The sequence below is a fragment of the Camelus ferus genome, chromosome 7 (assembly GCF_009834535.1).
Source record: "Camelus ferus isolate YT-003-E chromosome 7, BCGSAC_Cfer_1.0, whole genome shotgun sequence".
Classification (NCBI taxonomy): domain Eukaryota; kingdom Metazoa; phylum Chordata; class Mammalia; order Artiodactyla; family Camelidae; genus Camelus; species Camelus ferus.
This window is the reverse complement of record NC_045702.1, coordinates 82,924,172-83,041,719: the sequence shown is the minus strand read 5'-3', so window position 1 is coordinate 83,041,719 and position 117,548 is coordinate 82,924,172. Positions and strand designations below refer to the sequence as shown.

Genomic DNA, 117,548 nt, shown 5'->3' with positions numbered 1-117,548 from the left:
ACCAGTGAAATTTTTCTTTGTGGGGAGAGTTGTTTAAATTACTAATTCAATCTTTTTGCTAGTTACAGGTCTATTCAGATTTTCTACTTCTTCATGATTTAGTCTTGGTAGGTTTTGTGTTTCTAGAAATTTGTCCATTTAAGTTACCCAATATATTGGTGTACAATTGTTCATAGTATTCTCTTATAATCCTTTTTATTTCTATAGAATCAGTAGTAATGTCACTACTGTCATTTCCAATATGAATCTTCTCTTTTTCTTAGTCCGTCTAGCTAAAGGTTTGCCAATTTTGCTGATCTTTTTGAAGAACCAACTTTTGGTGTAATTGACTTTCTGTTGTTTTTCTATTCCCTATTTCATTCATCTCTGCTCTAATCTTTATTATTTCTTCTTGTCTGCTACCTTTGAGTTTGTTCTTTTTCCAGTTCCTTAGGTTGTAAAGTTAGGTTGATGATCTGAAATCTTTCTTGTTTTTTAATGTAAGCATTCATACCTATAAACTTCCCCCTTAGCACTGCTTTTGTTGCATCCCATAAGTTATAGTATGTTATGTTTTCATTTTTATTCATCCCTAAGTATTTGCTAATTCCCCTTGTATTTTCTTCTTTGACCCGTTGGATGTTTAAATGCATATTGTTTAATTTCCACAATTTTGTAAACTTTCCAGTTTTCTTTTTGTGATCGATTTCCAACTCTATCTATTGTGGTCAGAGGGGATACTTTGGATGGTGTCTATCTTTTTGAACTTATGAGACTTAATTTGTGCCCTAACATATGGTTTAACCTGAAAAATGTCAAAAGTGCCCTTGAGAAGAATGTGTAGTCTGTTTTTGAGTAGAATGATCTGTGTTATGTCTACTAGATCAGTTGGTTTATTGTCTTAAGTCCTCCATTTCCTTACTTATATTTTGTCTGGGTTTTTTTTAGCCATTCTTGTAAGTGAGGTATTGAAGTCTTTAACTATTATTGTAGAATGGTCTATTTGTCACTTCAATTTTGTCAATTTTTTCTTCATATATTTTGATGTTTTGTAAACTAGGTGTGTAAGTGTTTATAGTTGTTAAATCTTCTTGCTTGAACATTTTATTAATGTACAATGTCCTTCTTTGTCACTCATAATCTTTTTTTGTTTTAAAGACTATTTTGTCTGATATTATTATAACCATGTCTACTCTCTTTTGGTTACTTTTTTCATGAACTATCTTTTCCCACCCTTTCACTTTCAACATGTTTGTGTCTTTGGATTTCAAGTGAGTCTCTTGTAGACAGCATATAGTTGGATCATGTTTTTAAAGAATCCATTCTACCAATCTGTGTCTTTTGATTGGAGAGTTTAATCTATTTACATTTAAAGTAATTACTAATAATGAGGCTCTCCTGTCATGTTAGCTGTTCTCTCTATGCCTTGTAGCTTTCTTGTCTCTCATTTTCTGCATTACTGTCTCCTTTTGTGTTTAGTTGATAGTGAAATGTTGAAATTCCTTTCTCATTTCCTTTTGTGAATATTCGACAGCTGTTTGTGGCTACCATGGGGATGACAGTTAACATCCTAAAGTTATAACACTCTAATTTTAATTTATACCAGCTTAACTTCAATAACGTACAAAAACTGCTCCTTTACAGTTCCGTCCTCCCTGCTTTCAGTTGTTGATATCACAAAATTACATTGTGTGCCCCAAAACATAAACTAATAGTTATTTCAAATTCATTAATCTCTTAAATTATATAGAAAATGAGATTTTGAGTAACAAATCAAGATAAAATAATACTGGCCTTAAAATCTTTTTTTAAACAATAATGCTAGCTTTTACACCAATAATTGTTTTTTCTTTAAATGTTTCTTAAATCACATAGAAAACAAAAGGTGCAATTACAAATCATTGTTACAATGATACAGCTTTTATGATTTCCAGTGTAGTTATTGCCTTTACTGAGATGTTTATTTCTTCACACAGCTTTGAGTTACCATCTAGTGTCCTCATTTCACTTTGCAGGACTCCCCTTGAGCATTTCTTGCAGGGCAGATCTAATGGTTACAAACTCCCTCAGTTTTTTGTTTATTTGGTAATGTCTTATTTCTCCTTCACTATTGACGGACAGTTTTCCCCCAAATAGAATTTTTATTGATATCTTTTTACCTTTTAGCACTTTAAGTATATTACCCCACTATCTTCTGATCTCCAAGGTTTCGGAAGAGAAATTTGCTGGTAATCTTTTTGAGAACACCTTGTATGTGATATTTACTTCTCTCTTGCTGCTTTCAAGATGATCTCTTTGGCTTTTGTGAACTTGATTATATGTATCTTGGTACGGATCTCTTTGAGTTCATCTTACTCGGAGTTCAGTGAGTTTCTTGGATCTTTATATACATGTCTTTCATCAAGTTTGGGATGCTTTCAGCCATTGTTTTTTCAAATATAGTCTCAGCCCCTTTCTCTCTCTATTCTTCTTCTTGGACTCTCACAATGCATATGTTGTTCTGCTTGATGTTATCCTATAGGTCCAGTAAGCTCTGTTAACTTTTCTTCAGTTTTTTTTTTCCTGTTCCCCATACCCCATAATTTTCATTGTCCTGTCAAGTTCACTGATTCATCTGCCTGCTCAAATCTGCTTTTGAATCCTTCTTCTGAAATTTTCATCTACCGTATTGTAATTTTCAGTTCTAAAATTTCTTTTTGGTTCATTTTTAGGTTTTCTATCTCTTTATTGGCATTTCCATGTGGCTCACACGTTGTTTTCTTGACTTTCGTGACATCTTCCTTTAGTTCTTTAAGCATCTTTAAGACAATTATTTTAAAGATTTGTCTAGTATAGCAGCCATTAGGTTTTTTTCAGGAACAATTTCTGTTTATTTCTTTGCTTTGAATGGGCTATGCTTTTTTGTTTCTCTCTGTGCCTTATGATTTTTTTTTCTTTTTTGTGGAGCATTGATAATTTGAATCTAATAATGAGATAATGCTGAAGACCAGATCTTCCCCCTTTCTCCGGGTTTACAGTTTTCCGTTTTTGTCATTGTTTTTATTTATTGTTTTTGTTTTGGTTGTCTGTGTGGTGACGCTTAGCCTGAGGTGTAAACTTAAAGTCTTCTCACGTCTTTTGTGAGCCTTTCCCTGGGCATGTGTGGTCACTTTCCAATTTTCTCCTTATAAGCAGTCGTTTTTATGTCCTACTTTTAAAGGTCTGGCTCCCAAAAGCAGAAAAATCAAAAGCCAAAAAGGAAGGCTGGCGGGAGGGGGAATAGGATTGACCCTTTTAATCCCCTAGATGTCACTTCAGTTGGAGAGGAAGGGCTTGCAACACTGAGAGGTGGGTATACTGACAATGGTCGCCCCCCTCTTTGACTCCATTTCTGTGATCATTAGCAGCAATCAGTGATCAGAGCACATATATTTGGAGGACAGACTCCTGACTCCTGCAAGCTGTATATAGCCGCTCCGGGACCTTGTGCACAGCTGTCTGCCATGTGGCTGGGGATGGGGGAATGGGTAGCTGCTACTGTGCTAGAAGCTGAAATTGACTGAAATTAACCTCAATTTACTGTCCAAGTCTTTTCCTGGAAGGGGAAATCCTTCTTGAGACTCCAGAGTTCCAAAATACTTACCTCAGACAGATCCTGAGAGTGCAATTATTGTTTGGGTAGGGAGACAGATTCATGGTGCATCCTCCTCCACCATCTTCTTAGGCTCAGGACTCTCACCTGTTAGGTTGACTGAAATTTCCCATAAATAAAGAATTCTTTATTCTATGACCTGCTTAACTAAGTGAGGTTTTGTTTGGTGTGGAGAGAGAAGGTAAGTCTTTAAAAAATTTTTGTTTGTTTTTTTTGGCAGGGGAGGGTAATTAGGATTATATATTTATTTATTTTTTAAAATGGAGGTACTGGGGATTGAACCCAGGACCTTGTGCATGCTAAGCATGTGCTCTACCACTAAGCTATGCCCTCCCCCTACTGGAGGTAATTCTTTTTATCTTGCCTTTAAGTTTTTAATCCCCATACCTATTTCCTGAAATCCATACTCCTCTGTTCAGCTATCTACGTAATGTCTCTTCTTGATACCCAAAATACATCTCAGTCTTAACATGTCCACATCTGTGCCCCTGACCTTCTCCCCAAAATGTACTTTCCCCATGTTATTGCCAACTCCATTCTTCCAGTTGTTCAGCCCCCAAAACTTGGTGCTATCCTTAACTCATCTTTCTCTCACATCCCATATCCACAGGTCAGGAGACTGTTGGATGGACCCTCCAAGCAAATACAGTCTGATTACTTCTTTCCAAACCTCCTTCATCTCCCACCTGAGTCATTGAAGTCTCTTCCTTCCTGGCTGCCTTGCAGTTTATCCCCACAAAGCAGCCAGAGTGACCTTGAAAAAAAGAAAAGATGAAAAGATCATGTCCCTTCTTGGCTCAAACCTTCCGGTGGTTGCCCATTTAATTCAGAGTAAAAGCCAAAACCCTTACAAGTCCCTTCAAGGCCCTACATGATCTGCTCATTGCTCTTGTTACCTTCTAATACGCTCCGTTATTTATTTATTTACTCTGCTTATTGTTTATTATTTGTCTCTTCCATCTACCTACCCCTACTCCCGCCTCTCGGTCCACAATATTGCCCTTTCTTGAAACAAGCAGCTGCCACAAGAAGGTTGCAGTATTTTCACGGGCAAGGCTTGGATCAGAAAGTGAAACTCTGGGCTCTGAATGTGAGATCGTTTAAAATAAACTACATGGAGAAGAGATGGTTCCCCAGGAGGAACTGCTGGGCTCTGTTGCTAGAGGAGATGCCGGGTAGGCAAAACTCATAGACGTTCACTTGATGAGTCAGACGAGAAACACCCAGAGGAACTTTGGGGAATCCTGTGAGAGGGGCCACACGTGTCCTCAGGTGTGGAGTGGAAGATGAGACGGCCAACACCGTAACTTTCTTGTCATGATATGTTATGAATTTGTTAGTTTATTTTTCTTAATCCTTGTGAAGTCTGATTTTATGTTTATTCCTTTTATGAGGACCGAGTAGTAACCCTCTCTAACCTGGAGGGTTTTCTGGTAGGTTTGTGGGGACAGTAACAGGTGGCCTCAGGTGACAAGGAACAGAAAGCCCCACTTGAACAGCATTTAACCATGAGGAGCCATGTTAGGGCTCCAGCTCCACTTCTCTGCCACCCTTTTTGCTCTTTTTTCCTCCCACAAGTAACACATTTTGTATAGATTTATATGGATTTTGATTAAGACAGCAGAATACACTAGATGTGAAATTCTAGGATCAGATCGCCAAGCATATAAGAAGGAATCAAAGGGAAGGGACGATTTGGAGATGAAATCTCTGTTCAGTCCTTGCTGTGCTATGATTTCCCCTCCTCCCCTTCTGAGGGAAGCTGCGGTCAGACTATTTCCCTCTCATCATGCCTGCAGGTTCCCAGAAGGCCACCCGGGGAATTTGGCAAATGTGTCAATATACTTGGGGGACCCTCTGGACTGTCATCTCCTCACCTGGGGAAGACAGGCTGCAGGCAGCAGGGGGCTGCTCTGCTGGGGTTGTCAGCACCCACAGAGGGTGGGTGCACAGGATGCATTTGCGTTTCCCGTGGATCAGGGGTGGGACATGCAGAAGAGACGGTCCTCTTGGGTCCAGTCCAATAAAGCCACTGAGTGGGGCAGAGGGTACTCTCAGGAAGAAGATGGAAGTAAACATCAGATTTTTAGAGGCTGAGGAAGGAATTTTATGGTCGTCTACCTAAGGGCAGGAGAATTGCTGGAGCAAGGTCCTCAGTGAGGGTCATCTCCAAAAAGTTTGTAAAAATCCCAGTCCAAAATTAAGATCCTGTATGTACATCTCAAAAATCTCATAACAGGAACTGTTCAGTTAGGTTCTGCTTATTGTTCCTTGCCGGGCAGAACCTTTTCAGTATCTCCCTCTTTCACAGACTCAGCAAATTGCTTATAAATTCATTTTGTTCTCTTGCAGAAAGTTTGCAAGAGAGAGGTACTACCCCCCCCCCCCGTGTTTTGTTCCATCTTAAATGTCAAGACCTATTTGATTTAATTAAGACTCAGAGATTCTGACTTCTCCTTCTGATCCCTCACTAGAAGTGCAGAATCACTGGGATAATTGGGGTGGTTAAAGTTTGGGAGGGGGGAACCCTGTTTAAACCACTCAGTTTTATGTTTCTCTAATGCCTCTCCCAATACAAAGGTTCCTGTAAACTTAGTCCAGCTTATATGATAAGTTCATTTTAGAGCAGATCAAAACACATTGACTCCAAGCCCCAGTTCCCTCCCTTCAGGGACATCTAAGTGCAATTTTAAGGCTTTATACAGCCCGTTGGTTAGAACTGGTCTCACGGCTCCATCTAACTGCAGGACTGGAAACATGAGGGACTGAATGGAATCTTTGGTGAGTCTTACTATCTCGGCCACCTAAGGGCATAATGGAGTCCGTCATTCTACAGATATTTCTTGAGCACGTGCTAAGTGAGAGTTGGTATTCTGTGTAATGGGAACATACGTTAAAGAAACAGTTCTAGATGGCAGTGCCTGCAGGAAATCGTAGTTTTGGAAGAATCTCAGACAGAGGCAGGAGAGTGCAGCATCCAGCATGCATTGTCCTGTTTATGAACCCCTCTGAGATGTCACTTGAGGCGGGTGGGGTCACTGCATATGTAGGTAGGAGTGGTCAGCCAGAACAAAAATGGAGAGTAAGGCAAATGGGACCTTAGTTGTAGACATAGGCAGGGGGAGTTTGAGGATATCAGAATTACATCTGCATATTCTAATATTTTGAATGTGGGGAACACACACCTTGGAAGCGATTATCATATTTTCTGTGATATCAAAAAAAAAAAAAAAAACAAAAACAAAACCCTGTGTCCTTGAGAGAGAGGCATCTGGATCCCCTTTAAGATTTGGAGGGACTCCTCCCTTGCCAAGGGGTCCAGCTGAGGAAAACCTACCTTCTTTTTGTAAAAGGAAGCGGCGGTCTGACGTGCTATTTAATCGCCTACCCAGAAAAATGGTTCAACTGCTCCTTCATCAATTTACCTCTCCACCTCCTTCATCTTCCTCCGTAACCTACATTAGGGTTTCTTGACTGACTCCTTTTACTGACCCACATTTTCCTTTCTCCTTGAAAAATATCCTGACCAACGCTAAACACTCGCAGCTCTGGCATGGCACACCCACTTTTATTCCCACCTGCTGGGCAATAAACTTACCAAGCATCAGTGGAGTGGGTGGACTGTTACGGCTTGAATTGTGTCCCTTGAAAAAGATCTGTTGACACCTTAACTCCCAGGACCTCAGGATGTGACCTTATTTGGAGGTAGGGTCCAAACAGAGGTATTCAAGTGAAAATGAGGTTGTTAGGGTAGGCTGTAATCCAAAATCACTGGTGCTTTTATGAAAAGGGGGAAATTTGGACAGATACCACAGAAAGAAGATGTCTGTAAATACAGAGAGTATTGGAATATTACACCTGCAAGCCAAGGAACACCAATGATTTCCAGCAGACTGTATGAAGCTAGGAACAGGCAAGGAAAAATACTTCATGCACCACATCCTAATGACTTCCAAGTGTGTACCTCCCGGCTTGACTGCTCTCCTGGGCTCCAACCCTCTATGCCCAGCTGTCTGTCTTGTTCCCGGTGATTTTCTAGACCTACCATTCTCCTTGTGTATATTAGTTGGAATTCTATTCAGAAGAATTTCCCCTTGTCAGTTCTTTGGTTACCGTGAAATATTGTATGTACAGAAAAGGCAGGTGAATTCTTATTTATTTATTACTATTCTATTTTTCAGAATACTGTATGGGTCCCTAACAACCACCAAAAGGGACCAGTGAGTTTGTTTTCTTAAGTACCACTGTGTACAGCAAAAAAAACACCAGTCAAGCAATGAAAAAGCCACCTTCAGAATGGGAGAAAATATTTTTAAACTGTGTATCTGATAAGAGGTTAATATCTGAAATATACAAGGAACTCGTGCAACTTGATAGCAAAAAAAAAAAAAAAAAAAAGAGAGAGAGAGACAGAAATAATCCAATCAAAAATGAGCAAAGGACACAGACGCTTTTCCAAAGAAAACACACAAATGGCCAATAAATACATGAAAAGGTACTCAGCATCACTAGCCATCAGGAAGTGGAAATCAAACCCACCGTGAGAGATCAGTCACTCCTGCTAAATTGCTGTTTTCAGAAAGATAAGAGATAACAAGCGTTGGTGAGGATGTGGAGAAAAGGGAACTCTTGTGCACTCTTGATGGAAATGCAAACTGGTAGAGCCATCATAGAAAACAGGATGGCGGTTCCTCAAAAAATTAAAAATAGAACTACAATATAATTCATTGCAGTATTACTCACAGTAGCCAAGACATGGAAACAACCTAAGTGTCTACTGATGGATGAAAGGATAAAGAAAATATTTATTACATATATAATTATTATGTATATGAATATTATTCAGCCATAAAAAAGATGGAAATCTTGCTGTTTGTGACAGCATAGATGGATCTTAAAGGCGTCATGCTAAGTGAAATAAGTCAGTCACAGAAAAACAAATATTACATGTTATCGCTTGTATGTGGAAACTGAAAAAGCTGAACTCACAGAAATTGTAGAATGGTGGTTGCCAGGGGTTGCCAGTGGGGAAAATGAGGTGATGTTGGTCAAAGGGTACAAACTTCCAGTTACAAGATGAAAAAGTTCTGGGGAGCTAATGTTCAGCATATGACTATAATTAATAATACTTTATTATAAACTTGGAAGTTGCTAGGAGAACAGATCTTAAATCTCACCACACATACACGAAAGATAATTATGCGAGGTGATGGAAGTGTTAACTAACCTTATTATGGCAATCATTTCCCAAGATTTAGGTACATCAAATCACCATGTTGTACACTTTAAATTTACCCAATGTCATAAGTCAATTATATCTTAATACAACTGGAAAAGAATTTAAAGTATCATTATGAACTCAGACTTTAATATACTTAATGCATTTAGATTCAGTGTAGTCATTACATTTTTTTTTTAATGTAGTCATTACTTTTCAAATTTGTCTCATCTTTGGCCAGGTCAGAATGACGTCTGTGTCCTTTTAACATGACTGCAGGAGTCTTTGATAGCTCCCTTGTTTTCAAACATCAGAAAATACCCCAGGTACGTTTGTCATATTCCCTGCCCTATATCTGATGCCAACTGGTTTCTTCAAAAAGCCTGCTTTCTTTTAAGAAGAAATAGTATCTCATAACTCCATTCTAAGCATTTAAAGCAGTGGAGGGTATAGCTCAGTGGTAGAATGTGTGCCTAGCATGCATGAGGCCCTGGGTTCAATCCCCAGTACTGCCATTAAAATAAATTAGTAATAAATGAATAAACTTAGTTATCTCCTCTTCCCCCCAAAGTTTCTAGCCCTTGAAGTATTTACTTTTAGTGGACTGTCATTATATCTAGGCCTTTTTAGTGAACAGGGCTAGGAAAAACGTATTCATTTAAGAAAAGAAAAATAAATAAATTCTGTACTAATAGCAGTATTTCAATTCAAAATAAAAGTTTTCAAGTTTTTACTGCTTTGATTTTGACACCTCACTTTCTTATTGTGAAAAAATTAGTTCCCAACAATACTAATTAACTTACTTGATTTTATCCTGATACACACATAGACATTAATTGTTACATATATAAGCTATTGTAATAGCTTCAAAATAACAATTTTAGTACAAATATAAGCCTACTAAATTCAATTTGAGGCATCTTTGCAGGTGTTTTTTTCCTTTAGTTATGCAGTGAAAATACAGAGCTTTAAAGTCATAATAACTTTTCTTAAAGTGGTTATGCCACTAACTTTATACAGTTAGTTTCATTTGTCTAATTTTTGGCTTTAAATGGGTTTAAAAATATTTTTAAATGTAATTTCTGCTTTTAATTATGTGAAATGATACTTGTTTCCGAAATTAAAACTATAAAATCTGGTAGAGGTCTGGCTTCCTTCCCTGTCTCCTTTCCTCTGTTCCTCCCTCACTTCCTATAAAATGATTAATTTTATCTATTTTTTTCTAAAAATATTAGCAAAAAATATTCACCTCTCTCCTTGCCCCCCCATCTCCTATACAAAATATAGTATATTATCCATATTCTTCTGACTCTAATTTTTGGTGTTTTGTTTTATTTTTTTTTAACACTGCAACCTGGAGATCACTCTATGGACCTGTGAAGAGATCTTCATTCTTTCTTTTTTTAGCTGCGCAGAACTCCGTTAAATAGATGTATCACAATTTATTTGACTAGTCTCCAGTTAATAAGACCTTTCAGTAAAACCCAGTCTTTACTGATACAAAGAATGCCAAAATAAATGGCTTCGTGCATATTTCATGTTTGTAACAAATTTTAATGGCAGTGTAATATTCTGTCTTAAGGGTATGCTAGATCAATTTATTCATTTTCTTACTGTTAAGACATTTTGTCAATTTTCTAATTTTTATTATAAAGAATGCCACAGCGTCCATATGCAAAATTTTATTTCATCCTCTCTAATTATTTTTCTCTTAATCTATAGATTATATCAACCGTTTTATTATAACAATGAGCACTGAAAATATTATGCTAAGTAGAAGAAGCTAGTCACTAAGACCACATATTATATGGTTCTGATATGAATTGGCACAAATAGGCACATTTATAGAAACAGAAAGCAGATGACGAGTTTCCCAGGACTGGGAGAGTAGCTGGGGATATGGGGTGGTGACAGTAAAAAGATGTGGAATTTCTTTTGGGGTAATGAAATGTTCTAAAATCGACTGTGGTCATGATTGCACAACTCTGAATGTATAAAAGCCATTGATTAGTACACTTTAAATGAGTCAATTATATAGTTAATTACATTTCAATAAAGCTATTAAATAGGATTTTGATTTATGTCTGCTGCTTCTCTATTCTCTTCCTCATCTAACTTCTGCTTTTATCTTTATTAGTTCCTTCTATTGCTTTTTTTTTTTCTGGTTTACTTATTGGTTTTTTTCCCCCTTATATTTTCCCCCTTATTTTGGATCTGGATGTTTAATTCATTATTTTAATTAAAGATTTTGATTAACAGTGTTTAGTGCAATGAATTTTCCTCTGATCACTGCTTTACATGCATCCCATAGATTTCAATATGCAGTGATTTCACTGTCATTCTTTTTAATTTTGTAAATTCAGTCTGAATGTCCTTTCACCAAGAGTGCAAGAGGTTTTAAAATACGAACCTAGACTTCTAGGTTGACAATTTCTTCCATTCCACCACACTGGAGACGCTTCACTTCATTCTGGCCTCCACTGTTTCTGAATAGAAACTAGCCATTCGTCTTATGCTTGTATCCTTTTTTCCCTCTCCCTACTTTTAGGATTTTCTCTCCTCCTTTGGTTTTTAACTTTGATTATGACATGCCGACATGTGGGTTTTTGAAAGTCCTGGGGGATTGCTACACTCCCTGACTCTGTAGACTACTGCTGTAGCTACTGCTTTAAACCACATTCAGAAAGTTTTAGCTAATATTTCACTTTTGTATTTTTTGTGTATTTTGTATTGTATTATATTTTTGTATATTTTGTATACAGATATATTGTATATTTGTATATTTTGTATACAGATATGTTGTATATTTGTATATTTCACTTTTTGCATGTTTTGGAATATAAGATTGTGTTTTCATCCATTTGAGGGTATTTTTTTTTTAGTGTGCCTTCATTGTCCTTAGGGATATTATTTTGCTCATGCCTTTTTTTTCTCGTAGAAGCTTTTATGAGATTCAACTGTGTGATCTGTTTGCTTGCTCCATATTTAAGGGAGATTTCCATACGAGCGGAGGAGGTAAGGAAAGGTGAGCTCTCCTAGCCTCTCAGGTTTAGAGCTCCCTCTTCAATTGTTTTCATAAAGCCCTCCTCCTCCCCCAGTGATTGTACCTTCTGCTGCCTTTGCTCTTCTGGTCCTGACCAGCTCAGCTCGCTCTCAATGTGGGCTTTGCCCTGTGAGAAAACTGTGGTCACTTAGAGTTGAGTTCAAAGGGCTCAGACGAAGCCAGTCCTCCTGCCCTTACCTGCGACCTACAGTCTGCAAAGCTCCACTGAGTTTTGGCTGCTCTCAGATTGGCCTTGCGAGCGTTTTCAAGAATATCTTGAAAATTGGGGGGCTCCCCAGCCCTCAGAAGACCCTCCCACACTCCTGCTGAGACCATGTGAGTTTTGTTACTGTGGGAGGTAGATTCCTACCTACTCAGATTTGAGAGCTTGTGGGAATATCTGGTCATCTGTTCTGTTGCTAATGTTGTCTGTACGTTTTTGATGTTCCTACCCCACTTCCTCTGTTTTTATGGGGAGCTTTATGGAGCTTAAAAACATACAATATCACCATCATTTTCCCAGGAGATACAAAGAAAGGAAATGTATTATGAATTTTTTTTTCTAATGTCATCTTCATATTTGAACTGTAGCTAAGAGAGCATGAACTTCTGAGTTCCTCATTCCTGGATCGAAATCCCAGTTCTGCTGTTTATTATGTGATCTTGTGCAGCTGATTTACTCTTAGTGTCAGTTTTCTTACTTGTAGGGATGATTCAAAATTCTTAACAACTGGTGGAGCCCAGGTGCTGGCTGATCACAACGAGCAGTGTGACCCATCAAAACAGATGCCTTTGAGTAACTGGTTTGGAAGTACCAGTGTGAACCGGCTGAAGATCGACCGTGCTCATCTGTAAAGTGGAATTGTAATTATATATGTCTTGCGGATTTACAAGGAATAAATGCAATAAATGTTTATAAAAGGTATCTGGCACAGAGCCTATGACATAGTGAGCACTTAATAAATGATATTAATTATTCCTACTATTAATCAAAAGTTGGAAAGTTTGTACACTTTCCCTGGATGCTCTCTTGTCTCGTTTAATCCCACCTCAGTGAATACTCTATTCTCAGAGTTTTCATAACACTGTGTTTAAATCACCAACATAGCATTTTATCAACACCTTATTGTATTTAGTGGTAGCGGATAGAGTGATATTCAAATTAGCATTTCAGAAGCTTTCTGGAATCCCAGGCCTTTGGTGGCTGGATCATAGGGATGTCTGGTGGATCTCAGAGATGGGACCTGGTTGTGCCTACGGTGGTGGTTGCGGGGTGCGGGGCACGGTCTATGGCATCAGCTATCAGTGTAGAAGTATTTCGATATCTGGCAACCAATAGGATCGCACCGGTGTGTCCTGGATGAATTCAAGCTCTTAGCATAGATTGCGTCCTCCTTGCTAGCTTGCAACTCCTTTGTGGCCGGGAACTTATTGTGACCTGGATGCTCAATCAATTTTTGTTTGCAGTTGGGTTAAAAACATGCATGCACATAAAACAAGCAGGCAGAAGGGGGCAGGGTGTGCGTGGATAATGATTTTGGAGAGGGAGAAATACTTTCAGAGAAAGCGTCCTCAGTAAATAGAGATGAGTAAAAACACCTGTGCTTTACATGGGGCAGAAAGGCTCAGTGAAGATGCCCTGAAGCAAGTTTTTCAAACAATGGTGAAAACCACTCACAGCTAAAGGGGTGAGACCTGGAGATTGTCATTATGCGTGGTCTTGCGTTTTACTCCATCCAGCTGCTCTGTCCCTTTTCATTGGTAAATTCCACCCGTTTGCTTTTAGGGTGATGACTGATAATCGGGGCAGTACTGCCATTTTATCCTTTGTTCTCTGGTTCCTCTCACTTTCTCCACTGGTTCCTTCTCCTTGTGATTCTGTCTGCCATTTTAGTTGGTGGTTTTCCTATGATGCTTTTCTGTTTTCTCTTTTTAAATTGCATCACATCTTTGCTCTAGGTTTATATTCTGTGGTTGCCATGAGGTTTGTATGAAACATCTCATAAATAGCCTTTCTTTGCCTATATGAGTTCTGTTCTTTTCCTCTTCCCCTTTTGTGTTTTTATTGTCTCAAATTTTCCCTTTTTACGTTGTGAGTTAGTTACCCAATTAAAGTAGCTATAGTTTTTTTTTTCACTACTTCCCCCCTTTTAACTTTTATGCTATAACTGTTTAACAATCCATTCTTAAATAGAGCTGCCATTTTCTGATTCCTTCTGTGTATTTATCACCTTGTTCAAAGTTTTGTATACTTTTGCCTTTTTGTTTCAGCAAGAAGAGCTCCTTTCAACATTCCTCATAAGGCAGGTCTAATGTTGATGTCCCAGATTTTTTTTTTTCTTTCTGGGAAAGCCTTTATTTAGTCTTCATATCTGAATGATAACTTTGCTGGGTAGAGTATTTTTGGCTGACACGATTTTTTATTTTTCAATATTTTGAGTATGTCATTCCACTCTCTTCTGGCCTGAGGAATTTCTGCTGAGCAATCTGCAGATAACCTCATGGGGGTTCCTTTGTAGGTTACCATCCCTTTTCCCTGGCTGCCTTTAAAATTCTTTGTTTGTTACTGACATTTGACAGTTTTAATATAATGTGTCTTGGAGAAGGTCTTTTTGTGTTGAGGTAATTTTGTGGACTCAAATATCCAGTCCCTTCTGCCAGGCTTGAGAAATTCTCAGTTATCATTTCCTCTTTTTTAGAAGGGGTGGTAATTAAGTTTATTTATTTAGTTATTTTAATGGAGGTACTGGGGATTGAACCCAGGACCTCATGCATGCTAAGAATGCACTCTAACCACTGAGCTACACCCTCCCCCTTCAGTTATCATTTCTTTAAATAAACTCTCTGCTCCCTTCTCCTTCTGGGATACCCATTACCCTAATGTTCCCCTTCCTAACAGAGTTGGATAGTCCTAGTAGACTTTCTTCATTTTTTTATGTCTTGATTTTCTCTTTTCTTCTATCTGTATTATTTCTAGGTTTCAATCTTTGAGCTTGCTAATTCTCCCATACGATCTGCTCTATTTCCAATGCTTTCTGTGGTTTTTATTCCATCTTATTTATTGAGTTCTTCAGCTCCAGAATTTCTGTTTGGTGCTTTTTTTTTTTTTTTTTTTTTTGAGTTTCAATCTCTTTGGTAAAGTATTCCTTCGGTTCATGAATTTTATTCCTCAGCTCATTGAATTGCCTTTCTGAGTTTTCCTGTAGCTTGAGTTTCTTTATGACAGCTACTTTGAATTCTCTTATTAATTAGCCCATAATATTCCATGACTTTAAATTTGGTTTCTGGGGAATTCTCATTTTCTTTTTTAATACCATGTTACCATGGTTCTTCATGGTGCTTGATGAGTTGTTCCTCTGCCAGTGTTTTTGAAGTAATGAATGCTTTTCTTCTTTAGGTGAGGTTTTGTGTGTTTTCACATGATCCTAGTAATTCAACAGGTTAGCAATTAAGGGTTTTTCTTTTGTTTCCCAGTAGGTGGCGCGATAGCACAAGTTTTTGGTTTCTCTTACCCAGCTGCCTCTGGTTATATTTGCGAGTCTGCAAGTTCGGCCCTCTAACACCTCTGTCAGGGCTGTTGCTTGGTGCGCTCACTGTGCACCTGGGGTCATCGGTGCCTTTGCTGCTAGTGTCACTGGCATAGCCACTTGGGGGCACCAAGATGGCAGTGCCTCTGCGGTATCTGGGGTCTCCTGTGGCCGTGAAAGGAGGTGGAGGGGTGGGGATGGAACCTGTGTCTCAGGTGTCTACCGTGATCAGGGTGGTTGGATTTGTGGGCACTGCCACTGCAGTGCAGGCAGGATGTCGGGGGTTGGGGTCCGAGTTGCAGGCACCTTCATGGCCCTAGGGACATGATTGCAGGCGCTTCTGTTGCTGCCGTCTGGTTCCCTGTGGCTGAAGTCACGGGTACAGCTGGGAGGCTAGTTTTGCGTGCACTACCGCTTATGCTACTGGGGTCACAGACATCACTCTTTTTGTTTCCCTGGTTCCACCTCTTCTATGTGTCCTAGTCCACCCACCTTTAGATGCACAGATGTGTGGAATTCTCTGGCATCCTGGTGTGTTGGGCAGAGGCACCTTTGTTGAATTATGGATGTTTTACAGGTTGTAGATTGAATGGGAGATGCAAAGAGAGCGTCTCATACTGCCATGATGCTGACCACTTTTTCTAGCTTCTTCAGGTGGAAACTCAGATCATGCTTTTCACTTTTCTTCTATTTTAAAACAAACATTTAATGCTCTAAATTACCCCCTAAATATCTCCAATTGATTAGCGGTTTTCCAGATATTTTCCCGTTACTTATTCCTAGTTTAATTCCATTATTGTTAGATAACACAATGCATGTTTTCAATCTTTTAAAGTTTATTGAGACGTTTCATACCCTGGCATGTGGTTTATCTTGGTGAACAAAAACCACATACATTTGAAAAGAATTTGTGTTCTATAGTTACTGAGTGCAGTGTCCTATAAAATATCAATTAGTTCAAAGTGGTTGATAACGCTATTCAGATCTTCTATGTCATTACTAAACTTCAATTTAGAGCTTCTGCTAAATACTAAGAGTGCTGAAAGCTCCAACTAGCATTTCGAATTTGTCTATTTCTATTTTCAGTTGTCAGTCTTACCGGACTTTAGGTGATTTCTGTATTCAGTTTTTGAGCCTTAAATAGTTCAAAAGTCTTCTCCACGCATGTATTTCAGGTGTCAGCCAGAAATATGGGCAGTTTATATACTGCATTTGGTCTTCCTCCTGCCTTCTCTCCTTTTGGGTATTTCCTGTCTTGGATTTCCCCTCACTTTCTAACTGTGCTAATTTCCCCCAAATTCTGCCTTCTGGTTTTTCAAGTCAGTAAGAGTGAGAGTAACAACCGGGACCAGCCCTCAAATAAAAAGCTATAAAAATGGCAAAACTCACTGAGTCCCATTTCTTTCTTACAAGCATAAACTCCTGTCCAGTATATGCCTTCTTTTGGGATTCTCCTGTATCTTCAGGGATTTATTTTTTCTATTACGTTCAGAGTTTGCAGTTTTTACCTGTAGGAGCATTGGTCCAATAGGAAGTACTTGACTGTTACTGGAGGCAGAAACCCTGATCTTCCTACTAAGGTCTGTAAGACCTGTACTGATTTCTCTTCTCTCATTCCTGGTATCGGTAATTTGTGTCCCTTCCCCTTTCTTTTTGACTTATCAGCTAAGCTAGAGGTTTACCAATTCTATAAATCTTTTAAAGAACCACCTTTTACATTAAATTGATTTCCAAAATTATCTTTACTTCCTTTCCTACTATTTTTGTTTTTTCCTGATTTTTTTTAAAAATGGAAGCTTAAATAATTTAATTGAGACTTTTGTTCTTTTCTAATGCAAACATGCAAAGCTATAATTTTCCCCTCTGTTTTAAAATTTTTATTCAGTTCAAGATATTTTTCAATTTCCCTTGTGATTTCTTCTTTGACCCATAGGTTATTTACAAATGTGTTGTTTAATTTTGAAAATATTTGGAGTTTTCCCAGAAAGCTTTCTCCCATTGATTTCTAATTTAATTATATTATGGCAAGGTAACATATGGTGCATAATTTCAATTGATTGAGATCTGTTTTATTAGCCAGCATAAAAGTGAATATTCTGCACACTTAAATGGTACATTTTGGTTTTTTGTGAAGTGTTCTCTGAATATCAACAGGTCAAGTTGGTTGATAATGTTGTTTCAGTCTTCTACACACTTACGGAGGTTTTTATCTGGTTGTTCTGTGGATTACTGAGAGATGAATGTTAAAATTACCCACTGTAATTACCCACCCATAGCAGATCCATGCAATTCCCCATATAAACATACAGAGCAGGCATAGACTTTGGATTAAAGGTGACAGTTTGTTAGAGATTACAAAGAGCTTTCCCAGGTTTAAAACTGAGGGTATTGCCGTGGAATTTCATGTAAATAAACTAGTCAGGACTCAATTTCATGATGATAGTATGTAGGATCAGTAAGAAAAGACATTCATCCCAATCTAGCTAATGCTCATTTTATTAGTGTCTTTAAGGCAAATATTATCTAGTTTACACTTACTTTTATGGCAAGATGTAATGGTCTGCTCAATTGTTTTCTCAAAGCATCTGTGTCAAAAAATTTCCCTGTTTTCTCAATAGCTGGATACTTCTTTATCATAAGAGATTATCTACCTCCATCCCCAAAACTACCAGCATGCTTAGTGGGGAAATTCTAGCAACATTCCATTAAATACACGAATAAGACAAGGAAGCCTTCTGTCTTCAGTATTATTAAACTTTTTTTTTTTAAATGGAAATACTAGCTAATGCAATTAGATATGAAAAATAAGAGGAATAAAATTTGGAAATGATTAGGTAAAACTATCACTATTTCAATATGGCTGTAATCCTAGAAAATAAAAGAATCACTTGCAAACAATAAGGTAACTTAATAAGGTAGTAAAATATTAATATGCAGAAAACAATACTTCCACATGTATAAATAACGACCATGTATAGTATCTCCATTCAGATTTGATAATTCTAGGCTGCTGCTGAAAGATAGACTGGATATGCTGGATTGGACCCTGCTGCTACTGAGTGCATTTCTCAAAGTGACCATTTCAGCAATTAATAATACTCTTCATGGAAAGCATTATAGTCAACCCCTCACCTCTCTCCATCGTCTACCCTTGCCCTGGCTCCTTAGAAGTTAGGAGGTAGCAAAACAGATCCCTTCCTTAAATATATAGGAAAGACAGAGCATACGTATCAGATGGGATACATTTGACTGTAAGAAATAGAATCCTTGTCTCAAGTTGACTTAATGATAATAGTGTAACTAACATTTTCGAGCACTTACAACATTACCACCACCATTTAAATTCATTTAATTTTCATACTGTCTTATCAGAAAATAAGAAAAATGCATGAGATATTGCTACAAGAAGTTCAGAAAAGGGGATGAGTTCTGGGTTTGGAATAATGTTTGTATCACTTGATGAAGCTGTCTTCAGCATCAGCTTTATTCTCTAGGGGTTGGCAAACGTCCATGCTGAGAGGAGGAATGTGTTAGAAACTTTCCTCTAAGCACGACATGAAAGTCCTTTCCCTTCAGTCTGATTGCGCCAACTTGTGTCACTTGTTCATCCCTTGATCAATAACCATTCCTGGAGGAATTCTGTAGGCAACTTGGTTTAGATGTAGGTCAGTACCATTTTCTAGTGCTGGGAACAGGGGGCTATCTGAACAAAATAGAGATTTTGTTACAAAGGAGTAAGAGAGCAACAAATATCTGGTAGATATCTACCAATATTATTCACTATAGGGTATTTTTTAAAACCATAATAAAGTTAATTTCAAAAGTTTAGCAGATGATGTCAGTCCAGACCTAGAAACATAAATTCTGAATTTTTAAGCAAATGATCAGAGAAGCCTATTTTACGCTTTCTTATTCACAGATTAAATTAACACATTTCTCTTTCTGGTATGGCAAGAGAATTAATTGATTCAGGGTTTATTTTCATGAACATTGTATAAAATTCACCTGTCTGTCTGTCTGTCTATCTATCTGTCTATCTAAAACCTCAAAGTGTTTTGTTAGTTGATTTGTTCCAAGCCTGAAATGGGGCATTGCAATCTTCTTTGGATGTTTAACAAGTCAATAGTCAGTGATTACTTGATGGATGCATATTTTATTTCTTCATTTCCTCTGATGTATGAAACCATTCAAATAGCCGCTTATAGTTCAAGCACCTCAAAATCTGATTAGTTTCTATTAATTCCTCACAAAAGATCTATTCTGGGGATTCATAATCTAATAACAGGCTGCTTTGATAATGCGCTTATTTAGCCAGTGGGCATCAAAGACATGGGATGTATGTATGGGAACCTGTCTGTTTTATGGGAAGAAAACAAAAGTATTAATATTTTTTATCTCACTTTTTGAAAGTTTTATTTCTTGTGAAAGTTTTATAGTATGTGTATGTATCAATACCATACATAGTACACATACATAATCTAATTTTCTTTTCTGATGGGAGATGTGTGATGGTTTTGAAGACCACTGCCTTAGACTAAACTTGATTAGTCTGATAATAGAACCTATCAAATTTAGGTGACCCACCCATTGTGAAGACTCATTGCTTTGTGGAAGAAAGGTACTTGTGAGGTAGGCTGGGACCCGGAACCCTTTACTGGAGTGCTTGCACCTGGACACACATCTCATGTTCTTGAGCAACAGAATACAAAGAAACTGTAAGGGACTAAGAATAACTGCATACATTTGCACTTGGGGCAATTATGAACAATAAGGTACAAAAAGGCTACAAACCAACTGCCACTTCCAAGGTGCCATGAGCAGAAACAGGGTACATGACCCCTGCACATGGCACCACAAAGGTGGTGGGCAGACCACCTAAGCTATGGACCCACCCCCATTTTTAACTCCATTTAAGGGCCAAAGCAGTTGCCTTCAGCGGCAACTGTTTCTTGTTTTCACTCCCTCCTGCTGTAGCACAACCCTCAAGAAAGCCTTGCCTGGGATTCTCCTCTGGCCTCCACCAATTTCTATTGATTAAAGAGTCCAGGAGCCTGCGTCGGTAACACCTGGACTTCAAACATAACATTAAAAAAGTAAAAGATGACGTTAACAGTAGCAATGAGGGCAACGGAATGATCAAGATGAAAATAATAACTGGCGTTTATTGAGCACTTACAAAGTGCCAGATTATTCGGAGTGCTTTACATCCTCACAATAAATCTATAAAGTAAATACTATTATCCATTTTACTACTTAACTGCTTGAGAACAGAGACCACTACAGGCTTTCTTAGCACTACATTCCCTGAAGCACAGTAAGCATTTAATAAATATTTAGTGAGTAACAAAAGTTAGTGTTGTCAAATTTCTCAGCCGAGGAAGGCAAGTTGGACTTCAGTGTCAGACGGGGCTCAGATGGCCCGTGGTTTTGCATGCTTGGAGGTGAGCCCAAGCGCCAGGTGAGGAGCAATACGAGCCACTGGTTTAAATTTCCTCGGCAACCGCTGCGGGACTGAATGTGCACAGGGGGCCAACGGGGCGCAGAAAACAAGCGGGGATTTAAGGAGATAAATCGTCTCCCGGCGCGGGTAGGAGGTTCGGCGAAGTCCGCTTGCGCAAGAAACTTCCACAAGGATCAGCCTCTGGGGCGCCGCGGGGCCGCATTCAGCCGGCGGCTCGCGCTTGCCGACGCTCTAGCCAGCGTGAGGAGGAGACGCCGGAAGTCTCGACTGCTCCCCGCGGGGCGTGTCCTCCCGCCGGCGTTCCGCCCACCCGCTCCCCACGCCCCGCGTCCGGAAGGAACCGCGCGCGCTCCCCGGCGTGGTGCGTCTACGCCTGACAGGTTAGCGGCCCCGCGGGAGAAAGAGTAGGGTCTCTGCTGCCGCGGGTGCGTTTGTTGCCGCAGTCCCGGAGGCCGCGTTTGCGGGCCAGGTGGGCTGCTGCGAGGGGAGTTCCCTCAGGGGCCACCTACCGGCCCTCGGCTGCTTGTGTGGCGCCTGGGGTCCCGTGGTGGGCTCAGCCCTCGGGGTGCTACCAGGTGCCCCCTCCCGGGTAGCTAACGGAGTGGCCTTGCCTGTGGTCCTTGCCGAGCGTCCCAGGGGCACATTTGTGAAGAGGTGGAACTGGGCACTTTCTCGGTGGTCCCCACAGGCTGAGGAGGACCCTGCCCTGATGAGTGTAGAAAAGAATTTTCTGGCTTATTGGTCACAGTAGTTTATGTACCCGTCACATTTGAGCTCCTTTCCCAGGGCTGACTACAGAAGTGATTGTCAGTGTAACTGATTTTCAGGTGTTTGTATATGTCTGTGTGAATGTCTGTCAATCAACCAACCTGTGTGTGTGTGTCTGAGAGGAGGGCTTTGTGTAATTTAAAAAATCCGTAAATAGGCTTATAATTTGATACTTGATTCTGCTGTATTTTCCCAACTCCTCTCCATTCTTGCCTGAGGAGTCTTGCCCTGCTTCACCTTTGGATAGAAGTAGCAACTCTCTACTTAGACTTTACACATTTAAAACACAGATCTAGGGGGTAAGGTATAGCTCAGTGGTAGAGCGCATGCTTAGCGTGCATGAGGTCCTGGGTTCAATCCCCAGTACCTCCATTAAAAACCCCAAAACTACCTTCCTCCCTCCACATACACCCCCCCCCCCCGCCAGATCTGACTGTGTTAAAATCTAATGTTACAGACCTTTCCATTGATGCAGGATAATACAAATTCCTTAGACTGCCTCCTTCTTGCTTCTGCTGAATTTTTTGTTCCTTTTATGGAAAACACACCTATAAACACTCGTATGCCCTCCTCATGCCAACCTGCAGTAATTTCATCTCTGGATATGACAGAGTTTTGTAAATGGTTTACCCACGTTTAGAAAGTTACTTCTCCATTCAATTAGAATTTATTGAATTCCTGATATTGCTAGGAACTGTTTTAGGAGCTGGCGATATAATGGGAGGAAAAAAACCCCTCCAGTCCTTTTGAAAAATAACAGCTTAATTGAGATATAGTCACATACCATGGAGTTTTAAAATATACATTGGTTTTTAGTGCATTTATAGAGTTGTACAACCCACACCACAGTTTTCATCACCCCCAAAAGAAGCCCTGAACCAATTAACAGTCTCTCCTGATTTCCTCCCCTCACCCTACTCCTAGCCCTAAGCAATTACTAATCTACTGTTTATATATTTGCCTACTCTGGACTATTCATGTACAGGAAATAATAAACTGTGGGGTCTTTCTTGTCTTCTTTCACTGAACATTCTTGTTCATCTGTGTAGCATGTATCAGTACTTCACTTCTTTTTATAGCTTTTTATTTTGTAGTATGGCCAGACCACTATTTATTTATCCGTTGGTCAGATGATGGACATTTTGGGTTGTGTGGCTGTTACGAATAACGCTGCTGTGAGCATTCGTGTACAAGTTTTTGTGTGAACATTATGATTTCATGCCTCTTGGTTATATACCTAAGAGTAGAATTGCTGGATCATATGCTAACTCTACATTTAACATTTTGAGAAACTGCCTGACTGTTTCCTTAAAGCAGCTTCACCATTTTCTATTCCTATAAACAGTGTATGCAGGTTCTGATTTCTTCACATTTTTGTCAACACTTGCCATTTTCTGTTTTTTTTTTTTTTTTTTTTAATTTTAGCTATCCTGGTGGGTATGAAGTGGTATCTCATTGTGGTTTTGATATGTATTTCCCTGATGACTAATGACGTTGAGCATGTTTTCATGTGCTGGTGGCCATTTGTATATTTTCTTTGGAGAAACGTCTGTTCATATCCTTCGCCCATTTAAAAATGAGGATATTTGCTCTTTATCATTGAGTTGTAAGAGTTCTTTCTATATTCTAGATACAAGTCGCTTATCAGATATATGACAATCTTGTAGATTATTCTGTCGTTCCTTTAAATGAAAAGCACATGAGGTTAATTTTTGCTCTTCCTGAAGACCATGTTATAGATCTGTGGGAGTAATTCAGAGTGAGTTGAACAACTTCCACGTGTGAAAGACTAGGCCTAGGAAAAATGATGTGAAAACCCTGTGAGTAGCACTTTAAGATTTGAGATGTAAAGCACGGGGAAACAGTTTATCTGATTTTTCCATTCCCTATTGAGTTTTTGTCTTTTTCTTATTGATTTGTAGGACTTCTTTGTATAGAGGTATTGATTTATTATCAGTCTGTTTGCCTGTTAACTTTGTTTTATATCTTTAAATATACTAACGCTTTAATTTACATTTTTGTGTAGTCAGGATTGCCAGTCTTCCTTTAAAGGGCTTCTGGGTGGCGGTTTGGGATGGCTGTTCTTAAATGATGGGAATTACGGAAACTGACACAGTAGTTCCCCTGTTAGTGTGACATCTGCGTCCCTGGTACTGTATTTAACTTTATGGGCAGGACTTCATTGTATTGCCCTTCATAGCTTCTGTGTATTTCACAAATTGAAGGTCCGTGGCAAACTTGCATGGAGCAAGTCTGTCGGTGCCATTTTTCCAACAGTGTTGGCTCACTTCATGTCTCTGTGTCCCATTGCAGTAATTCTCACGGTATTTCAGACTTTTCATGATTATATTTGTTATGGTGATTTGTCATCAGTGATTCTTGATGTTACCATTGTAATTGTTTTGGGATGCCCTTAACTGGGCCCATATAAGACGGTGAACTTAATTGATTAACGTGTGTGTTCTGACTATGCCACCAACCCCATTTCTCTCCGTCTCCTTGGGCCTCCCTAGTGCCTGAGACACAAAGATATTGAAACTAGGCTCATTAATAACCCTACAATGGCCTTCAGGTGTTAGGTGAGACTAAGTGTTGCATTTCTCTCACTTTAAGTCAAAAGCTAGAAAAGACAAGCTTGGTGAGGAAGGGATGTCAAAAGCCAAGATAAGCTGAAAGCTAGGCTTCCTGCACCAGGAATAGTTAGCCAAGTTGCAAATGCAAAAGCGAAGTTCTAGGAGGAGATTAAAAGTGCCACTCCAGTGAACATACAAAGGAAAAGAAAGCGAAACAGCCTTATTGTTGATACGGAGGAAGTGTTAGTGGCCTGGCTAGAAGATCAACCAGCCACAACACTCCCTTAGGCCAAAGCCTAATCCAGAACAAGGCCTTCACTGTCTTCGGTTCTGTGAAAGTCGAGAGAGGTGAGGAAGTTGCAGAGGAAAAGTTTGAAGCCAGCAGAGATTGATTGATGAGGTTTAAGGAAAGAAGCCATCTCTGTAACATAAAAGTGCAAGGTGTAGCAGCAAGAAGCTACAGCAAGTTCTCCGGAAGATCCAGCGCAGAGAATTAATGAGGTAGTTAATGTAGATGAAATAGCCTTCTGTTGAAAGAAGATGCCATCTAGGACTTCCCTAGAGAAGTCAATGCCTGGCTTCAAAGGACAGGCTGACTCTCTTGTTAGGGGCTAAGGCAGCTGATGAGTTTCAATTAAAGTCAATTCTCATTTACCATTGCGAAAATCCCAGGGCCCTTAAGAAGTATCTGCTCTGCCTGTGCTCTTTAGATGGATCAAAGCCTGGATGACATCATACCTGTTTACAATATACTTTACTGACTATTGAAAGCCCACTGTTGAGACCTGCTTCTCAGAAAAAGATTCCTTTCAGAATGCTATTGCTCATTGACAATGCACCTGGTCAACCAAGCGCTCTGACGGAGATGTACAAAGAGATTAATGTTGTTTTCAAACCTGCTAACACACCATTTATTCTGCAGCCCATGGATCAAGAGGTAATTTCAACTCTTAAGTCTTATTATTTAAGAAATACATTTCCTAAGGGCATAGCTGCCATAGATGGTGATTCCTCTGATGGATCTAGGCAAAGTCAGTTGAAAACCTGGAAAGGATTCACCATTCTAGATGCCATTAAGAAACATTCATGATTCATGGCAAGAGGTAAAATATTAACAGGAGTTTGGAAGAAGCTGATTCCAACCCACATGGGTAATTTTGAGGGATTCAAGACTTCAGTGGAGGACATACTGCAGATGTGGTGGAAATAGCAAGAGAACTAGAAGTGGAGCCTCATGATAAAGCTTCAAAGGATTAGGAGTTGCTTCTTATGGATGAGCAAAGAAAGTGGTTTCTTGAGATGGAAATCTACTTCTGGTGAAGATGCCGTGAAGATTGTTGAAATGACAACAAAGGATTTAGAATATTATGTAAATCTAGTTGATGAATCAGTGGCAGGGTTTGAGAAGAGTGACTCCAACTTTGAAAGAAGTTCTGCTGTGGGTAAAATGCTGTCAGACAGCATTACAGGCTACAGAGAAATCATTTGGGAAAGGAAGAGTCAGTCGATGAGGCAAACGTCACTGTTGTCTTATTTTAAGAAATTGCCACAGCCACCCCAACTTTCAGCAACCACCACCAGGATCAGTCAGCCACCATCAACATCAAGGCAAGACCCTCCACCAGCAAAAAGATTATTTTTCTCTGAAAGCTCATATGATGGTTAGCATTTTTTTTAGCAATAAAGTATTGAAATTTATTTTTAGATATAATGCTACTGCACACTTAATAAAATATAGATATAACGCACTGGGAAACCAAAAGATTTGTGTGACTCACTTTATTGCAATATTCACTTTATTGTGGTGGCCTGGGGCTGAACCCACAATATCTGAGAGGTATGCCTGTATAGCGTTCATTGTTTCAGACTTGTGCCTCCCTATTTCTCTGCCTTGAAACATATACTAACATCTACTTAAGCTTTGTTGGTTCATTTAGTTTTCTATTTCAAACATTTCTAGAAGTTTTTCCTTATTCTCATCTTCATGTTTAATACACTTCATTCAATTGGTGAGAGCTATATTGGACAGTTGGTCATCAAATATTAGGTACTTATTGCATGCCAGCAGAAGTTTGAAGATTTTCTGTGTGCAGAACTTGAATGTAACTTTGCTGATTCTGTGTGGATTGGGGCATGCTGGGACTAGTAGTTTTATAAAATCCTATTCATGTTATTTGGTGTTTGTTTTTCTCATTTCATTGGTTTGAAGGTAGTGGTAATTCAGATATTTTTGGGGGTCTCTGAACATTTTGAGTGTTTGGGGAAAGCTATATATCATAGCTCCTTAGTAAAGGTTGCATTTCTATTTTATATACGGTGTCTGAGGCTTCCCTATGATTTGTTAAGAGGACTCTGTTTATTGCTTTAGTGTTTTTAAAATAGTGGTAAAATGTACATAACATGACATTTAGCATTCTAAGTGTACAATTCAGTGACATAAAGTACATTCGTTTCATTGTGCAACTGTTACCACCATCTTCTGCCGGATTTTCATGTTCCCAAACTGAAACTCTGTACCTGTTAAATAATAGCTCTCCATTCTCCCCTCTGTTTAGCCCCTTGCAATCACCATTCCACGTTTTGTCCCTGGAATCATACAATATTTGTCCCTTTTTGTCTGACTTACTTCACTTTGCATAATGTCTTTAAGGTTCATCCATGTTGTAGCATATTGTAGAATTTCCTTCCTTTTTAAGGCTGAATAATATTCTATTATATGCATATATCACATTTTGTTTATACATTCATTAGTTGACAGGCATTTGAGTTTCCATCTTTTAGCTATTGTGAATACTGCTTCTATGAACATTGGCACACAGTTACCTGTTTGAGTTCTGCATGTCTTACCATAAGTGGAATTGCTGGATTATAGGGTAATTCTCTGTTAAGTTTTGGGGGAACTGTCCATAGGCTTCAGTGTTTTTTGTCACTCACATAAAATATGAGATGTAAAAGAACCTTGCAGTTTAGGCATGTATTAATGATCATACTTACCTTTCTAAAAATATAAATGTAAAGAGCCATCTCCTATTTGAAGAGATGTAGAAGTTTTTGTCTTAGGACTTGGAGATCTTTGAGTTTTAAAATGATGTTCTAGAATAACAGGTTTACCTGGATGGAGTCCCAAATCCTAAACTTCTTTATGATCCAAGCTCCTTGTTTTTTGTTTTTCTTCATTCTCTCTACATTCAGTCTGTTTGAGCAAATTACTCATCATGTCAGCTGCTAAAATGGAGGTGATTTTGCATACTTGTGTCATTGCAAAACTCTGGATTGCTCTGTTATCATTTGCTGCTCTAGCTGGATACTTCGGCAATTACTCTGGTATGCTGTGAATACAGGCAAAGTTAAACCTTCCCCAGTATAAAGATAACCATGTCATTACTCAGTGAAGAATGTGAAATGGCCACTATTATTTTTTTTTATTACTGTACCATTATTTTTTCAACTATTCCCCTGATGTTGGAAGTGTAAGTTGTGGGTACTGGCCTCCCTGGGATAAATGGGGAAGTGTAGATAAGCAGACGTCAGCATGTCTCAACCAAATCTTAGAAAACTAAGTTCTCATGCCTGCCAGACCCTCCCTCTTCCCCTCCAATTGCAGCGTCTTTCGTAAGCTCCCTGTGAATATTTCCTCATCATTGTGACAGCCCATACCCATGGTAAACATCGAGCATATTATCAGGAGCCATGGAAGGAAGTGTTAATGTGACTTTTGCTCTTCAGTTTGGGCGCATTCGTCATCTGGGCTCTCAGCTGGTAATCCATCTGGTGGGCTTCTGGACCCTAATGGCCTTTGGCATCTACAGGTGCACTGGAAAGGTCCCCAGATGGCTCTGGATGCTCTAGACTCTTGGAACTTGAATATAACTTAGACTTGTTTGCGATTTCCCTGGCATCCGGCAAATACCAAGATTACATAGATGCTGAGTACCCAACTTGGGGTTTATGCCTCAGCTTTTTGAGGAAGACAAAACACAATTACATAAAAATGCCTTTTTAAGATAGGTGAATATTCCCAGTTTTTGGTAATAGATTGTTACTGTTCATCAGACTAGCCCATCCTAGGGACAGAATGATTTACTTCTAGCAAACATCGGTAACCTTTAGAAACACTTCCAGGTCCATATTTAAATATTTCGATGCGCTTGTGTCAGATTAGGACCTTTCTAATTTTATTTGGGCCTCAGGTCTTTGGGCGGTAAATGGCAAAACTTGAATTCTATGTGAATCCTTTTGCATTCAAACTTTTTATGATTTTTCCTCTTTTCTATAAATTTATGGCACTATTTTTGTCCTCTTACTTGTTATCTGTCATTTAAATAATTGTCATGCAGTAAAGTTGACTATTTTACCTTTTGGCTTAGTTCTGTGAATTTTACTACATGTATAGCTTTGTGTAACTGCTACTGTAATCAGGGTGTACTGCATGCACCTCAGAAAGTCCCTTGTGTTTTCTCCTAATGGTCACTTTCCCATCACCCAAGTAACCAAATCCAAAAAGTGAATTGTCATTTTGTGCTTTTTATGGTGGGAAGCAGTACAGCTGTAACCCTTCCCTTTCCTTTCCTAGTGGTTTTAATCCAAGCGTGATAGGCTAAAAAGGATTGAAATAGACTTAATCTCTTTTCATTTTCTCTCAGAAGCTCAACAAACTTTCTTGCAAACTTGATTAGAAATAAAAATATCTTGCTCGTGATGCTTTCCAACAGGCGGCAGTGTTGTGCTGTAACAGGACATAATAAAAACTGCTAGAAAATAAGGTTTTACTTTAGGAAAACAGGACGGTTAATTAAGATTTAACATTTAACTCTAGAATTTATTTTCTTGAATCTGTTCCAAAATCTTACTCCTAGCAAAGCAATCTGTGGAAAAAAGCATCCCTCTTTTATATTTGTTTTCAAATAGTTTTAAATGTTTCCAGGGTTAGGAGTTCACACTTTGTTTAAGGTTCACCTTTGTGGCCAGAATAACTCCAGTGTTCTGGATGAATCCGTGAGCTCTAGAATCTTATCAGCAAGACTTCAGGTGTTTTATATGCCAACTCTCTTTATCACGTGGAGGATCCCCATCTATAATATCCCTCACAATTGGTAGCATTAATTAATTAGAAAATGGAGCAGATGCAGAAGAAAAATACAGATTTTGATTGCCAGCACTCCGGGTTTGAAACTTTAACAGAGACGTTCGGTGAGAAATTATCAAGTGGAGCTTATGAGACATTCACAATTCGGTGACTCATAGGTTTTCAAACCTTACCCACTTGAAAGGGGGTTCCCGGTCTGATACTTCCAGCCACTGACATCTGACCGTGTACTTCCCTGGGAACTGAGACCACCATTTACCTAGATGCCCATGCAAGATATCTGGGATCATCTTTAAGACCTCTCAACATTCTCTTAATTCTACTTGTTAGATAGAATTTCTCAAATGTAGTTACGACTCTACCTCTATCATCCTAGTCCAAACTACCTTGATCTCTCACCTGGATACTGCTTCCTAATTGGTGTTAATACCTCTATTTTCCACACAAAAGCTATTTAAAGAAATACAAAATTTGATCATGTCAGTCTCCTGCTTGAAACTCTTCTATCTTTTACCGTTATACTTAGAATAAACTTGAAATGTTTAACTTGACCCACAGCATTGTTCCCTTCCAGCCCCACCCCATGACCTGGCCTCTCTGCGTATTGCTTCAGCTGTGTATCATGTCACTTTCCTTTATCATGCCACTTCCCCTTGTTCACTGTCCTCTGTCCTCTCTGATGTCCTCTTTGTTCCCTGATTGGAGGAGGGGAGAGGAATAGAAGCAGGGAGACCAACATGCAATTTGGGTTAAGAAATAATGGCTTAGTAATATATTAAAGTTTGTGGCTCAAAGGGACATTTTCGTAGCAATCAGGAACTCATTGCTTTGTCACTTTTCAACTCCTCAAGTTAGATTGAGGGATAAATGCACATCTGAGTTCAGATTCTACGTGGAAAGAAAATTATATTCCACCGGAGAAAAGGAAATTTAGGACCAGACAGTCCTTGCCTGCTATGTACCAAGTGTGGACAATCTTTGCATTTGAGAGCTTTCACTCAATGTGCCTAAAATGACTCTATTTTTGTAATTTCATCATTCTAGCACTTAATTATGCATTAACTTTTTCATATGTGTCAGTCTTGCCTCAGCAACGATTTGGAGCACACAGCCATCTGGGGCTTCGATGTCGGTGGCATCCTGAAGAAGTGGTAGTTTTGCAGCCTGTGCTTGAGTTTTCTCGCTTCCCCAGGCAGCTCATTCCTTTTTGGGATAGTTTTGTCTGTTGAGAAGTTCTTCTCTGTCTTGAACCAGACCGCTGGCCTGCGGTTTTCCCACACTGGTTCTAGCTTTCCTCGGAGCCACAGAGAACACCCTACCTTCTCTTCTCCCATTAGCCCTTTAACTATTGAAGTAGCTGTTGTAGCTCCCAGCACATTCTCCTTGATAAATTTCCTCAGCTTCTTCAGCTGTTTCTCAGTGTGTTCACTATTCTGGGCACCTTCTACAGACTATCCTCCCATTCAGTATTTGAGAGTGTGATTCGGGACTTCCTGCAACACAGTCAGTTAAGATACTCATTAAAAGTGAAGATTCCTGTTGTGTTAAGATGGTAGATTGACTTCTGATCTTGCTCCCTCATGCAGCCCCACTAAAACTACAGTAAAGACCCAAAGGACAGGAACATCCGGAAAGGGGACAACAGCAATACAAGTTGAAAAACTGAAAAGCCCAAGAATGAGTGGAGATTTATCTAGACACGTAAGACTCATGAACCCTAAATTGGCAGAAGGAAAAAGCGATACTGATCACATTTACCCGGTAAATCCTCAAAAAGCAAGAACTGGGCAATGCCAGGTATCTCTGGAAATTGGGATACAAGGGAGATAAAATAAGGAAGATGGGGTGAATATTGCTGAGAAGTAACTCCCGTGGATTCTGTTCACCTTGGGACAAATTCTGGAGGCTCAGAACAGATGATCTCTGGATAAGGTGGTATTTATTTCCATATGGGAGGGCATTCCTAGCATTTCTCAGGAAATTTTATGTTTAGTCCAACCCCAAATCCTGAGGAAAGTCATTAAAAAGTCAGGAAAACTGAAAAAAAGAATTTAAAATTTCCTGAGAATTAAAGGTCAACGCTGAGTAGAAAGTAAAGGTGTACATTTCTGGGAACTGAGACAGGAGCATCTTGGAGACAAGCATCATGATTTAATCAGCTGGTCTTACTCGTTGTTGCCATCTTATAAGTAAATGTTTCATGCTCTGTCTGATGCTAACAAGTATTCTTACAAATAAAATAAGTTTCTATGCATAGTATACTTCATATAAATCCTGTAAGTGGTCCCCAAGAAATAACAGGTTTGGGAGCAAAATGAATCTGTAAATTGGCAGTTACAACATAGTATTCTGTGTAGTACTGTTAACCTTGCTATGAGATTATAATTTAACGTTGTTTATATAAATATTACCCACTAATATTTGCTGCTGTTTTCAAGTTCAGAATATTCACTGATAGACTGTAGTTTTGTAAATCAGAGGAACTGAAAAGAAGAGGGTATGAATCTTTTGGTGGAATACACCAATATAAAATGAAAACTTAATCTAAAGTCTGAATTAGTGAAAGCAATATTGAGTTCAAAGCAAAACCAAAATCAGAATAAAGACAAAATAGTTTTATCGTTAAAAAAGGAAAGAGCTTATTTCATAGACATTTACCCTAACACTCAACTTGAAGATGCTTTTTGATACGCTCTGAATTTGACCAACGTCAACACAAAAGGAGTGAAAATTTTCTACATCTGGAATATTTGTCATGAAAGACTATTGAACAGAACATGTAATAATACATGGTGTATTTTAAAATTTTATTTTGAGAATGGTAAGTCCTGGATATTTATAGTATTATCCTTCAACTATTGCAAGAATTTTTATTTAGCATTTTATATTAATGTTTCTTTTTAAAAGTCTTTTTCTTTCCCCTCAGGTTTCTTGAGATACACCTGATGAGTAAGTTTGTGATACACATTATACATTGTGTAAGTTTGAGATACACAACGTGATGATTTGGTACACATATATATTTAGAAATGATTGCTACAGTAAGGTTAGTTCACACCTTTGTTACCTCACGTAATTATTATTTGTTTGTTGGGTGTATGGTGAGAACATTTCAGATTGATTCTCTTAGCAACTTTCAAGTATATGACACAGTGTTAGCTATAGTCACTATGCTATACATGAGATCCCCAGAATTTATTTATCTTATAACTGGAAGTTGTATCTCTTGACCAACATCTTCCCATTTCCCCAGTCTTCAACCCCTGGCAAACACCATTCTATTCTCTGTTTCTATGGGTTTGACTTTATAGATTGCACATATGAGGGATATCTTATAGTAAACGTTTTTCTCTAAATTGTTTCAATTCATAATGTTTTCAGGGTCCACTGATGTTGTCCCAAATAGCAGGATTTCCTTCATTTTTTTAATGACAGTAATATATGAGTGTTTGTGTTTGTATCCATTTTTTTTATCCTTTCATCTACCACTGGACACTTAGGTTATTTCCATGTTTTCAATATTCTAAATAGTCCTGTAATGAACATGGGAGTGTGGCTATCCCTTTGACATAGTGATTTCGTTTCCTTTGGCTGTATATCCAGAAGTGGGATTGCTGGATCATGTGGCAGTTTTATTTTTAATTTTTTGAGGAATCTCAACACTTTTCCATAGTGCTGTACCAATTTATATTTCCACCAAAAATACACAAGGGTTCTTTTTTTCTGTATCCTTATGAACATTTATCTCTTGGGTTTTTTTTTTTTTTTTGATAATAGCCATTATTCTAACAGATATGAGGTGATATTTTATTGTGGTTTTGATTTTCATTTCCTTGATGATTAATGATGAGTATCTTTTCATGTACCTGTTGGCCATTTGTGTGTCTTCTTTGGAAAAATGTCTGTTCACATCCTCTGCTCATTTTTCAGTCTGATTATTTGCTTTTTGCTATTGAGTTGTATGAGCTCCTTATATATTTTGGATATTAACCCTTATGAGATACATGATTTGCAAATACTTTCTCCTGTTCTGTAGATAGCCTTGTTGATTGTTTCTTTTGCTGTACAAAAGCTTTTTAGTTTGATGTAGTCCCACTTGTTGATTTTTCCCTTTTTTGGGAGGGTATTAGGTTTGATTGATTGATTGATTGATTGAATTTTTAAAATGGCGATACTGGGGATTGAACCCAGCACCTTGTGCATGCTAAGCACGCACTCTACCACTGAGCTATACCCTCCACCTCCCTGGTTTTTCCTTCTGTTGTTTACGCTTTTTGTGTCATAGCTAAAAAAATCACTACCAAGAAGATCATTGTCAAAGATCTTTTAATCTTATTTTCTTCTAGGAGTTTTATGGTTTAAGGTTTTACATTTAAGTTTTTTTTTTTTTTTGGTTATAGACTGGACTGCATTTTATTTTATTTTATTTTTTTTTAACATATTTATTGATTTATAATCATTTTACAATGTTGTGTCAAATTCCAGTGTTCAGCACAATTTTTCAGTCATTCATGGACATATACACACTCATTGTCACATTTTTTTCTCTGTGAGTTATCATAACATTTTGTGTATATCTCCCTGTGCTATACAGTGTAATCTTGTTTATCTATTCTACAATTTTGAAATCCCAGTCTATCCCTTCCCACCCTCCACCCCCCTGGTAACCACAAGTCTGTATTCTCTGTCTGTGAGTCTATTTCTGTCCTGTATTTACGCTTTGTTTTTGTTTGTTTGTTTTTTGTTTTTGTTTTTGTTTTTTAGATTACACATATGAGCGATCTCATATGGTATTTTTCTTTCTCTTTCTCGCTTACTTCACTTAGAATGACATTCTCCAGGAGCATCCATGTTGCTGCAAATGGCATTATGTTGTCAGTTTTTATGGCTGAGTAGTATTCCATTGTATAAATATACCACATCTTCTTTTTCCAGTCACCTCTTGATGGACATTTAGGCTGTTTCCATGTTTTGGCTATTGTAAATAGTGCTGCTATGAACATTGGGGTGCAGGTGTCATCCTCAAGTAGATTTCCTTCTGGATACAAGCCCAGGAGTGGGATTCCTGGTTCATATGGTAAGTCTATTCCTAGTCTTTTGAGGAATCTCCACACTGTTTTCCATAGTGGCTGCACCAAACTGCATTCCCACCAGCAGTGTAGGAGGGTTCCCCTTTCTCCACAGCCTCTCCAGCATTTGTCATTTGTGGATTTTTGAATGACGGCCATTCTGACTGGTGTGAGGTGATACCTCATTGTAGTTTTGATTTGCATTTCTCTGATAATTAGTGATATTGAGCATTTTTTCATGTGCTTTTTGATCATTTGTATGTCTTCCTTGGAGAATTACTTGTTTAGGTCTTCAGCCCATTTTTGGATTGGGTTGTTTATTTTTTTCTTATTGAGTCGTATGAGCTGCTTATATATTCTGGAGATAAGCCTTTGTCGGTTTCACTTGCAAAAATTTTCTCCCATTCCGTAGGTTTTCTTCTTGTTTTACTTCTGGTTTCCTTTGCTGTGCAGAAGCTTGTAAGTTTCAATAGGTCCCATTTGTTTATTCTTGCTTTTATTTCTTCTAGGAGAAAATTTTCGAAATGTATGTCAGATAATGTTTTGCCTATGTTTTCCTCTAGGAGGTTTATTGTATCTTGTCTTATGTTTAAGTCTTTAATCCATTTTGAGTTGATTTTTGTATATGGTGTAAGGGAGTGTTCTAGCTTCATTGTTTTACATGCTACTGTCCAGTTTTCCCAACACCGTTTGCTGAAGAGACTGTCTTTATTCCATTGTATATTCTTGCCTCCTTTGTTGAAGATGAGTTGACCAAAAGTTTGTGGGTTCATTTTTGGGCTCTCTATTCTGTTCCATTGGTCTGTATGTCTGTTTTGGTACCAATACCGTGCTGTCTTGATGACTGTAGCTCTGTAGTATTGTCTGAAGTCTGGGAGAGTTATTCCTCCAGCCTCTTTCTTTCTCTTCAGTAATGCTTTGGCAATTCTAGGTCTTTGATGGTTCCATATGAATTTTATTATGATTTGTTCCAGTTCTGTGAAATATGTCCTGGGTAATTTGATAGGGATTGCATTAAATCTGTAGATTGCCTTGGGCAGTGTGACCATTTTAACAATATTGATTCTTCCAATCCAAGAGCATGGAATATCTTTCCATTTTTTAAAGTCTTATTTAATTTCCTTCATCAATGGTTTATAGTTTTCTGTGTATAATTCTTTCACCTCCTTCGTTAGATTTATTCCCAGATATTTTATTACTTTGGGTGCTATTTTAAAGGGGATTGTTTCTTTACTTTCTTTTTCTGTTGATTTATCGTTAGTGTAAAGAAATGCAACTGATTTCTGAATGTTAATTTTGTAACCTGCTACCTTGCTGAATTCTTCAATCAGCTCTAGTAGCTTTTGTGTGGACCTTTTAGGGTTTTCTATATATAGTAACATGTCATCAGCATATAATGACACTTTTACCTCTTCTTTTCCAATTTGGATCCCTTTTATTTCTTTTTCTTGCCTGACTGCTGTGGCTAGGACTTCCAGGACTATGTTGAATAGGAGTGGTGATAGTGGGGATCCTTGTCTTGTCCCAGATTTTAGTGGGAAGCTTTTGAGTTTTTCACCATTGAGTACTATGCTGGCTGTAGGTTTGTCATATATAGCTTTTATTATGTTGAGATATGTTCCCTCTATACCCACTTTGGCGAGAGTTTTTATCACAAATGGGTGTTGAATTTTATCAAATGCTTTTTCTGCATCGATTGAGATGATCATGTGGTTTTTGTCCTTTCTCTTGTTGATGTGATGTATTACATTGATTGATTTGCGTATGTTGAACCAGCCTTGTGTCCCTGGGATGAACCCCACTTGGTCATGATGTATAATCTTTTTTATGTGTTGTTGGGTTCTATTTGCTAAAATTTTGGTGAGGATTTTGGCGTCTATGTTCATCAGTGATATTGGCCTATAATTCTCTTTTTTTGTAGTGTCTTTGCCTGGTTTTGGTATCTACATTTAAGTTTTTTATAATCCATTTCTGAGTTAAGTTTTGTGAATGGTGTAAGAGAGGGTTCTGATTTTGGTTTTTTTTTTTTTGCTTGTGAATATCAAGTTTTCCAAACAACAGTTATTAAAGAGACTATCCTTTCCTCATTAAGTATTCTTGGCTCCCTAGTCAAATACTGGTTCACCACATGTGTGTGGGTTTGTTTTGGGGGCTCTCTATTCTGTTTCATTGATCTATGTGTTAGTTTTTAATGCCAGTATCATACTGTTTTGATTACTGTAGCTTTGTAATATAGTTAAAATCAGGAAGTGTGATTGTTTTTCCTTTCCTTCTCAGGATTGCTTTGGCTATTTGAATCTTTCGTGGTGTTATACAGATTTCAGAATTGTTTTCTCTGTTTCTGTAAAGAATGCCATTGGAATTTTCATAGGGACTAATTAAATCTATAGATGGTTTTGGGTAGTATGATCATTTTAACAATATTATCTTTTAATTTATGGACATGGGATATATTTCCATTTGTTTGTGTCTTCTTCAATTTCTTCCATTAGTGTCTTACAGTTTTAGAATACAGATCTTTCACCTCTTTGGTTAAATATATTCCTAAGTAGCTTATTGTTTTCAGTACTATTATAAAGGGGATTGTTTTCATTATTTCTTTTTCAGATATTTCACTGTGAGTGAATAGAAATGCAGTTTTTTTTAATATGTTGTATTTTTGTATGTTGATTTTGTATCCTGTAACTTTATTGAATTTGTTGATTAGTTTTAACAGATTTTTGGTATAGTCTTTAGGATTTTCTATATATAAGGTCATGTCATCTGCAAACAGAGAAACTTTTCTTCTTCCTTTCTCATTTGGTGCCTTTATTTCCTTTTCTTGCCTAATTGCTTTGGCTAACACTTCCAGTACTATGTTGAATAGGAATCATAACAATGGACATTTGTGTCTTGTTCCTGATCTTAGAGGAAAAACTTTTAGCATTTTATTATTTAGTATGTTATTAGCTATTGTCTGGACTTTATTATGTTGATATACATTTCTTTCTATAGCCTCTTTGTTCAGAGTTTTTATCATGAAAGGATGTGGAATTTTTGTCAGTTCCAATTTTATTAAGATGATAATATGATTTTATACCTTTATTCTGTTGGATCAGATTTATTGATTTGCAGATATTGAACCATACTTTCATCCTAGGGACAAATTTCAGTTTATCATGGTGACCTTCTAATGTACTATTGAATTGAGCCTGCCAATATTGTGTTAAGAATTTTTACATCCATATTCACCAGGTATGTTGGCTAACAGTTTTTTTTTTTTTTTTTTCCTTGTAGTGTCCATACCTGGCTTTAGTATCAGGATAATGCTGACCTGGTGAAATAAGTTTTTGAATGTTTTTTCTCTTCGGTCGTTTGCAAGAGTTTAAGAAAGATTAATGTTAATTTTTTTCAAGTGTTTGGTAGAGTTTACTAGTGAAACTAGCTATTCCTGGTTTTTGTTGTTGTTGTTGTGAGGAGTTTTTGGATTACTGAATCAATCTCCTTACTCCTTACTAATCTGTTCAGATTTCCTGTTACTTCATAATTCAGTCTTCATAGGGTTTATGCTTGTAGGAATTTCTTCATTTCATCCGGGTTATCCAATTTGTTGGTGTATAATTATTTATAGTAGTCTCTTCTGATCCTTTGTATTTATGTGGTATCAGATATAACATCTCCTCTTTCACTTCTGATTTTGTTTACTTGAGTCTTTTTTATTTTTCTTAGTCTGGGTAAAGGATTGTGAACTTTATCAAAAACCAGCTCTTAGTTTTGTTGATTTTTTTTTTTTTTTACTGTTTTTCTAGTCTCAATTTTGTTTATTTCTGTTGTCATCATTGTTATTTCTTTCCTTCTGCTAACTTTAGGCATAATTTGATTTTCCCTTTCTAGTTCCCTGAGGTGCGAGTTTAGGTTGTTTATTTGAGAGCTTTTTCTTAATGTAGACATTTAGAGCTATAAGATTCCTTCTTAAAAGTGCATTTGTAGCATCCTATGAATTTTGGTATGTTGTGTTTCCTTTTTCATTTATTTCAAGATATTTCCTTTTTAATTTCTTCTTTAATCCATTGGTTGTTCAGGAATGTGTTGTTTAATTTTCATACATTTTTGCATTTTCCAGTTTTCCTCCTATTATTGATGTCTAGTTCCATACCATCTTGTTCAGAAAAGATACTTGGTGTCATCTTAGTTTCTTAAATTTGCTAAGACATGTTTTGTGACTACACATATGATCTATCTTGGAGTATGTTTTGTGTGTGCTTGAGAAGGATGTGTATTCTGCTGCTTTGGGATGGGATGTTCTATATATGTCTTTTAGATCCATTTGGTCTGACATAATTCAAGTACAAGATTTCCTCATTGGCTTTCTGTCCAAGTGATTTATCCATTGTTGAAAGTGGAGCATCAAAGTCCCCTAGTATCATTGCGTTGTTGTCTGTTTCTCCTTTCATATTTGCTTAAGATATGTAGATGCTCCCTTGTTAGGTGTACACACACACACATACATAGATGAGATTGATATATCCTCTTGATGAATTGATCCCTTTGTCATTTTATAATAATCTTCTTTGACTATTTCAACTTTTGAATTAAAGTATATCTTTTCTGAAATAAATATAGCTGCTTGTGCTCTCTTTTGGTTTCCATTTGCATGGAACATACCTTTTCTATCCTTTTGTTTTGAGCCTACGTGTGTACCTAAAGCTGAAGTTTGTCTCTTATATGTATCACATAGTTGGGTCTTGTTTTTCACTTGTGCTGTCACTCTGTGTCTTTTGATTGAAGAATTTAATCCATTTATATTTAAAGTAATTACTAATAGGTAAGATCTTATTAATGCCATTTTATTAATTGTTTTCTGCTGTTTTTAGTTTCCTTTTCCCTGTCTTCTTCTGTCTTCCTTTGTGAATTGATGATTTTCCATAGCTTTGATTCCCTTCTATTTTTTTGTTTATCTTCTGCAGGTTTTTGTTTCTTTGTTACCATTAGGCTTACATACATAAAACATCTTATAGATATAACAATCTGTTTTACTCTGTTAATAATTTAACTTTGATTGCATGCAAAACCTACCATTTTAAACCCCCACCTTTTATGTTTTTGATGTCACAATTTATGACTAATTTGCAAATAACTAATTATAGCTGTGGTTATTTTTCATACTTTCGCCCTTTATCCTTTATGTGGGAGTTAAGCGGTTAACACACCAATATATTACAGTATTAAAATATTATGAATTTGACTATATACCTACCTTTACAGTCTGTTGTATGTTTTCATGTTACTATTTAGCATCCTTTCATTTCCCCTTGTAGAACTCCTTTCACCATTTCTTGTGAGGCAGGTGAGGTAGTGGTAGAGGCAGAGGTAGAACTCCCTCAGCTTTTGTTTGTCTGGGAACATCTTTAGGTCTGATTTCTGAAGGACAACTTTGCCAGGTAACGTTTTAACCTGGAGTTTTTTTTCCTTCAGTACATTGGATATATCATACCCCTTCTCCTGGCCTATAAGGTTTGTATTGAGAAATTCACTGCTGGCTTTATGGGGGTTCCCTTGTCAGTGAGGATGTTTTTCTCTTAGTGCTTTTAAAATTCTCTCTTTGCCTTTTAGGTTTTAGACAGTTTTATTTTAATGTGTTTTGGAGAAGATCATTTAGGACTAAATCTTTTTGGGGAACTATGATTTTCATGAACTTGGACATCCAAATCTCTTCCCATATTTGGGAAATTCTCAGCCATTATTTCTTTAAATACGTTTTCTGCCCTTTCTCCCTTTCTTCTCCTTCTGAGACTGCAGTAGTATATAGATGATTTCTCTTAATGGCATCCCATAGTTCATATAGGCTTTCCTCACCTTTTTTCATTCTTTTTTCTTTTTCTTCTCTGAAAGGATAATTTTAAAAGTCTTGCCTTCTACTTCACATATTCTTTCTTCTGCTTGATCCATTCTCCTGTTGATGTTCTCTATTGTATTTTTCATTTCACTCATTATATTCTTCAGCTCCACAATTTCCATTTGGTTCTTTTTCATTTCGATCTCTCTGCTAAACTTATCTTTATTTTTTTCTATTTGGTTCCCGATTTTATTGAATGATCTTTGTATTCCTGTAGCTCATGACTTTCTTAAAAAACTGTTTTGAATTCTTACTGGGTAAATTGCTGATCTCCATTTCTTTAAGTTTGGCTACTGGGAAATTATTGTGTTTCTTTTGTATTCCGTGTTTCCTTGATTTTTCATGTTCCTTGACATCTTGCATCATTGGCTTCACATTTGAAGAAGCACTCACCTCCTCCAGTCTGTACTGATCGGCTTTGGGAGAGAAATATCTTCTGTCACCCCTGTAAGGGATTCTGAGGTTTTCTCGGACCTCTTCTGTGGTACCCTTGATGCACACTTCTTGCTCTCTTGTGGCAGAATTCTTAAGTTTGTATGCCTTCTTTTCATCCTACAAAGCTAGAGTGGGTGCTGATAGCCTCCTTTTTGCTTTCCCTAGGGTGGAGCTGAATATTCAAGTTTCTGGTTTCTCCTGGACTGTCTTCCTAGGCATGCTCACTAGTTATCTGCAAAAGCTTGCTCTTGCTGCCATGGACAGCATGCAGGGAGCTATCCATGGGTGGGAGGCTATGTGGGTGAGGCACAAGGAGTGCTGAGGCTGCCCATGAGCCAGTTGTGGAGATCTGCTGGGAAGGTGTTCCCAGTGGCTTGTGGGCAGGCCTATGATAGAGTCCACAAAGTCATTAATACAATCTTTGTCCCTTTGATATGTTCCCTTCTGACCCCTGGCTGTTTTTCTCTAAGCCTCCCACTGCCCTGAGTTGTGCAGCTCACAACTCAGTACTCTGATGGAGCCAGAGAAATGGGCCTTGTTGGCAGCATCCTACACAGCTAGGAAAGCCAAGCCCTCACATTCTCATGCAGGAGAAATCGCTGGCCAAGAAGGGCTCTCTTGGCACTGAGCTGTGCCCCTTTGTGGGAGGGATGACACATTAAGTCAAACATTTCCTCTTACCCTCTTCAGTGGGTACAGTCTTGGACTTTTTGTTTCAGTGTGTGCTGGAACTTCTCTGCTGGACTCCTGGATTCCTACCAAGGCTCTCTTGTCTGTGGGTAGTTAAGTCCTAACTGGTGTTCTTTGGGGAGATGACAGTAGAAAACTCCCTATTCTGCTATTTTGATGATATCACTCTCTCCTGAAGTCTTTTGTCATCCCATGACTAATTCAGATACAAGTCATTTTTATATGTTTATGGAATACATAATCTTATCACAGTGTATTGGTTCATAACAAGCCTGCATGGATTTATTATTGGATTTTTTTTAAACATAAAGCCTTGGAAACTTTTATTATAACCTTATTGCAGAAAAACAACTCACTGTGTATTTTTTATAGTCACTCATTATTTAAAAACAAGTAAGTGAAGTCTTAAGAAAAATACAGAATAGCTTATAATTTGGGAAATTTGTTTCTTGTTTCCAAGTCCCAAACATTAATGTCTGTTCAGAATTTGGAAATAATATTGGGAAATACATTATAATTGTGATAAAAACAGAAGAATAAATGATTGTATGCATGCTGAATCTGAGAGGATTGTTGCCCTGCTCCCATTCTCGTTCCTCCCATTTTTTTCTTTCTCTAGGTTCACATAATTCTGGTAGCCAAGTAGGAGACTGAAATATTGTTCTAAGGGGATTCTGAATAGCCCTAGACAAAAGACTGGATATGAATTTCCTTGAAGATGTAAGTCACCAAGCCCCACTTAAACGTTTATCTATAAGCTTTTTGGTCCCTGGTCTTAATCATAAGCAAACACCCAAGGATTTCCAGTTATTTGAGGAAGACCTTTTACACTGAAGGTTGAAGATGGGAACTAAAACAAACAGAGAAAAGCAACTTGGAAGAGACTTTGCAAAGAGGAAAGAACAACTCTCCCAAATTATTAATATATTAGGAGAGATAAGAGATGAAGATGAAATAAAAAAGGATTCTATAAAAAGCATAGTCAGAAAACAAACAGTTCAAAATATGATAGTAAAAATGAAATTTTAGGAGCATTGTAAGATAGCATTCAGGAAATCTCCCTAGAAGCAGAATGAAAAGACACATAGAAAATAAAAGAGAACACTTAGCAGACTATTTTTGAATTTCAGTACCCATACGATTAAGATCAGATAGGGAAAATAGGGGGAAATGAAAAGGGGAAAATAATAAATAATTCAAATTGAAGGTTAGAGTTCTCAGATTGCATGTGCCCAATGAGTGCCCAACCTAATAAATGAAAATATACCCATGCTAAGGCGCATCATTAGGAAATTTCAAAACACTGGGAGGCAAAGAGATGATTCTTGAGTGCAAAAGACAGGTTATGTATAAAGGATCAGGGATCAGAATGGCTTTGGATTTCTCTGCAGTAACCTAGGAATGCAAAAAGAGCAGAGCAATGCCTTTAAAATTCTCAAGGAAAATTATTTTGAACTTAGAAGTATATATTTAGCTAAATTATGGCCAGCTAGAATAAAGATGTTTTCAGACATACAAGGTCTGAAAATTTTTACTTCCCCTGTCTCCTTTATTAGAAGCTATTGTAGGGTGAGAAACACCAATTGAGAGTAAACTAAGAAAAAGAAAGACATGGGATATAGGAAACAGGAGACCCAAAAAGGAGAGAGATGAGGGGAATCCCCAGAATTACACTAGGAGATTCCAAGGTGCTGGCTGTGTATCGTATGTAGAAGGCAACCACTCTAGGTGGAGGGCTGTGAAGTAAGACATAGGGAATAACTACCAAGATGCTTGCTTGCTGTTATGAGTCCAAACTCATCCTGCTCACCACACGACAGGCCACATAAATCAGGAGACGCGATGTTGGGCAAGGGATAATGACTTTATTTGGAAAGCCAGCAGATCAAGAAGATGGGGGACTAATGTCCTAAAGGACCTTATTCTCCAAGTCAGAATTCAGGCTCTTTATAATGTGAAGGGGAGGATGTGTGGTTGGTTGTTGCAAACTTTTTGGTGTCGGAATCCTTTGTTCTTGCAGCTGTCCAAGTAATCAGGTCATGATATCCCTGTAACCTCTGACAAGACAAATGTTATTCTCTCTTCTGCAACTTTTTATCTCTATACGAATGGAACAGTGTTATACCCTTAAAGGTCAGAGCCTTGAGAATGGGTTATCTTGTGTATTTCAGGCTGTAGGCAGCATTCTTTTACAGAAGGTGCAGAACCAGCAGGACTAAGCACAGGAAACAGTGCACAGGATTAGAGCTAAAGGAACAGGTCTAATATGGAGTCAGATTTGTTCTTCCCTGTTACATCACAGTTCTGCATCTTTAACCCGAGGACAGAATACCCTGGTGAGCTTGACCCAGATTTTATCTGTTCTCAGCTTGTCTTGACCATGTACTACAGAACTTCTGGCTCCGCCTCCATGCCCTGCTATCTGACTCAGCTGAAGACACTTGTTGCACATCTCCGATATATTCTACTTTGACCTACTCCCAAATCCTGGTGTAACCATAGTGAGCTTAGAAACAAAAGATGAACAGAGCTGGCTCTCTCATCTGTATTCCTGCTAAGTTCAGTGATAACTAGAGGCCCTGGCTGTGGTTGACCTATGTGTTTTCCAGGATTCATGTCTTTGCCTGCTAACTTTTTCAAAGTGGAGGAATTCTGTTAACTTTGTGGAAAGCTGAAACTGGACAGTGACATAGAGATTGTTTAGTTTATCTTTCGCTATCTTCCCTTAACTACCTTCATTTATAAGGGTACTATGCCCTCGTGTATCTAGGTTTGTGATTTCCATTAATTTTTTCAAAACTAGAAATACATTGTTTAGTGATTATATATATATTTATTTATTAATATATTAAAAGTAAAACTAATCAGAAAACAAGGGAATGATTAACACAGAAGTCAAGATAATCGTTACCTCGGGGAGGGGAAAGCAGATGGGATCAGGGGTCTCGTAAAGACCTGGTAAAGATCTGTATTTAAAGCAGTGCCAGTGGCTGCATGGAAGTTAATCTCATTAATTTCTCTTCATATGTGTATTTATATATAAACTCTTATGTATATTCTTACATGTGTTTGATGCATATGAAATAGAAATTTTTCCTTTTTTAATTGACATAAAATGTTACATTGCTATTAGAGGTGTACAACATAATGATTTGATATTTATATAAATTGCAAAATGATCACCACAATAAGTCTAGTTAACATTTATCACCATTACATTGTTTTATTTTTCCTTGTGAAGAGAACTTTTAAAATCTACTCTTAGCAACTTTCAAATATGTAATACAGTATTATTAACTATAGTTACCATGCTGTACATTACATCCGCATGACTTATTTATTTTATAAGTGGAAGTGTGTGCCTATTGACCCTCTTGACCTATTTTGCCCACCCCCTACCCCCTGCCTCTGGCAACCATCAATCTGTTCTCTGTATCTATGAGCTTTTTTTTTTAAGATTCCATGTATAAATCAGATCATATAGTATTTGTCTGACTTATTTAATGTCCTCAGAGTTCATTATGTTGTTGCAAATGGCAAGATTTCCTTCTTTTATGTGATTGAATAATATTCCATTGTGTGTGTGTGTGTGTGTGTGTGTGTGTGTGTGTGTGTGTGTGTGTGTGTATGAGAGTGTATGAGGGGCGGGGTGGGGAGAGAATTTTCTTTATTCATTCATCCTTTTGATGAACACTTAGGTTGTTTCCATATCTTGAATATTGTAAATATTGCAGCAATGAACATGGGGATGCATATATCTTTTTGAATTAGTGTTTTCATTTTCTTTGGATAAACACCAGAAGTGGAATTGCTAGATCATATGGTGATTCTATTTTTAATTTTTTTGAGGAACCTGCCTACTGTTTTCCTTGGTGGCTGCACCAGTTTACATTCCCACCAACTGTGCACCAGGGTTCCCTTTTCTCCACATCCTCTCTGACACTTGTTCTCTCTTGTCTCTTTAATAATCGCCATTCTGACAGGTGTGTGGAGATATCTCATCATGGTTTTGATTTGCATTTGCCTGATGATTAAGTGATGTTGAGCATCTTTTCACGTGCCTGTTGGCCATCCATATGTCTTCGGAAAAATGCCTATTCAGATTCTCTGCCCATTTTTTTTTATTAGATTGTGTTTTTTTGTTATTGAATTATGAATTCTTTATGTATTTTGGATAGTAACCTCTTATCAGATATATGATTTGGAAATAGTTTTTCCTTTTTGGTAGGTTGCCTTTTCATTTTATTAATGGTTTCTTTTGCTATGCAGAAGCCTTTTAGTTTGATGTAATTCTATTTGTTTTGGCTTTTCTGCTTTTGATTTTGGTGTCAAAGCCAAAAAATCATCTCCAAGACAGATGTCAAGGAGCTTACCACCTATGTTTTCTTTTAAGGGTTTTATGGTTTCAGGTCTTACATTCAACTCTAATCATATTGAGTTGACTTTTGTTTATTATGTAAGATAATGTTCTAGTTTCGTTGTTTTTACATGTGGCTGTCCAGTTTTTTCAGCATCATCTGTTGAAGAGACTGTTGTTTTCCCATTGTATATTCTTAGCACCTTAGTCATAAAATATTTTTTTGGGCTCTGTTCTGTTTACTCATCTATGTGTCTGTTTTTATGCTAGTAAATACTTTTTTGATGACTATAGTTTTGTAATATGGTTTGAAATTAGGGAGCATTGACGCTTCCAGTTTTGTTTTTCTTTCTCAAGATTGCTTTGACTTTTCAGTGTTTTGTGTTCCATAGGAATCTTAGGATTGTTTCTTTTATGTGTGAAAATGGCATTGGAATTTTGATAGGGATTTCATTGAATTTGTAGGTTGCTTTGGTTAGTTTGGACATTTTAACAGTATTCTTCCAAACCTTGAGCGTGGAATATTATTTCATTTATTTGTGTCTTCTTCAGTTTCTTTCATCAGTGTCTTACGAATTTCTGTCTGCAGATCTTTCATTTCTAGGTATATTCTTTTTGATGCAACTGTAAATGGGATTCTTTTCTTAATTTCTCTTTCTGATAATTCATTATTAGTGTATAGAAACCAACAGACTTTTTTGTATATTGATTTTATATCCTGAAACTTTGCTGAATTTATTAGTTTTAATAGGTGTGTGTGTGTGTGTGTGTGTGTGTGTGTGTGTGTGTGTGTGTGGCATCTTTAGGGTTTTCTATATATAATATCATGTCAACTGCAAATAGTAACAGTTTTACTTCTTTCTGATTTGGATGCCTGTTCTTTCTTTTTCTTGCCTAATGGCTCTGGCTAGGAGTTCTCATAATATTTTGACTAAAAGTGGCAAGAGTGGGCATCCTTGCCTTGTTCCTGATCTTTGGGGAAAAGCTTTCAGTATTTCACCCTTGAGTGTAATATTAGCTGTGGGTTTTTCATATATAGCTTTTATTATATTGTGGTACATTCCTTCCTATACCCACTTTATTGAGAGTTTTTTTTTTAAATCATAAATGGATGTGGAATTTTATCAAATGCTTTTTCTACATCTATTGATATGATCATTAGATTTTTATCTTTTACGTTGTTACTGTGGTGTATCACATTGATTGATTTGAAGATACTGAAGCATACTTGCATCCCTGGAATAACTCCCACTTGATCATGATGTATGATCCTTTTAATGGATTGTTGAATTCGTTTGCTAGTATTTTGTCGATTTTTACATCTGTATTCATCAGGAATTTTCTCCTGTAATTTTCTTTTCTTGTCCTTGTCTGGTTTTGATATCAAGGTAATGATGACCTCATACAATCGGTTTGGAAGTTTGCTCTCTTTCGTTTTTTGAGAGTAAATTGAGAAGGATTGATATTAATTGTTTAAATGTTTTGTTAAATTCACCAGTGAAGCTATCTGGTCCTGAACTTTTTTTGGGGGCGGGAGGAGGTTTTTGATTATTGATTCAATCTCCTAACTGGTAATCAGTCTGTTCAGTTTTCTGTTTCCTCATGATTCAGTCTTGGTAGGTTGTATGTTTCTTGGAATTTGTCCATTCCTTATAGGTTGTTCAATTTGTTGGTATATACTTGTTTGTAGTAGTCTTTTATGATCCTTTGTATTTCTGTGGTATCAATTGTAATATCTCTTCTTTCATTTCTGATTGTATTTATTTGAGTCCTCTCTCTTTTTTTCATGGTGAGTCTAGCTAAGATTTGTCAATTTTGCTTATGTGTTAACAAAACCAGCCGTTGGGTTCATTGCTCTTTTTTGTTTTCTTTTTAGTCTCTATTTCATTTATTTCCACTCTGATCTTTTATTATTTCCTTCCTTCTACTAACTTTGTGCTTCATTTGTTTTTCTTTTTCTAGTTCCTTGAGGTGTATCATTAGATTGAGATTTTTCTTGTTTTTTGATGAAGACATTTATTGCTATAAAATTCTCTCTTAGAACTACTTTTGCTGCATCCTGTAAGTTTTGGTAAGCTGTATTTCCATTTTCATTTGTCTCAAGATATTTTTAATTCTCTTTTGATTTCTTCTTTGATCATTGGTTTTTCAGTAGCATGTTGTTTAATCTCCATATACATGTGACTTTTCCAGTTTTCTTCTTGTAATTGATTTGTAGTTTCATAGCTCTGTGGTCAGAAAAGGTGCTTGATGTGATTTCAGTCTTAAAATTTTTAAGGACTTGGTTGTAGCCTCACATTTTCTTTCCTGGGGAATGTTCCATGTCCACTTGAGAAGAGCGTATATTCTGTTGCTTTTGGATAGATATTCTGTATGTGTCTGTAAGTCCATCTGGTCAGTGTCTCATTTAAGGCCAATGTTTCCTTCTGATTATGTGTTTAAATGATGTATTTGTTGGTAAAAGTGTGGTATTAATATCCCCTACTATTACTATATTGCTATCTATATTTCTCCCTCAGATCTGTTAATATTTAGTTTATATATAATGTGCTTCTACAATGGGAGCTCATAAATATTTACAAATGTTATATCTTCTTGGTATATTGACTCCTTTATCATTATGTAATGACCTTTTTGTCTCTTATTACAGTCTTTGTCTTAATGCCTATTTTGTCTGATAGCAGTATGGCTACCCTAGATTTCTTTTGGTTTCTATTTGCATGGAATATTTGTTTTTCATCCCTTAACTTTTAGCCTGTCCTTATATCTGAGGTGAGTCTGTAGTAGGCAGCATATAGATAGGTCTTCTTTTTTTTTTTCAATCAATTCAGTTACTCTTTGTCTTTTGATTGGAGAATTTAGCCCATTTACACTTAAAGTAATTACTGATAGGTATGTAAATAGGTACGTGCTTATTGCCATTTTGTTAATTGTTTTCTGGCTGTTTTGCAGAAAATTTTTAGAAATCAAGATTTATAGGCCCCACCTTCAGACCCAATGCAATGGAAACTTTATAAATAATTTCTAGGAATCTGCATTATAAATCTTAACTCTTAGTTAATAATTGTTACTCTAGTTGATCTGTTGTATTAAGTGTATTGCCCAGTATTACAGATGTGGTCTGAAGAGTACAGAATGAAGTGGGTCCATCTCTTCCCTACTTGTAGTTCCCTTGCTCTTGTGCATATGAGAAAATGATTTTCTTCTGCCCAGTTACACCAAGGTGTATCATACGATCCCTTATCTTTTCATGACCCTATTCTACCTAGATTTAATTTATGTCAGAATATGTTAAAAAGCAAATCCTAAGATTTCTGCTGTCACTGCAGTGGGTTTTGTAAAAAGTGTGGGGTGAGCTATTACATGGTATCTAAGATGTATTACAGATGTAAAGTTGTTGTTGTTTTTAAGCTTACAGTGCCAAAATTTAAGGGGGAAGAAGGGCAGAAAAACCCAAGCAAACAAATGTAGCATTGTTTTCCAAGGTGACTTTGCTTGGGGCATTCATGTCAAAAGGCTCCCATGTGACTTCCTACATTTAGTTACAGTGAAACCTGACAGCTGCCTGGCTGTTGTTTTCGTGTCACTTGCGTATTCCCCAGTGGAAAATCTAGTCTTTCAGCTTCTTTGTGAAACAAATATCACATGGATATTAGCAGTTTGCTATGGTGGGAAGGACTTAGCAACTGAAGATTTCAGTTAAGATCTGATATTCAATACTTTCGTTCCTGTTCCTTTTTTTTTTTTTCGTGTGTAATTTGGGGCAGTAATACCTGCCGAACTGCTGGAGTTGGGAGGATGAGATGAAATAATTTATGTCAAGCTCTTACCACACTGCCTAGTTGCTACAGAAATATTTGCTCATAGAGTATTAGTTTTATGAATACCCTTTGCTCTAGCCAGACATTTGGGAATCATCTATGAATTTTTTTTCTCTCTTTTACCTAGCAAAGATCTTTCCATTTCACCTCCTTAACAGCCCTAGAATGGGAGTGAGGCATGACCCACATTTTATAACAATTGGGCTTTAAGCAGGCAGTAACTGAATCAATCCTTCAGGACACCTGGTTCTCTTCTGCCTTTATTAGTAGTAATCAATGTTAGTTTCCTAGAACTCTAAAAGGATTGTAGTAACTTTCACTTCCACTGGGAAAATCGGCACTGGTAGTACCAATTTCATAATAAGTTTGCCAGCATTGCCAGAATTAGGCATTTTAACATTACTTATAAGTTGAATAGGTATTAAAATAATACTTTATTATAACTCTTTCTTGGGTGTGTTTTTAGGCTTAACGCTTTCACATGTGCAAACATTGTAGGCTTGCAGGATATTGTAAAATGTGCAGTTTGCACAACCACACTCCTGGGTTCAGATCTAGGCTTTGCAGTTTTGTGATCTCTGTCAAGTTATATACGTTTTCTAGTGTTGCTTTGCCACATTTTAAAAAGGGATTGGTAAGATTTAGTTACATACAGGGTGTGACAACTATTAAAAGATAAATTTATATGAAAATGCATAAGACTGAGAAAAGCCAAGACACCCTTCAAGAACAAAGTGGAACAGCTTGTTTGATTAGATCTCAAGATTTCTGATGAAAATTAAGCTAAGATTAATGAAGGCAGTGTTCTTTTGGTGCAAGGATACATGATACTCTTGGTTCAGTAGCTCAGTAGAACAGAATGAGGAATACAGAAACAAGCATATGTGTATTATAGACACTTGATTTATGAGAAAGGTGGCATGCAGAACAGTCAAAATAAGATATTTCAGTAAATGCTCGTAGAGCATCACATATATTCATATGGAGCAAAGTGAACCAAGACCCCTATTTCATACACCCAAAATAAAGTCCCAGTGGATTGTAGATCTGTTATGAAAGCCAAAATAATACATATTTTTAGGAGGCTATATAGGAGAATATCTGTGTGACCTTGGAGTAGGAGAAATTTTCTTAAATAGGACCCAAAAAGCATTAACTATAAAAGAAAAATGATAAATTAGATTTTATTAAAATTAAGAACTTCTGTTCATCAAAAGCCACCTTTAAGAGAGCGAAAGGCAAGCCACAGAATGGGAGAAGATATTTGCAGCACTCTGACAAACAGCTCTTCCATCTGGGTTGACACGTGTATGTGTCTCACTTCCTCAGTGGCCTCTTGGCTCCATCTTAGCGAGGTTTCCTAGCAATACTCAATTCATTTTGATTTTCCTTTCACAGTGTTTGTGGAATGAATAAAGACTTGGTAGGGATTAGAATGCTGGGGGACAGGCCTGGGGGTGTGCTCTGCAGCCAGGAGGCTTCCTGGGTGAGCCAGTGAGACTATGTGGGCACACGGCAGGGCGGCAGGAGAGCAGTGAGGAGAGGAGGGGCCTGGTTTGGGATCCCCAGAGCAGACTTGGACTTGAACCCTGGGTCTCTCGTTTTTTTGGTTGTGTGTATTTGGGAAGTCTACGTATTCTCTCTCACAATGGCCCGTTCTTAAAAATAAGGCTAAGTTTAGAATCCACCATACACGGTTAGAATTAATGAGATGATGTAGGCTAGTATTTACCCACAGGTCTCCAGTCCTGTTATATCATCTCTGTTGGAGTTATTGTTCCTTGGAGGTGAGCGGTGGCTCTGCCAGCGGTGGGTGGATGGGGTCACTACAGATCAGTGAGAAAAAGACAGATCAATAGAAAAAGAAGTGAGAGACTTGAACAGGCACTTCACCAAAAGGATGTCCAAATGTCCAGTAAAAAGAAAAGGTGCTCAAGACCACAAGTCATTGGAGAAATGCAAATTCAAACCAGGGGGGCATATAACCTCTACGCATCTACCAGAACACTAAATTAAAAGGACCGACAGTAGAGAATTTGTGGGAACATGAGCAAAGAAACTCTCATACACTGTTGGTGGAATACAGATTGGTACAACCGCTTCTGCAGTTGGCAGTGCAGAAGCTGAATGTATGCATACTTTACGATCCTCCTGTTCCACATCCCACAGAAATGGTGTGTGTTAGTTAATGATTAATTGAGGGCTCTAGTTTTCATTGTAGAAAAGCATTAATTGAAAATAGTTGAAAATGGAAGAAGCAACAAATGTGTCAGAAGAGAGTTTCACTACACTTCTGTCATTTTTAAAAAAATATTACACTGCTCGTCGGTCACACAAAAACTTGGAGCATCTGAATTTCCAAGGGCAAAGTCACTTTATGTGTGCTGGCTAGAACTGCCCCTATCTAATCTTTACAGTTCAAATTTATGAGTATAACATCAAGCTCTCAATTAATCATTAATCAGAGGACTTAGGCAAATGCTCACAAATAAGCCTGTTAAATTTAAAAAGTTTTAATGTAGTTATTTTTCTCATTGCAAACAGGATATTATTTTGAAGTTTTTTCGTATCTAATTGTTGAGTACTTACAAGAATGTTGAGTTTTATAATTATCACTTACATCACACTTGATTAAGCTCATTGATTCTATAGTAATGGTTTTGAGTGATTTCTTTGTGTTATCTTTCTGTGCAGTCATATCATTTACATCAACTGGTAATAATGGTGATGAAAAAAATCTTCTCTGTTTAAAAAATATCTTATTGCACACCAGGATTCGTAAAGCAGTGGAATTGTCATCTTTATTTAGTCCTATCCTCCTCCCTCCATACTTTTTTAAATAAGTAAAATTTCTCTGTTATTTGCTTTGCTGAATTTAAGTGGCACTTTTCTCTAGATTGTGCTTTAACCCCTGAATTCCTAGGAAGGGTCATGGACTAAATAAAGGGCTCAAGCCAGAATATAAGTAGGTTGAAAGCATGGATGATAAAGGGTCATTGAGGATTCTAATATTACTGCGTATCTTTTAAGCTTTTGTATCAAAATACTCTGTGCATTTATATGAGGTTTTCTTTCTAGTAAATCTTTAAGGAAAGATGAAAAATTTTCTCTACTTTTATTGTTAGTTACAAACAGGACTTTCACACGTTATTTTTTAAAAATAATTTCGTGGTAAAGAAGTGTTTTAACTTTTGATGAAAAGGATTCCTTGGAGTAATATATTGCTCTAAGTCTATATAAGCCTTTTGGTTTTGTTTGTAGCTTTCTTTCTTTTCTAGAAACGAGAACAGATAAGATAGACAGGATGTATTGGCATAAACTCATTACTGCTGTTGACAAAAATGATATGTTAGTCCATATTATAATTTCTGTGAGGCAGGGGACCCCTCTGAGCCCCCAGTAGCCTGGGAAGTACTTACTTCTTTACATAGCACCTAGGAGAGAGGTATGTGTTCTGGGTGCAGAGGCTAGCGTTGCTATGGCTTTGTTTTCTTAATTCACTACATTTGTAAACTAGAAAGAACATTTGCCATCCCATTTAAAAATGTTTGGTTTTTATTTTTTTTCTTTTCCATTTTATGGTTTATTACAAGATACTGAATCTAGTTCCCTGTGCTATATAGTAGGACCTTCTTGTTTATCTGTTTCATATATCGTAGTTTATATCTGCTAATCCCAAACTCCTAATTTATCTCTCCCTCCCTTCCTCCTTTGGTAGCCCTGTTTGTTTTCTATGTCTGTGAGTCTGTTTCTGTTTTGTAAATAAAGTTCGTTGTTATCATTTTTTAGATTCCATGTATAAGTGATATCATATGATATTTGTTTTTCTCTGTTTGACTTACTTCATTAAGTAAGATAATCTTTAGGCCCATCATGTTGGTGCAAATGGCATGGTTTCATTCTTTTTTATGGCTGAGTAATATTCCACTGTGTGTGTATGTATGTGTGTGTGTATGTGTATATATATACACATACACACACACCAGAAATTATATTTGAAATCTGAGGCCAGAATTAGTTTGAATATTTATATACACACAGCACATCTTCTTTATCCAGTCATCTGTTGATGGACATGTAGGTTGTTTCCATGTCTTAGCTATTGTAGATAGTGTGGCTGTGAACATTGGGGTGCATGTATTTTTTTGAATTAAGAGTTTTCTCCGGATATATGCCCAGGAGTGGGATTGCTGGATCACATAACTCTATTTTTAGTTATTTAAGGAACCTCCATACTGTGTTCTATAGTGGCTGCACCAGTTTACATTCCCACCCACAGTGTAGGAGGGTTCCCTTTCCTCCACATGCTCTCCAATGTTTATTATTTGTAGACTTTTTGTGATGGCCGTTCTGACTGGTGTGAGGTGATACCTTATTGTAGTGATACCTTTTTTTAATTTTTATGTTATTTTATTGTTTTTATTGAGTTATAGTCAGTTTACAATGCTGTATCAGTTTCTGGTGTACAGCACAATTTTTCAGTCATACATGAATATACATATATTCATTTTCATATTCTTTTTCACCATGAACTACTGCAAGATCTTGAATATATTTCCCTGTGCTATACAGTATACACTTGTTTATCTATTCTATATATACCTGTCAGTATCTACAAATCTCGAACTCCCAGTCTGTCCCTTCCCACCCACCTCCCTCCTGGCAACCACAAGTTTGTAGTCTATGTCTGTGAGTCTGTTTCTGTTTTATATTTAAGTTCATTTGTCTTTATTTTTTTTAGATTCTACATATGAGGGATATTATATGATATTTTTCTTTATCTTTCTGGCTTACTTCACTTAGAATGACAATCTGCAGGTCCATTCATACTGCAGCAAATGGCATTATTTTAGGCCTTTTTATGGCTGAGTAGTATTCCTTTGTATACATAAACAACAGTTTTTTTATCCAGTCATCTGTTGATGGACATTTAGGTTGTTCCATGTCTTGGCTGTTATAAATAGTGCTGCTCTGAACATTGGGGTGCAAGGGTCTTTATGAATTAGGATTCCTTCTGGATATATGCCCAAGAGTGGGATTGTTGGGTCATATGGTAAGTCTATTCCTAGTCTTTGAGGAATCTCCATACTGTTTTCCACAGTGGCTGCACCAGACTGCATTCCCACCAGCAGTGTAGGAGAGTTCCCTTTTCTCCACAGCCTCTCCAGCATTTCAGTGATACCTTTTTTAAAATGGAACTATTATAATAAAATACAGCATGATTGCTGTGAGCTTGAGTATTATACTATAAATTCACGTTTTTTTCCCTTCATATATTTACAGGGATTTTCCTACATTTTTGGAAGGCTGATCATTCTCTGCCCAAATTTTTTTCTGATGTTACCAGAAATTATATTTGAAATCTGAGGCCAGAATTAGTTAGAATGTGTGTCTAAAGAATTTTTTTATGAGACAAATCAGACTACTTTCAGAGGCTTGCTTTCTTGTTCTTTTATTATGAAAAATTTCATACATACACAAAATTAGAGAGCATAGGATAACATATATGTATGTATCTATGACCCAAATGTAGTAATTCCAGAAGATTTCATTTGTACTGATACTGGAATATTATTACCATTTTGAGGTTTTCCATGACTTACTGTGGTCCCTACTTCTCCAATTTAAAGAATAACTTTGCCACCAGATAATGCTAAATATTTAGAGCCTAATTTGGAAAAAATCCATCAAAATCATAGAGCATCCTGGATTTGCTGGCACAGTCTTGATTTTTGTTTAGTGTGGGACACTAAAGAGGTAGAAGTTAAGTTTTCCCTTGCCCCTAAAGTGCTTACAAAATGATGTAAATATATAAATATACTTATATACTTAACATAGATCTACCAGATGAAGAATCACAAGAACAGATGGAAAAATATACCTGAAATAATCCCATGCCCTGGCATTTGTATATTCGAAAAGTTAAGCTGACTCTAATCATGCCCCAGGAATTCCCCACCTCCTGCATAATTTTTCTTTCAACATATTTCTCAAATGCCTCTGGCCATGACTTCTAAGATAACTCTCATTCTGACATGATAAAGTCTGTGATATGCTAATTAGCTGTTGGGATGTTAACAGCATTCTAAATATCTGTAGGATTACTTGTAAGACATCAAATAAGCTTCTGTCTAGGACATACTGAATCAATGAAAACATTTCTAACAGAATAGTGTAAAATTTCCTTTTTGTGGTTATGTGACAGTGGTGGTGTCTGGTGAAAAGATTCGAGTGGAAATGTAAGCAGTCTTTCTAGGCTGGGAACTATTAGGAGCAAGTCTATAACACACCCATGCCAATTAGTACTTAGAGAAAAAAGTTTTCACTTCTTTTTTTAAAACAAATAATAAGTTGACTCTGCAGATCCCACGGTTCGCTTTAGACAGACATAATTAACTCTGTAATTAATAAAGTGAATAGCTTTTAATTAAATCGTAATAACTACCTCGGTTACAGCCAGAAGGTTGCACAAATGTCTCCTCTCAGGGCTGTTTGCATTCCCTGCTGTGCTTCCTGTAAAATCTACCAAGTGAGGGGTATATGTGACTTTTTTCCGCACTGAGCCTAGTGTATCAGAGTGCAGGATTCACCTTTAAGGGTATATTCTTTTGTGAATGTCTCAGTTAATGTCTTTACCTCCCACTCCTATAATTTGATGAAGGAAGTCAAGATATAATTGTAGCTTTCCTAATCCACCCTGTTTTGAGTTCTCCCAAGCCCTAGATGTCTCTTCAGTGCTAACATGAAGCCCTTGGGAATTTGCAGGTTTCTGGTGGACAATTGCAAAAATGTTTATGCTAATATAAGGTGGTGGGGGTAAGGGCTTGTGACTTTCAAATGTGCAGGTGCTTTTCAGAATGGATATATCAACCCTTATGCAGATGGAACATTTGTTTAGTAGAATGGTGTTCTTGGTGTGCCCTCCAAGCAATATTTAATTGTGAAGGTTATTTATTTAATCACTAACTGCTGATAATGGGCTTTTAAAAGCACATTCTAGTTTAGATTAGTGACCTTGGAAACTACGTACCTAACCAGGTACAAACCACAGGTGTGACAAGCTATTGATTCATACCACATAGCCACGAACACAGTTTACACAGCTAATTAGCATAATAGGGTTGTTCTTGGGCTAGTTGACTCATCATTTTTGGCTCATGGCTGCCTGGTGAATCAACTCTTTAAACCTTCACTGTGCAGGTTACACGGCAGGATTTGCATTGCCTTTTGTCCTGTGATTCTCAAGGGTTCTGTATAAATACTCATGGGTGGCAAGCATCAGGATCCTTACAGGATATTACAGCAAGAAAACCATAGCACTGAGAGGCCTGTCATTTATGCTAGCCAGCTGGGTTTATGCTTTTGTATCTGCAGATTGTGCCCATGTCAGTGAAACTAACCTGTCTGATTTATCTAAGGGCTGAATATCTGTTTTTCATATTGCACGTGGTTCCATAACTTTTGTTTTGACCTTGCAAACGTTAATTGTCCTGAAATCATGCTTTAATGTCCCTAGACTCTTGTTATTCTAAGCGATCCTAAGGAGGATTTTCTTCCGAGTTCAAGTTCCACCGGCACTTTCTAGTTTGGGTAGAAGGTCTGAGAAAACAGAAGCCATATCACTGATCCTACTGGAATCAGAAACCTAAGGCTCTAAGTGAAAGATACGTTACTCATCTGTACCAACTGGTAATTTTAGCTCACGTGATGAGTCTCGGTGTCTCTTACTGTGTCTGCTTCAAATTGCATTTCCACTTGGCAGCCTTCCCTGGGGCATATTTACATAGTAGTGTTTACAGATGATTAATATTTAAATAGAAAAGTGCTACCTGAAGGTCCTTTTAAGGGAAGAAAACTGAGGTGGAATAGTCAGTGTGATGGCAGCTAACCCTCTTGTACCATGTACAACTGGAATTCCGTCATTTTCAGAAAAGCCCTGGCAGCGTTACCATTCATTTCAATTAGAAGAAGCTGGTCAATGTTATTGATGAAGGTTGGAAAATGTGAAATTTTAATCGTATAACTTTTCTTAGAATGCTTGGTTAAAATGTAATATGCTTGGTTTAAAATTATGAATATTTTAAGCATGAAGAAGAAGTTTACAGAATAACATAACAAATACCCATGTTCCTGTTGTCTACATCTGTCAAACTCGGTATTTTCCCTTAGTTGACAGGCTCTTTTTAAGAAATAAAACGAAGTGGATACAATCAAAGTACCCTATATCATCCTCCCTAAATCTATTTTTCTGTCATCTTTCCTTCCTCTTCAGAGATAACCATTGTCCTGACACATACTATTATATATAAATATTGCCATACAAGTTAGTTTTGTTTTCCATGTTTTCAATAATATACATATACATACACACACACATAGCATCATACTGTAATACATATCATTTTGCAACTTGCTATTTGTTCGTTCAGCATTGTGGTTTTTAACTACAGGTGTGTTGATAATTGTATGTTGGTCATTCATTTTAGCTGTTACATAGTACTCCATTATATATATCTATTATACTTTATATATTTCCTGTTGGTAGATATTTGGGTTTCTGGTTGTTTTGCCTTTACAGACAATGTGGAAGTGAGTATTCTTGTACTTATGAGAGAGTTGCTGTGGGCCCTAGACTCTGGGATATATATGCAGAAGTGCTGGGTTGAAGGGCATATGCATCTTCAGCTTTACTAGATATTGCCCAATTGTCCTCTAAAGTACGTGTATTAATTTATACCCTTGCTTCTGGTGTAGAAAAGTTTCTGTTCTTCATCGTCTTCGTCGTCGTTGTCGTCTTCCTCTTCTTCTTCTTCCTCTTCTTCCTCTTCCTCTTCTTCTCCTTCTCCTCCTCCTCCTTTTAAATAACCAGTTACTTTTTTTTTGGTATTTTTATTTTATATGTTTTTGTTTTTTGGCGGGGAGGTAATTAGGCTTATTTATTTAATTTTATTTATTTTTTAATGGAGGTACTGGAGATTGAACCCAGGACCTCGTGCATGCTAAGCATGCACTCTACCCCTGAACTATACCCTCCCCTCAATTATTCTTGGTTTTCATCAGACTTAAATTCTTAGCATATGATTGGGTATGTAGTCGCTTTTCATACTGCTCTAATTTGCATTTTCCTAATTATTAATGAGCATACATTCATTCAGTGGTTGAACTGAGTAGTGCTAAATGACAGGCCAAGTCCTGAGTGCTTACATTCTAGTAAAGGGAGGTGGAGAATGAACAGACCTGAAAATGCGTAGTGTCCTAGATGGTAGTAAGTGCTGTGCAGAGAGAGAGAAGAGAGCAAGTACCATGTGGATAACTGGAGGAAGGATATTCTAGCAGAGGGGATAACAAATGAGAAGGGTGACATGTTTCTGTGTGACATGTTTACAGAACTAAAAGGAAGCCAGGCAGCTGGAATAGAGTAAGTAAGGGGGTAGGAGGAGGCGAGTGAGCATTATAAAAACTTTTTCTTTTACCTTGAGTGTGATTGCCACCTGAAATTTGAGGATTTTGAATAGAGGAGTGACATCATCTTATTTAGGCTTTAAAAGGACCATAGAGTGTTGCCGTGTTGAGAGGACACTGTATAAGAGGCTGAAGGAGGAAGCCAGGAGACGAATTAGGAGGTGGGTTGTTCTAATCGATGCAAGAGATGATGGTGACTTAGTCCAGGGTAGAGATGAAGGTGGTGCAAAGTGTTCACAGTCTGGATATCTTTGAAAGTAGAGTCAACAAGATACGCAGGTATATTAGATGTGGAATGGGAAAGAAAAAGTACAAAGTTTTTGGCAAGGACAGCTTTTCAGTGAAAGGGATTCCTGGGAGAAGCAGGTCTGGGGAGGAGCGAGGACTGAGGAGTTTGGTTTTGAACACGCAAGCTCCAGCCTTCAGGTTAAGATGTTGACCAGGCAGTAGATACATGAGTGTAGAGTACAAAGATGTCTGAGCTAGACACAAGGATGTCAGCCTAGAGGAGTGGTTTAAAGCCCCGAGATTGGATAAAGGAGTGAATGTGGAAATAGGAAAGAAGTCCAAGAAGAGCTCTGGGCCAGACCAGTGTTTAGAGGCCCGAAGGATGAGGCTTACCAACAAGAGAGACTGAAATTGAGTGCTCGGTAAGGAGGAGGAGAACCCGAGTAAGTCGTGCCCTAGAAGCCTACTGTAGGACCTGTTTCAAAACAGGGCTGGTTGGTGACATCAGATGTGCTCTTATAGATCAAGTAAGATGACTGCTGAGACTTGACCTTTGGTTTTACCAATGTGTGGGTCGTCCAAGACTTTCACAGGAGCTTTTTCTATGGAGTAGTGAGGAGATAAAGATCAGGTGGGTATGTCCTCGATGGAGAATGGAAAGACAGGAATTGGAGCTAGCAAAAATAGATATCTCTTTTGAAGAATTTCTCTCCAAGGAGGAGTAGAGAAATGGGACTGTTGCTGAAAGAAGATACGGGATTAAGAGAGTTTTTTTTCAAAGATAGGAGCTACTTAGCATGTTTGATACTGATACGAATAATAAAATGAGGGGAAACTGATGATGCATAAGAGAGAGAGGAGATTGTTGGAATGAGGCTGAGTACATGAAAGGAGATGGGATCTGGAGAACAGCAGAGAGACTGACTTTAGATGGGCACAGCCGTTCATCCATAGTGGCAGTGGGAAGGCAAGTGTACTTTGGCACAAAGGTAGGTAAACTGATAGATTCTGATTGCTTTTATTTTCTCAGTGAATTAGGAAGCAAGGTCCTTTGCTGAGCCTGAGGAGGGGGATGGAGATGCAGAAGTGAGAAGAGAGGAAAAGGCGTGACCCAATCCTCCAGGAGACCAGAGAGATTGTCTGTGGTTACAAGGCTCACCATGGCCCACCTGGAGTCACTGGTGTATAGTGAAGCCAGTCAGCAGAGTTAAGTTTGTTTTCTTCCTCCAGCCAAATTCACCTGTGCAGATAAGGTGGAGGTAGGATTTATCTAGGATTAGGGTTTTCCTGGTGATAATGATAGAAGAAGAGGGGCAGGAGAGTTGAGGGTCTGTTCAAAAGAGGTGGGTTATAATCATGAACCATGGACTCTAGGTTGGGTGAGGGACAGTGAAAAGGTGGTAGGGTCAATGGATCATAGAGCCAGGGTTTTAAAATATTGGGGTAAAGATACTTGAGGAGGTGCATTGTAAAAATAGAGGGTGGCTGGAGAGTAGGATGCTAGAAATTGAGATTGCGAAGGACTCAAGTTATTGGTAATGACAAATTCTAGGTTGTGACTGTGGGAATGAGTAGCTGTGGTCAAGTGAAGGATGGGATTCTGAGAGGAGAGGAGAATGTCAAGGATCATCTGTGTGGGTATTTAAATCATCATATATTTTGTTTCTAGGAATTTATCCATTTCTTCTAGGTTGTCAAATTTGTTGGCATATAACTGTTCATAATAATCTTTCATGATCTTTTGTATTTCTGTGGTATCACTTGTAACATTTCCTCTTTCATTTCTGATTTTATTTATTTGAGTCCTTTTTTTTTTTCTTGGTGAGCCTAGCTAAAGGCTTGTCAATTTTGTTTATTTTTTCAGAGAAAAAATTAGTTCATTGATCTTTTCCATTGTCTTTTTTTTTGAGTTATAATCAGTTTACAGTGTTGTGTCAATTTCTGGTGTACAGCACAAGTTTTTAGTCATATATGAATATACATAGATTCATTTTCACCATAAGCTACTACAAGATCTTGACTATATGTCCCTGTGCTATACAGTATAAACTTGTTTATCTATTCTATATACACTTGTCAGTATTTACAAATCTTGAACTCCCAGTCTATCCCTTCCCACCCCCCTTCCCCTGGCAACTACAAGTTTGTATTCTACGTCTGTGAGTCTGTTTCTGTTTTATATTTATGTTCATTTGTCTTCTTTTTTTTTTTTAAATTAGATTCCACATACAAGTGATATCATATGGTCTTTTTCTTTTTCTTTCTGGCTTACTTCACTTAGAATGACATTCTTCAAGGACATCCATGTTGCTGCAAATGGCATTATATTGTCATTTTTATGGCTGAATAGTATTCCATTGTATAAATATACCACCACTTCTTTATCCAGTCATCTGTCAATGGACATTTAGTTTGTTTCCATATCTTGGCTTTGTAAATGGTGCTGCTGTGATCACTGGGGTGCAGGTGTCTTTATGAATTAGGGTTCCTTTTGGATATATGCCCAGAGGTGGGTCGTATGGTAAGTCTATTTTTAGTCTTTTGAGGAATCTCCATATTGTTTGCCACAATGGGTGCACCAAACCGCATTCCCTTTGTCTTTTTAGTCTCTTTCATTTATTTCTGCTCGGATCTTGTATTTCTTTCCTTTATAAACTCTGGGCTTTGGGCTTCGTTTGTTTTTCTTTTTCTAGTTCCTTGAGGTGTAATGTTAGGCTGGTCATTTGAGATTTTTCTTGTTTCTTAAGGTAGGCATTTATCCCTATGATGAACTTCTCTCTTAGAACTGATTTTGCTGCATCCTCCAAGTTTTGGTATATTGTTTTTCCATTTTCTTTTGTCTCAAGGTGTTTTTTGATTTCTTAAATTATCGTGCATTTTGATGAGAACAGTGTTAGAGAGGCTATTACAGCCAGGAGCTAAAATCTTTAAGGAGTGAGGTTGGCGGTGTCATGTTGATGATTGCAACAGGAGAATTAGGGATGGTATGGTCTGATAACATGAGACTGAAAGCTAGAATTTTAGGGAGGAGTTGAGACAGTGGTTTGGAAGTGGCAACGAGAAATAAGAACATCTTACCTCCAGCCTAATGGGAAGAGGAGTGTGAGAATAAAGACACCTGGAGTGAAGAGGGATGCAGGAAGAGCCAGGTTTCAGTTGGCAATGGCTTTTAACCCTGGCTGCACATTTAAATCACCAGGGAGGGCTTGTAAACATACCATTTCCTGTGTCCCAGCCCCCGGAAATTCTGACTCAGATAGTCTGGGGTGGAGCTCAGGCTTAGGTAATTTCTTTTTAACTCTCAGGTGATTGTATGTGCAGCCAGGGTTGTGTCCCAAGCAGGAAGGTCTGAGAAAAAGTTGAGTAATTGGGGATGATAAGACATGTTTCTGAGGGCATAGAGAAAGGGTTCCGCAGTTTGAGAGAGCTGCGGCTTCTTTTCAAAGTTTATTGCCCTTTGGAGTTTCTGTGAATTGCCTATTCATACTCATTACTCTTTTATCCTATGGATGAATGTTTGATTTTTGTTTAGGCGTGAGCTTGTTATCAAAGTATTGCATGAATACTGAAAAGTACGCACCTGCACACATTGTGTAATGAGCATTCAAATCTAGAGACAGAACATTACTAGCATCCAGAAGCCACACTTGTGCCCCCCACCCCTTCTAGTCACTGTTCCCCCTCTACTAGGGGAGAGTTGATGTTTAAAAGGACCTTTTGCCATCCACCTTGAATAAGAATTCATAGCAAAGTATACTGGCCTTAGGTTATATGGCAAATCGAAATAGTCTCAGCCATGATACACAGAAAATGGCTTGAAAATCCAAGATAACATATTTTTTTATCTGAAAACTGGTCTCCTGACAGTACATTGTAGTTGGAGACATGTAAGAGACTTTTCTGCCTTCTCATTCATCAGCTCTATCCTATCCTGACTAGAAATGAGCTGTTTTGGCAAGTGGAGACATGCTCTCCGTGACATGGCCTCACCCAGTGAACCAGTGCAGCTCGGGTCTTCGTACCTGCCTGACTGTGGTTCTGAGGCTAGGGTTAGGGCTTGCAAAACAGCCATAAGCCAGGCTTGAGTCATGGAAGAGAGAGCTCTGAGGACTGGTCACCATGGTTTTTCTTAACTGTGAAATACATCGAATAAATGTAAATTGCCAGGTGCTGCTTTTTGACAGCTTGTTAATTTCCAGCATTTTGACCACTGCTATTAAAAAAAAATAATAAAAGCTGGATTTTTGACCTACAGAATGAACAATGCAATGAACTTAATTTTTCCTTTGACAGAGAGCTGGGAAGCAGAAGCTGGTAGGACATGATGAAGCCACCTTGTTAGCATCAGGAGCAGGACACACCAGCTTCTTTGATTTTAGCCATACCTTGAGCATCTGTTGAAGAATAAAGCTAATTGAATATAACACTGTAAATATTAAAGACTATTTGGAAAAAATGGTAGGGTCAAAAATACTGCTTGCTGGCTTTCAGAGTCACATTGCATCACAGTCTCTAAAATTCTTTGAAGTTTAGCTGAGTACAGTATCAGAATATTGCTGTAATGAATGTATCAGTAGTTATTAATTTTACATTTCTGGAGTGCAGTATCTTCATCCTCTTGCCAGTTTCCTTACTCTGTACTGCCTAACAGTGACATAGCTCAGGTGCTCTGTGATGTTGTGTGACAGTGAGCAAAGACAGCTTAGGATGTCGAATGGCCGTAAAACAAGTCTTCCCAACTCTAGGCTGCATTGTCCTAAGTAAGTAAGCCTTTGGCCTTAAAAAAAAAAAAAGTAATTTGAGTAGAAAGATCAGTAGTTGCCAGGGGCTGGTGGGGAGGGAGAGGTGAACAGGCAAAGTCAGACGCCTTTCAGGGCAGTGACACTATTCTGTAATGGTGGAACATTTGCCAAAGCCCAAGGAATGTTAACACCAAGAGTGAACCCTAAATGTAAACTGTGAACTTTAGATGATGATGATGTGTCCCTGCAGGTTTATGGATTGTGATAACTGTCCCACTCTGGTGCCGGATATTGATAGTAGGGGAGGCTGTGCGGATGGGACAGGGGATGGATGGGAGCTCTCTGTACTTTGCACTCAGTTTTCCTTTGAACCTAAAACTGCTCTAAAAATAAAGCTTATTATTAAACAAAAAAGTAATTTACAGGCCTTTCTGATGGCATGTTGCAGCATTTAACAATACTTTCTAGCAAATTTATTCCCTTATCCATTATAAGGCTTTTATTTGATAGTATACACCTGGTAATATTTGTCGTCAGTAAGTATGAAAAATAGCTAGCTGTCATCCTCTCAAATATTAGAAGATTTGTGATTGTAGAGGCGAGCAAACCTAGGCCTTTGGAGATTATGGGGACTAGAGCTCAGGTTTCCAAACATTTGTTACTGAAATCACAACCTTTATTTCATGATCCCTCTGTAAATACTCTATTCCTGACTCCAGCTACTATGTCCTTAAAAGTGCTGGCTCCGTATAGTTTTCTTTTATACAGTCACCATTTTGAAAAGCAATTAGTTACAAAAAACTGTCACTTCCTTGCTGTGTAAATTACCCAGATAAATTTACTTCTGAATTCTCAAAGCCTACCTTACTAATATTTATGTAAGTGTTAATTGAGGCCAAAAAGTGGATGTCCAGATTATTATTTTGGAGGAGCTATCCCTTTACTTTTAGGTAGTCTGTAATTCTTTATACTTTTCTGTGTTCTTCTGGCACATTTGTGTAGGATGCTAATGATTATAATTAGTTCTTTCTGGAAAAAAGTCTAGGTACCGTTTCTGGGGATTTAGTTACGTTGAATATCTGAGAATTGCTACTGTCAATAAACATTCCATATCGTGGACAGTATTCTTTTGTAATAGGGATTAACTACATAATATATTTCAATACTTTGTCTTTTTAAAATTAGTATTCTGAAATCATGTAGAGTGGGCATTTGATTAAATTTTTAAGGTTGTGTCCTAGGTGTTTAATAATCTGTTGATTGCCAATTTCATAACTCATAAATTATTCATCCTGAATAACACTTCCTACTTCTTAGGAACTGGTTCCTCCACATTTCTTAGTCCTTTCTCCCCAACACAAAAGATTGGTTAACCTTCTAAAGCTTTCTCTCTTTTCCTAATAGTATAATATTATCATTTTATATATTTGAATTATTAGAATCATCAGAATATGTCATCTGTTGGCTCTTTTAACTTACGTGGATTGGGTTGGAAATTTAAGTAATAAATGATGCTATGGAGTCAGATTTTTCCACACACTTAGATGTTTCAAGGTGTTATTTATTTGGCCTTCAAATAAAAAAGTCTACTTTTCTATTCTCCATCCCCATGGGAAGATGAAATGCTAAGCCCTGGTTTTAAATTTAAGGAGAATAATCTTCCTGGTCTCTTTTTTCCCTTTCTCCCCTATTGCATTACATCACAGCGTTCTGACTTGGAAGAGACCTTGGAGGATAATTTAGATCAACTTTTTCATTTTATGGATGAGGAAGTGGGACATAGAAGTTAAGTGATTTGCATAAGTGAGACCTTGTAGCTAGCACCAAATCTTGGACTCAAACCTTGACTCTCCCCCTACTTTTTTTTTTTTTTTTTTGTCTCTTTGTGCTTCTTGGTGTTTCTTCTGACTCAATCCATTCTGCAGTACTGTCGATTAGTCCTTGGTAGCCTTGTCCACACCGCTTCCTGAAGATCTGCAGAAGCATAGACTTGGAACCACAATGGTTACTTGTATTTCCTCCAATCTGTGCGGTTTCCCTCCTTTAAACAGTATTGCTTTACCCACGGAAATCGGTGGAAAAACCCCTATGGAAAACTGCTCGTGGCACTGTGGTAGGCAGAATAATGTCTCCATCCCCAACCTCCCTCCAGCTCCCGGTCCCCACCATGTTCACGCTCTAATCCTTGCAACCTCCGAATATGTTAGGTAACATGGCAAAGGGGAATTAAGATTGCTACTCAGCTGACCTTAAAATACAGAGATTATCCTGGATTAACTTGGTGATCTTAGTGTGATCACAGGGTTCCCTAGAAGTGGAAGAGGGAATTGGAAGAGAGACCCAGAGAGATAGTAGTGTGAGAAGGACTAGGCCTACTGTGGCTAGCTTTGAGAATGGAGGGAGGGACCACGAGTCAAGGAAAGCAGATGACATCTACAAGGTGGAAAAGGCAAAGAAACAAATTCTTCCATAGAGCCCCCAGAAAAGATGCATGCTACTGACACCTTGGTCTTAGCCCAGTGTTAGACTGTGTCAGACTTCTGATTAACAACTGTGAGGTCATAAATCTGTGCTGTTTTTTGCCACTGAGTTTGTGGTAATCTGTTACAGTAGCCACAGAAAACTAATACAGGCATTTATACTGCTCCTCAAAAAGTCATCCACAAAGACAACCCATGTTAAGAGGCTACATAAAATTTTGAAATGGGTCTGCTAGTGTCAGATGCTGATCCAGTAGTCCTGCCTTGCTTCAAGAAATTTTTTTCATATATATGTATTTTTTTATTGAAGTCAAGACTTAAATATAAGACAAAATTTAAACACTATAAACCTCCTAGAAGAAAATATAGGCAAAACATTCTCTCACATAAATCTTAGCAATGTTCTCCTAGGGCAGTCTACTCACGCAATAGAAATAAAAGCAAAAATAAACAAAAGGGACCTAATTAAACTTATAAGCTTTTGCACAGCAAAGGAAACTATAAACAAAACAAAAAGACCACTTACTAAATGGAAAGAAATATTTGCAAATGATGTGACTGACAAGGGCTTAATCTCCAGAATATACAAACAGCTCATACAACTTAATAACAAAAAAACAACCTAATCCAAAAATGTGCAGAAGACATAAACAAGCATTTCTCCAGTGAAGATGTACAAATGGCCAATAGGTACATGAAAAATACTCAACATTGCTAATTATTGGAGAAATACAGATCAAAACTACAATGAGTTACCACCTCACACCAGTCAGAATGGCCATCATTCAAAAGTCCACAAATGATAAATGCTGGAGAGGGTGTGGAGACAAGGAAACCCTCCTACACTGCTGGTGGGAATGCACTTTGGTGCAGCCACTGTGGAAAACAGTATGGAGATTCCTTAAAAAGCTAAAAATAGACTTACCATATGATCCAACAGTCTCACTCCTGGGCATATATCTGGAGGGAACTCTTAATTCAAAAAGATGTGTGCACCCCAATGTTCATAGTAGCACTGTATACAATAGTCAAGACATGGAAACAACCTAAATGTCCATCCACACATGACTGGATAAAAAAATTGTTGTTTATGTATACAAAGGAATACTACTCAGCCATAAAAAGGCCTAAAATAATGCCATTTGCTGCAATGTGAATGGACCTGCAGATTGTCATTCTAAGTGAAATAAGCCAGAAAGAGAGAGAAAAATACCACATGATACCACTTATATGTGGAATCTAAAAGAAAAAGACACAAACTTATTTCCAAAACAGAAACAGACTCACAGACACAGATAACAAACTTACTGGTTACCAGTGGGAGAAAAGGGTTGGGAGGGGATAAATTGGGAGTTCGAGATTTGCAGATACTAGCTACTGTATATAAAATAAACAACAGTTTTTTTTTTTATTATATAGCACAGTGAACTATTCAATATCTTATAGTAACCTATAATGAAAAGGAATATGTGTATGTATGGCTGAAGCATTATGCTGTACACCAGAAATTGACACAACATTGTAAACTAACCATACTTCAGTTAAAATAAAAGAACTTTTTTGTCACCTTGTGATGTTTATCAGGGAAACTACCCATATGACTGCAGAGGCTTGCTATTTATGAAAGAGACTGAGTGAAATGTTTATCTTGCTTCTTATTTGACAGAGGAGGAAAATGCTGGGCCATTGCCTGGTTACCTATTTCGCTTGCTTAGCAGGCTAAAAAGTGCACGTTTGACACTGACTTGCCAGGATGTGGCCAACACATCTATTAGCTCCTGCGAGTGATGCAGTCCTTGACTCGATGCAGCACCCAGTTTTTTTTCTCATTGCCCAATGACTGTTGTAGAGCTCATTGGTGTTGGGGACTTAATTTTGCAGAAGCCTCAGTGAGTCAGTGTAGGTCACTTAATATCTGTGTGGCTGGGAGGCTTAAATTCACCCAAAGCTTCTGTCTTCTCAGCACATTTCTAAGTTAGGGCTACCAGGAAGGCAGAATTCCTAATTCTGACTTTCTGCATTTGTTCACTCCCTGGCAGGGAAATTTTTTATTGATGTAAAATTTCTTGACCCAATATGAAATGAGGACTTTTCTGGGCCCTCCTTCCTGCACTATCCAGTAATTTCCCAGGTATAGGGAAGAAGATATTCTATATTTTTGTAGACCTTGGGGTCACTAGTTATTGTCATTGACCAACTAATTCTTGAAGATGGCATATCATAGTTTTGCTTTTTTTCTTTCATCCATTATGATAATCTCTGGCTTTTAATCATAGTGTTTAGACAGTTTACGTTTATTGTCAATATGGCCAAGTGTGAATCTGCCATCTTGCTCTTTGTTTTCTGTGTGTCTCCTCTGTCTTTGTCCTCTTTCTTCATATTTTCCTGCTTTCTTTCTGATTGAGTGTTTTTTTGTGATTCCATTTTTATCTCCATCATTGACTTATTAGCCATACCTTTTGCTTTATTTTTAAGTAGTTACTTTAGGGTTTACAATAAATGTTGAACTATTAATTTGCCTTCAAGTAATATACCATTTCACCCAAGAACCTTAGAAAAATACACTTCTATTCTACACCCTTATCTTGTGCTATTTTGTTATATATTTTATTTTTACATGTTATAAGCCTGTATACTTTATTATTAAGTTTGCTTTAAACAGCCAGTTAGTTTTTTTCCAGCCTTATTGAGATATAACTGATAAAACTGTAATATATTTAAAGTATACAACGTGATGATTGATATTCTTATAGATTGTAAAAAGATTCCTATTCTGCCATCTTGCTGACATCACTTCCAATTAATCTTTAAAAAGACCAAAAATGAGAAAATATTGTCCTTAACATTTAGCCATGTATCTTCCATTGTAGCCCTCTTTGTTGCTTTTACTCCTTTTTGTAGTTCCAAATTTCCATTTGAGATTTTCCTTTTGCTGAAAGAACTTTATTTAGTATTTCTTGTGAGAAAAGTCAGGCAGAGAAAGATAAATATTACATGATATCACTTATACAAAGAATCTAAAAAATTAAACTTGTAAAAAGAAAGACTAAAATGGTGGGTACCAGAGGATGGGTGTTGGACCAGTAGGACAGATTTTTAAGGGGGTAAACTTGGAATGGGTAATAAATAAGTCCTAGAGTTTTAATGCACAGTACAGTGAATATAAATGATGTTGTATTATAATCATCAAACTTACTAAGAGACTGAAACTTAGTTATTCCAACCACTAAAAAGAAATGATAATTATGTAACATGATAGAGGTGCTGATTACTGCTACAGTGGTAATCATATTACAGTATATGAATATCTAATTAACATGTTGTATACCTTAAATTTACACAATAGTATGTGTCACATATATTTCAATTAAAAAATTCTCACAGCGCAAGTCTGCTTTCAGTGAATTCTGTTAGCTTTTATTTGTCTGGAAAAGTTTTATTTTGCCTTCCTTTGTGGGAAATACTTGTGTTGAGTATAGAATTCTGGGTTGGCAATTTTTTTGATTCTGGCCCAACATTCTGCCAACTGAGAAGTATTTCCTGACATGCAGACTTGATTTCCTGTCCTGTGCAGACCCTCATCTCTGACCACTAGACCTCAGCAAGATTCCCCACAGATGTGCAGACACCAGATTGCAGTCACTGTCTCTTCCCCTAAGGGGCCTTAGTACATTTGCGTGGAAGAGCAGAGAGTTCCTCCTTGCCAGGATGGCATGTGTGAGCCTGAAGGAAAAGCTGTGGTGCCTCCCACTCAGATGACTCCACGCTTATGCCAGTCGGTATTGTTCTTTAGTTTCTGTGTCCAAATGGAATAGCTAATTTCCACCTGGCTCAAGGAGCTCAGTTCAGATGTCATAGCTCAAGCGAAGATGATGATAAGGTAAATTACAGCCACACTGATTGGCCTGACTCAGCTACATAAGGATGAAGAGCTGAGAGGCCATGGATGTGTGGAGTAAGAGTGAAGTGTCTTGGAGGGTGTGTGCTAATTGTGGCAAATGTTTTCTTCTTCCTTTGTATACTAGAACCCTGGTTTTAAGTTGGAAATATTGCTCAATGAAAAGATTGCATTTTCAAGTTCTTTTTGTAGCTCGATGTGAATATATCACTAAATTTAGACTAATGTGATGAAGGAAGCATTGTGTGCAACTTCTAGAAAGTGTTATGGAAAGGATTGAGCCCTGCTTCCCCTCTTTCCTACTGGCTATTATGGGCATGTGACAGCAGGAGCTCAGGCAGCCATCTTGGACCTTGAGGTGGGGGGCGCTTGTTGAGAAGGGCACATCATCAAGAGGGAAAGAGCCCGACACTGTGAACTGCTGTTCACCCGATGACTACATCGGGGCTTCTTTTTGTGGGAATACAATTACTTCCCATCTTGTGTAAGCCATTGGCTTTGTCTAATTGTCTGTTTTTGCTCTTGTTGTCCACGGCTATGTGCAGTTGAACTTAATCCTGACTAATGAAAGCAGGGTGACTGAAGAGGCCAGGTGTTCATCCTGGCTGACCGAACAACTGGTGATGCATTTGGAAAACAACAAACAGGTTCGGGGCTTCTGGAGGTAGATAATTCTATAGAACAATTAGGTGCTAACACGGATAGATCTCTGCAGTTACATTTTTTCTTAAACATGAAAGCATTCAAGCTGCGTTTGAATCTTTTTTTTTGCTTTTGCTTTCTTAGGCATAAACATTGGTCTCATACCTTAATCACTTTAGGAATTTGATGACTTCGTCTTACATCACAGTGGAGTTTGAAATATCAAGGCTCTCTCTGCTTCATTTCCTGTTAATGAAGGTACAGGTCTTAATCACATTCTTGAATTAGAAAGAGACTTTTAGGTTTTGGGATCCTCAAAAGATTAATTGAAATAAAGCATGGAGGAATGCCTGATATGTTAGAACTGTTCCTGAAGTGCTGTTTGTTTTCTCTTCATCTTCAGTCACCAACTGTTAAAAATATCACATGAAAGTTTCCTGTCAAAATTACTGTTGAGCACACTTATGGAAAATTAATTTCAATTTACATTTTTGGCTTTGTTACCATAAAACTTTGAAATAAGAGTAATGTTGGAGTGTAGAGTTCACTTTGCTTTTTTTTTTTATCTTTCAAGCTATTCAAAGATTTTTTTTTTTTAGGATGCAGGTATATCTTTAATCATTCTCTCCCTCTGATCTTTCTCCCTCTGGACAAATATGATGGATTTGTGGTGGTGGTTTTAAGCTTGAAGCCATCGGGAAAGCATTTAAAATGTCTTTAGGCAAGCTTGTTTTCCGGATCTTCTCATCTGGTAGTTAGTGATGAAAGCTGAATGTCTCTGCTTTTCCAAAAGTATGTCTTTTGTTGGTGCCGGCAAGCAAGTTGGAATTTGAACGACTTGTAGAATCTTTCAAGGCAGTGACTGTACGTGGGAGAAGGAATCTTTCAGGCAGATTCTGAGCTAGAGCTGATGTAATGCATCTCAGGGAAGCAGTGATTGGAACCCAGGTAGCTTCGAGCAGGTAACTTAATAGCAGAGGATACATGCCAGAAATAAGCATGTATAAAAGAAGAAAAGAAATGGAAACAGTAAGACCATTGATTACAAAATACAAGAGGGAGGAGGGTTTAGGGCATTTCTGGAAATCCTTAGAGGCCAAAGGCTGTAAAAGGCAGGACTCCATTTTTCTTCTGATGTAGCAGTCATTAAGGAATAATAATATCAACATTGAAACTCACCTATGCTATATCGATTTTTTTTTTTTTACCTGTTTTATAGCGTAGAACAGTGTCGTATACACAAGTCCTTTTTCTCCCAAACTGTGCACTTCACTGAAGACAAAGGCAGGCACACTTGGAACTGAATTGACAGCTTTGTGGCTGTAAAGATAAATATAGCACTTTTCAGGTAGTGAATTCATGAATAATCAATGAAGCAGCAAAGGACAAAAAGTGACATATGGCAGCCGGGTGTGGATTAAGTCTGATTGTCACATTCTCCTCCCCACCTTTTTCCCTTCTCTAGTTTATTGAAGGAAACAAAGCCAGCCGCACGTAGCCAGAACACAGTCCCTCTGGAAAAAGCCACGTGGGCAAAGTGATAACAGGGGAGTTTTTTCATTAAATGTCTCCTCTGCTGTTTGGTTGTGTTAATAGTCCAGCTCAAGTTGTTTGTGTTAATTGAAATTTTATTCAAAATGAAAATTTGACTTGAATTCTTAAAATAAAAAAACTAGTAAAGCCGTTTTTAAAAATTACTGCTACACCCGCATTTCCAAATAAGTAACACTTAACCAGTTACGCGAATTTTGCCAGTGTTTCTCAGTAAATAAACCACAGATGCATTTAGCTGACTGTGTTTTCATGCCTTCACCTAGTGTATAAACCAAAATAGAGGGAAGGCATTCTTGCTTTTTCTCTTCGTATCAACCAACACTTTATTGAAGATAATGGTTTTATTATTTTCCATGAAAAATAACACAGATTTAATGAAATTCCTTGGTAACCCCAAGGTTTTTCAGAATAGTATTCTGAGGAACTGTTAACGAGGAGGTATTTATTCACAGCCCAAATAATAACTATACCACTTAAAACATTATTCTTCCTTGGCAGCTAACGAAGGGTGGGTTTTTAGTCCAGTGAGTCAGTTTGCAGCTTGCGTTTGCCTGGCTTTGTACCAGGGATCTGATTCTGAAAAATTTAACAGTGGAGAGTCTCTAAATAGCCTGATTCTCCAGTCCTCTCCATCCCACTCTTTCCAAACCCCTTGAAATTGTCAGAGAAATTAGCAGTCACTTTTGATTAAGTACATGTGATATAAAGTGATAAAAAATTATTATTTGTTTTGAATGGCTCCTTTAACTTCTCAGTCCCCCCAAAAAGGTTCTGGAAACTTGCTCTTAGACTTAAGATTTCCATCTGAGTATGAACGGCTTGTTCATTTATTTGTAAACAATGTGGATCTTTTATTGTGGAAGTTTTTTCTTTTTTATTGGAGTATTGATTTACAATATTGTGTTAGTTTTGGATGTACAGCAAAGTGGTTCAGCAATATGTATATTTTGTCAGATTATTTTCCATTATACATTATTACCTGAGGGTTTGTATCTGTTAATCCCATACTCCTAATTTATACCCGCTATCCTTTCCCTTTTGTTAACCGTAAGTTTGTTTTCTGTGTCTTTGAGTCTATTTCTGTTTTGTAGATTTCATTTGTATCATATTTTAGATTCCACATATAACTGATATCATATATTTGTCTTTCTCTGTCTGACTCATTTCCCTTAGTATGATATTCTCTAGGTCCATCCATGTTGCTACAAAAGGCATGATTTCATTCTTTATTATGGCTAACTAATATTCTGTTATCTAATACTACATTTTCTTTATCCATTCATCTGTTGATGGACACAAGTTGCTTCGATGTCTTGGCTGTTGTAAATAATGCTGCTATAAACATTGGGGTGCATGTATCTTTTCAAATTAAGACTTTTCATCTTTTCCAGATGTATGCCCAGGAGTGGGATTGCTGGATCAGATGGTAGCTCTATTTTTAGCTTTTTAAGGAACCTGCATACAGTTTTCCATAGTGGTTGCGTGGAAGTTTTAATGAGACCTTAGAGATCAAAGTCTGATTTGGGTTAGGTATATAATATTGGACACCAGATGATGGTGAGTGGACCAAAAGTCAAGTCTATGAGAGTAAGATGTCGATGGGGCATCCCTTTGCTTTTTTCAGGAACACTTAAATTGATTTTTATGATGAAATTGGCCACCACTGGGAACTGTCATGGTGGAGAGATGATAAGAGACACTTTGTTTTCCTTGGTAATATAGAGAATCCTCTGTCTTCACTGCTGGCTTCCAGAGGGGAATGAACATGAAAGGATTGTAGCCTAAAGAAGCTTCTTCAGAACTCATTCTCCCCTTGGTCCCTTTGCCTGTTCCAGATTCTGAATGGGATTGCATGTACACTAAAGCTTTTGGATTAGGTCAAGAGCATGGCCGTTAAGCACTATGAAGAGTGCCGCTTTTTGAGCTAGCAGCCGAGGTACGGTAGTTAAGAACGTGCACTGTGCATCTCTGCTATAAGATGCTGGTATATTTTCCAAAGATGGCTGCACTGCCCACCCCCTGCTCTTTATAGTCTGTGACCTTGACACTCCTCCACTGAGAGGAGGGGCCTCTATCTTTTCCTCTCCAGTCCGCACAGGCCTGTGATTTGCTTATGACTAATGGAATGTGGCAGAAGTGCTGAGTGATGTGTGAGCCTAGGTCAGAAAGGCAATTTAGCCTCCACCTCGTTTTCTGGGGTACTTGCACTTGGATCCCCGTGTTGCCATGTAAGATGTCCTACTGTGTGGAGCTGCTATGCTGTGAAGAAAGCCCAGGACACAAGGGAGGCCATAGGCGGGTGCTCCAGTTGACAGCTCCAGCTGAGATTCTAAATGACAGTCGTATGAACAGTCTGATCACTTCTTGCAAGTGAAGATTTTACCAGATGACTCCAGCCACCGGCCACTGAGACATACCTAGTTGCTGGTCTTCTTAGTTGTAGCCTCAGACATTGTGCGTTACCTTTGTGCCCTGTCCAAATTCCTCCCCTACAGATTTCACATATGATAAAATTATTTTTCAAGCCACTGCATTTGGTGTAATTTGTGATGTAGCAATAGTAACTGGAATGAAAACCGTGGCAAATTACTTGACTTTTGTGCCCCTTAGCTTCCTGTCTTTGAAATGATGATGATAATAATAGCATTCTTTCAGAGAAATGAGTTAATTATGTAAAGCATTTGGTGAAGACCCTGGCACACGGTAAGGGCTCATTAAATGTTAGCTATTAACGAAGGGAAATTCATTAGACTACTTGATCCTAGGTTGTAATCTCTTCAGGTTATTCTCATTTAAAGATGTGGCCCTTTGGGTTTCCAGCTTATTGTGAGGAAGGTCTTAGGTTAGATGGTCCTCACTTTTATTTCTGTATTGGTCATCCTGAGAATCAGTCAAAACAAAGGTTCTAATTTTCCAGGATCAGCAAGGACCCTTCGGAGGAAATGTGGCTTCAGAATTTGCCTTCTATACTGAATTTTCATTCCCATTTCATTTTTTAAGAAACTATAGTAAAATATACATAACATAAAATTTACCATTTTGTAAGTGTACACAGTTCAGTGGCATTAAGTATATTCACATTGTTGTGCAAACATCACCACTGTCCCCCTCCAGAACTTTTTCATCATCTCAGACTGAAACTGTGCCCATTACGCAGTATTTTCATTACCCTGCTCACCCCAGCCCCTGGTAACCACTATTCTACGTCATGTCTGTGCAAACTTGACTTTTCTAGATACTTCATATGAGTAGAATCATGTAATAGTTGTCTTTTTGTGTCTGGCTCATTTGACTTAGTATAATGTCTTCAAGGTTCATCTATGTTATAACATGTATAAGAATTTCACTCTTTTTAAAGGCTGAATAATGTTCCATTGTGTGTGTGTGTGTGTGTATGTGTACACACACAGACACACACACATACACACACACCCATGTGTAGTTTATCCTTTCATCAATTGATTGGATCCTTTTTGGCCATTGTTTATAATGCTGCTATGAACATGGGTGTTCAAATATCTGTTTTTGAGTCCTTTCATTTCTTTTGGGTGTATACCCAGGAGTGGAATTGCTGGATCATATAGTAGTGATTCTATTTTTAAGTTTTTGAGGGATCACTGTACTGTTTTCCTCAGCAGTTGCACCATCTTACATCCCCACCAGCAGTATGTGAGGGTTTCAATTTCTCCACATCCTCGGCAACACTTGTTATTTTCTGCTTTAAAAAAAAAGCAACACTTTAATGGGTGTGAAGTATCTCATTGTGATCTTGATTTGCATTTCCCCAACGAGTAGTGATGCTCAGCATCTTTTCATGTGCTTATTGGCTAGTTTTATGTCTTCTTTGGAGAAATGTCAGTTCAAGCCCTTAGCCCAGTTTTGAATTTGCTCAGTTTTTGTTGTTCAGTATTAGGATTTGTTTTTTGTATATTCTGGATATGAATTCCTTATCAGATATGTGATTTGCAAATATTTTCTCCAATTCTGTGGGTTACCTTTTTATTCTGTTGACAGTTGCATGTTTATTCTATTGATATTCCGTTGATAAAATACCCTTTTATGCACAAAAGTTTAAAATTCTGATGTAGTCCAGTTTATCTATTTTTTTATTTTGTTGCTATGTTTTTAGTGTCATATCCAAGAAATCATTGCCAAGTTCAGTGTCATAGAGCTTTCAGAATTTTATAATTTCAGCTCTTAGATTTATGTCTTTGATCCATTTTGAGTTATTTTTTGTGTATGGTGTAAGGTTAATAATCTGTAATAATACAGATTATTAAGTTATTTTCAACAGGAAGATTGATATGTAAAACCTCTCTTTAAAAAATTTCAGTAATAAAGCAAATATTAATCATATGGTCTTCAAATGACACACTGCTAATGTTTCATTTCTTTCAGAAATTTCTTCTTTGAAATTTCTTCTTTGTTCATGGGTAGGCAGGTATAGGATTCCCAAAAGTGAGAGCTCGAAGCAGTCAGTATTCATGGGTAGTAATTTTCAGAGATCTGTTGAGGGTCTCCTAATACTAAAGGAATCAGCAAAGCAGTGCATTAATTATTTTATTTGGATAGTACCAGTGAGCCACTGATTAAACATCTGGCTCTGTTCAAATTCATTATAGGATCCCTTGATAAGATTTTTCATGTAAATCCTCTTGAACTGTGTACCAACAGTATCTTTCCCCCCAGCAGGGTGTCTCTGTGTGACGTCACCCCCCTGTAATTCAGAATAGTAATTGATCGCGAGGTGTTTAGCAGGTAGTTTGTTACATCTAAGAACTGAATTAAAGTCATTAATTTTCAATACAAATTAGGGTGGATTTACACTTAATCGTATAATAGTTTTCTCCTTGCTTCCCTGAACAGGGGAGAAAGAGTGTTACAGCAAATGTACTTATTTATTCTATAGCCTGGAAGAGTATCTGGGCTTGTAGGTGTCATTTATTATGTGTGTTAGGGGAGAAAAAAATCGTGAAGGGCTATTCTTGTTTGAGGGTATCTATGACAAATGCAAAGTGTAATATTTGTTGAAAAACAAGCTTGGCTAATGACCTTCAACTTTTAAATTACCTTCCACCGAGAAGCTTTATCAGTTTATCCAGAGTTTTGACCATAGCTAATATTTGTGCCATGGTTCAGCCACGGAGCGAGCACAAGCTGGGATGGAGTGAGGGAGGTCACGGGAAGCCTGCCCATACGTGTCCTGACGATAAGCCCTGATACCAAGTTGTGCATGTTTACTCCCTCGGTGACTAACTCAATAAAGCCTATTCATTAAGGAAATCTTGTCCTTGACTCAGGTCCATTTGTCACAAATCACAGTCTCCAATTTTAGGGTTCCGTCAGGCTGGAATCACGGACAAAGCATGTTGCTATGTTCATTCTTTTATAACACAAGGAGTGGCTTATTATCACTTTGCCCACAGCAATATCATCAGCAGTTTTATATGTTTAGGGTGATTATTCCAACACTTCCTTAAAGCCGTTGAGCCCTTTCACTTTTGGAGCAAGAAAGAAGCAGTCTTTGTTGTCTGTGAAATGCTTACCACTTGCCGCACATTGTATTATGTTGAATCCAAGACAGTTAATACAGTTTGTCCTTGCAGGTAAATATAGAGTCTTGTTAGGAAGACACAACACATAAAACAGGAGAAAAGTTCACCCAGAGCTGAATTTTAATAGCTTTGATGTTTATCAAAGACCATCTTAGTCCTGGAAGATTTATAATCCATATAACTGAAGTGTAAGAACTGTTACTGGGTGAGGGGAGAGGAAGAAGCATTTAAAAACTCTGTTTAAGAAGCCATTGCTGAACCTCTTTTTTAATTTCAGAAACTCTGATAGAATCTGGGGTTAGAAAGATCTGATTATACCCGCAAGATACTCAAAGTAGAGGGGGATAAGAGCAACTCAAAACTATGTTGCCGTTTACAGATTACAAATTGCTTTTATGTTGTTATCTCCAGTAGTCTTTGTAACAGTACTTTTGGGGCTTTACAGCTGGGGTGATGCAGAGACTGAATGAAGAATGGAGTGGGTATTTAGCCCCATTCCTGTGCTTCCTCAGTGTCTTCATGAGATGCTAAGTGAGGATTAGACCAGCTCCGTAGGGGGCACAAGGGACTGTGTGGGACCTTTGGAATGCATCCTCTGTTGGTCTTCGAGTCGCTTTGCTAGGGTAAAACGGCGAAGTCAAACCATTTAGTAGTTCGATAATATTGAAGACATGAGATATTTACATTTCTTTATTGTGACAGATGTGTGGTAAGTACATGATAGACATCAGACAGTGTATTCATTGACCGTTCTATTTGCTTCTGCTGTCACTTTTAGTAATTTAAGCATGCTTAATGCAGAAAGAAGATTTGTAAGTACAATTAAGTATGAGATCCAGAAAAAAAGTAATTTCCTCAGCCTCTTATCACCTGGAAGGAGTCACGGTGGACATTTTGGTTTACCTCAAGTTATTTTTTTAATCCGTAAAAAATAAATCCCATTTTATTGAGATCATGCAGCGTATACATGATTGAATTATATTATACTACTTTTTATGTAAGTACTTTCCCCTCACAATATAAATAGTTACTATTTCTTGAGGATTTACTATATATTTGGCATAGAGCTAATATATAATTATTTTATAGTTTAAAAGGATGATTTTTATATTTAAAAATATGTACTGTTCAATACATGTGAAAGAATCTGTGTGTCCTGTATACACGTTGTGGGTTTCTGTAACTGATCACCCAATGTAAGAACAATGTGAGAACCAATACTATTGAAGAATGACAAAATATTCCACTGTGGCATAGGGATTATTTTGAGCTAAAGGCACTTGAAAAATGGCAGATGCAAGAAGGGTGCTCTGGCCCCATCTATTCTTTCTGAAATCAGGAGATAAAACTTGCAAGGGAAAGATGCCCTCTCGACACAGGAGGAACCGTTCTTATCGCTAGAGACAGGAATTGAGCCGGAGTGGTCTGTACCGACAGACTTGTTAAAATAACTCCTATCTGCCTCTAGCCTTTTCCACAGTTGCCTCTCCTTGTCTGCCTAATATACAAGCACTTAGGTTTTGCCAGTCCTTTGGGTCTTCATTTTCTTGTGGAGACTGACATGTACAAATAAAATGTGTATGCTTTTCTCCTTTTAACCTGTCTGAAGTCAGTTTAATTCTCAGGCTCAGCTGGAGACCCTAAGAGGGTAAACGTCGGGTTTTAGGAAACTCCACCACTATGCTACTCTCTAACCTCCCCATCACAAAAACTACTACCTTCAATTTTGTTTATCATTTCTCTCTAGCTTTTAAAAATCATGAATTCGTGTGTCCCTAAGCAATATATAATTTTGTTTTGCTTATTTTTGAGATTTTATGAAAACATTATCATGTATTGGTTTTAAAAAAAATACTCATGTTTCTACATGTTGCTGCCTTTAATGGTGGTTGTTCATTCATTTTTATTACTGTCTGATATTCCTTTCTGCTAATAATACCATCATATATTATTTGCTTTTTTAGAGCATTTGAGTTGTTTCCAGTGTTTGGCTATCTTGAGCAATGCTATTATTCATTCTTAGGAGATGTGAATGCTGAGTTTTACAAGGTCTCCAGAATTGTGATTCAGAGTGATTATACCAGTTTACATTCCATCAGCAGTATGTGAGTGTTCCCAGTGATCTTCATCCTTGCTAAATAATACTTGGCATTTTCATGTTTCTTAATTTTTGCCATTCTAATGGATATGAAGCCTTATTCTATGGTCTTAATTTATATTTCCCTGAAAACGAATGAGATAAAACACTTTTTTTTATAAGTTTACTGCCATAAATCTTCTGTGAAATGTCTGTTTATATTTCTTGCTCATTTTTTCTTTTGAATTGTTTATTCTTATTGGTTTGTAGGACACGTATATGTTCTGGATACTATTTCTTGGGTAGTTATGGGCATAAGAGTTATTTTCTCCCAGTTCAAACTTGAATAAGTTTTGTCTGAGTACCTGTTTTTAGTTCTTTTGGGTACATACCTAGGAGTGTAGTTGCTGGATCATATGGTATCTCTGTGTTTTAACATTTGGAGGAGCTTCCAAACTGTTTTCCATAGCAGCTTCACCCTTTTATATGTCCACTAGCAATGTATAAGAGTTTTGATTTCTCCACACCCTCACAAACACTTGTTATCACCAGTCTTCTTTTTTTTTTTTTTGATGTGTAACATTCTATAAATTTAAGGTGTACAACATGTTGAGTTGATGCATTTATATGTTATGCTTGCCATTGTAGCAATGTTTAGCACCTTTATCACTTCACATAATTATAATTTCTTTAAGTGATTGGAATAATTAAGATCTAGTCTCCTAGCAAGTTTGATGATTATAATACAATATTGTTGTATTCACTGTACTGTTTGCTGCTTGTTCCAAGTTTGTGCCCGTAAGCAATGTGGGCTGCCCTGTTCTCTAATCCCCAGTCCCCTGGTAACCACCAATTTACTCTCTGTTTTTTAGAGTTTGGCTTTTTAGATTCCCTATATAAGTGATGTCATATAGTATTTGTCTTTTTCTGTCTGTCTTATCTCACTTAGCATAATGTCTTCAGGGTCTGTCCGTGTTGTAACATTGGCAAGCTGAATAAAATTCCATATAAACACACTTATGCACACACACATATACCACATCTTCTTTATCCATTCATCTGTTACAAGCACTTTGGTGGTTTTCCTCTCTTGGCTGTAGTGAATAAAACTGCATTAAACATGGGAGTGCATATATCTCTTCAATAACCTGTTTTCAGTTCTTTGCGTTTATACCCAGAAGTAGAATTGTTGGATCTTACAGTAGTTCTATTTTTAATTTTTTGAGGAAATTCCATATTGTTTTCTGTAGTGACTAAACCAGCTTACATTCCCACCAAAAGTGTACAGGGGTTCTCTCTTCTTCACATCCTCACCAACATTTGTTATCTCTTGTCTTGATGATAGCAGTTCTAACGGGTGTGAGATGGTATCTCATGGTTTTGATTTGCATTTCCCATTGTTAGTAATGTCGAGCATCTTTTTCTGTACATGTTCACCATTTACATATTTTATTTGGAAAAATGTCTATGAAAGTTCCTCTGCTCATTTTTTAATCGGATTTTTTTAATTATATGAATTTTTAATAATGTATCTTGGCTATTAATCTCTTACCTGAAATGTGGTTTGCAAAAGGTTTCTCCCATTCTGTAGGTTGCCATTTCACTTTCTTGATTGTTTCTTTTGTTGAAGCTTTTAAGGGTGAAGTAGTCCCACTTGTTGATTTTTGTTTTTGTTGTCTGTGCTTTTAGTATCATGTCTAAAAACCCATTACCAAGACTCATGCTGAGGAGCTTCTTCCCTGTGTTTTCTTTTAGGAGTTTTATGGTATCAGGTCTTATGTTAAGGTCTTGATCCATTTCAAGTCAGTTTTTGTTAGCGGTGTAAGATACAGGTCCACTTTCATTGTTCTGCATGTGTTTATCCAATTTCCCCAACACCATTTGTTGAAGACACTATACTATCCCCTTTGGGTATTTTTGGTTCCCTTATTGACCACATATGTGGAGGTTTAATTCTGGGTCTCTATTCTGTTCCACTGGTCTATGTGTCGGTCTTTATGCCAAACCATACTGTTTTAATTACTATCGATTTGTAGTATAGTTTGAAATCAGGAAGTGTGACGCCTCTGGCTTTGTTCTTTTTTCTCAGGATTACTTTGGCTATTTGAGGTCTTGTGTATTTCTATACAAATTTTAGGATTGTCTGTTATATTTCTGTGAAGAATGTCATTGGGATTTTGATGGGAATTGCATTGAATGTATAGATGGCTTTGAGTAGTATGGACATTTAACAATATTTATCCTTCCTGTTTATGATCATGGGATAACTTTCCATTTGTTTCTTTAATTTATTTCAACAAGGTGTTGTAGTTTCATTTTATAGATCTTTCACTTCCTTGGTTAAATTTATCCTTAGGTACTTTATTATTTGTGAAGCTATTGTAAATGGGATAATTTTAAAAATTTTTTTCAGGTATTTCATTATTAGTAATTACAATTGATTCTATATGTTGATTTTATACCCTGCAACTTTACTAAATTCACTGATTAGTTCTGGCAGTTTTGGAGTAGAGTCTTTGGGATTTTCTATGTAAGAAATTGTATCATCTGCAAATAATGACAGTTTTACTGCTTTACGATTTGGATGCCTTTTATTTCTTTTTCTTGCCTAATTGCTCTGGCTAAGTCTCCCAGTGCTATGTGAAATAGGACTGGTAATTACAGGCATTCTTGTCTTGTTCCTTATCTTAAAGGAAAAACATTGAGGTTTTCACTGTTGAGTATGATGTTAACTGTGGGTTTGTTATATATGGCTTTATTATGTTGAAGTGTGTTCCTTTCTATACCCAGTCTGCTGAGGGTTTTTATCATGAAAGGGTGCTGTGTTTTGTCAAATGCTTTTTCTGTGTCTGTTCAGATGATCCTATGATTTTTTAATCTTTTATCTATTTATGTGACTTATTACATTTATTGATTTGTGAATGGTGAACCATCTTTGTATCCCAGGGGTAAATCCGACTTGATCATGGTGTGTAATCCTTATAATGTGTTGTTAAATTCAGTTTGCTAATATTTTCTTGAAAATTTTTGCATCTGTATTCATCAGGGATTATTGGTCTTTAGTTTTCTTTTTTGTGTGTCCATATCAGACTTTAGAATCAGAGTGATGCTGGCCTGGTAGAATGGGTTTGGATATGTTCCCTTTTCTTAAGCTTTTTGGAAGAATTTGAGAAGGATTGGTGTTAATTTTTCTCTTAGTGTTTGATAGAATCTGCCAGTGAAGCCGATTGGTCCTGGGGTATGTTTTGGGAGGATTTTGGTTGCTAAGTCAATCTCTTTACTCATTATGTGTCTATTCAGATTTTCTCTTTCTGATTCATTCTTGGTAGGTGTGTGTGTCTAGGAATTTTGTTTCTTCTAGGTCACCTAAGTTTTTGGCATTTACTTTTTCATATTAGTCTTTATAATCCTGTGTATTTCTATAGTATCAGTGTGAAGTCTCCTCTTTCAGTTCTAATTTTAGTTGAGTCTTCTATCTTTTTTTAGTTAGTCTGGCTAAAGTCTTGTCAATTTTATCTTTTAAAGAAACCACCTCATAATTTTATTGAACCTTTTTAGTTTTCCTTCTGATCTCAATTTCATTCATTTCTGATCTGATCTTTGTTCTTTCCTTCCTTCTAATGTTGAACTTAGTTTGTTCTTCCTTTTGTGATTCCTTGAAGCTTAAAGTTAGGTTGTTTATCTGAGATCTTTTTTAAAATACAGGTATTTATTGCTATAAACCGCCTACTTAGTACTGCTTTTGCTGAATCCCATGATTTGGTATGTTCTTGTTTGTTTGTTTATTGTTTCAAGATAATTTCTCCTTTGACCCATTTGTTGTGCAGGAGTATGTTGTTTAATTTCCATATATTAGTAAATTTTCTAGGTTTCTTCTTTTAATTGACTTCTAGTTTCCTAGAATTGTGGTCAGATTGGTATGATTTCAGTCTTTTAATATGGTAAGATTTGTTTTGTGACCTAACACAATCTATCCTTAAGATTGTTCTGTGCACACATGAGAAAGTGTATTCTGTAGCTGTTGGATAGAATGTTCTGTGTATGTCTGTTAGGTCTATTTGGTCAAAAGTACAATCAAGTTTCATGTTTCCAGATTAGTTTACATCTGGATCATCTATTCATTGTATTTAGGGGATAAAAAGTCCCCTATTATTATTGTATTGTTGTCTACTTTCTCCTTCAGATCTGTTAGTATTTGCTATATATATTAGGTGCTCCAGTGTTGGGTGCGTGTATCTGTTTACAGTTAAGTCCCTGTGGTTAAATGGACCCCTTTATCATTATATAATGATCTTTGTTTCCTGTTACGATTTTGACATAAAGTCTATTTTGTGTGATGTAAGTATAGTTTTCTTTGTTCTCTTTTGGTTTCCATTTGTGTGAAATATCTTTCCATCCCTTCACGTTGAGTGTATGTGTGTCCTTAAAGCTTAAGTGAGTCTCTTACAGGTAGCATACAGTTGGACTTCTTTTATTTTTATTTTTTTTAATGCATATAGCCACTCTATTTCTTTGATTGAAGAATTTAATCCATTTACATTTAAAGTAATGATTTGTAGATAATTACATACTACTGCCAGCTTATTAATTTTTTCTAGATGCTTTCTTGTTCCTTTCTTCCTTTCTTACTCCTTTCTTTTGTCAACTGATTATTTTTCATGGCTCCCCCAACCCTTTAAAAAAATCTTTTGTGTATTTTTTTTTTTTTTTGCTTTGATTTCCATGAAGCTTTCATAGTATATCTTATGGCTATAACAGTCTATTTTAAACTTACTGCATTTTAACTTCAATCACATACAAAAAAACTCTACTCTTCTACTCCCCCTACATTTTTTGTTTTTGTTGTCACAATGTACATCTTTTATCATATTGTATATCCATTAGCAAATTATTGTAGTGACAGTTATTTTTAATACTTCTGTCCTTTAATCTTTGTCCTAGAGTTAAGTGATTAACATACACTATATTCCAGTACTGGAGTTACCTGAATTTGACTACTTAACTTTACTAGTGTGTTTCATATTTTCTTGTTACTATTTAGTGTCCTTACTTTTTAGCTTGAAGATCTTTTAACATTTTTTTGGTAAGGCAGGTCTAATAATGATGAGTTCCCTCACATTGTTCTTTTTCTTTCTTTTTTTTTTGTCTGGGAACATTTTCCCCTCTCCCTCATTTCTTGAGGACGACTTTGCTAGATAAAGATTCTTGGTTTTCATTTTTTTCTTTCAACACTTTGAATATATCATCCCACTCTCTTCCAACCTGTAATGTTTCTTCTTAGAAAGCCACAGATAGCTTATGGGGTGGGGGTGGGGAATGCCATTGTAAGTGACAAGCTTCTTTTGTTGCTCTCAAGGTTCTCTCTTTGTTTCTTAATTTTGAAATATATATTATAATGTGTCTTGGAGAAGATATCTTTGGGTTGAGTTGTTTAGAGATCTGTGAGCTTCAAGAACTTAGATGTCCAAATCACTCCACCATTACATCTTTAAACACATTTTCTGCCCTTTCTCTGTCTCTCCTTCTGGGACTCCCATAATGAATCATTTCTTTCTTTTAATGGTGTTCCATAGGCTTTCTTTATTCCTTTTCATTCTTTTATCTTTTTGTCTCACTAATCGGATAATTTCAAGTGACCTGTCTTTGATTTCACTGAGTCTTTCTTCTGTTTGATCTATTCTGCTGTTGAAGTTCTCTGTCAAATTCTTCAGTGATTGTATTTTTAGCTCCAAAATTTGGTTCTTTTTTTATGCTTTCTATTTCTTTGTTATACTTCCAATTTTATTCTTGAAATGTTTTCTTGATTTCCTTATTTCATTAAATTGTTTATCTGTGTTCTCTTGTAGCTCTCTGACCATCTTTATAATAATTTTTTGAATTTCTTTGTCAGGCAATTCATGTATCTCCATTTTGAGGAAGTCAGTTACTAGAATTTTACTGTGATTGTTTTGTGGTGTCATTTTTCCTTGTTTCTTTGTGAGTTGTAACCTTGTATAGGTATCTGTGTATTTGAAGAAGGGGTCACTTCTAAACTTTATGGACTGATTTCACTAAGGAAAGGTCTTCACTTGCAGGTAGGGGCAAACTGGAGTGTGCTGTAAACCTGAGTCTAGAGGTGCAGGGTGCCACATGTAGGGTCATGTGGCACCTCTAGGCCCCATGATATGTGGTGTCCTGTCAGTTCATGTAGCAGGAGTCCACTACATCAACAACTGTGTGATCCTTGGCTAGAGCTGGAGGGGGTCCACAGTGGCTGCAAGGGCCCTTGAGGTCCTCAGTGGTGCCTGTAGGTCCAGGGGCTAGGTCCCAGGACAGGCAGTGGTGGCCGGAGTTGGTGGTTTGCACATACCTGGTTGTGAGGGCCAGCTGCAGGTGCCTGTGTGGGCAGGATTGTCGGTGAGGGAAGAAGCTCACAGTGGCAAGGTCAGAGGTTCAGTAGCAGGGTCAGGGGCCAACTCTAGAAGACTTGGCTGTTAGGGTTTACTTGTGAGTCCGCAGGAGCTAACTGCAGGGACATGCCCAGCTTTGGGAGCCAGTATCTGGAATCAAGGCCGGCGAGTATAGGGGTGTGTCTGCCAGGGCTGTCTTGAGCCCACATGAGGTGTAGGCCAGTGGCAGGGGTTGGGGCCTGCTCTGGGAGCCTGAGCAGCTGTGGGGACCTGGGCTATCGCCATGTAATTGTGTGGCTTCAGGGGCTTGCCACGGGCATGGTTTTGGAGGCCTGTGACTGGAATCGGGGCCCGTGGCCTGCAGGGGCTAGCTGCCAGCACGTGCACCTGTGCAGACCAGTGACAGGAGTCAGAGCCTCATCCAGGCCCACGAGCAGCCACGCGGGCCTTCGCCGTCAGTACGCACGTGTGTGGCTGCAAGGGGCAGGCACAGCGGCGGGGGTCAGCCGTCGGGGCCCGGGCTGATGGCTTGCTCACGTGCAGCTGCAGCAGCCAGAGCTGGCTGCTGGTGAGGCTCCCAGGCTCAGGCTGGAAGTCAGGGGAGGGAATGCGGAGGGCCTTAGGCCCTGTTGGCTGTGAACGTGGGAACCTGTGGGTGAAAATCTCAGCAGTGAAACCTGCAGGGGGCCCACAGCGGCCGTGCTGGCTGTTTGTCTCGTCAGTGGTGAAAGCTTTTGGGTCCTCTATGGAGCAGTTGGTTGGAGTTTGCAGTGAGGCCGTCGGTGATGAAGGTGGCCAGGTCTGCAGTGTCAGCAAGGCCTGTTTTTGTCCTCAGAGGTGAAAGCTGCTGGGATCCTCTGGGAACTACGTTACTCCTGCCGCACGGCTGATATGGGTAGCCCCTGACCTTCCTCCTGTTCCTAGCCTCTCTGTATGGGTCAGCTTTGCTGGTCTCTGGTGGGGTGAAAATGCGGCCGGTCCTGTGTGCGGTGCCCTGCAAGGCTGGGGAAGCGAGTAGCTTTCCTCTTCCTGCCAAGGAGAGCCCTCTCCCCTGGAGGAGTTCCTTCTTGGCACCGAGCGGTGCTGGCCTGGGGGGATGGGCTGCTACAGGCAGTATTAAACTTTCTTCTTTCCTTTTTTTGTGCAGTTATTCTCAGGCTTTTTCCACTGTGTTGCTGATGCTTCTTAAGTGGATTGCTGAGCTCTCCTGGAGCTATTTCCATCTGTGGACATCTGTCTAATTGTTGCTCTTCATTGGCAGATGCAGGCTGGGCTCTCTCACTTGGCCTTATTGGTGTTGCCATTCTTGGTTGTGTGTTTTTTACCATGCCACACGCACACACACACACCCCTTTGGGAAGGAAAAACATTTTATGTACAGAGAAGTATTCAGTGTGCAGTATTTTGGGATCTAGACTTCTTTGGCCCAATGTTGTGTTTCTAAGGTTTATTGTCACCTGTTCATTGTCACTGCTGTATTGTGTGTCTTTCTACGAACATATAATGGTGGTTTTGCTGTTGTCCGTTCCATCACTGGAGGACATTCTTATTTGGGGCCTGTTATAAATACCATGGCTGTGAACACTCTTGTATGTGCTTTTTGATGCATGTGTGTATGTTTTCCTACTATACACATATCTTGGAGTGGGATTTCTGAGTTACGGGGTATGTACGTGCACACTTTAATAGATACTGTCAGACAGTTGTCCATGGTGCTTTTAGTTGCTTACACTCCAGCAGGAGTATATGTGAGTTCTAGTTGCTTTGAGGACATGCATGTAAAGCTCTCCCATGTTTAGTAAATATGTGGTGGCTATTTTTGTTTTTATGGGGGTGACTCCCAGGTGCCTTACTTAGGCACCTGGATTGCTTCCATCCCCCCCAGAAGGACACACAGGAAGGGGAGAGCGGGTGTGGTGTGGGGGATGGGGAGGTGAGGGAAGATGCTCACTTAGGGACGTGTGTAATAGATTTAGTTGAAGCACAGAAAGGATGCCTGGCCTAGATGAGATTTGGGGATCTTCTTAGTAGACCCAACTCAAACCATTGAATAAGACCTTAAGTGAAGGTTGGGATGGGGTTGGAAGTTGGGAGAGGAAGAGGGTACATTATGTGTATTCGTTTGCTGGGGCTGTCATAACAAGATACAGCAGACTGGGTGGCTTGAACAACAGAAATTTATTTCCTCACAATTCTGGAGGGTAGAAGTCCAAGATCAAGGTGTCATCGCTTTTGGTTTCTTCTGGGGCCTCTCTCCTTTGCTTGAAGATGGCCGCCTTCTCCCTTTGTCTTCGCATGGCCTTTCCTCTGTTGGCTTGCATGTCTCTGTTCAAATTTCCTCTTACGAGAACACCAGTCATAATTTTGATTAGGGCTTACCCTAAAGGCCTCAGTTTAATTTAAGTACCCCCTTTAAAGACATTGCTTTCAAATACAGTTACATTCTGAGATAGTGGGCATTAGGGCTTCAACATGAATTTTGTGGTTGAAGGGGGAGGGGGGCAATTCAGGGGTAATACAGGGCAGGTAGCGGGCTGTAGGTCCCAGTAAGGAACTTAAGTAAGAGCACTGGCCAGAGAGGTGAATGGAAAATACATAGAGAGTTGAGTCTGTGCAAGTTAAGGGAGGGTTTGAGGGATGGTGGAGTCAACCGTAAGCCTCCCAGATTCTAATTCTAATCACCAATACCTAATTGTTTTATTGTCCTACATTCTCTTTTTCTAAATGGAGGCTTTTAGTAGAAACGCTGAAGTAAATGTTTGATAGGGCTTACCTTACTCATGCTTGCTTGTAAAATACTTACGAGTCAGAGTCTACTGTATGAAGAAATGCCAGAAAATACTGAATATCTTCTTTTGTGTTTTCAGATCTATAAGAGAACGGCCTTGCAGTGTATTTTGTTCAAACAGATGAGACGTCGTGAGTAATCAGATTTAGAAATCTTAGTTTGCTATTTAAAGCATTCTACCAAGATGCTTTTATCATTTCTAAATTCTAACTGCAAGCCTTTTAACTGGACTTCCTGCTTCCTTTGTGCCCCTTCTAAAGAAAATCTAAAAAAAAAAAAAAAGAAAAGAAAAGAAAAAGAAAAACCAAGCCAGAGTATGTATCCCCTGAATGCAACCTTCAGCAGTTTCTCATTATATTTGGAATAAAATTCCAGACACATCTCATGTAGCCACAGGGCAACATCAAAACCAGGAGACTGACATTAGTGAGGTGTGTGTGTGGAGTTCTGTGCCACTGCATCACACGTGGATTCCTGCAGCCACCGCAGTTAGGTTAGATACGGAACTATTTGCATCAGGGCTTAGCCTGATTTACTTGCCCTCCCCTGGCTTTCAGATTACTCCTTCGGTCTCAACTCAAATCTTGGGTAGAGAGGTCTTCCCTCCCTCCCCAGCTGACATTTCTCTTTCCCCCTTGCATATTCTAGCGTGTTCCATTTACGTGGGTATGTATGTAGTAGGTAGGTAGGTTGGTTTTGTAAGCAGCTGCGCAACTGTCTCGCAAAGGGGAGATGTGCGCTCCCACCAGCAGTGGTTGCCCCACGTCCAGCATGTGGTCTTTTCAGTGTTTTGGATTTTAGCGGTTCTAGTAACATTGGACATCGTGTATCTTTTCATATGCTTCTATGTCATCTGTATGTCTTTCCAGTGAACTGTTTGTTCAGATTTTTGCCCATTTTTTAATCAGGTTATTCGTTTTCTTATTGTTGAGTTTTATGAGTTCTTTGTATATTTTGGATAAAAGTCCTTTATCAGATATGTCCTTTGTGAATATTTTCTCCTAGTCTGTGGCTTGTCTTCTCATTCTCTTGACACTCTATTTTTTAATAACAATTTTTTAAAATTGAAGTATAGTTAATTTACAATGTTGTGTTAGTTTCAGGTGTACAGCAAAGTGATTCAGTTATACATATATTCTTTTTCAGATTTTTTTCCATTGTAGATTACAAGGTATTGAATATAGTTCCCTGTGGCATACAGTAGGTCCTTGTTGTTTATCTATTTTATATATAGTTATATGTATATATTAATCCTAAATTTCAGATTTATCCCTCCTCCTCTTCCCCTTTGGTAACCATAAGTTTGTTTTCTAGGTCTGTGAGTCTATTTCTGTTTTTAAATAAGTTCATTGGTATCATTTTTAAAGAATCTACATATCACTGATATCATATAGTATTTGTCTTTCTCTGTCTGACTTCACTTAATGTGATAATCTCTAGGTCCATGCATGTTGCTGCAAATGGCATGATCTCTTTTTTATGGCTGAGTGATATTCCATTTTACATCTTCTTTACCCAGTCATTTGTCAATGGACATTTAGGTTGCTTCCATGTCTTGCCTATTGTAAATAGTGCTGCTGTGAACACTGGGGTGCATTTATCTTTTTAAATTAGAGTTTTCTCCAGATACATGCCCAGGAGTTGGATTGCTGGGTCATACGGTAACTCTATTTTAGTTTTTTAGGGAATCTCTATACTGTTCTCCATAGTGGCTGCACCAGTTTACCCTCCCACCAACTGTGTAGGAGGCTTCTTTTTCTCCACACCCTATCGAACATTTATTATTTGTAGACTTTTAAATGATGGTCATTCTGACTGGTAAGAGGTTTTGTCTCATTGTAGTTTTGATTTGCATTTCTCTAATAGTGATATTGAGCATCTTTTCATGTGCCTGCTCACGATCTGTATGTCTTCTTTGGAGAAATGTCTATTTAGGTCTTTGACCCATTTTTTGAATTTTTTTTTTTTTTTGATATTGAGCTGTATGGGCTGTTTGTATATTTTGGAAAATTAACCCCTTGTTGGTCACATTGTTTGCAAATGTTTTCTCCCATTCCGTAGGCTGTCTTTTTGTTTTGTGATGGTTTCCTTTGCTGTGCAAAAGCTTCTAAGTTTTATTAGGTGCCATTTATTTGTTAATTTGTGTTTTGTTTCCATTACTCGAGGAGACAGATCCCAAAAAGCGTTGCTTGTATTGCCCCCTCCCCTCCCCGCACGAGTAACCACTAGTTTGTTCTCTATATTTGTGAGTCTGCTTCTTTTTTGTTATTTCACTAGTTTGTTATGTTTCTGAGATTCCACATATAGTATAATTTTGCTATATCTCTTCCATTTAACAGTAATTATAATGATTGGTTTGGTTGATCTTAGTTCTAAAATTGGCTTTTGTCATTCTCTCACTCTGGATTTTCATGTTTTTGATCTTTCATTCCACATTATGGGAAAACTTCTTGAATGTAACTTCCTCATTCTGCCATGTTAATTTGGCTGTTTTTCTCCTGTGCTAATGTCAGTTCTGCTGTTGCATTTTCAAGTTTCCTTGAAATCTCATCTGAGTTTCTTCCATTTCCTTCTTAACATAGTGTCTCTTTATTCCTGTTGTGCTTGGTTCTTACAGGCAGTGTCTTTTAATAACTAATTAAGCGTTCAAATCAATGCTTTTCTTCCTATTATTTTATTTCTGGAGTAAATAGTTGCCACTGCCAGTCCTGTGTCTGCTTACTATGAGGTACTTACTAGGGTTGCAGTGTTTGATGGATATAGAAAAAGAACTTCTGGATGGAGACGGGAGAGGGGCTGTCAGGACTCACCCAGCCTGCGACTCGCTGCCTGTTTCCTGATTGCTGCAGACGCAGAAACTCAGGGCTGGGGTGAAGGGAGGGGAAGGGCTGAACCCTCTCCCCACGTACTTCCTGGCAGCTGTGCTATTACCTTTCAGAGGCAGGGGCGCAGTCAGCCGTTGGGGTGTGTCTCCATTTGCCTTCATTTGCACTGTAGTTAGTGGAAATTTCTTCCTGATTTTAGTAAGTGGTTATTTTTCAAAGCAAGCTCTACTTTCTGTCTTTTCTTGTGTGTGTCTTTATAGGTACTATCAATGGGATGTAGCTGGGTGCCCACTGAAACTAGATATTGTCTTTTGTTTAATCTTACATTTTATTAATCTTTTTAAAAAAGTGAATTCTTCTTACTGGCACCAAAGACCTCTTTCTGGGTAGCCCCTGTGTCCCTGATAGATAAGAAGAATGTTCGGCAGCCTTTTATTGGTATTCTTAATTCAGCTGAACCAAGGGGGAGAGTTGACTCGTGCCTGCCTGATGATTATCCTGAGTTCAGAATAGAGGGTTTTCCTCTTGAAGCATTCAGTTATTCTAAGACTGCAGAGCCAAAACTGGGGCAAAGCTAGCACTAATGTTTTTATGTTTAATTTTTAAAGTGCTTACCTTCTTAGTCTTCTAATCTGGGGCAAGAGCCTTAAACAACAGGAAATGATTTTCTCCCAGTTCTGGAGGCTGGAAGTTCAAGACCGTGGTGTTGGCAGGGTGGTTTCTTCTGAGGCCTCTCCTGGGTTTGCTGACGGCCTCCCTCCTGCTGCCTCTTCACGTGGTTTTCTCTGTGCGCCTGCATCCCTGGCGCATCCTCCTCTTCTTAGAAGGACACTAGTCATAATGGATTAGAGCGCCACCCTAGTGACCTCATTTCAACATAATCACCTTTTTTTTTTTTTCCATTTCTGCTGAGGTGTAATTGACAAAATTGTAAGATCTTTAAAGTATACGTTGTAGTGAGTTGATAGATGTACACACTGTGAAAGGGTTCCGTCTGTCTAGTTAACAAATCCATCATTTCACATGTTTATTTTTTTGGCGTGAACATTTATGGTCTTTTAATTAAAAAAGAACTTTTATCGTTTTTACTTGCATTGTTACAGTTTTGTTTTATGTTGTTAGCCTTTCTGTTTCCTTTTGCTCGAATAGAATCCATTTCATCTTCTGAAATTTAGCCCTGTTGTCTTTCTTCTTTTGCTATTCATATTTCTTTGCTTAAATTCTTTGTTTTCCTCTGTTTTGGGGTTTTTGGTTTGATTTGTTTCTTACCCTTTCATTCTAATTTTAACTCTTCCTGCCTCAGTTTTTTAGTGTCTGTTTTCTTAAGCACGATTCCATCCCATCCTCTGCCCTCCCTCCCCCTCATGGTTTGATTTGACTGAGGCTAGAAGGCTGTGTAGTCCTCAGGGTGGTAGTAGCTGTGAGCAGTGTCACTCAGCAAATAGGGTTGTTTCTCCTCCCAGTAGTTTCTAAGCAGATGGTATATCTCTTTGTTTTGTCTTGACCCCTGAAGTTATAACTCTGGGGCATGTCAGCTTTTGGAGTGGCCCTTGGTCAGCACGTTCCACCTTTATGAGAAGCTGATGGTTGTGAAGTCCGTGGTCTGTAACGTGTGTTTTGTCACTCAGTGGAAAGACCGTGGCCTCTGGGGTCAGACAGGTACACGTGATAGCTCTGTCCACGGGCTGCTCCTCAGATAACGCCAACCCGCACCAGAGGTGGGGACTGCGCCCTGGGCTGTTTCAGCCTTCCCTGGTTGGCTCCTGCCTGTGGCTCGAGCCCTCTGGGTGCTCCTGCTCACCCACCTCGTGGGACTTCCACAGACCTCCTTCATCTGCTCGGGGGCTTGAGGGGCGGCGGGAAGGCGGGGCCTCCAGTGCTGTGCCAGCTCCTGCAGCTGTCTGTTAAAAAGATTGCCCTTTGGCTATAGAAAGGGGTTCAGTACTTTGAAAAAGGTTTGTAAGCCATTGGCCTCTGGGGGCCAAAGCCAGCCTTTGGTGTCAGAGCAGAGCCACTAGAGCTGCTTTCTGGAGGGACCTTGCCTGCACTTTGTTCCGCATTTCTGTGGCTAACCAACCCCTTCATTTTCAAAATGGGTTGCAACTCTTTCCTCTTGGTTGAGTGCAAAGCAAAAAAAAAAAAAAAAAAAAAAAGCCAGAAAAAAACTCCTAAAAAAAAAAACATAAAAAAACAAAAAAATCCCTCAAACAACAAAAAAGAACCCCACTTTTCTTAACTGGCTGCGAGGTAGACTAATTGAATTGGAGTTTCTTGCAGATTTGCACGTCAAGTTTAAAAAATTTCAATTTTTATCCAAGGCTTAGTTGTAAAATACTGCATTCCTGGAGGTAGTGTAACATCTCTCTCTAGTTCTTCAGTGCCTTTCTGAAATTTTTTGTGAGGTTGCAAGGGCTGCTGAGTTACTCTTCCAAAGACAGCTGATGGGGCACGTAAACTGAAAATTAAAAAGGGGTGGGGGCTGAGCCCCCTTTCCTGCCCCCCACCTCAGTCCCTTCACCCCGTTTTGACACGTGGAGCAGCTCCCCGGAGACCAGGCCGATCATGACTGCCTTAGCTCACCACGGAGTCAAGGCAGCCCAGCAGACCTCCCTCCTGAGTCCTATTTGGGTCCCTTGTAAAATCCTTTTATGTTTTTTCTCAGACTGTGGTTGTGGTTTTCATTATGAGCTGTTGTAAAAAATAGTCATTTGAAAACTATGAACTTAAAAAAAAATTCTAGAGGTGTTGTTTGCAACGCCAGCCACTTCAGAGATTTCCTGTCTGAGCACGTGTGAGAGAGCTCTTCCTCAGGCTTGGCATGTCATTAGCAGGTGTATTCCTCCATGGATGCTCTGGACCTTGTATCTTGCTGAGCAGATAGGAAGCCCAGTGTCCAACCTGTGGCCACTGTGAGGAAATGTCTAGTGCATGGGAGTGTGTGTGTAATTTGGGGCTCTGACTTTACCCCAGCCCTATTTCTCTTCTTAAAATTATTTTCCATTTGTCTTCATTTCCTTATCCATTTATTTTCTCCTCTTCTAACATATGTGTCCTTGTTAGCCCCATCATTTCTTTTTGGAAGAAGCTGGTGTAAAAATTAGCAAATAAGAACTAGTCTAAATATTTTCAGAAACTGTCCATTTGATCCACTCTCACTACGCCGGCCTGAGCTCTTGGCTGTGCTGGCTGTCGCAGAAGTCCCTTGGCTGGCCTCCTGCATCACCTGTCCTCCCTGTCCGCAGCCCCTCACTGGCAGAGCAGACCCGGCAGCTCTGGGCGCACGGCCTTGCTGAGCAGTAACCGCCTCCATTTCTAGACCCATTTGCTGTGGCCACCCTTCCACTCCCCTAGTCCCGCAGCTCTTGCTTCTCTGCTCTGCTCTGCCTTTGCTTGTCATTTCTGCAGGTCCGAAGCCCTCTTCCCGCCCCTTCATCTTTCTCTGCTCGGAGCTGGTTTCCTCTGTGAAACCTCTGCTGATCCCCTCCACGCAGGGCAGACCACTTCCTGGGTGCTGCTTCCTCTCCTGGTGCACACGTTGGGTCGCGCTGTCTGGGCTGCCTGCCCATAGGTGCCTTTGTTTGAATTAGACCGGGGCACTTCATAGAACTTCCAACTGTTGGAAAGCTGTCTTAATAAATGGATGGGTCTAGGCTGCTCAGCCTGTGATTGGTGCCCTGCTGGGGGCAGGTGGCGGGGGTGTGTGTCCTCACTGCACAGTGGTGCTCCAGAGCCCTGTCTGTTGTAATCACCATGAGTTGTCTGTATGTACTCCCTCAGCACCGTCTGTCTCACCAGGGCAGGTCGGCCACAACTGTTTTGTTTGCTCAGCTAAAGGAAGAACAATGGTGCAAATACACACCACACTCTTGTCTGGAAAAACAGCAGGGAAGGCGTACCTGACAAGACCTTTAGCACTGAACATTATGAATATATTGTAATTCAGAGATTTTTTTTTTTTCTGCACATCCCAGTATTCCTGAAACTCAGATATCTTACAGTGTATCGTGGTAGGTGAGGAGGGCACAGCCCCTGGAGCTGGACTGCCTGGGTCTGACTCCCCCAGGTCTACCACTTACACACTTATTTGTGTGACTCTGGGCACATTACTTAACCGGTCTGTGCCTCAGTTTACTCATCTGTAAAATGGGATGATAGCCGTTCCTACTTCATGGGGTTATTGTGAGAATTCAATGAATTATTATATGTGCAGTGCTTAGAATAGCACCAGGCACATGGTAGTAAGAGATACAAGTGTTAGCTGTTGTCAGTATTGTCGTTACAGGCTACAAGTACATTTAACATACTGTTATTTCTTCCTCACCCTGAAAAGATGTTTTAACCCACTGTGTACAGCCTGCATGGATAGCATCTTGTGCTGGTGGCTGCGGACGGGCCCCGCGAGAGTGTGCGCTGCGGTCACACACGCTCTCCCGCCCACACCAGTACCAGTTTTCTGGTTGCTGCAACCAAACGTGCACAGTGCACAGACGGGGAACCAGCCGGCTTTGTTTTTTTTCTTCTCAATATGGCAGAAGAGAAAGAGGGGAAAAACCACGGCCTTTTACAGATGAGGCTTGTTTTAGAATTTAAACTTCTTGTTCATCTTGTAAAGCTGGGACTGGTAATCAATCACGGCTGTGTGAAACCAGAAACCAGAGAGAACTGGGTTTGAAAAAGCGATTTTAATGTGAAATGTTTTTCTGATTGCTGGGCAACTTCCCTTTGATGATTTGCAAGGAGTCTGGGCTATAAAGTGGCAGAAGGTGATGACTGTTGCAGGGCTGCGTTCCCCCTCAGAAGCCTCTGGGGCATCCTCAAGTTAGACGGTAGATGAGCATCATTCCCCGGGTAGTTGTGGGTTTCTCCTGGTCTTCAGTGTTCACTTGTGGCTGTAATGCCGCCTGAGAGCTGGGGTGGCTCTTCTGGGCATTTCCTCCCCCTGGTGTCTCATGCTCACTTAAGAAACTCCAGCCACGTGGGAAGCTGTGCGTAAGTCCCGCTCGCAGCCCCACCCTGCTGCTCTCTCCTTCAAGTTAAGCAAGATCTGACTAATGCATTCTTTAGAGATGCTCTGACCATTTTCATTATGCGACTAAATGGCTCTTCCCAGATCCTGTTACTGTAATTGACTTCGCCTTCAGCTTTGAGAAATATTCCTCCCTAGTCTGGGGCACAGCCGAAACGCCCGCAGCAGTTGCAGGACATTGATTTGGGGTTTCAGCAGCCTTTTCTTAGCTGAACAAAGCAGTGTATAAGTGAATAATACAGGGATGATCTGAAAACTTCACCCTCTAATTCGGTACGTTTATCAAAACCTTGGATTCAATGATACCTCAGTGCAGAACTGGTCAGCTTTAGCCCCATTCGAGGGTGTGTTTAGTGATCAGTTCCCCAAAGGAGTGTCCACATGAGGAAGTTCACCCAACAGGCCTTCTGACCTTCAGGATTCAGAAACGACAGGCAGGCAGTTGCTACCGCGCTCCGTGTTCTAGAAGGCGGAGGAGCGGACAGTGAGGATGTGTTTACCTGGACTCAGATCAGCCAGTGGAGGGACCAGCGTTATCCCCAGTTCTGTACTGCGGTGCCTCCAAGCCCTTGAGATCATGTCACGGGCTTTATTTCCTTTGAAGCACATACAATCCAAGGTTCAGTATTCAGACGGGGACATAAACATTTATGGTTATCTTTTCCTTTGTCTAAACCTGGAATTTCCATCTCTGCCCAAGATCGCGCTCTCTCTGTCTCTGTTTTTGGAGAAATGTCAGCAAAGAGGGCAGAGGAATTTACTAAATCTCACCTGGGTTGAGGATGCCCTGATGCCTCTGGGTGGTCAGAGCCAACTGGAAGCCCACAGTCTGGCTCACAAATGCATTTTGTTAAAAAAAATTGGTTGTCCACGTTTAGAACTTAGGCAATTTCACATAAAAGACTTGAAAAATCGGAAGATCCATCCAGACTTGGCCCACGTGGTGCAGTTAGCCGCCCCTCCTGAGCCGTATCTGTCTCTCTGTGCAGTGTCTGTGCTCATTTATGTGACTTGTCTGGCCGTGAGGGCATTTCAGTTGTGACCCCTGATCCAGGCCGGTGTCCTCCTCTGTTTTATGGCTGGGTCTCTAACACTTCCCAGAAAGGCCCAGGCCCCGGGAGAGGAGTCGTTAAGAGGCCCCCAGGAAGGAGGATCCCTGGTGCCAGCGAGGCCCACCTGCTGCTTCTAGCCCCTCCCTTCCTGCAGGGGGCAGGAGTCAAGGCCAGGGTGGGTCTGGTGGACTGAATTTGCTGAGCCAGCCCCCCTCCATCTCTTCATTCAGCCTGAAAGTCATGATCACAGTTTCCTCATCCAGGGGGTGGGGCATTTTTCAAAATATGAAAGAAAACAGCCAGTGCCCGCTCCGGCCCCCTCGTCGGCTTTACAAGACCAGCTACTGCCACAAAAGGATAAGCTTCCTGTTTACCAGCCGGGACGAGACAAAGTGGTTGTGCTTCTGGCTGTGTGGGACTTGGCACGCGGGCTGGGTTCTGTCCGTCAGGGCGGCAGGGCTGAATGCTCGCTCTGTGCTCAGCCATCGCCCCCACGGCCTGGGTCCTGGATGCGGGCCACCCTCGGGAGGGCCCTTTGCTTGGGCTCCAGAACCGGCCCTGGCGTTCTGAAAGGAAGCGCATGAGGGAAGGCGGCCTCGCCTCCTCGCTGGCTTCCCTCCGAGCCTGCCTTTCCCTGTGCGGCCCGATCCAGGCAGAGGCCCTCAGCATGACCCTGAATGTAACCATAAATGCACATCTTTTGTTTTTAAGTCTCCAGGAAGCAGGATGCCAGTGCCTCTGGGGAAGCTGGTCCTTTTCACCGGTGTGGCGGGTACTGGGACCTGCGCCCTCCTGTACTACCTGATACAGAGTGAGTGTCCGGTGAAGCTCCCGAGGCAGGGCTTCCTCCCGGTTCTCTTGCCCCATCCGCCACCAAAGGAAATGCTTCAGATGCTTTCAGCAGATTAGAGAAAGAAGGAGAGAGGGCTATTTTTAGAAGGCAGCACACCATTCCATTGGCTATAGCTTCCTTCTTATCCCATGATCCCAGTTTTCCCAGGAGCCGCAGAACATGTGAAAGGAACAGGACCTGTGTGCGCCAGTAGCCTGGCAAAAAGCAGGGTGGCCCTTCACTCCAGTGCACGCAGATCCGTCAGGATTTCTGAGATTATATAAAGAACAGAGGGAGGGGTGGGTACCAGATGGTTCACAGGTGTTGGAAGCTGGCTCTGTCTCAAGTGTCCTCGGCCTGTGTGCCCTGCCATTCTCTACAGTTGACTGGGTGGAGGAGGGGACCTCGAGCAGGGGACTCTGGCCAGAGCAGAAAAATAAAAGCAGGGTCCAGGCTGGCAGAATCCTGACAGATGCGGCCTCCAGCCCCATTGCACCCAGATTTGAATTTGTAAAGACAGGCCACAATTATTGGGAGCAGCCGAGACATTTAAGGGCATTTCAATGCTACTGGTTGCGAAGCAGCCGCAGTTTTTTTTCTAGACTGACTTTCTTTGAAGCTCTTTTCTGCCCGCCCAGCTTGGCTCCCCACCCTGACTCCACAGCGTTCTCACTTCCTGCCAGGCAGACAGAGCCATGGCCCTTGCACTCATTCCTCCCCACCTTCCTTCACAGCCGGCCCAGAGGTCCCTGAGTCCGGAGGTGGCCGGAGATGAGTATTCCCAGGGATAATCATACTGAAATAGCTCACCCTGCTCTCCCCTCTGCCAAAGGGACGGAAGCAGGATTGGGCAGGAATGAGTACATTTTCGGGTCAGGGGCCAGACAGCCCTTCCCCCTTCGGAGGCTGGAGTCAGCTGGTAGTGACTGTCCAGCGGGCTTTGCAGCCCTCTGCCTGGGTTGAATCCCAGCTCCAGCTCTTGACTGGCTGTGTGGCCTTGAGGGAGAGTCTGTCACCTTCCTGGGTCTCAGTTATTTTATCTGTATGATGAGAGGTAATATTAGTGTCTATGCGTGGGTTCTCGTGAAAAAGATATCTCACAACCTGTGGGATACTGAGAACTGAGATACAGAGTCTAGCCACAGAAATGGCTCAGTGAAGGTGAACTGCCTGGACCCAGCTCTGCTCCTCCTCCTGTCTGCACTCCGTTCATGCTTGCAGCATCCCCTGCAGCTGCGCTCCTGGGGAGCCGCACAGAAGGGGCGTTCTCCTTGGCCTATCCAGGCTCAAGCCTCCTCCCTTCCATTCCCGCGATCTGGCCTGCAGAAGGAGGCCGTTCTGTTGCCAAGTCAAGAACCCTACTTGGGATGCTTACCTTTGCTCTCTCTGGAGCAGCTTGTCCGTATGCTTTCAGGGAGGTGCTTCTTGGAGTTCCTAAGAGCCTTTGGCCAAGAAGGGTACCTGAGGCTGAGAGCAGCTTATAAGCTTTCTCTGTATGAAATGTTGGCATAAATCTACAAACCTGATGAATTAGCATTTTCCTGTCCTATTTCCTGGCCTGAAGGTTTTATTGTAGTTGACGCTGTGTTTCTATTTTATGCTGCTTTATCAGGACCTTCCTCTTAGTGGAGGGAGCAACATTCAGAAGCCGAGGCCTAGATTCTGGCCCCAGCCCAGCCAGGTCACTTTGAGCAAGTCATGGAGTCATAGGACTTTAGAACCAAAAGGAAAGTTAGAGAAGATCTGGCTAAACCCCTCTGATGAAACAAACAAGGTCATGAGTGAAGTAGGGAAATAAGAGATGAAGAAACTGAGGCACAGAAAGGTCAGATACCTTGCCGAAGGTCACCCGCACATCCCCACTGATCCTGAATTTCTTTACTTTGGTTTTGGAGTCTCTAAGATGGACAGTTCAGAGTAGATGGTCCCTAATGACATTTCTACCCATAAATTTCACATTTATTTTTGTTTCCATGCGATACATGAATTGCATCATTTAATTTTCTACAGAGTCTACCTGACCAAGTCAATAAAGAGAAAACAAAAACTGTAACCACTCTGTTTCCCACTTAGAAACTTTTTCCAGGGCTTCCTATTACCAGCTCGCATTGGAGCAGCTGCGCAGCCACCCTGAGGCACTGGAAGCGCTGGGCACTCCTCTCCAGGTGCACCACCTCCGACTCACCGACAAGGACAATTTCGTGGACATCGCCGATGCCAAGGTAACGCGGCCCCCCTGCGGATCAGGTGAATTGCCTGCTGCAGTTGGCGGTGGGTGGGTGGGGCTGCCAACATTTGGAAGGAGTCTTGGAGGAATCTGGAGGAAGGTTTGGTATGGGAAAATCCACTATATAAAATTGCCACTGGGTATTACTTAGCAGCTTTCAAAAAAGCATTATGGATTAATTTCTTTTTGTATGGTTTTCTTCCTTTCTGGGGAATTGATGTGGCAGGGAAAGCTGCGTTTGGGCTCAGGTCGCCATCTTAAACTGAAGCTTGTAGAGAAGTGACCAGTGGTGGTTTGCCACCACTTCAGCTTTGAACTTGAAATACATCTACAGCCAGTCAGTGCTCATTCAGATATAAACGACTTTTCAACTAAAGCTTATTTATTTACATTGCTTCCATGGAATGCCAGTCCATTTTTTTCAGCTTTATCTTCTCATCTTTTGTAGTTCAACTGATGTAACTCAACTGAATATAAAATACACTTGTTCTTCTGTTTAACAGATATGTGTTGAGTACATGCTGAGTTAGAGGAATGAATCTGAGTTGTGTGGGGAAGGAATAGAGAGACACAGCGGGCTTTCAGGGAGTTTATAGTTTAGAATCCCAGAATAAGACATGATGAAGCAAATGCTGTGGCAGAGGCCCAGGAGGGAGTGGTTAGTGAACCAGGAGGTTGTTTTGAAGCCAGGGAAGCCAGGCTGAGAAGCAGCGTATACACAAAGGCCCAGCCCTATATTCCCTGCCAGCGTGAGCTCAGCGGAGGTCCAGCTGCCAAGGGAGGGTGTGGTTAGGGAGGAGGGGCAGGGACAGAGGGCTATGACATCATCACGTGAGGCGTGTGCACTCGATTCTGTGACCAGCAGGAGCCCCCAGGTGTTTTGAGGACAAGAGTGAGGTGATCTGACCTAGTTTATTTTTATTATTGTTGTTTTTATTATTATTTTAATGGAAATAGTTTTTTTGAGACTTTTCCCCCTAACTATGAAAGCAATTCGTGCTCAAATATTCTGATAAAAATATTTGATGTTTTTAAAAAAATTTTATCAAAGTATATTTGATTTAAAATATTGTAAAATTGTTAGTTTTGATGTACAGCAGAGTGATTGAGTTGTTTGGGTTTTTTTGCAGGTTATATTCCATTATAGGTTACTACAAGATATTGAGTATAATTCTCTGTGTTATACAGTAAATCCTTGTTGCTTATCTGTCTTTCTCTGTCTGACTTATTTCACTAAGCATAATATTCTTTAGGGCCATCCATGCTGCAAATGGCATTATTCCATTCTTTTTAATGGCTGAGTAGTATTCTACTCTCTCTCTCTCTCTCTCTCTCTCTCTCTGTCTATCTATCTGTCTATCTACAGCACATCTTCTTCAGCTGATTGTCTGTTGTTGGGCACTTGGGTTGCTTCCATGTCTTGGCTATTGTAAATAGTGCTGCGATGAACATTGGGGTGCATATATCCTTTTGAATCAGAATTTTCATTGTTTTCCAGATACCTACCCAGGAGTGGCATTGTTGGATCACCTGGCAGCTCTATTTTTAGCTTTTTGAAGAACCTCCATATTGTTTTCTATAGTGGCTGCACCAACTTACATTCCCACCAATAGTGTGGGCATGTTCCCTTTTCTCTGTACCTTCTCCAGCATTTATTATTTGTAGCCTTTTTGATGATGGCCGTTCTGACTGGTGTGAGTTGATACCTCATTTTGGTTTTGATTTGTATTTCTCTAATAATTAGTGATATTGAGCATCTCTTCGTGTGTCTGTTGTCCATCTATATGTCTCCTTTGGAAGAATGTCTGTTTAGGTCTTCTGCCCATTTTTTGATTGGGTTGTTTGTTTTTTCACTATTGAGTTGTATGAACTGTTTGTATATTTTGCATATTAACCCCTTGTTGGTTGTATCATTTGGAAATACTTTCTCCCATTCTATAGGTTGTCTTTTCACTTTGTTTATGGTTTCCTTTGCTGTGCAAAAGTTAGTAAGTTTGATTACATACCATTTGTTTATTTTTGCTTTTATTTCTTTTGCATTGGGAGACAGATCTAAGAAAATATTGCTATGATTTATGTCAAAGAATGTTTCACCTATGTTCTCTTGTAGGTGTTTTATGGTATCATGTCTTATATTTAGGTCTTTAAACCATTTTGATTTTATTTTTGTATAAAGTGTGAGGGAAGGTTCTAGTTTCATTGATTTACATGTAGTTGTTCAGCTTTCCCAGCACCACTTGCTGAAGAGACTGTCTTTTCTCCATTGTACATTCTTGCCTCCTTTGTTGTAGATTAATTGACCGTAGGCATGTGGTTTTATTTCTCTGTTCTGTTCTGTTGATTTGTCTTTTTGTGACAATACCACACTGTTTTGATTACTGTAGCTTTGTAGTATAGACTGAAGTCTGAATGAGTTATTCCTCCAGCTTTTTTCTCAGGATTGCTTTGGCAGTTCTGGGTCTTTTGTGATTCCATATCAATTTTAGGATTATTTGTTCTAGTTCTGTGAAAAATGTCATGTCATTTTGATAGGGATTGGATTAAATCTGTCGATTGATTTGGGTAGTATGGCCATTTTAACAATATTAATTTTTCCAATCCAAAAGCGCAGGATATCTTTCCATTTCTTTAAATCGTCTTCAGTTTCCTTTATCAGTGTTTTATAGTTTTCGGCATATAGGTGTTTAACCTCCTTGGTTAAGTTTATTCATAGGTATTTTATAATTTTTTAAAGTGATTTTCAAAGGGATTTTTTTTTTACTTTCTCTTTCTGATATATCATTATTAGTGTAAAGAAATGCAATAGATTTGTGTATATTAACCTTGTAACATTTATTAATTCTAATTTTTGTGTGAAGAATAGGGTTCTCTGCATAGAGTATCCTGTTGGGTGCAAATAGTGAGTTTTACCTTTTCCCTGCCAATTTATATACTTTATTTCTTTTTTTCTTCTTATTTTGTTGGTCTAATTGCTGTGGTTAAGACTTCTAATACTATGTTGAATAAAAGAGGTGAGAGTGGGCATCCTTATCTCGTTTCTGAATTTAATGGAATGGCCTTCAGCTTTTTGCTGTTGAGTATTATGTTGGCTGTGGGTTTGTTGTAAAATGGCCTTTATTATTTTGAGATGTGTTCCCTCTATATCCACTTTGGTGAGAGTTTTCTATCATGAATAGATGTTGAATTTTGTCAGATGCTTTCTCTGTGTTTATTGAGATGATAATGTGGTTTTTGTTAGTGTGGTGTATCACACTGATTGATTTACATATGTTGAACCATCTTTGTGACCTTGGAAAAGGTATCTTTATCTGCTTTTGGTATCGGGGTCATGGTGGCCTCATACAATGAATTTGAGAGTGTTCCCTCCTCTTCAATTTTTGGAATACTTTGAGGATAAGTATAAGTTCATTGTATGTTTAGTAGAATTCCACAGTGAAGCCATCTGCTCCTGAAGTTTTGTTTGCAGGGAATTTTTAAATTACAGATTCTGTTTCACTTCTAGTGATTGGCCTGTTCCAATGATCTGGTTCTTGACTCAGTCTGAGCAGACTGTATATTTCTAGAAACTTGTCCATTTCTTCTCGGTTGTCCAATTTGTTGGCATATAACTGTTCATAGTACTCGCTTATGCTTTTACATCTCTATGATATTGGTTGTTACCTCTTCTCTTTCAGTTTTTATTTTGTTTATTTGGGTCCTCTCTCTTTTCTTCTTGGTGGATCTGGCTAGAGGTCTGTCAATTTTGTTTATCTTTTCAAAAAACCAGTTCTTGGTTATATTGATCTTTCCTATTGTTTTTTCTTTAATGTCTATATTATTTATTCCCTCTTTGATCTTTAGTATTTCCTTCCTTCTGCTGACTTGGGTTTTGTTTGCTCCTGTTTTTCTAATTCTTCAGGTGGTAGTTAGGTTGTTAACTTGAGGTTTTTCTTATTTCTTGAGGAAGGCCTGTATTGCTGTGAACTTCCCTCTTAGAACTGCTTTTGCTGCATCTCACAGGTTTTGTAAAATAGTTTCTTCATTTTTCTTTTGTTTTGAGTTATTTTCTGATTTTTTCTTTCATTTCATCATTGACCCATTATTATTATTATTATTTTAGTAGCATGTTATTCAGAGGCCACATCTTTGTTCTTTTCCCACTTTTCTTTCTCTGGTTGATTTCTTGTTGTATACCATTGTGATCAGAAACAAAGCTTGAAGTATTTCCTATCCTCTTAAATTTGTTGAGGCTTGTTTTATGGACTAGTATGTGGTTAATCCTAGAGATTGTTCCTTGTGTGCTTGAAAAAAATGTGTATTTTGGGTTTTTTGGGGGTGTAGTGTCCTGTAGGTATCAGGTAAGCCAAACTGGCCTGTTGTGTCATTTAGGACCTCTGCTGCCATATTGATTTTCTCTCCGGACTATCTGTCCATTGATACAGGTGGAGGTGTTAAAGTCTCCCAACTATTATTGTATTTGTCAGTTTCTGCCTTTATGTCTGCTAGTATTTGCTTTATGTATTTAGGTGCTTCTATATTGGATGTGTATGTGTTAATGAGTGTAATATCCCCTTGTTATGTTGATCCTTTTATCACTGTATACTGCTCTTCTTTGTCTTTATGACCTCTGTTTTAAAGTCTTGTTTTGTCTGATTTGAGTATTACTACTCCTACTTTCTTCGTTTTTTATTCCTTTCCTTTTGTGCTTTGATGATTTTCTTTTGTAGTATGCTGCTTTTCTCTTTGGTTTTTGTGAACCTGTTGTGATTTGTGGTTACCATGGAGTTCAAGTATGTTTACCCTTAACTATATTCTACTTGCTTTAAACTGATAGTCATTCAAGTTCAAACATATTCTAAAAGACCTACATTTTTATACTCCCTCCCAATGCGTTTTGTGATTTTGATGTCCTATTTTACTGTTTATTGTAATTATAGTCACTTTTACAATTGTTTCTATTGTTTTTTAATTGACGTATTGGCTTATTTAAGTGATATTCAATCCTTGCTAAAAATTTGCTTTTCCTATTGTGATTTTTCCTTTCTTTTAGATTCTTGCTTCTTTTCTATCTAGAGAAGACCTTTCAATATTTCTTTTAGGGTAGTTTTAGTATTGTTGAATTCTTTTAGTTTTTCCTAGTCCAAGAAATTCTTTGTCTCTTCTTCTATTCTCAATGATAATCTTGCTGAGTAGAGTGTACTAGGTTGCAGGTTTTTCCCTTTCAGGACTTTGAATATATCATGCCACTCCCTTCTGGCCTGCAAATTTTCTGCAGAGAAGTCAGCTGATTTGGGGGTTCCCTTGTAAATGACTATTTTTCTCTTGGTGCCTTTAGAATCCTCTCTTTAACTTAGGCCATTTTAATTATATGTGAGTCTATTTGGGTTCATCCTAATTATCTTATTTGGGACCCTCTGTGCTTCCTGTACCTGGATATCTGTTTCCCTCTTGAGGTTTGGGACATTTTCAGCCATGATTCCTTGAAATACATTTTTGATCACCCCTTCCTTCTGGAACCCCTATTATGCATAGGTTAGCACATTTTATATTATCCCATAGTACTCGTATGTTGCTTTTATTTTTTATTTGACATTCTGCCTGCTGTTCTGACTGGGTGATTTCCACTTTTCTGTCTTTCAAATCACTTATTTGTTCTTCTGCATTAGTCAGGTAGTCATTGCTTCTAGGTCACTTTTGATCTTGGCAATTGAATTATCAATTTTGGGGGTTAATCTTTATAAGTTCTGGCTCCTTTTTACAGTGATCTGTGCGTTTCTATCAATAATCTTTCTTAATTCCATTAGCCTTTTTACTACCACCTTTTTGAACTCAGGATCTGGTAGACTGGTGAGCGCTGTTTCATTATTTGTTCTTTCGGGGGATTTCTCTTGCTCTGTTAATTGGGAACAGTTCCTCTGGCTTTTCCTTTTACTTAACTTTCTCTGCCTCTAGGAATTTAGAAGAAACAGTTATCTACTGGGTCTCGAAGGGGCTGCTTTTATGTGGGAGCATCCCTGTTTATCCTGTGTGTATCTGGTGTCTTTGGTGTGAGGGCTGGTTTTGGAATAGACACCAGCCGCATCTTTCCTCGGCGTGCTGGCTGTCACTTGGTTGACAGGGAGTGTGGCTGGTGCTGCCAAATCTAGAGCCTGTGCGGATTGTGAGGCCGGGCTTCCTCTCTGCTCAGTGTCACCGCCCTGTCAGGGGCAGGCTCTGCTCCCCAGTTGCTGGAGTAGAAGCCCGGAGGGTCGGGTTCGGTGAGACTCTGTTGCCCTTGAGTGCGTGCCCTGTCCTGAAGGAGATGACTGCAGAAGCCGGTGAGCCCTGGGAGGTCGCCACCTAGGCAGGCTTTCAGGACTCTGCTCAGAAGGAGCCCAAGGGTGTGTCCCTTTCCGTATTGTGTCCATCCCAGATCTAGGGCAAGGCTGTGGTGTGGAGCAGGCTGGGGCTGGGGGTCAGGGTGTTGTGGCTGCAGGAACTGAGGTGTCTGTGCTGCCGCCAGAGATCTGGGCTGCCTCTTTGGAAGACCTGTCTGCCCTAGGCCTGGGGCTGAGCTGCGAGGTGGCCTGGGCGGAGTCAGGGCACTGTGGCTGGGAGATGCATTGCTGTGTGCTCCCAGGTGCCCTGGCAGTGGCCACTGCCGCCCCACCCAGACCACACCCCAGGCCCTCCGGGCTGTCTCTGAGTGCAGACCCTTTTCCCGAGGCCAGGTTAGCCCAGATCTCACACCAGGCTGTGGTGTGGAGTGAGCAGGGCGGGGTTGTTTGTCTCATATGTGCTGGGAAGCGTGGTGAAGTGGCAGCCACCAGTGCAGGGGTCTCTCCAGCCTCCTTGTCCACAAGCCAGCAGGCGCGCACCCTCGCGAGTAGAGTCTAGGCTTCTCCAGCCCGTCTGTCTTTCCCAGCAGCCAAGGGGGCTGTGCCCTCTGCGTAGGACCCCAGGACAGGATGCCCAGTGTGTGGCTTGACCTGCTCACCCTACAGGGTGAGTGAGGGTCCACCCATCTGGACCTTCCCTTCCTTTCAGGTCCCTCCCAGGGGCACAGGTCCTGACACTATGCCTTTGTTCTGTCCTACCTGGTTACATGGAGAGCTTGCCTGCAGCTCTGGTTGTATAGGAGTTCTTCTGCCAGATTCCAGTCAATTTTCCATGAGAATTGTTCCACGTGTACATGTATTTTTCATGTGTTTATGGTGGGGAGGTGAGCTCTACGTCCTCCTATTTGGCCATCTTGAGCCCCCTCTGATCTGGTTCTAAAAGAAGGTGGAGTCATGCAGACTGGCAGTGACCAGGGACTGGATGCGGGGAGCCACCTTTGGGAGAGCAGTGTGGGCACACAGGGGTGCCGTGGTGAGAGTGTGAACCAGAGCTGTGGCCCAGAGAAAGAGAGATGGACACGAAGGCTGCTGTGGTGGCCAGGTGATAGGACTTGGTGACAGTTTTATACCAGGTGTGGGTCAGAGGTGATGCTATAACGTCTGACATGGGTGGTTGGTGAGACAGCAGTGGCCCTGAGTGAGTCAGGGGTGGACGTGAGTGCCTGCCTGGTGCCATGTGTGCATGTCACCATGTCCCTCATGCCGTGGGGTGTGGCTCCTTGTTTCCCCAGCTCCAGCTTCCCCTGGCTGGATCCTCCCAAGCATGAGAAATCAGAAAGGCCAGGGATTGGGTCCTGCTGTCCCCTGGGTCTCGAAGCACAGGGTACAGGGCCTGGCCTTGGTGCTCGGGACCCTGTGGGCACCTTTGCTGAGGGCGGGTTCCCTGATCTGGTTACCACATCTCGCCCCTTCACAAGGCTCAGTCAGTCTTTAGTTTTCACTGAAAAGCCAAAAACATTGCATTCGATATTTGTCTAAGTAGGGGCCCTGAGCAAACACCTGCCAGCTCGCTCTGAGGCTCGCAGGCTCATCCCCAGGCTCAGGGCAGTGCAGCATCCGGGCTGCATCCCCACACGGTGTGAGCCCAGCTGCGGCGACCGGTGATGACAAACCACCAAGAACTCCTTGTTGTCCGTCCCACACGGGCCTTCACACACTTTCCGTAAAGCCTGGGCTCTGTGGTCCAGGTCACAGTCTGGACCAATTTGCTGGTAACAGTTCCCCCTTTTAAACAGTAGACTTTTTTTTTTTTTTCCTACTTTATTATGAAAAGTTTCAGACACACAGAAAGAGATCAAAGAATTTATGCTGTGGAACCAATATACCTGCCCTGCCACCTGGACTCGAATACTTGGCTCAGTTTGCTTCATCCTGTGCCTATTTACTTAGCTCTGTCTTTGTCCATGAGCTTGTCTTCTTCACATCCATACACTTCACCTTTAAATACATAAGCAGTATGTCATTTACTAGAATTTAGTATTTTTTATGGTTCTTTTTTTTTTTTTTGCGGTGAAAGTCACACTCTGTGAAAGGTACAAATCTAAGTGTCCAATTTGATGAATTTTAATAAATGCATCCATCTGTGACTCAAGCCCCCACCTGCGTGTTTTCTGTTCTCATCACCTGCGAGTTCCAGCATGCTCTTCCCAGCTGGTCCCCTCCCATCCTCCAGCCCCAGCAATCACTTTTCTGATGTTTTTTTCCAACCTGGTTTGGCCTGTTCTAAAACGTGGAACCATGCATTACGTACTCTTGGGTAAGGCTTTTTCACGCCACGTGTTTTGGACCTTTAACCATGATGTTGGGCTTATCAGTAGTTCTTTTTTAACTATGGCTTTAAAAATACTCATTGCAAATACTCAGGGCATTGAGTTTGGCCCAGATGGTCTCCTTGCCAAGTAGAAGGACTGCCATTGACCTCACCAAGCCATCCAAGGTGGGGCAGGGCATTTGGAGGGAGCCAGAAGGAAAATCAGGTGAATTCTTCACTGTGCTCAAGTTAGCAAACAACCAGATTCTGTGGCTAATCACTGGATTTTGTAGGGTCATCTCTTGAGAGGACATCATACCCACTTAGATCTCTCATTTTACACCCCCAGTTGAAGATTCCTGTCTCCGGACCCAGGGCAGAGGGCCATCTCTATGTCAACTCATCCAGGGATGCCCCCTTTAAGAGGTATTATGGGAAAGGGGGTGGGAATCGGGGAACGGGAGGAGAACCTTCCTCTGGAAACAATCTTGATTCCCATTTTCAATTGTAGTTATAGGATTGAGGTAGTAAGAATACGCTTTTCAAAGCTTGAGAAGTTTCACGGGCTGGACAGCAAGCCAGTGCCTTGGCTTCTAGCTCCGCCCAGACATTTTATCCCATGCAGCCTACTGAGTTGGCCTCTCCTTATGCTACTGAATTTGCAGGACTTCACAGTCACAGGGGTCGAGGTCTGCCGTAACTCGATGCTGTGTCTCTGTCCTCCCTCTTAAGATGAATAAGGCAGGGGTTCCTGTTCCAGAATTATTCATCACATTCTTTATGTAAGCTCCCCACCCCATTAATTGGCTTTCCTTGCCTGGTTGCCAGTAGCTACGTTCACTCACTTCCCCCTACGGGAAGCCTCTCTCTCAGAGATGTTTGCTATTTAGCCAGGATGTGTTTTAATTCCCGAGGACAAAAGGAGCGGCAGCCCCGCCCACCTCCCCCTAACTCGCTGACCCCTGAGCCCGGGGATTAGCAGAGGAGCTGGCCGGCCTCCAGCGGGAACTGAAGGTCGAGGGGAATTAGGAAAAGCGAATAAGCTGCTCCTTCTCCTCCCCGATGTCAGCCCTTCCCTGTTAAACTTGCCCTGTTCATGATGCCAGTTAAATAGTGAGCGCCTGGAATAAAAGGCGCTGATGTTCTATTCACAGCACTAACATAAAATAGTGTTTCAAAATTTAAGATGACATTATTCCAAACCACTGCTTTTCTCTTTTTTGACCCTTTTTTTTTTTTTTTTTTTTGGCCTCAGTGTTTCCTTGATTAGAGACTGTATTTTTGGTTTCTCTCAGGTGGAACCTCCAAGAGGTCTTCTTAGAGCTCAAGGATGGTCAGCAGATTCCCGTGTTCAAGCCTGGTGGGGAGAACGGTGATGATGCAGGTGAAAAGGGAGTGAAGGTGACCAGCTCCCTCCCAGCCGCTCCCCCCACCCCCACGTGCCCTGCATTCAGCCCCCGGGCGAGTGGCCGTTCTGCTGGGATGCTGGTTTCTGTGTCACTCTCCTTGGGCCACAACAAATGCTTCTGTGGTTTTTAATTTAATCAGAAAGAAACTTACTATAATTTATTAGAATGAATGTACTTGAAAGTTCTCTGTATAAAAGCAAAGCACAGAATTAAAGGAATCCTATTCATAACAACATGTTTGCTGATTTTTGCTATTTCTCGTCTCTTTCTTTTCCTCCCCTCACACCCCTCCCATCAGTGAGAAGGTTTTCTAGTACTGAGGAGGCTTTTAATTGTTAACATCAGAAAGCCAAGGCAGAACAGGCACCCACTTCTGTTTCATTGCTCTGCCCTGACGTCATGTTAAGTAGCTTGTGGACAGTCTCGAAGACCTGGGCCTTTTTTCTTCTCCACTGTTAATTTATTTCTGTTTTAGTCACCGAAGATTTACAAAACAACTGCCATAATCCAAGTAATTTGAAAGCTTAAAATATTTATATATACAAAAGCACTCGTGGGACTAACACAGGATGTCCATTTAAAGCTGACAGGCCCTCCTTTGTCTCCTCTCCACACAACTTAACCACGTAGTAGAGAATCTTACCTGTAGGTTTTATTAGTCTTATAAGGGGACAGTATTTCAGAGCCAAAAGATCTTCCTTCTGAGCACCAGAGCCTACAGAGTCCAGAAATCTGGTACCTTTGCTTGGAAAACGCCAAGTTTAACCCCCTTAATATTATTAGGCTTAATATGGTTGTAATAAAGGACATTTATGAGCTCTCTTCCTGTATTCTGAATATTCATTGGAGAGAAGCCTCTCAAAAAAGATTAAGTTTAAACGTGCTGGTCGAGTACAAGGCCTTTTATCATTAGAAATTCTTTCTGTTCTGTAGTTTGTTTCTTTAAAAAGTATGTTCTTTGAATAGATGATAAAGTGAAAATATCTTTCCCTGAGAGCACTTTTTCTCTTGTGTTTGTTAAATATTACGATCTATTCACTCTTTTAAAACAGTGAGTGGTAGAACACTGTACACACAGTTTTGTGCTTTATGTAACGACTATGTACCGTTCTGTTGTGTACGTATCAGTTTATATATTGCTTCATATCTGACTGCTCTTTTTACAGCTTTCATTTCCTTTTGGTGTTTTGTTTGCTAGATTTTGTTTTTCTTGCTATGGCCAAACTGTAGAAAACCGGGGCCAGAGTGGGCCCTCTGTTCTGAAGTAAAAGTAAGTGACCGTTTCTGTTTGTGGAGAATTTGGATTAAAAGGCTCTTCTAACCCAACTGATGGGAAATAATATTATGGAGTGAGAAGGTCCTTGATTTCTATTTGAAAAGTCAGCATCTCGGGTGCTTCTTCCAGTTAAGCATACTTCCATGTATGTACTTACTAATGCCCTTCATGGTTGACTGTGAACAGGCCGGAACCCAGTCATCGCAGTGGACATCTACATTCCTCTTCTTGAAGCAATGATGTGTATTTGCAGCCCACCACTTCCTGTGTATCCAGTAATCACTGTGGCTCAGCCATGGACTCCCAGTAATGACCCTGAAGACATCTTGGAAAACACACACGGTCATCAGAGGCCAAGGTGACTTTTCACCGTGAGCGGCGTTAGAGCGAGTCATATAGACCAGCGACTGGCGAGAGGGCGGCACTGGAATTGTAGGAATTATGGGTTTGTGACAACTGAAGGAGATCACAGCCAACAGGTCAAAAACAACAGCCAATAAACGGCAGTCGGACTCCCACGTGCCTTTACGGAAGCTGCTGGTCTCTGCTTACAAGCTGCTTCCCAGCTGCGATGCTGGGCGGCTGCAGAGGGACCAGAGCGCCCAGCAGTGGTGCTCAAATGATGCAGCAGAGAAAGATACTGCTTTGAAGGAATCCAAGAGGCCCGTTGAGTCCCCTGTCCCTCATGGTGGACTAGTGACCTGATGGCCCTTGAAATCTTAGGATTTCAGACATGATGGAGACCACCTTGCAAGTAGAGGGAACAGGAAAGAAGGCCTCAGCAGGAGAAATGTGAGCCATGCTCCAGAAGGAAGACACCCCATTTCGGCCAGTGGATGGGTTTGTTGAGGAGACAGTAAAAGGCAGCCCCGGACAGTAGAGGTGGCCACACCGTGAAAGCCAGCGCCAACCTTTTGCATGCAGCTTGTGTCCATCAGATTCTGGAGTAAGTATCTGATTCTATTGTTAACAAAGGTTTAAGAGGCTGTGCTGAATTATACTGACAAGACCTAGATGACTTTCAAATAAATCACAGATTTTAGATTTGGCCTTTTCCTCCCTCTCTCCCTTCCAACATCCCCCATTCACCAATCCAGGGATTTAACAGTACCTGATGAGACGAGGTTTTATTACGCGCCGTTTTTGGGAAGGTTACCTTCAGCAAAGACGGAGCAGCCAGCCCTGTACAGCGAGTGGGAGGGTCAGGGAGCTGCTCCACCTGCAGCGGCTCCACGGGGCTTTCTGAGGGACAGTGGCCACAGGCTACTTGAGTCTTTGGTGTCATTTGTCCATATGGAAAATATGAGTCCGTATTTACCAATCATTGCCTGTCTTACAGGTGAGGCCGTGTTTGTACTGCTCACTGGGACGCTTGGGCAAAGGATGCTGTACACACAGGAAGCCAGATGACCGTGAGGATCAAGGAGGAGGCGAGAGGCAGGTCGGAAACCCTCCAGGCTCCACCCACACAAAGACCCCGGTCCCCTCCTTAACCAGGCCGCGGTCCAGGCTTGTCTGGCCGACTTCAGCCAGTTGCTCAGGAATGTGTACAGAGAAGCTGGCACTTTACAATCCAGGCTTCAAAAGCAGGAGATGAAAATACACAGGTATGTATCAGATCACATGCGGTTTATTAAATGCCTTTTATTAGGTAATATGCCTTCAAGGCAGAAACTATTTTTCTGCCACCACATATCATTCCTATGTTTTAAATTTAGCTACCATTTTACTGCCAAATTCTTTTTATAAAGTACAAAACTATAGACTGATCTCTTATGAACGTCACAAAATTCTAAACATTAACAAGCTGAATCCAATGACACATAGTAGTAAGTGGCACATTGTATTTTTCATGAATTATCTTGGTGCCTCTCCCTTGCAGTGCCCTGCTCTGTGGACAAGTGTTGACTATGTGGTTGGTTTTGGCCAATGGACTATGAGTGGAAATGACGTGCAGGACTTCTCAGTTAGAAGTCTGAGTTCCGGCCCCTGGTTCACCACGTGCTGTTTTCTTTCTTCCCCAAGATCAGTGATGTCCCAGCTGGCAGCCGCACCAAGGACCTGGGCTCTGGAATGAAGCTGTGTGGCAGAGCTACAGCTGACCCACAGTGAAGGTCACGGGACACGTGGCATGAGCGAGAAATAAACCCTCCTGAGCCTTTAAGGTTGGGGGGCCATTTTTACTCCAGCTGAACCGGACAGTTAACAGTGACTAGAGGTTTATTTCAGGAATGCAAGGGTGGTTCCATGTGAGGAGAGCCACTAATATGGTTCATCCCATTCATAGAGCTGAGGAGGAAAATTATGTGATAATTTTTGTAGGTACAGAAAGGCATCTGACAAAAGGTGCATTCAAATGAGAACGAATGGATAAGGTAGGTAGGGGTGTGTGTGTGTATGTGTGTAGACATACATATTTCCAAAGTCATCATCTTAATTGCGAACCAGTAGAGGCTCTTCTAAGATAATAATTGATATAGTGCATCCTTAACATTGTATTGTATCCACCACAGTTAGATAAAAAGAAACAAAAGCAAGAGGCCTAAAAATCAGACAGGAAGAGTAGAGCATTGCTCTTTATGTAGATGATGACTTTGCAGCTGCAAAATCCACCACGATCTGTGGAACAGTACAGAGTAGTTAGCAGAAGCTATGAGATTAATTGTGGAAACAACATTCTTCACATACGCAACTAATAACCAGTTAGCAGTAACAGGGAGCAGACACTATTTAAAATGGCAAAAACCAAACCCAAACAAAAACTGCTTAGGAAGAAACTTAGCAAGAAAGCTGCAAAACTGAAATGAGAGCACCTGAGTGCAACGGAGAGATGCGCCATGTGCCTGGACGGCAAGAGTCTCCATCATAAAGATGTCACTTCTCCCTGAGTTACATTTAACACAATACCAATAAAAATTTCATTAGGGTTTTTTTTTTTTTTTTTTTTTTTTTAAAGCTAGACAAGCTAATTAGTCATAAACTCATTTGGAAGCCCAGATAAGTGAAGATGGCTAGGAAACCCCGGCAGAGGAGGGAGGCCTGGGCTTCCAGACGTTAGAACTTATTTGTAAATGAGATAATGAAAGTGCTGGCACAGGGAGAGAGGATGCGGGGAAAGCACAGAAGTGCGTGTGGAAAGCTGGTCATGCCGAAGGCTGCGTCTTAATCAGGGAGGGAGGGGAAGACGAATGGAGAACGGTGTTGAACCACCTGGCAGCTGTGTGCAAAAAGATGAAACTGGAGCCACTGCGCACCGTACAAATTCCAACTGGATCAAAGATCTACATGTGAGAATAAAACCATCTAATAAACTACTCGCAGAAAAATATGGGTGAATTCCTTTATAACCTGGAAGTGGAGAAGTAGCTAACCATGATTCATTATGGAAGTAATACAGGACACTGACTATGTAAAAACGAATTTCTGCATGTCTGAAAACGCCACAGCAGAAACCAAATGATGCACAGAGGGAAATGTTTACAATTTAAATCACAAAAGTTAAGATCTCTGATTTGTAAAGAGCAAAAGTTAAGAAAAATAGTAACCAAATAGAAAAAGGGGCAAAAAGATATTATGAATTCATGAAAACGAAACGTGACTCTTAAACATGTTAAAAAAAAAAAATGCTCAACCTCCCTCTTAAGAGGAATGCAAATTAAAACTACAGGAAGATACCATTTTTCTTCAAGCAGATTGGCAATAATCCCTAAATTTGAGAACCTCTTTTCTCGAAAGGCTGTGGGGAAACAGGCACTTTTAAATTCCTGGTGTGAAGACAAAATGATACAATGCCTGTGGAAGGGAACCACACATCTAGAAAGATGTCATGTACTGTTAAGCGTCCATCCAGCAATCCCACATCTAAGACTCTATCCCCAAGATACGCTGGCAAAAATGCAAAATGCCATTTGAGATTATTTCATGCAACGCAATCTGTAATAGCAAAAAATATATAACCCAAATATAATCCAGCTATCCATCAACAGAGAACAGGTTAAGTAAACTTTGATTCCATACAACTGAGAAGTCTACTTGTAAAAAGGAATTTTATATGTGCGTGTGCATATGAACCTATATATTAGCCACTAATTTCAAAAGGTATTTAATGGAAGAATAAGTAAAAGCAATTGTCTTTGGGACAGTGAACAAAACAGCAAGGGGGTCTAAATAGCAAACAGGGACGAAAGCTGTACTTCCCTGAATTTGAAACCATGCAGTTTTGTTTTTACGTAATTTAAAAATAAAATCACAGAACTTTCAAATATTTTTTAAAATACTGAAAGAAATGAACCATAAAGAGAAGCAGCATTCCAAGTGACTGTGAAACAGCCCAGTGAGTGGGAACAGATACACAACAGGGAGTTCCACAACCGTTAACTCGAGAGAGCAGAAACCCCCTGCTCTTCCCGCGAAGCACAGCCGGAAACCCTGGACAGACGTCAGGTGAACATTAACAATTCTGAAAGATGAAAATGGGGCAGGTTGGCTGGGGACCTTGGGACCCAAGTAAAAGCACAGCAGCGAGTTCCCTGGGTTTTCTTTGGCCTCGTGTGTCTCACACTAGGTGCTGGTGGAACCAGCAGCCCGGAAACACCAGAGGGAGAGACAACAGAAGCCAAGCGAAGCCTGCTCTCTCAACCCAAAGGACCAGGAAAGAGGCGGCCCGGAAAGGCAAAGGACCTTCAACAGTAATTGCCCCACTCTAGCCAGGTACCAGGGGAAAAGACACAGTTCCACCCCCTACCCCGGTCAGCAAAGGCCAAGCGGAAAGCCTACACTTCTCCTTTCTTGGCGGTAATGAGGCCTCCTCCCGTCCCGCTGGGGTGGTGGCAGAGAAGGCCCACTGGGGAGTTAGGACTGTCAACCCTGCCTGAGGGTACCCAACCCCACGGGCATCAGCGGAGGCCACGCAGGGAGTCCACACTTCGACGTTCATCCAGCAGGAA

At 39.5% G+C, this 117,548-nt stretch overlaps 1 protein-coding gene across 7 annotated transcripts; it reads left to right on the top strand.

The window, feature by feature from the left end:
* The first annotated feature begins 21,110 nt into the window (after window positions 1-21,110).
* On the top strand, window positions 21,111-111,559 carry LOC102510163 (cytochrome c oxidase assembly factor 1 homolog). Of its 7 annotated transcripts, XM_032484285.1 has the most exons (6): window positions 21,167-21,239; window positions 89,428-89,479; window positions 98,963-99,062; window positions 101,157-101,305; window positions 110,267-110,343; window positions 111,213-111,559. In XM_032484285.1, the coding sequence occupies exons 3-6, from the start codon at window positions 98,978-98,980 to the stop codon at window positions 111,454-111,456; spliced, it is 555 nt and encodes a 184-aa protein (XP_032340176.1). In that variant the 5' UTR covers window positions 21,167-21,239; window positions 89,428-89,479; window positions 98,963-98,977; the 3' UTR covers window positions 111,457-111,559. The 7 variants fall into 7 exon arrangements, with proteins under 7 accessions (XP_032340175.1, XP_032340176.1, XP_032340177.1 ...); XM_032484284.1 differs by lacking the exon at window positions 89,428-89,479 and having other exon boundaries at window positions 21,111-21,239; XM_032484286.1 differs by lacking the exons at window positions 21,167-21,239; window positions 89,428-89,479 and adding an exon at window positions 21,271-21,328.
* Window positions 111,560-117,548: the final 5,989 nt, after the last annotated feature.

What these genes read in the sequence shown, in the direction of transcription:
- LOC102510163 (XM_032484281.1), top strand. Translation starts at nt 32,232, where the DNA reads ATGAGTAAGTTTGTGATACACATTATACATTGT. An exon ending in TGGACATCGCCGATGCCAAG is followed by an intron (nt 101,306 to 110,266) that starts GTAACGCGGCCC and finishes TTACACCCCCAG; the next exon opens with TTGAAGATTCCTGTCTCCGG. An exon ending in AGGGATGCCCCCTTTAAGAG is followed by an intron (nt 110,344 to 111,212) that starts GTATTATGGGAA and finishes GGTTTCTCTCAG; the next exon opens with GTGGAACCTCCAAGAGGTCT.